Raw genomic sequence first — 144,179 nt, forward strand, 5'->3', positions numbered from 1 at the left:
TGGAATAGTCATCTTGTTCATGTCCGAGGCGCTCGCTTAGTCTGTGGTCCTTGGGCATGTAGTGAAGATAAATAATGAATTATCACTACAGCCTAAAGTTATCGCTCTGATATTGATTAAAAACCATTGTCTAAATCTCCCTTTCAACAGGTCTGCCTATATTCTCTCCTGGCTTTGACAACCTTTCACATATTGGGGGACATTGCCGCACATAGTCTCACACTGGGAAGCTAAACAGAGCCAGCACCAGTGTAATCCACTGAGAAGAAGCGAGGTGCAGCCACACGTATTATAAAGCACGTGGCTTTTTAAAAATCACTGATGGTAACATGGGCGGCGCGTGAACTGCCAATTCGCCTGCCCCTCACACCGCGCCAGAGCCACAAGCCCCCCACTGCGGCTGCTGGCTCCCGCACCTCCGGCCCACCTGCCCAAGCACCCCCAGTCCCAGAGTACCAGGCAGGCAGCCTCAGAGTACCAGGCAGGCAGCCCCAGAGCTGGCCCCAGTCACCCCAGCATTGGCCCCAGCCGCCCCAGGTCTCAGGCCACCGGCCGGCCCTAGCCCCAGACCCTGCCCGCTTTGGGGAAGAGGAGCAACGTGAGCTGGGGCCACAGGGGAAGAGTGGGAAGCAGGAGGGGGCCTCGGGGTGGAGCAAGGGACTGAGCATGCCTGGCTGTTTGGGGAGGCTCAGCCCTCCCGGCCTGTGATACCCGCTGCCATGGACGGTAAATGTTTAGAATGAATTTCTTCTCTGTTCTGAACATGGGGGATCTGTTAGGGCAGGGAGAGAAAATTTCTCAGTTCCACAGCACCCAGCATCCAAACACCCCCACAGTGCTTTACCAACTTTAAGTTTCACAACCTCCCTGTGCTGTAGTTAAGTACTGTAAGTAAATGGAGCAAGTTTCTCCTACAAATCAGTTTTGTTTTTGCAAAGCATCTTCCACACTAACTGCATTTCAAAGCACTTTACAGAGTTAAGAGTTACAATAATAAATAGGAGAGAAATAATTAAGATGTATAGCCAGGGGCCATGAATTCTTTGGTCAGCAGGATCTGAATAATTTAAATGCCACACCAACTGCTCCTCTCCCCCTACACCATGTCAAACTGCAATTTCCCTAACAGTGTGGAATAGATTAGAAAACATTAAAAGAAAATGAGGGTTTTATTAAACTAAATGTTAACCTGCAACTTGATTAAATAAATCCCATTTTAATTTTTTCCCCTCCAGTATACGTCATGCTACTACAGGAGCTGCAGGTCACTGTGGGCTTCAGCACTGGCAATACCTACCCATGCTCTAGCACAGGGGTTCTCAAACTGGGGGTTGGGACCCCTCAAGGGGCCACGAGGTACTACATGGGGGGTCACGAGCAGTCAACCTCCACCCCAAATCCTGCTTTGCCTCCAGCATTTATAATGGTGTTAAATATATATATAAAAAAGTGTTTTTAATTTATAAGGGGGGGTCACATTCAGAGACTTTATATATGAAAGGGGTCACCAGTAAAAAAGTTTGAGAGCCACTGCTCTAGCAGTTGCAGTGAGGGGGTGGGGGGAAGTTTGGCAGCTATGTAAGATCCCATAGCTGCGTGGTGTTGAAGCCCACAATGTGGAAAGTCACCTGTTGAACTCCTCTACAACTGACATATAAAGAATTGATTACCAGATATGGGACAAAAACAGAGGATGACTAAGAGTCTGTGAAAGTGAGGAAAAGAGTTGGCAGATACCATCAGACAAAATGTTACAATAAAAGCAAGACTTCTTCCACAGTTAAAAAACAAAAGACCCGGTGAGAATTTGGCAAGATGGGCACTGGCCAGCTGAAGCTACAGTGAACAAAGAGTCACCTTGCTCATACTCAGTGATCACAGATTAAGGCACAATCTTACAAAGGAATCATAAGCATCTGCTCAAGATACCTGATCCAAGGCAAGTGAAGTGAGAGCAGACACACAAGGTGAAAACAATTCACAAACTGACCTTGTTATTGACCCTGAGACTGAACAGTCTGGTACAGACAAGGATTTGACTGAAGAGGGATTACAAGATTGGGAAGATTACTAAAATGCCCTACAACAATGATTGAGATAGGTTAGAGTTGTGTTTAAGCAACCTGGAGAGTTAACTCAGTTATTGTATTTGTAATAATTTGATTGCTTAATTTAATAGAGTTTTAGTTAAGACAGGGAATTTTAAAAAGGGATCTAAAAAAGGAAAGATATGCTATCGAGCTAAGTTCTCCAGGAAGTGTAGGGATGACACTTCTCATAGTCTCTTCAGTCTTTGATTTCGTGGGGACAGTTTCTGCTGGGGCAGAAACAAAGAAGCCCATCACAGGGCAGTCGCAGGCTACAAGTACACAGATTAGTAGGAAGTTTGTTACCTCATTTGTGTACATAGTTCCTGTTCCTAATAAAGGGTTTATCTTGACACTGGTCTGCTCATCAGTAAGATAAAACATAACAGCTCTGGTCTGATCCCATCTCTCATCATGTCACCCCTCCTACTTGGCTCCACGGATGGCAACCTCAATATCCCATTCACCCCATTCTCATCTCCCGATCTTTCCCCATGTTGTATCATCCCCATCCCAGCTTGTTAAGCCACCATGCACCCTCCTCAAATCCCTCCTCAAGACTCAGTTATTCCCCAATATCCACAAAAAGTGAGCCGAACCAAGCCATACATAGAATAATGTTGGCTCTAAGTTTACTCTTACCTGTGGGTTTCCCAGTGCATCCCATCTTCTCCATTTTTGTTACTTAGATTGTAAGCTCTTCAAGGGAAGATTGTTTGCTTGTACAGGTGCAACACATTCAGTGGCTAACCATTGGGTGCCATTAAAAGCTTATTTTCCACTCTTCAGTGATTGGGGTTTCCCCAATATCTCACATTTTAAGCACCTGAAGATACTGTGGCTAATGCTGGTGCCTCGGCCTGTGAATGGTGAGTTTTTAATGGAGCTCACGGTGAACCCGAATGTGGCCTTTACACAGATGCACGAATGCAAGCCCTTCCCTGTGCCACAAAAGGCCTGTCACATTCACAGTCCCTGTGCTTGGGTAGCACAGGTTCTGCACAACCCCTAGGCTCTTGGGGCGCATAATACCATAAAAGGATCAGTGAGAGGCCAGGTCCTGGGCTTCTCCTTCCCTGCACCAGTCCACAGAGCAAGCCAGGGGAATATGCTATACTTCGGGCATGGATGTAGCAGCAATTGCGCTTGCCCTACACCCCAGGGAAAAAATACTTCCTTGCTGAGGCGGAATTGTTCCCTGGACTCCTCCAGAGGGACTGTGGCTCTGCATTATCCCCAAGATGGAGTTTTGCCTAGCACTGCTCTCAGGGAACTCAAAGGATAAAGAACTGAGCCCTAGTTATTTTGCCTGAGCATGCACTAGGAGTTTGAGTTAAATGGGGCATGGATTGCAATTTTATCCTGCATAATGAATTTCAAACAAGTTCTTGTTACTCCATGCAAATAGGATTAATCTGCTAAAGCAGCCAAATAAACATTTCTAGGAACTAAGCCCAAAGGTCATATTGTACTTTATTACCGGACAGCAATATTTATCACCTCTGTGTTCAGACTGAAGACTTCAAGCAATGACAATGAATCACAAAATGAATTTAGCATATCACCTATCACAATCAGGAAAACCTACCCATGGAATTCTGACTTAGGGTTCATTAATTCCCATCTAAATTGATATTACATTTTGCAGTCTTCTGTTTACACAAATTAATTAAAATTGGCCAGCATACAGCTGAAACAAAAGCTTTTCAGGTATTTGATAACATGACATTGGAACCTGAGTGCATTTATTGTGTGTGAATAATAGCAAGTAACACAGCAATTATTCATTTTAAAAACTAAGATTGAATTCTCCTGTGTGATCTATTAGTTTTTATATTCAACATTCTGTAAGAAATATGACTCTAGCTGATTTATATGGAGAGAAGTTGGGTGAATTATACAACCAGGGCCGGCTCCAGGGTTTTGGCCGCTCCAAGCAGCCAAACAAAACAACAAACAAACAAACAAAGCCGCGATCTGAGGTGGCAATTCGGCGGAAGGTCCTTCACTCCGAGCGGGAGTGAGGGACCGTCCGCCAAATTGCCGCCGAACAGCTGGACGTGCTGCCCCAAGCACCTGCTTGGTAAGCTGGTGCCTGGAGCCGGCCCTGTATATAACAATTACATGTTGGACCTTGGACTTATTTTTTAAAAGTAAATTGGTAGGCCTAAGGACTATTGTGAAAGTTAATTTAAGCCTATTTAGGTTGTTTGTGAGTAGGATATTCAAAAACATTTAATGGTTGGCCTAACTCTGCTCCCATTGAAGTCAGTGGCAGCAGAGATAGGCCAAGGCTCCCTACCTATGGTACCTCTGAGAAAGAGAAGATTAGGACCAACTCTGTGCTCTGTTGCCATCAATGTGTTGCACCTGTGTAACAGAACACAAAACTGGGCCTTTAGTGATCAGCTGGGTTGTGTGAACCCAGCAGAGTGGCTTTTTCACTTTAGAAGGAATGGCTGTGTCTGATACACTAATCAATGAATCACTCTGTTATCTGCAGGGATAAGGATCTAACAATGTTAGCAACTCCAGATTAAGTAAACCAGTAGCTTAAAAAGTATGACCAAATTAGAGCCATTTAGTTGTGATGCTTAATTACCCTTCTTGCAACCTGATCATTTATCCCCTAAACTTAATATAGGGACATTTATATAAAATTCTGTTTACTCTATTTAACAATATCATTTTCCTCCAATGAGCACAAAAACTGTGCAACTCTGGTTAGGATGAAGTTCCAAATGTTTTCAGTGACTTGCTACATATATATGGCAATTCCAAATACAGTGAACCTCATCTTATAGTGAAATTATTTTATGGGGAAAAAAATTCACCATCTAAGTGTTCCATTGAATTTCATTTCAGGTAAGGGTTAGCAATATCTTTTCTCCTCCCTAACTCTACAAACTTTCTTCTCTCTCACTGGAATAAAGCCATGTAATAGTTGAGGCTAAAACCATGAGCTACACTTTGCAAAATGTCAGCATGTTGTCATCATGACATTTATTATCATTCAGATTTATGCTCGCCATCATAATAAGCCTTCACACTGTGCCACTCAGTCGGATGACTGTCAGCTTTTTCACGTGTTCCCATCCATATTCTGCCTCTTGATTATCCAGTCTGTCATTTAACCAAAATCTCCATGGTGCACGGTAGTCTCTCTCTGTCAGTTAGATGATGTGTGCAGTGTATCTGGATCATGCTGAGTAAAATAACACCGTACAATGGGACTAACCATCGGCAGAAACATAATGCTATTTCAACGTAATTGGACCAAGAAATCTTCCCTGGTAAAAAAGGATACCAGTGATAAAAAGCACTCACTCATACTTCAGCAGGTGGAATTTGCATTAGATAGCATGTGATTTTTCAGATCAAGTCAAAGTGACCCTACTGCAATTAGAAATCAGTATTTCCAAGTGAAACAAATTTGATGGAACTAGTAAACTGTGAAGATAAAAATAATGTGTATCTAGTAGAATATTATGTTAAAAGCATATTACAATATTAACCAGGACTAGTCTAACTTTGTATGGAATGAGAACCAAACTCTTTTTACAACAGTGTAGCTTTGAAGTAATACCATTAACATTATTTGAGTTGCTTCAGATTTACTCAGATTTAACATAGAGCAGAATCTGGAACTAAGGGTCAAATCTTTGTCCTAGTCAAATCAGTGGGAGTTTTACTGTTGACTTCAGTGGGGCCAGCATTTGTGTGTTGTTCGTTTAGGGGCTGGGCACCTAACATTTCTAACAACTGGCTTTATAAATACAACAAAGCCTTCATTATCAAAATATGAGGATTGTTAAAGTTAATCATATGGAATGGTGAGATTTCAATTCATAAGAACATAAGATTGACCCTACTGTGTCAGACTGAAGGTCCATCTAGCCCAGTATCCTATCTTCTGACAGTAGCCAATGCCAGGTGCCCCAGTAGGAATGAACAGAACAGGTAATCATCAAGTGATCCATCCCCCGTGGCTCATTCCCAGCTTCTGGCAAACAGAGGCTAGGGACACCATTCCTGCCCATACTGGCTAATAGTCATTGCTGGACTTATCCTCCATGAATTTATCTAGTTCTTTTTTTAACCCTGTTTTGATCTTGGCCTTCACAACATCCTCTGGCAAGGAGTTCCTCAGGTTGACTGTGTGTTGTGTGAAGAAATACTTCCTTTTGTTTTAAACCTGCTGCCTATTAATTTCATTTGGTGACCCCTAGTTCTGGTGTTATGAGAAGTAGTAAACAATACTTCCTTATCTACTTTCTCCACACCAGTCATGATTTTATAGACCTCTATCATATCTCCCCTTAGCCATTGCTTTTCCAAGCTGAAAAGTCCCAGTCTTATTAATCTCTCCTCATACGGAAGCCATTCCATACCCCTAATCATTTTTGTTGCCCTTTTCTGAACCTTTTCCAATTCCAATACATCGTTTTTGAGATGGGGCGACCACATCTGCACACAGTATTCAAGATGTGGGCATACCATATATTTATATAGAGGCAACATGTGAAACGTGGTGTACAGACTGCTCCCAAATAGCCAGGTAATAGCAGTGACTAAATCATTTTAGTCATCTCCAGGTAGCCAGGGACCTCTCTCATTTGACTATCCCACCTAGCCACAGTATTCCAGGCCTTTGTCATATGTGGGCTGATTATAGCAAGAACTGTACCTAGGATTAACTTGAAAGCGTGGTAGGTATATAGAATCTTTGTGTGATTCTATGTGCATGAGCCTGCTTCTTATGTGGGACATAGATAAGAGCACATTACACGGGTGCACTGGCTCTCTAGCCCTATCAGATACTCTAGCAATGGCTCTGATATTAATGCCTAGCTAGCTAGATGTTAAGGTCCCAGTTCTAATCTTAACCCACTGAAGGCATAATAGCTTAGCTATCCCTGAGCCTGCAATAGCTGTGCTCAGCAGACAAGCTGCCACTGACAGTCTCCAGTGAGAAACTCTTGGGGGATAGGACAGAAGGGTTGCAGCAGAATGAATTTTGACTGTGGAACGCCCCTACACTAGGGATCAGAAAGAGCCACGGTCCTGGCACATTTAGGGCTCACTCTAAGGGCTTGTCTACACTACCGTGCGGGGTTGATCTAAGATATGCAACTTCAGCTACATGACTAGCGTAGCTGAAGTCGACGTACTTAGATCTACTTACCGTGTCTCCACTGTGGTAAGTCAACAGCTGACGCTCTCCCGTTGACTCCGCTTGCACTTCTCGTTCTGGTGGAGTACCGGAGTCCATGGGAGAGCGCTCAACGGTCGATTTATCGCGTCTATACTAGATGCGATTAATTGACCCCCGCTGGATCGATCACTGCCCGCTGATCCGGCAGGTGGTGTAGACAAGCCCTAAGACTAATCACTTCGCTCAAGACTTCTCCCAACAAAAGTGGCTACAGAATAGCCTGACAATGTTGTTCCTAGAGACAAACAATTCCCATTTACAAGTGCAAGACAAATAAGGGAAAGAAAGAATATGGCCCATCTGCACAGTAGTAATGCTTTTCTAATTGTAAATGGGGCATATGCATGTACATGCTGAAGTTGGGGGAGGTTTGCAGTAGGTGGATGACTGAAGCCATGGGGCCTTATTCTCTTCTCTATAAAAATAGAAGTGTTTACATCTTCTGACTGCTCTTCTTAGGACTTCTACACTCCTGACAGATCATTCATTTGTGTTTGCAGACTCTTGCTCTTTATTTCAATTTGTATCTGCCAGCCTGACTTCTGATTAGCTTCAGCAATACATTTCCAATTTATACAAGGTGCAAAGGAATCTTTCCTTTTTCTAATCCAGAGCCCATCTTATCCACGTTAGCCTCATTCATTAATTTACTTTTGGTTTCACATGACTACTTGACACTTGTAGGAACTAGAACATATTTCTATAGACACTAATAATAATTGGAAATGACCATTTTTGCATTAACCGTAATTAACAGATCAGTTATTTTGAGACACTAAAATAAATGTCATTACTGTGCTTTATTTGCTGTTATCATTCCAAAGTGTGTTTATTTTTGTTTCAAATACTCAACATTATTCTATAGGAATAATCAGTAGAGGACTAGATGATACATTCATTATTCATGTTGGCAAGTATATTCAGAATGAATGGTCCCATTTAAGTTGTTCACCAGGGTTAGGGTGGCACAATCTAGCCTTATGCACGCATTTTTTCTCATATGTCATCTATGTACAGTATACAAGGTCTTAAAGAAAACACGGAGCACAATTAAGTACAGACACCCAGAAGCTACACACTTTTTTTTATTTACCCTTAAGTTTAAAATACAGTATTGTATATTTACAGACACCACAGTAGACTGTTCAGCTTGTTTCTTCTATTTTTAATTCTGTGCTTTAGTATCAAGTGTCTGTATTTTGCAATTTGTGCACACACTGAATATCACTGTTTCTATGCATGTCATGTTCTTCAGAGTTTAGCAATACATTCAAATTGACAGAAATCGTGTGTTTTCAAGTACTGAAGACAATCAATCAACTTCAAAAACGTCACTGAAAAACAGTAGAAATGTTCCTTGTACACTACTCTTAAATCTTAAAGTCAACATTTTTAGTGCTGCAATTTTGAGTTTTTCCTTTTATAAAGAGAAATCTGGGGGGGGGGGGGGGGGGGGAATCTACCTAAAATATCATTCCTAAATCGGTTAAACTCTAGTGGGCTACAATATATGTACAGTATATAAATATATTTATTTATGTATATATATGTACACATATACTAGTTAAACGTTCATTATAAATAGAGGTGTTTTAACTTCGGCTGTACAAAAATAGCCACTTTGTTGGGAACATGCAAACACAGTATGCTTCAACCTAACAAAAAAAAAAAATCTTTAGCTCGTTTTTCTTAAATATAAGTTTTAGTCATATAGATTTAACAGATTTAACCATAAAGTAAAGTTTCCCCGAAAAGGTATAAAATCTGTTCAACACTAGCTATAACTAAACTCACATGTGGTATCTTTTAGGTAATTAATTTCAAGTATTCTTCTCATGTCAGCTAAGTCTAGACACTTTCATTTTGCTGCTTTATTACAGTAAGATATTCATCTTTGAACACTAAAAGCCAAGTTATGGCCCATCTGGCATGCATGCACTGCAGGGGAGAGGGCTTTCCCTAGCACTGCTCTTACGTGGGAGGCAGTCTTAATATGGCGACTTGTGCTACAGGATCCAGATCCTATGCCCATAGAAATCAGTTGTAAAACTCTCATGGCACAGATTATAAGGCCCAAAGAGACCACTATCATCATTTAGTCCAACTGCCAGCATAACACAGGCTGTCGAATTTCACGCAATGCTTCCTGCATCTAACCCGAAAGCATATCTATCATTGCTGACTTTAATGGGGCAGGATCCCACTGCAGAAGCATGGTGGAGAGGCTGGCCACCTCTACTGTCAATGCACACTGCCCACTGGACAGGGGTGTGCATAAGGCACTACTTCCCTGCACACCAGCCAGTAGCTATAAGGCTACACTGAAGGAGAGCAGATTACACCCCAAGGGTGTTGCAGAGAGCTGCCAGTGGGGCATTATGCTTCCTCCTGGTCTCTTCAGGCATAATGCCTCTCAGGGATACCCCACCAGCTGCTACATATCCTCCCACTCTCCCAGTGTAGCTCCATTTTAGCAACATTGATTTGTGTCAGAAGTCTTTTCAACATCTGAAATGATGAATACTTATTAAAACAGCACAGTCTCCTTTCTTTCATAAAAATTTTCCCCCACAAAAAATAAAGAGGCATTCTATTTCTTACGGTAATGATGTAAGTGCACTATAATATTGGTATGGATGCCCTTGTATTAATTGTTTATACAGCCATCATAATAAGTTGCAGGTTGAACAGTCACAAAAGGCTCGTTTGCTTTTTCATCCTCCTTCATGGAAGCTGCTTGGTCCGAAATTGAAGAGAAGGAAAGCTGGTCATGTTCCACTATATGCACTTGGTCCTCTTCCTTGTCCTTCTTCACATAAAACATTTTTCTAAACCTTTTGAGCTCACGAAGTTCACAGAAAGTTTCTAGAACCACCAACATTGCAATGAGGCCCAGCAACAGATAACCTGCCCAAGAAACAAAAAGACAGACAAGGTTTGTGAGGTAATGTCTTTTACTGAGCCAACTTCTGTTGGTAAAAGAGACAAGCTTTTGAGCTTGCTCGGAGAAAAACAACACAGTGCCTGAAGCATTATCAGGGAAAGCTGATGTGATAAAGCTCTAACTTGGAGTTTTTCCCACCTATGATCCCTGAACTATTATTTTTTTCTCTCCTTTCTGTCCTAGAATTTTTGGGGACAGAAGAAAAGTAATTTGCATATAACTCTTTGTATTTTACTTTTTTTCGACAAGACCACTGAAAATGTTATAATATGTAATAATTTACTAATTGTTTTAGTTCATTGTGTTCCGTAGGGAAAGCAGGCAATGACATGCAATGCATAAGAATGTTATAACTTCAATAATCATGTACACTATATATAATTTCATGAATTGCGCATTCTTCAAAATTTGTTTTCATTATTACTATTGCACATTGTTAATAGAAGAAGAAGTTTTACGAAGTTTAATACAGTCATTTGGCTATTACATCTGTTCAATAATACAGAACAGTTAAACAATATAACATGAAAGTATCTTTTCCTTATGTATATACTTATACTTTTTAAAAAAATGTATGAAGAAAACCTGTACCATAAAACTAGTGCAAAAGCCTAGAAATGTATGCAAAAAAAAAAAAAATCAAAGAAAAAGTCTAAAATTTCACATAAACGTTTACAATCGCTGCTGGCACCTGAAAACAGACAAAGGTTTCTATTCCCCCCTCCTCCCCCCCAAGAATTAAATAGTTGAATCATGAAGACTGTATCCATCTTACATACATTACACTAATTAGGTAAAATCCTGCTGGCGTTACTTACACAAACACTACCATTGACTTTTGTTGCATATTGTACACATTTGAGATTTTGTTTTTGTAAGGGAAAACCATCATGCTCTGAGGTTCTGTGGTGGACCAACTCCCATGGACTTGCATTGGAGCTCTTCCAAAAAATCAGGCCTCCAAAGACTAACTAACAATCCATCATGTTCTTTATTTTCCTCTCCAAACACAGACACACCCCATTTCCTGAACAGGACTCCACGGAACGTAGTCCAAAAAGGATTTCTTATTTTAAATACTGTAACTTGACTCCTGCCTCCAATCAGCGCATGGCAGCTCCATCACCCACTTGTTAAGTTTTTAAACACACAGCTTCACATTTTCTCCGGTGCGAAGGAGGAGCTCCCCATAAATGTCTACAAAGCTACCTCATTATCCTCCATTAAAACCTTCTTGAAAACTCCTTTTCCATGATGCCCACAAGCAGCTTAACAACAGTTAGGCTATGGCATAAGACAACTGCCTGTCATGCTACCCAATATTGTTTCAATGTTTCCTTATATTCCCTCATCTGTCTGTATTCATTTGTTGTCTCTTGTTTTATACTTAGACTGTAAGCTCTTTGGGGGTAAGCTCTTTGGGGCAGGCACTGTCTTTTTGTTCAATAGTTATATTGTGCCTAACAGAATAGGATCCTGGTCCATAACTAGGCCTCCCAGGCACTAGAGTATTACAAATAATAAGACCAGCAGTTCAGAGTTGGAAGCAGGATATTTGTTTTTGCCTCTTTTTTCTTAGCAAGCCACTTCCTAACTGATCTTAAAGCCTTTTTGCTTCCTTATTCCTTCAGCGCACAGGCTCCCTACTGGTATAGCTGTAATGTAAATTAACAAGCACTAAAAACAAATTCTAATCTTCAGCATCATATGCAATAGCCATGTGTTCACAAACATGCAGTGACATGAATTAAGACCCAAATATAAAAAGTCAAAATTTAAAAAAGTAGATTGTTATACTTTTGTATTTATTGTATATTCTTATTTTTTTATAAAATACTAAAATAAAAATTATAAAATTAAATGCTGATTTTTTTTCCCCCAAAATGAAATTCCTTCAAAATCAACATGTTCCAATTTTGATGAATCAGCATTTTCCAGTTGGAAATTTTTTGGCAAGGTCTAATGGGAGCTTTTGGGGGGTCTGCACAGCTTTTTAAAGGATGTTATAAATGGAGCTGTCGAAAAACTGGATGCAATTTTCTTGAACATTGTCCCTTTTTTGGCTTGCATTTGAAATTTCAAAGAAAGAGTTTTGTTTGTTTTTTTAAATTGAAGTTTGGAAAATTTCAACCCGTTCTAGTTCTAACAAATTATCCTGCTCCTTATCACTTATTTGACTGCCACAGCATTAATGCCAATTTGCGCTTGGGGTTTTTGTAATGGGGATGCAGGTTGGTTTATTAATCACTGTCTGGCAAGACATTATTTCAGTTTATATTAAAACACACACAAAAATAAATAAATAAATAAATAAATAAAAAACCACACCCCACACAGAAGTGGAAAAAACAACCCTACAGCCCAGAGAGCTAAAAACTAATCCCCAGTACTAATCTTCATTTAACCAACTCCCTATTCAGATTAATGCTTTTGAAGGGGGCTGGGAGAGTGAGGAAGAACCCATAAATCACTGTTACCAACTCAAAATGGGGCACAAGGCCTAGATGAACAGGTAAGTAACCAAAGAATATGGAGGGGGAGAAAGAGGCACCTAATTCATAGAAATCCCATTGGCTAGTTTGGTACTTACATGTAATTCCTATCTTATACAGCTCTCTGAATTTTTGATTGTAACCTTCTCCTGGAACATAGTCTCCAAGACCAATGGTGCTCAGGGAAATGAAACAAAAGTAAAAAGATTCCAAAAAGTTCCAGTCATCTTCCATAACAGAAAATACTGCTGCCGGGATAAAGAAAAAGCATGAGACGGTAACAAACCCAAGAATCACTGCGTGGATGATGGCAACAATCTGCTTGGAGAAGCCCCAGCGAATGTGGAAATACAATACAGGCCGTCTGGTGACATAGACTATGATACGCTGCACCACAGCAGTCAGGAAAAGCAGCGTAAAGGGGATTCCGATGACGGAGTATATAATACAGAAGGCCTTTCCTCCATCCGACAAAGGCACAGTGTGACCGTAACCTGGGGGAGGGAAAAACAAACAAACAGAGGAAGGGTGTATATGAAATGTGGAAAATAAATTGGAACAGGCACATACCATCAGTGGGGAACTCGTTTGCTGCATATGTGACTGTGTAGTATTATGTTACACAAAGAACCTTTCACAAAACTTTGAACTCTGCTACACTTGAAATGTACTACTATCAAGGATAATTTTAAACTATTGGTACAGCCAGACTATTGGGGGTTAACAGCTACATATACAGAACAAAGCATAAGGGAAAACATTTTTCAAAACTATGCATGTCATTTTAACAATGTATATTTTGGAGAAAGGGTGTGTTGTCTGGTATTCAGAGCATGAGACCAGAGATCAAGACATCTGGGTTCTATTTCTGGTTCTCCTACCAACTTATTGTAGGACCTTCAGCAAGTGACCTGGACACAGATCCTGAAAAGGTATTTAGGCACTTTGCCACTGATTTTAATGGAAGTGCCTAAATACCTTAGAGGATGCCTTAACCTTTCTTTGCTTCAATTTACTGACCTGTCAAAATGGGATAATACTTACCTCACAAGGGTGTTGTTAGAGTTAACTGCTTCTAAAACACTTTTAGATCTTTAGAAGGAAGGTGTTAAAAAGTGCAAAGTATTATTGTAATTAGTACGCCACATTGCATTTTTTCCATAGGGTGTTTCAATAATAATCCCCTAAGAATATTTAAAAAACAAAACAAACCCCCACAGAAAAAAATAATAGCTTGAAGGCTGGACCTTCACCAGGTCACTGGTGCATTATAAGTGTCAACAGTAATCTGTCTAGTTTAGAATGTAGGAATTTATACAGTGCTGTGCAGGCTGCTGATGCCAATATATGCAATTATGCTAGTCCCAGGCTAGAAAGTGTACCATGCCAGACTGTTTGGTTTTAAAAGTAAACCACAAGCACAATAAATCCACTGTGAACTGTAAATGTATTCTTCTATTTGTCAGCTGACACAATTAATATTTTACTGTTATTGTAGTGGGGTAGGGGAAGTCTCCTGCAATCTAGGGAGGTTAATCACACCAATAGAAAGACATGTAGTAATATACCTCCAAGCAAGTTGTAGCCAATTGGTTCATTTTATCATTCATTTATTGTGTGGTCAGGGCCGGCTCCAGGCACCAGGCAACCAAGCACATGCTTGGGGCGGCACCTGGTAAGGGATGGCGGGGGGAGCGTGGCGCGGCATTCTGCAGGGAGGGGGGGTGCTCCGGCAGCGCGGCGCTCGTCGGGGGGGCGGCGCAGGCACGGCGCTGGGGGGGGGGGTGCGCGGCGCAGCGCTCGGCTCTTTTTTTTGCTGCTTGGGGCAGCAAAAAAGTTAGAGCCGGCCCTGTGTGTGGTGTTATGATTAACTAACATGTCACATGGTATACAATCGTATGCTAAATAGAGTTAAATTGTAGTATTTTAGAAGTATAAGATGAATCAGTATTTAGACGTGATAAGTACATGTTAGGTATCTACGTGAGTAGGGCTGAAACACCAGGCCTACAGGCTGAGGCCTGTATGATGTCAGCTTAGCCATACTAGGCTATAAGCTTAAGAAATGCTTGACATAAGTGAGTGACCAAAGAATGACCCTATGCCACAAAATTATGAGAAAAGATATACCAGTGGGTGGCATTGCAAAAAAATTAACCGTAAGATTAATTTTTGATGACAAGATACCTGGTAGTCACATTTTTCTAGCACGCGCCTAATTGCAGGGCGCACTATGCGCATAAATGCTAATGAGAACAAAAGGATCTACAAACAACCTATGAAAAATGGGGTATCCCAATATTCTTGGGAGACAAATATGGGAAAAGAGGGTTGACATTTTCATGCACATGTGCAGGGTATAAGGTATAGTCAGAATCATATTATAAAAGAGGGGGCTCCCACGTTGGGTAAAATGAGTTCCCTATGGGAAAACTCCAGCAGGAACCACCGCTCTACTGATGATCAGTTGGCAAGGCATCCATCAAACCTCAAGGACTATCATTAAGGATGTGAGTATGATTATATTTCTAACTTGTGCATGGGTTTTTGTAGGATTTCTATATGCCTGGGTAATCATAACTTTAATTGTAACATTAATAAAACTTGTAAAACAGATTAGATCTTGTACTTCTAACTGTATGTGTGGTCACTACTTTTGGTCTTTGTGTTCCTAAATCCTCTAGGTAGCAGAGGTGACTTTCACGCTGTAGAGTTTGAAACTGTAGCTACCAGAGCCGAAACCAGGGTGGTGTAATACCACATTACAAAACTCACTTTAAATAAAAGGCTACAAAGTTCAGACAAGTCCTAGCCATTTACAGCTAAAAATCTGCTAGTTCATGAAGAGTCACTTGAATCCCATACTTCCAATCTTATCCACCTTACAAGTCAGACATCAAAAAGAAACCCTCTTGAAAGTTTACCGGTGGTCTAAAAATTGGTACTAAATGTCTTAGAGGAAGCAATATTTTTCTCCAAGATGCATAGAAACACTTTTAGTTAACGGATGACAAATTACAAAATTTGAATCTCCTCACCATTACAACATGCACAAAGAAACCCTATGCAGTGTAATTTCTCTGCATTATATAACTTAATGCACCAAATAGTCTTCAGTCCGACATGAATTTTAATGACTTGATGAATAATTGATCCAAGTTCAGTCACTTGAACTCCAGAAAAAAAAAAAAAGTCATGCAGCAGGGCACTTTTTTTGTTTATGTTTATAGTACTACTGAAATCCATTACAAGCCTCAAAGATTTTTAAACACACTAAACTGTTAATTCCTCTAACTTGTACATGGAACTGTTCATATTTTATTGAGTTGGCCCCTAGAGTTTTCTGCCTAAATCTAACTCCATATTAAAAACAACTGGAAAATCACTCCTAACTACTTTGAATACACAGACCATTCAGTTAGTGGTTTCCAAAGTTTTTTTTGCCTTTCACAAATGTTAGGGCCTGATCCAAAGATCATGAAGTCAGTGGATTAGTTAAACTGCATTTAACCCCTTTGTGAACACCCTTACACAGAATTCATTCACTTCCAAAGTGAGTTAAGATAAAGTGATTTAAGGCCACTTTAATACTGAATAACAGTTACAATACTTTTGTAATGCCTATAAATCTTGGTCCTTCATTGTAACAAATATTAACACAATAGAGGATAGCCTTACATTTCAGAGAAAATCAGGGAACTAAAAAGATAAGCTAAATGTTACTGTTCAGTCACTTGCTTTCTGTTGCATCTCATTCCCTTCCTTCATCTATGTGTTGCCTCTTCGCTCTGTAACCTCTTCAGGACAAGGATTTTCTAAGATTGGTGCACACATCTGGCTCTATATAGCTATAATAATGTGTCAGTTTCCATTATTCAGGTGAAGCAATCATGTTTATGTATATCACAACAGTAGTCCTAAGACATACTTTTCCTTATGAGAGAAAAGGACTCAAATTAAGGGGAATCATATCCCCATTATTAAAATTATGAAATTACTTTAATCAGTCTAGGAAGAGGACTGGGACCGACTTGATTTGGGGGACTAGAGTTAAAATGGTCCAAGTAACATATTTGGTAACTGAATTAGCAATTATAAAGATATGAAACAGTGTAAATGTCACCCACTTCTGCAAGAAAATTCACAGGGAGAAAAGAAATCACTGCAAAACACAGAGGGATTGCCAGACTGGATGAGACCAGTGGTCCATATAGCTCAGCATCCTGTCACGGACAGTGATCAATACCAGATGCTTCAGAGGAAGGGGCACCCCTCACATAATGGAAGTTATTCAACAGCCAGCCCATAGGGGATGTTTTTCCTAATAGTCATTTAATGGCTACTTTTATAACCTAAAAGGCATAATATACACTTATACATTTTTATCTTATAGGATGTAATTGTGCATATTCTCATTGTCCATAGAAACGGATATTATTTTTCTAATCCTTTTAAGCCCTTGACCTTTGATACCTTGTGGCAATTACACAGGTTAATTATGTGTTGAATAAAATATTTCCTTTTATTGGTTTACATTTGTTGCCGTTTAATTACATTAATTGTTCCCTTGTTCTTGTATCATACCAGTAAACAGGAGTTACTGATTCTACCTTCTCTGTACAACTCATTTTATATGCCTCTCATGTTCCCTATTATTGATCCCTTCTAGTTATTTTCCTCATCTGTCTCTGTACCTCTTCTATTTTCCTATATCCTAGCACTCAGGAGAGTATCTTCAGTGTGCCACTGGTTTATAAAATAGGATTAGAATATTTTCATTATTTTCTATCCCATTCTTTCTATAGCCAGACATTTTGTTTGCTTTTCGGATTTCCATTAAGCAGATGTTTTCACTGAGCTGCCCAGTTCCTTTTCCCAAATGGCTAGCGTCAGTCTAGAACCCAGCAATATGTATGAGAGGTTCACATTATTTCTTCCAAATTGCATTACCTTGTCAACACTGAGTTATCTGTTATCATGCTTCCCAATTGCTAGTCTGGACTAAATAATTTTGTGTATCTGTAGCTTTTACTACCTCATTGTTCAGTCCCTCCTTCAATTCATTTAGAAATATTTTAAATACTGTCCTAGCACAGATCTTTGAGGAAACCATGAAGTTGACCAATTAATCCTGGTTTTCAATCCCTTAGACTGCTTCTAATCCAGAACAGTAGTGTACTGTTTCCTTTATGGCCTCCCGGAGGGACTTTGACAAAGGCTTACTGAAAGTCCAAATAAATTATAACTGCTGGTTCTCCTTTGTCTATTTGGTTGAAGTGATCAAAGAATTCCAGTACATCAGACCAGAACCATATTCCTGGTATGTTCCTCCAGCAACAGAGGCAGAGGTCTCCCAGAAGGAAGAGGTGATACAGCTCTGAGCTGGATTACCTCCAGCCTGAATTTCCAGGCAGAAATCCCCACGATGCTGTGGAAAGTGCTACTTTTCCCGATCCATCCTTTTCTGGCCCAAGCTCAAGAGCTTGCATCCATGGATCGATGGGAAGAACGAGGAGGAACGGTGAAGGGTGACATCCACTTTCTTCATGGACACCCACCTTCCATGCATGAATCACTGAGGGGTGATGTAGGTCAATTACATGTTCTAAGTCTCTTTCTACAATGTTTTTGTGTAAGCCTTTGTCATGCTCTGGAACCTATGCTAATAGTGCAACAAACTGATTATTTATGGCTGGACTATTTCCTTTATACGAGTTGCTGATATGCTCATGGGCTATATAAATCCTAGATACAACGCTTCAGCACTTTGTTTTGGTAGGAGGTACACAGCAGTAACTCAAGTGATCAGAACCCTGCCTTCAGGATTTCAAACCCATAGCAACGTTAGGATTAAAAAAGCTGATTAGTGAGTTTATGTAAAATACAGAAGCTCGCTGGGACATAAATTATGAGGCAAGGGTCACATATTATGCGGCATGAATAAAATGAAATTCAAAGGTCACTTTGTGCAGCACAGCCATGTTATGTCAACATGCCATAATGTCAGATCTAATTTAAAATGTATTTTAAGAAGAATTTCTTGCCTCCTGTGTTTCTGTGAGAAAAAAAAATCAGACAATGTTAGGATTGGAAAGGAACCAGTTACAAGCTTTAAAAATAAAATGATGATTCTAGGTAGCTAGTTTATTAGCTTCTCAGCTCAAACCTGACATGTGAGCACCTTTCCCCCTCATTAAAGATGGGAAAGGGAATAACGACTGAAGAAGAAGGTATGGGATGCACAACTCAATTAGAAAAGGCAGCCTGAAAAGATTTCTCTGCACTTTGTCTCAAGGGTTTAAAATACAGCAATGGGGGGTGGGGGGGAGAAAGACATGAAAGCAGAATTGTACGTTACTAAAGCAATAGTAAAAATTAAGATTTTAAGAGGTGCACAATACTTAGATAGGTAAATTTGATCATGTTTTCTAAGCAGGCTGATAGAATTCAACATGGAAGGCAGAAGGGAGAAAGATCCCAATATCAGAAGCATAGGAAAGGAGACCATCGTTGGGGAAAGGAGACTTTTTTCATTTTACAAAAAGGCACGCACTAAAAAGGAAATGTCTGGTAGTAAACAAAGGAGAAAAATCAAAGAGGGGAAGGAGATGTCCACAATTGTGAATCACGTGAGAGGCACCATAGACTGATATGTTTGGTTCTGGGTGAAATGGTAGCTATGAGCATGTTGTTGCAATACTATGTATGAAGGTATAGGAGATGAGATATTCTCTACAGACAACGGACTGATGAAGTAGATGAGGTTTTGTGTTCAGGTCAAGTGTGGTGGGATGCAGAGGACAGCAGGCGAGGTTTTAGATATGTATGTAGTAGCTGAACCACATGCCAAAAATAGCAGGAACCACAGCCAAAAATTGTGAAATTCCCATAAACAATCCTGTTTTTAATATATTATATTTACAGTGTGGCATGGTTTGTGCTTCTTAATGTAAATGTAGATGAGACAAGTTGGTTGGCTGTTAAGATACTGGGATAGATTTGAGGATCAGAGTTAAGCTGGTCTGTGGAAACTTGAAAATGTCCTGAATTTCAAACTTTCTAATAATGCTCTCTTAAAACACAGTTTTCCTCTGAAAAGTGACTAAAAATGGCAGTGTGTAGTTCCATATTTATTGTATCTTAGTGACTCCAGACCAACTGTGTACACTTTTTAAATAAACAGTTGTTTTCGTAACCTGCAAACTCAACCAGGAATCTGAAAGCTGGATTCCTTCTAACTCTCACATCACCAACAATAAAGATTTAATCAAAGCTTAATTAAAAAAAAAATCTGTTGATAATTCATGAACCTGAACAGAACCCAACTCCTCTTCTATAGTAATATAGTTTCTGAAACTGACATGAATAAAAAGTGATAAAAAGTAATTTTAACCAATAAAATAAAGCACTTATGACTGAGTATACAAAGGGATTAAGAGGTCTATTGAGTAGTGAGTTCCAATATAATCATTTTTTGGAGTAAAACCACACTTTAATTTTACTAATCTCTAGTTATAATTCCAACTGTATCCTGAAGTTTGCCAGGGAATTCACTGATTTTCTAAGCAAGCATTCCAATGCACTGACATGTGAAGATCTGCTATATTGTATAATGTTTCATTCCCTTCTCACAGACTCTATTTTGCTATCATTATCCAATGAAACCAAAAAATTAAATACTTAAAACAAATATTCTGCCATCAAAGTTTGTAGCCTCCTTGAAAAAGAGTGGTTCAACTAATATATTGAGAAATGCCACTGGCTGAATCACTACAGGCTGTAGCTTCTTTGAACCCAAGCAGTTTGGTGCATGAGAATTTATTATTTCTGCTGGCTGTCAGCTAAGTCAGAAATCCTAAACGTCCAGTCAATGGAGTTCACAGACTAGTTTGCAGCCCCTGAACCCAAGAAGTTTGCATGAGGGAGGTTTTGTACTTTACCACCACTGCCATACGGCACTCCTTTCACACAGTTTGCTAGATATCTGGTGGCCCTTTTCAAATTTTATGAAGTCTGCCAGACCTGCTGAGAGGTAGCGGCTGCTAGGCAGAAGAGAAGATTGTTGCTATGAACCAATACATACATACTTCTTTGACCACTGACCACTCTTGTAGAATTTTGAGGGTAAAGAGATTTCTGAGGAATTTAAAAGGGAGAACAGAACTAAGCATAGAACAGGAATCTAGTTACAGTCTTAACAGTCAAGACACTGTAGTACTCTCTCCATAATAAAGGACTCTCTTGTCTCTGCTGACTATTTTAAAGTACATTTTTAAGTTGCTAGGGCACTACCTAGTACCACAAACTGCAGTTTAACAGTTCCTGGAACTCTTCAAACAGTAAAGGACAGCACTTCATAATTCCAAAATGAGACCAGTAGGATAGCCTTTATAAAGCACCATATGATTTGCAAAGGATACAACTATAACACAAAGCATCAGCAAGTTTACAAAGTCTATCTCCAATTGGAGAGCATGGCTAAGGTGATTGTGCTCCCCTTCCCTCCATCCTTGTGGCTAGTACTGGAGAGGTCTCTGTAGATGGGTGAATTTTACCTTACTACATATTGCAGAAGTGTCTCTCTCCACTTTGTTTTTCCTATCCTATTTCCATAGAGAGGAACAGCTCTCATTTTAAATATACAGGACAATGCGTAATAAGTACAACTCTTATTTATTTCCCATCCCCCCCCTTAAAAATTCTGACATCCATAATGAATTACAGGGGTAATTAAAAATTGGACTAAACTAGATGAAGCTAAATTTAGATATGACAAAGCGATATGGTTTACTGCATTGCAGAAGCATACGGGGCAGATTGTCTCTATATTCATAGGCATAAGAATACTGCTGAATATATTCTTGTGTCATACTTGAGCAGATTAATGTTTGGCTCAATAATGTCACTTCTCAGCATAAGCATCAGAGATGAATGTAGATTCTCTCTTTTATTACACCGTAGAAATGACTTGAAGTGGAAAATGACAGCATTTTCCCATGCCATGGACCTGCTAATCCCACGTAGTTTGCATTATATATGAGCTAAGCATATAGTATCAACTCAAGGTGAACCATTACACTACTCTAGTGCAGGTCTCTAATTAGCAAGTCTGCACGAAAGCATGTCACTAAAAAGGAATCCACAGGAGAAAAGAAAGATACAGAACTGCTGTGATTGTAGTCATACTATTTCCAGGACCAATAAACATGCCTTTAAAAAGACCTAACATTTCTGTAGGAAGTGAAAGCCTGGATGTTTCAGAAACTGATGGCACTTCTCTTACAATCACACTCCCTCTAGAAGTGGACAACTGGATTTTTCAAGCCCCAATACAGTACTGGCATGTTACTCAGTTTATACAGAATTATCTAGAGTGAAATTCCTCTTACTAGGATACATTTAACCTTGATCCTGACATGAGCTCTGTGTGGGTAGGATTTGGGGGGCACAAAGAGCCCCAATTATTTTGATTACATTGAGCCAAAGGATCATTAAAGACTTCCAGGTGTGCCACGTAGGTGCAAGGTTCCCCACAGTGCTCATTGCAGGACTAAGGACTAAATTTACAAGCTTGTTTAGCAGATATAGATCTACTATACTTTAGCAGAAAAATTCTGACTTCAATTTGATGATACACAAATCTTTTTGACTAAGTATTTTCTGCCATTACTATTAGGGTTTTGTTTTGTTTGTTTTTATAGCTGAAGCCCTTGTGTAAGAATTGAACCTAAGATCACAAGGGTTTATGGTGATCAAAACAGGAATCATTTGGAGTCCGTCCGTCCCCCGCCCCAGAATGATAAATAAAAATATATATTTAGAAATAAAGACAACTAATACAAAATAAATCCACCAGATCTTTATTATCTCCAGCAGAATCTCACATAAAAACTATAGCTATTTTTTCCTCCAACCTCAGATTAATCTTTTAATAAAATAAAAATAAGAGCAAGTACTGAGAGGCTGCTGAATACCAGCCAACCAACAGGTCAAAGACAAGGTTAGATTTCCTGAGAGTTGCTTTGAGGATTCAGTAATGATAACTCCAGTTATTCTTTTTTTTAAATTGGTTTACATGCCTGCCAGGCAACAGATGGTCAAATTTGTACCAGAGTCAGGCTCCCACCAATAAGCTATTTCATGATGGCTGTTGCCTGGTAAAACTCACTCAAGAATCTCAGTAACTCAGAGAAGTACCAACGGCTGCTAAAAGGGGGAGCATTATTTCTATCCGACTGAAATGTTACAAAATGGACAGTTTTTTGAGTTGATGTTTTTGCGTATGCTGTTTGTGCCTTTACGTATAGCAGCATATTTCTTTGTGTTCTCCTACCATAGCACCTTCTTAACCATTACTTACCAAGGGCAAAATTCACCCAAGGAAGAGGGCCCACACAGGGCTGGGACTGCTTCAGACTATGTATTTGTACAGTGCCTAGCACAAAAGGGCCCTGACCTTGGTCGGGCCACCTAGGTGCTCCTGTACCACAAATACTACTACCCTGGATTTGTTCAATATTATAGTCCACTACAGCACTGTCAGTTATGGCAACAGCAGCTGAGCAGTGAAAGCCCATTTACCATAGCTAGCATTGAGCCTCAGAGGATACACACGGTCTTGAGGGTTAGGGTAGGAGGATGACGTTCTTTATCTCCAGAAAGGCTTGGAGCTATGCTTTTAATCTCCTGTAGTAACACTCTGTGCTACATCCATTTTTAAAGTTCATCCCAATTACTTGAGCCTTCTGCCACTTGAAAGACTTAGTTTATGCACAGCGCACTGTAGGGATGTACCAGCTGCCACTGCTGAGCCCAGCACCTGTGCAGTATGGTTACTCAGCTTGACAGGAACAAAAGTCAGATGCATTTAATCAAGAACAGGCTTCTAAAAACTGATATCGGGCAGCTGTTCCCTTCCCAAATGCATCTTAGATGCGTCAACAGCTCTGAAGGTGTCACAGAGCCATTTACTGCAGTACTTTAATCAAGTATCTAATTAGTGAAAAATAGATATGTAATTTTGCAAGGTTATCATTTCTTGCACTGAAATGAGCTGCAATTGTAGTTCTTCGACCATCTGGGAATAGAGAAACAAACCAGCTGCAGAGTATACTGCTTTCCACCTCCCTCTCCCAAACAGAGATACTATTTACTGCACCTTCAGGAGGAACAGAGAGTGAGATCAGTGAATGAGACCAGTTGTTCAGTGGGCAGAACCAAAGAGTTCTATAATGTAGATAGTTTCTTTAAATAAAAATGCAACTTTCCATCTACTGAGGAATTTCTATTCGTAAAGCTGATTTTTTATGTGGACCTTGGACAAGTCATATAGCATCAGTTCCCTCATTTGCAATATGAGGATGATAATTCCTACCCATGTTTGTAGGACGTTTTGACATTCAAAGCATATGCATTAATATGTAATTTCCAATCATTTTACATTTTAATATGTTTTCATATATAGAGAGAGTCTAATTCTGGTTGATTTGATAATGTAGCAATTTCTGGAAATATTAAGGTTTTAACAGCATATAAAACTGCCACATATAATCATTGGCTTATCCTTCCTCCTTCCCAAATCTGTTCACAGCCCATTAATCTCTAAAAGTCAGTCAAAAGAAACAAACTATTACAAACCAGACAAAAATACACAATTCTCTATTTCTATGGAGCATGTTTTCAAACTGGAAATTCTATTTTGTAACTAAAAATATAAGACTCTTCGTTCTGAAGCTCACACAATGTTTCTCTTAGGGTCAAAGCAAAATAAGTGTGGTCATTTCAGACCTGAGTAATCCACAAACACGATCCCATCATATTTTGTAAAACCTATCATAATCTGCCCAAATAAATATAAAAACATTCACATGTTCAAAGTTCAGTATTAATTCTGAGAGGACCAGCAGGACCAGCTCTGAGAACTAATCCGTTGACCCATGTTCAAATTTTGAGACTATATCAGCCCTACCCAGCTTATACATAGAGATATTGTTTTGTCACTTCTGATGTTAGGATAGTGCAGGTAACAGAAGCTGTGAACACGGCATCTTGCACTAGAGCACTATTTCTGGATACATTGATCAAAGGACAGCTCAAGCTCAGTTAGGTCCTCCCACGTACAAGAGTCCTTAATATATAAGCGTGACACTGCATCAAAAGGGGTTAAGCAACCAGAAGGCTAAAGTGACCCAGATCAACCTTTAATACATAGGGAAGTATTGAAATGGTAAACAGTGCCATTTCTTGTAAACAGCTAACAAAGCCATGATAGATAGACCAGAATGTTTGAAATGTAAGTCTGTATGATCAGAGAATTAGAAGTAAATACTAATTGTATTTGTCTGAGTTTAAATATATCTATTAGAAGCTTCTCAATGGTGATCTCATTAGCTGGTAGACGATACACTTTTTTCCCTGTCTATTACTATGTTCTATTGATTCAGAGATCAAAACGGAATATTAGCAACTAAATGAAATATGTGGTGTAATAATATCATTGTCTTTATTTCTCTTTGAAATTTGTAGTAAACTATCTGGGAACTTTTGAACGGTTAATAGCCTTATGCTAATCAATGTAACTAATTACTTGTGTGGACATAGGAAATATGAATGGACTTCAAAGCAACAATCTGTATTACCTATTCTTCACCCAAGGAATGCCCGCTGTGTTATCTGCTATCAAGAGGCTATCCTAGCCTGCCGGAGAGCTATAAAAACTCTAGAGCCTGATCCTGTCACCTCAAGTCTGCTTGAACCTGGTCAGGGGAGGTTTGAGTCGCAAGACTGAGGCCTCCAGCTCCAGTCTGGATTAACCTGCTATTTTTCAATGGAAGAATTTAAACAGCCTCTGCACATGGACTGCCTATTTGGACTGTAATCTAATGAACTGATTCTGGAAACATTTTTATACAACTCAGCAGCCCACCATCTCGACTATGAAACAGATGTAAGTACTTAAAAGATCATTATACGTATAGATATGAATTAACCATAATCACTCTTTTCTTTTTAATAAATCTTAGATTAGTTAAGAAGGATTGGCTGTAAGCATGCATTTGGGTAAAGGCTGAAATATTCATTGACCTGGTGGGCAATGTGTTTGATCTCTTGGGATCGGTAGAACTTTATATATGGTGAATAAGATTTTAAATAATCCTCACCATATTTGACTTGGCTGTCTGGGTGGGGGTCTAGATCTGGATTGCTGTGGGGGAGCTGTATTTTTGGCTTCTGAGTAACCAGTAAGGCACTGTAGAAGCGGTTTTGTTGCTGGCTTTTGTTGCTAATTATTAAAATAAACCACTAGTTTTGGGGATTGTCTGCCCCACTCTTTGCAGTTCACCCTGATTGAGCAATCTCAGAGAGGCCCCTCTAGCAACCTGGTCACAGTAAGATAGTGCTAAGTGAAGGTGGTGTTTTCAGGTTGGCTTTCTGGATATAATGCAGAAAAAGACAAACAAAAATCTCATGTCTCTTATAGGGACTGATCCTCTGAACTGCTGACAGCCCTCAGCTCCCATTCCCTTTGGGACGATGGGAAAGAAATTTCTGGTTGAAGATGGGGAAATACCAGAAACGTGGCAGAATATGCTGCTGCACATTGGGATAGTGCAGATATGTAGCATTCAAAAGAAAGATATACAAAGGAAGATACTTAAAAGGAATATATTTCCACAAGGGAAGTACAAAATGGCACAGCAACTGCAAATAGTAGAATTGTTATTAACATGTTTATATTAGAGAGGATGAGCATGTATTACTTAGAAATGAACTGTGACCTAATATTTCAGAAGATAGAAACTCCAGTGAGATGCAAGAAAATACAAAGTAGGCTGACAATATCCAGATAAAGCGAGAACAAATTTTTTGCTTCATGGTTTTCAGTTGTTATACTGTATGCACCAATTAAAGATTATTTACCACACACAAGTGATCAAACATTTCCTCAAATGGTTTATTACAAATTAAAAATAAAAATAAATAAATCCTTTTACAAATCCTCTTAAATCCCTAACTTCCTGTAGTAGGATTTTCCCACTGGCAGTGCTTCACTGCACTCTCAAAGAGCCAGTATCTGATACTATTCAATGTTTGTAAGCGTAACTTGAAATCAGTGGGGCTACTACTTGTGGAGGAAGTTACGGCTCAATGCGCAGAAGGGTGTCAGAATCTGGACCTGAGAATTCTGGCCAAGATTCTCAGTGATTAGTGGGTTTTGGTGCCCAACTTGTGACATCCTAAAGCAGCCTGATTTTCAGAATGGCCTTAGCAACCAGCCTCTGAAAATGTGGTCCTTTAAGTTCTCAAGTTGGATGCCACAAATCACTAATCGCTTTTTAAAATCTTGGCCACAACAAAGGAGTCTAGACTAGTGTGATCTGCTATTTTTCTTGACCACAGTATAACCCTGCAATGACTATCTGCACCTACAATTCCACACCGTAGACTTAGTACAGTAGTGAGCAGTCTGGGTGAGCATTATGTAAGTAAGCTTCTTGTACATCTATTCCACAGGAGATATTTCTTTCCGGAAGTCTGCCCCCACTGGGATATCCACTTTCTTACAACATTTGGTCACGGACCATTAGCAAGGGTGAGTCACACAGTACTAATGCATTATTATAACTTTTTTTTTTTTTAAATTGGTCTCAAAGGCACCGCAGTTCATGCATAGCTAGCCGTTTTTTTTAAGTTATCAAATAAAAAAATTGAGGTTTCCCAACCATAAATTCAGCTGAAGGTCTTTGTAGCATGATTGTATTTGTAGGCATATTGGATGTGAAGCTGGCACAGTAGCATGATAGAAATACTCAGTGGCCATGATAGCTATAATAATTTTAAGAAGTGGTTCTCCTTAAGTGGTTTCAGTTTTGCTAGCTGTCATTTTACTCTTGCTTGCAACAGCATTCCTTCAAAAGGGGTATTCAGTAAGCAGTTATCAGATATGTTACCACTACAGGAAGCAAAACACCCCTCATTTTGGCCAGGTCTACACTACAAACTTCTATCGGTATAACTACGTTGCTCAGGGGTGTGGAAAATCTACACCCCTGAGGTCGATACAACTGTGTTGCTAACCCCAGTGTCAACAGCTCTATGTCAACAGGAGAGCGTCTCCTGTGGACACAGCCTGTCCCTCTCGGGCAGGTGGAGTAACTATGCCAACAGGAGAACTATGCCAACCCTAAAGACCTACAGCTTTTTAAGTGTAGGCTTGCCCTTTATTGTATTGCTAAATCCTCTCCAACATCTGCTATTCATTTGGTTTCCACATTTTTGACTCTCTAAGCGCTTTCATAGAGCAAATGCTGTGCCATGTAGAAGGAAATGCAACCAGCATGATATAACTTGGCACCTACACTGGCTGCTTTATTAGAGGTCATTCATGCATTCGATGGGCTGTGGTGACTCAGCCTCTTTTCTGCACAGAGTGGGCAATGGAGGGATCATGGGAATGGCAGTATCTCTGCAAGAGGTTAGCCATTTCTTCCACTGACAAAAAAGCTGTAGAACATGGATCATGTTTTAAGGCTTTGTTCACTGGGGCATTTTCGACCATTGTTGAGTGGTGAAATTTTTACTTATTTTGTATAAAGGAAAAAAAGAGCATGTTAAAGTTAAATGCAACAACATCAAGTCACATTGAAGCAGATCTTAAAGATGGAAAAACTTAGGCTAGGAGGGAGTGATGCCTAACAGAGCAGGGAACTAAGTCAGGATTCATGGGTTTGTATTTCTGATGGTGGCAATCATTCACCGGTGGAGCTTTCACGAATTATTTAATCTCTGACTTAGTTCACCCATGCATATAAAAATACTACTATCTTACCTCACAAGCTACAGGCTATAATAGTACTACTTTACCTTACACTAGTGCATATGCTTTCAGATCCAACGATGAAAGGTGCTACAGAAACGTAAAGCACTATTCCCAGCTCCCACATTAGAGATGTGCCCAGATACAAAGTTCAGATCTCTGTTGCAAAAAGAGTGGTCAGAGTCTTTGGTTTGGGCTCATCTCTAAAGGTACTTGCCAATGAAGACAGTGCTTTGATAAAAGTATATGAAATTCAGTAAGATGGAAATTATTTTCAGACTTTACTGTTTTAGGCCCTGATCCTGCAATTGGATTAGATAGGCTGGACTCCTGCATCCATATGGCTCTGTCTGCAGGGTCAGAGTCTTACTTTTTAATTGTAGATGGATAGGAGGAAAATGCAAAAAGAACAATAATGGAAGAGTCAGCAAACACTTCCTCTACCCCTACAGGATTTGTTCTTTTCTTACCAGCATGTAAACTGTTGTGCACATTCTTCAGCATCCTGTGGTGTTAACAGTTTATTGCTCACTTATCTGGAACTGCACTTATTATGTATGAACACAGCACTGAGCTCTTTATGTCTAAATGGACGTGCAAACACAGCTAAGTCAATTAAAATAAATTCTCTTATGGCTCCCTCAACAGCAGGTAGGAATGTTTTCATTCAGCAGGTAGGAATGGTTTAATTATTCTGGTTGGGTTACATCATTTAGCTCCTTCTCACTGCATCAACTCTTAGGATTTACAACAGTTTAGTCATATTAAGTCGTCAAATGTTTACAAGCCTTTGAATCTTGCAGTGATTATTTTGCATTACTGGTTGAGTCAACATTCTGATTTTAAATTATTATTTCCAGGAAGTCGTAAGTAAAACTTCATAGCAACAAGTGTGCTGTTCCGGCTTGAAAAGTATGTGAGGCTGTTTTAAACTTAAATTTAATTGGGCATTAGTTGATAATGCATCTAAATGCTTCGGAAAAGAGTGAAAGTATTTCTACGGTGTGTTAGGGTCTCTCTCGCTTTAGGCTGTAAGCTCCTAGGGGCAGGGACCATATCTTTCTCTGTATGGCATGGAACACACTCCCACATGCATATTTTAAAATTTGTTTAGAAAAGTGATGACTTTTCCAACTTTAAAAATATTTTGAAATATATTTTTAGCTTAGGCACTTTGATTCTGACCCAAAGTCCAATGAAATCATTGGAAAAACTCCCACTGACTTCAATGGTCTTTTTAGCAGGCCCTACTACAGCCAGATATATATAACTAGATATAATACATACATACAGCAAACAATTCACAGCAGGGTGAGCTCACTCTCCAACCTCCCCTGCCCCTACCAGGGCCTTATTTCTATAGAAAAATTTTTGGAAGGGTGGGCGCCTTAGTTTCAGATTTTGCCCAAAACCACTGTGGAGCCTGGCTACCACTTTGAAACTGAATTCATAAGTTGCATAGACAGATTTCCAAATTGTCATACTTTGCCAGGGACATGACCAGGACATGGGTAGTCAGGCCTAATAGTCGGAGACAGGATGGCAAGGCCTGGAAATTAGAGCAGAGCAGATCTGGAGTCAAGAATCAGGATCACAGGACACCTAGGGGTTGTAGTCAACGTCAGAGCTGACCGCCAGAGCCAGGGATTAGAAGCCAAAATGTCAGAGCCAATGGGTGAGCCGGAGATGTGGTTAGGAAGTGGAATCAAGGATGGAGAAGGGCAGGGGCTGAAGCAGGCACAACAGCAAGCTGGGCAGAAGCAGGTGAGCAGCCAGTGAGCTCTGGCTGCTGATGGGTCAAGTAGCAGCTAGCGCCATCCTTCCACCACGCAGGAAGTGCAGTGAGGCAGCCTCTGCCAGGATCAGCTGTGCCCTACTGCAGCTGGCTCCCTGATGCACCATTGCACTTAGGCAAATAATTGTTTCTTTAATATACAAGAATATACAATATACCAAGAGGTTTGACAGCTCTGTCATACGCTTAAACGTGAAATGCAGATATTTTGGTTTGCAAAATAAGCTAGATGTAGGTTTCTGCACTGAATGTCCCAAATAGCTAAACACTAAGCCTTGGTGTTTACCTATCTATTGTTTCTTCCCAGTCCCTGAAAACATTTCTAATTTGTTCCCACTGATGTGAATCCCAACATGCACCATTCTTTGACATTACAGCTGTCTCTCTGTAGCATGAAGCCAGTTATTGTAGAAGGAAGGGAAGTCATTTAAGTGGCCCATTTGCTTTGGCACTGGTAAGTTCAGAAGTAACAAATAGGTTTACAAAAGTGTATCATAAAATAAGACGCAAGACTCACCCAATACTAGGTTGGCTCCAGTAGCTGTTTTCACAGCATAGTGCATGCTGGGTTGCCACAGGGAAGTACAGGTTAGTCAGTCACCACTTAGAGGATCAATCAGTATACAGGTATATAATGTATAAATGTGCTCTCTGAGTACAAAAATTAAGATGTCCCAGCATCATTCTGGTCAGTACCTAAGCATGTGCTTAACTTCAGGCATAGCTCCTGTGGTTCTCTGAACTGAGGTCTCAGGTAAGACCATCTTCTCTGCTCCTCAATGAAATTATTACACGGGTCTTCCTAAGATGGAAGAAAACTGTGAAACAAAAATTATAATCACAGTTGTTCCCCTGCTCCTTGTTGGGCGAGTTCTGTGCTGCAGAACTCTACAGTTGGCTCAACTCTGAAATACTTGGAGGTCACCTTTATGTACATTAAAGCAGAAGAGGCAAAAGCAGCCATGCACCTGTGACTGAATTCCCAGAAGGCTAAGTGGTCCCAATTTTCTAAAGGTTAAAAATAAATAAATAAAATTTTTAAACAGTGTAAAAAAATTCCCAAAAAATCTTTGCACTCATTTCATAAGTTTCATTGCATATTTGTATATCAAAGCCTGAACTTTAAGCCTTCACTGATGTTGGTACAAATAGAGTAATTTAGCTTAATTGCATTTATAATTTGTCGTCATCTTAATGGCTTACAGACATATCAATTATAATTACAAGCATTCATTTGACACCCACCACTATGGCATGTGAGCACATTAAAAGGCTTGAGTCATTTAAGATTTTAGTAAGGGAGATCAGACACCATACACCCACCGCCCCTCCCTTGCCTGCAGCTTATTAAGAAAACCAGGTTTTCATCAGTCTGGAAAGCCTAGCCAAAGAGATGCATCTTGCAGCTCCTTCTAGAAGTGATCAAGTTATTGCTTAACTGTATTTTTGCATGGAGTGAAGTGCAGAGACAGGATGCCATTAATGAGAAAGCTCATCCAACAGTACCCACAATAGTTACTCTTGGGACATACATTTCTAGCACTTTTCAACGTTGATCATATGCAGGTTGGAGATAGTGAGACAGTTCTTGAGAGCCTGAGCTAGACCATTCATGGTGGATATATCAACCAGCACGTTGAACTTCATCTGGCGGTCAATTGGTAACCAGTGAGGTGAACAGAGCATTACTTTGCCCATTCCACTCAACACAAGCAGTATTTTTTTTTTTTTTAATTTGAATCCCAAACTTCAGCTTGGGTGAAATTCTGTGCTGCACAGGACCCGGCTTCCTCCAGACCCTGGGGACTCAACCCCCCCACTCTGCCCCAGGCCCCACCCCCACTCAACCTCTTCCCCCAAGACACCACCTCCGCCCCGCCTCTTCCTGCTCCTGCCCCGCCTCTTCCCATCCCCTTCCACTCTCTCCCCTGAGCACCCCGTTCCCACTCCTCCCCCTTCCTCCCGTGCCTCCTGCATGCCACAGAACAGCTGCTTGCAGCAGGTGGGAAGGGGAAGAGATGATCAGTGGGGCCACCAGCAGAGAAGGAGGCACTGGGGGTGAGGGGAAAGCTGGCTGCCAGTGGGTGCTAAGCACCCACTATTTTTTTTCTGTGGGGGCTACAGCCCATACTGTGGTGCAGCACAGATTTTGTAGCTCAGGGGCTGTGGGGCTAAGGTTTATTAATCTCCCTACCCTCCAGATTCTGGGTTGCTTTGTAGCCCTGATGTAAAAGAGGGTAAATGGGACGACCTGGGAAATTACAGGCCTTTCAGTCTGACATCAGTTCCAGACAAGGTAATGGAGCAGCTGATTTGGGACTCCAAGAATTAAAGGAGGGTAATATAATTAGACTCAGACTTTAAGGTCAGAAGGGACCATTATGATCATCTAGTCTGACCTCCTGCACAACACAGGCCACAGAATCTCACCCACCCATTCCTGTAACAAACCCCTGATCTATGTTTGAGCTACTGAAGTCCTCAAATTGTGGTTTAAAGTCCTCAAGCTGCAGAGAATCCTCCAGCAAGTGACCCAGGCCCCACACTGCAGAAGAAGGCAAAAAACCTCACGGGCCTCTGCCAATCTGCCCTGGAGGAAAATTCCTTCCTGACCCCAAATATGGCGATCAGTTAAACCCTGAGCATGTGGGCAAGACTCACCAGCTAGCACCCAGGAAAGAATTCTCTGTAGTAACTCAGATCCCATCCCATCTAACATCCTCTCACAGACCATTGGGCATATTTACCTGCTAATAATCAAAGATCAATTAATTTCCAAAATTAGGCTATCCCATCAGACCATCCCCTCCATAAACTTATCAAGCTTATTCTTGAAGCCAGATATGTCTTTTGCCCCCACTGCTCCCCTTGGAAGGCTGTTCCAGAACTTCACTCCTCTGATGATTAGAAACCTTCGTCTAATTTCAAGTCTAAACTTCCTAATGTCCAGTTTATTGCCAGTCACCATGAGTTTATGGAAAATAGCTTGTCAAAACTAACTTGATACCCTTTTCTGATGAGATTACAAGTTTGGTTGGTAAAGGTAATAGCATTGACATAATATACTTAGACTTCTGTAGGGCATTTGACTTGGTACTGCATGATAATTTTGATTAAAAACTCAGAAGTTAATAAATTAACATGGCACACATGATTAAAAGCTGGCTAACTACTATGTCTCAAAATATAATTGTAAACTGTGAATCCTCATTTAGGAACAAAAAATGTAGGCCATAGTTTGCCCATCCTGTAAGTATCATGGGATGCTATGACTCTGATAAAAGATTTGGAGGTTGTGGTGGATACTCAGCTGAACATGAGTTCCCAGGGTGATACTGTGGCCAAACAGGGGAATGCAATTCTTTACTTCCATTTGATATTCTTGTTCATGCATCGAGAGGTTATTTTACCTCTGTATTTGGCACTTGTGCAACCACTGCTGGAATCCTGTGTCCACAATTCAAGAAGGAGGTTGATAAATGATAAGGTTCAGAGCAGAGCCATGAGAATAGTTAAGGGATTAGAAAACATGCCTGATAGTGATACGCTAAATAGATGGAGCTCCTTGAATCTAACAAAACAGAAGGTTAAGGGGTGATTTGACCACAACCTACATGAAGAACATATATTTGATAATGGGCTCTTCAATCTAGCAGAAAAAGATTAACACAATCCAAGGGCTGGAAATTGAAGTTAGACAAATTCAGACGGGAATTAAGGCATGAATTTTTACCAGTGAGGGTAACTAACCATTGACCAGGAGTTGTGGTAGATTCTCCATCACTGACCATTTTAAAAATCAAGATGGGATATTTTTCTAAAAGCTCTGCTCTAGGAATGATTGTGGGGAAGTTCTATGGCCTGTGCTATACAAGAGGTCAGACTAGATGATCACAGAATATCAGGGTTGGAAGGGACCTCAGGAGGTCATCTAGTCCAACCCCCTGCTCAAAGCAGGACCAATCCCCATTCTGGTCCCTTCTGGCCTTGGAATCTATGTAGTTCAGACAATCCTGGGGCTCTGTATAAATTACAGTAGCATCCCTGTTGCTCAGGAGCTGTAGTGCTTCCTGAAGTCTCCACAGCGTCACATGCTGTAGCCTGGCCCTAGACACACCCCTAGGCCTGCCCACACCATGCCTATGCCAGAGCTTGCAAGGGGCTCCTCAGAAGGCAATCTTATGGTTGTCTTCCTCAGTTACTGTGCAGTAGAATCTTCCCCCTGCCAGAATCTGGCCTTTTAGGGCCTCTTTACACCACTCCAGCCCTTTCACCAAGTGTACAGGGACCAGGATCATATCACTCCTTATATTTTCAATGATTTACTTTGTGTCAGGAGGAAAAAACAGGAAGACCTGACTAGTCAACCGGGCCCAAGACAAAACGCCTGGGAGGTTTTCACAGATAGCCAAAGCAAAGTCCGATACAGTAGCCAAACTCAGATGTTACAAAAATGGGTGAGATTGAGACTTAAGCCCAGATTCAAAAGGTGCGTAAGCATGTGCTTAACTAAGTACGAGCAGTCTCATTCAGTAAAAGGCAGAAACAAAATAATCAGTTCACCTCGGATATGCAGGAAATAATCACTGCTGTACACAGTCTTCAAATACACAGAGCATAACATCCAGAGGAATTTATATCACAATATTTCACCCCGTTGATAGTTAGGAGGGAAAATACTTTCTGTAGAAAAAAATCCCAAGGTATTTAAAATATTTTACCTTACTAGCTTGTATACACACATGGTGTACAAGCTGAATTTGAAAACACACAATCCAAAATAAAAAGCTAATCAAATTGTCTTTTGCTTCCATAGTTCCAGGCCTGCTTTATGAAATGTGAAGTCTGACATTTGACACTTGCCAGTGCTGGACATTGGCAGCCATGCTGGAGTCATTCCAGAGGCTTACTGAATTTTTTTCCAATATATGAGCCCAACCCTGGGAACATAGAACTTTTGGGGTCCCAAAGGGGCAGAAAAGAACGATGCTGGCAAATATTGCTGTTAGGTGGTTTGCTTTGTTTTTTTAAGATACCTGAATGTAGAATACAAAAAGTTAGCATGAGAATAAAAATCCCCAAAACAAAGCAGCTAGTATGAGAAACCAGGGGTGAAAAGTCAAACAAAATGCTGGAATAAAATTCACACGAACAAAACCTTAGATCAGTTCTGCACAACTTTTAGTGAACAATGAAAGAGGAAATACTACTTTCGTTAAAACCCCTTTTTCTAGATTCTTTCACTTGTGCCTGAAGACCATTAGTAGCCCCCCACCACCACCCCAAAAATAGACTTGCCCGTCTCTCACTTTGGGCGAGATCCATGTCCCATTGAAATCAGTACAAATAGGTACTTATGGACTTCAAAGGTAGCAGGATTGAGTTCTTTCAGTGGATATTTTTCCATAGGTACAAAAACATGTTTTTGTTTATTCATAGTTGGGGAACCCCAACTCTTTTACACTGTTGAAGAACAATCTCTACTTTTGGAGTGTGTGTGTATAAAAATATAAATTTTGGGTTTTTATATATAGATAGATACACACACAATTCCTTATTTGTATTCACACTTGTGCTTTTAATTAGCACTTGTCTATTGGCATCTCAGTGCTTCAGTGTTTGAGCTGCAAACACTACAGGAGAGTATTTAATTACAAATGAAAAAACTTTTCAGTCAAGTTGCAAACAACCTCACAAGTTCCATTTTTTTTAAAACTAAATTTTGAATCTAAAATTCACCTAAAATATACTTTTAGAAATGAAAGTAGATATTCTGAAACTAGTTTCTCTCTCTATCATTAGGCAAAGTTTTTGTTTACAAAAAAACAAAACAAAAAAACAAATATGAGCAGTACGATGTATTCTTTTAATTAAAATTTTAAACATCTAACTCTGAATTTCTCAGAAAAAGTAGGCCTCGAAAAACAAAGGTCTTGGTATGCAAAAAAATCAGCTGTGAAAGAGTTCAAGGTTATTTAATTACCTCAATCCATGTTAAGTCTCTAAATAAGCGAGTGGCACAGAAGCACACTTTAAAACACTGAAAAGTAGGACAGAAATTTGCAGAAACATTTTAACCTTTTCATTTAGGATGGAATTTGCAGGCACATTTTAACCTTTTCATTTCAGATTCCTGAAGTTTTTAACACCTCTGGAACATATGTTCAATATGTGATGCAGGGGAGGTACTTCAGGAGCAAAACTAGTGCTTTCTGATCTCTTATAAGATAATGTTTATTTTAAAGTGACAAATTATTACATTTGGGAACACTCTGGGTCCACTTATAGTTACTCCACTCACTTTGTGGGGTGAGATGGAAAGAGGACACAAGGAGCTCTTTTCTGTTTTAGCACTCAGGGATTTGTCGCAAGTTTGGCCACAGGGTAGGTGAACAGAAAGGAAAGAGGCAGCCAGTGCCTCCAGATGGAATGCGACTTGGGGAAAGCCACAACAACCCAGCTTCTCTACATGCCTGCAGGATTGGACTGGGAGGGTTACACCTGTTATACAGGGGAAACCTGCTGCCTAGCACTGCTGTCAGAGCACTGCCCCTCAGTACCTTCTCTGATCCTAACAGGCATAAATCAATCCTCTGCGTAGGTGAGAAAAAGAAGCAGAGACGTTTTGCTGAAGTTGATAACACTTGTGGCACAGAGTCTGTGAAGAGTAATCTCGAACATTGAGTATGCATTCGTGAGTAAACTCCGCAGGTTCAGATTTGTGGTTTGGAGACAATAGACATCCCTCTTCTTAATCTCTGAATGTGAAAACCTATTAGCTCTCTCTCTCTCCAGAACAAAGAAAATCCAGCTAACGTTATAACAAAGCTTCAGTAATTTTTCCAGGCACAGCTATTTGTAAAGTTTTACTTCATTTCTGTCACTTCACTGCTAAATGCTTAACTAGAACCATATAATTGCCTACCTTTAAAACCAATTGAAACAGATAAATTAAAAAACTGGAATATTAGACTAAGAACCATGCTGATGTCAGACATTTCTCCTAACGTCTTTTGATTCATTACCAGTTACCAATGTTTGGCTTTGGTTCTCTGGAGCTGTGTTCAAAATTGGAATCTTGTAGAAATTATGAACAAAATTATGTTGGTCATTGAGAAGTTAACATGCACTCAAAAATTATCCTCAGGATTGTATGCATTTCTCATGTTATGATGTGCATGGAGTAGTGTGCAGATTTATCCCTATTAATCACAAATGAGGATATACATGCAGAAATAGATTAAACTTTCAGGAAAGTTCAAATTTAAGAAGGGTCTTTTTAAAAAAAAATGTATTTTGGCTTATATGGATTAAGAATTAAATTGATGCTGAAGGATGGATCTCTACACTATTTATTCACCTATCATGTGATAGGACCAGGATTTAGTAGCAGAAATGAGTCCTACCACCCGACAACCTGTCACAGTAAATTATTAGTAATTTGGTAGAGTGGGTATTTTTGGTCATCTTTATGACTGGCCTTTTGTGAGATGGTCTTATTTATCATCTTCAGTTTTGTACATGTATTAGTTTGGGGGGGGGTTCTGCATTTTGTATAGTAAGCACCTCCCCCTTTTATGACTAGTTTCACTAGACCCGCTAAATCGACACCCACTGCATCGATTGCAACAGTGTTGATCTCCCTGTTAGTGAAGGCAAGCCCTTAGTGGTCACATGCAAGGAGCAAAGAGTCATGTAATTTGTATGTATGCTGCTCACCAATGGAAGAAACGCTGAAGTCTGGTTTATGGCTATTGTAGGAATTTTATATTTTTTCTTCATGGTTTTGGCCTCTTCCCCTACCAGTTCCCCTTTAGAATCACAAATAATTAAAAAAGCATTTGCATTATCAGTGTTTTTGTGCACCATTGCAGTGATGAACTATAATGGATATGCTAGCCATAGCTAAGGCTCTGTACACAGTAAGGATTCATAGTGGAGATTAACTCATGTTACCACAGATGTAGGAGTGGACCAGTGTATTGCTTTTACAACTGGACAGATGCTGATGAAATGTCTGGCTATTGAGCCTATTTTGTTATAATTATGTCTCCCATAGTTCCTTTAGCTGTGGTCCCCACGTCCTTGAATAAATAGATGTCACCCTTCATACCATTAAAGTCAATCCAGGGAAATTGCCACAAGTGTTTTCCATTCCTCACCGAAACCTTCCCATTTCCAAGTAGCAATCACCACCTTTGGTACCATTGGTCAAAAGATGCATTAGAAGAGTCTCCTTCTAATGTAAATTATAGAAGAATCTTATTTTCTTCTTTTGATTGCTTTTGGATGTAAAGCAATACACCTTAGATGGACATGGGGAGCAAAACAGAGGCATAAGAGATTCAAGCATTGGTGGAAAGAGGTCAAAACAGTAATTCTCTCTCCATTATGGGTGTAAAGGAATCTGTAGCTTTAATTAAATGAATACAAAGCAAAGTCTCACTGAGGCAAACTCTACTGAAATCTGAAGGAGTGAATAGGAACTGCAGGATTTTGGGTCTGCAGATCTTGCAAGAGACCCTTGTCTGAAAGTTTACTTAACATTGTGCTTAAAATTCCAATTTGGGATGTCAGCAGAATAGTAATAGCTCAGGACTTCAAGAAGTAATATACAAATAGAGCAATTTAAACCTTTTTAATAGCAGTCAGATTTTCTAGAAATTAATCCTCTACTTTCATTAAAGAAGTGAAACACCAGAGCTCAAACTAAAGCCAAAATACCAGAATAATAATCTAACTGGCCAGGTATAAACTTAAATTGTTGGAAAATAGAACCTTGGCTTTATGCTAATCCTTTGATTACTTAAAGCAATCCCTTAAAACATATTGAAGTATAAAAACAACAAACTGGAGCAGTGAATAAGCCTAGATCCCCACAGGTATTTAGGCACCTAATTCTTATTTAAATCAATGGGAGTTAAGCACCTAATACCTTTGAGGATCTGGACTATAGTGACCCTAAAGCTGACAAAGCAGCAATGGAAGATTATTCTCCTACTATAGGGGAAATTCTGAGTTGTCCCTCAGCAAGGGAGCATATCAGGGCAGGGTCAGGAGGTTCCAGATGGGGGGCGGGGGAGCTGGCAAATTACATGCTCCATCAGTCACTAACCAGCACTGCTCTAGCTGATAGACGTTAAAGCTGCCCTGTGGGTGCTCTAATTTGGGCCAAAAACTGGTTGTGCTGCTCACTGGCCTCATGATTGGAGAGGCCATAAAGCTGGCATGGAACTATCTTTGCCATTTCCTTCCTTCAGCTGCAACACTCATGTGTTCTGTCCAGATGAGGAGTGTGCCCATATTCCCTTTCAAAGGTTGTGTTTGGAGAAGTGGATTTTTAAAATTAAACTATACACAATATATATATATATATACACACATACACACACACACACACACACTGACTCACATTGAAATAGGAATTCTTTCAGTTCCCAATTTGTCAGACTAAGTAGTGTATGAAATCTTAACAATACAGCAACATTTTTTCTTCAAGAAGGCAACATAGAAACAACTGCCAGACTGGATCAGATGCATGGGGAGTACAAGTCTCTCGGAACTTTCTCACCATCCTAACTTTAATAACTTTGTATCATCTGCAAATTTTGCTACCACACTACTCACACTCCTTTCCAGATCATTAAACATGGGATATAATACAGACCCTTGAGACATCCCACTGTTAACCTGCTGCTACGATGAAAGTTGATCATTTACTCCTACTCTCTGCTTACAGTCTCCTAGGCAGTTTTTGATCCATGACAAAAACTTTGCCCCTCACCCCATGACTCCTTAGTTTTGTTGGACAGCCTCTTCTGAGGGACTTTTCCAGAGGCCTTCTGAAAAATCTAAATTAGTTACATCAACCAGTTCTCTTTTATCCACTACTCTGACATTGTCAAAGAAATCTGAGATATTAGTGAGGCACAGTTTTCCTTTGCAGAAACCATGCTGGTTAGAACCTATCATATCATGATCTTCCAGGTGTTTGTTATTCTATTTTTAGTTAGTTATTGTTTCATTCAATTTGCCAGGTACAGGTATAAGGCTCTGGACTCACCACCTGTAGCACCCCCTTACGTCAGGGTGTGATGCAGCAAGGGGTCCTCAGCCAGCAGAAGGTGCTGGGGATATCTGCTTTTCATCAGGTCATCTCCCCTGGCTAAATCACAAAATCCAAACCCCTTACGGGATAATTAAAAGGTACAAACAAAAAACCTAACAAATCCTAAGTAATAATTCTTCTTTGACCCCTCTTGGGTCAAACTAATAACCACTTCTTCTCCAGCAGGATTCGCCACACTGCCTCCCTGCCCCAGGGACCCCAACAATTTACCTCTGGTGTCACCCTGCTCCCACTTACAAGACCTATCCCAGGACTTCTCCCATGGAAACCTAACCTGCTCCCCTGTGGGTTTGTTCTACCCTCTATAGCCCCTAACTCAGGGCTTCCCCAACAGGAGTCTAGTCTGCTCTGCTCCCCATGGGTTTGTCCTACCAGCTCTCTCCTTCTTACTCCTTTCCCAGAAACCAGTTTCTACCTGTTGGATTTTCTGAGCTGGAGGCCAACAGCAGCTCTCTTCCCAGAGCCTAATGAGAGGCACTCCCACACTGCCTCCCTTCCCAAGGGATCCTGCAAGCTCTCTCACTGTTAATTCCAAGTCCTCATTCAAGGCTTGGCCCAATAGAAGCCAAGGCCTGGCTCCACCTTCTATAGACCCCTTCCAGCCTACCACAGGGCTTCTCTAGAACTCCTTCTCTCTTCCCTTTCCTTCTAAGCAACTTTTCCTTTATACAGTTCTAGCAGCCACTTTCTAGCTCAGCTGATTCATCACTAATTAGCTAAAGGGACACTCCCTGGAGCACCTGACTACTCCCAGGTGTAGCCCACAGGATCCTAATGGGCCACTTATGCTCTGGCCCCATGACAGGATCACCGATATACAGTTCCCCAGATCATCCAGAGAGCTTTTAAAATATAGGTACAAAACTTGCTACCCTCCAATCCTCTTGAACAGTGGCTGATTTTTAATGAGCAACTGCATATTTTTGTTTGTACTTAAACTTCCCAGAACTCTTGGCTGTATATCCTCTGGGCCTGTTGACTTATTGGTTTTAAGTTATCACTTTGCTCCAGCTCTACTTCCGACACCCCAGTCTCATCTTTATTACCCCGATTACCTTTATTAACATAGATTATTTTTAATTCATATGGATGATTCTGCCTCCCTATACATGCACACAACTTCCATGGAGCACAATCCTGAGCTGCACTGAACTCAGGGTTGGGACACATAAGGGAAGAGGGTACATGGAGGTACCTCGAAACCATTTGTATTCCTCATCTAATCATGGGGCCAGCACACTGGCCCCGTTTTGCAGGTTGCTTAGGTAACATCCAACCCGTCAGATACGGACACAGTGCATTGCACTCTACCTTTGCATCCTCCACCTTCAGACAGCCCCAACAAAACCCTTGCACTGGGGATGCCAGGAAGGACTGGTGTGAAATTAATGAGGATTCCTTCATACTAAGGAAATCATAATCTGCTTCTTTAAGGCAGCTTTACATCGCAAAGTGACCTTAGCAGAGCAAAGCATGTGGTCCTCTGATTTTTTTTTTTTAAATAATCCCTCTAACAAACAAATTATACTTTCCTGTAGATGCTAAGGAACAAATGGGTTCCAGTGTAAGTGCTCCCAGCTGAGCCACTTAAGAGGGCAGGGCAGCGCCTGGGGGCTATAAAGGGTCAGAGCAGACTGGAAGCTTAGTTAGCTTGGCTAGATTTGTTATCACTTCAATCTGCCCATACTAGCCAATGACACTGAAACCAGCCTTAGAAAATATGGATAGGGAAAGCACTGAGGAAGACAGGATGCAAACAAGGAAAAAGAAAAGGGTAGATTTTTTAGAGCCAGCAGAAGGAGCAGATAATGGGTAGGCAGGAATGGGACATGGGAAAAATTACCTAACAGTAAAATCCCTAGCAAAGGGCATAAAGATTGGGGATGTCAACCTCCAGATGATTGCAGAATGGTTCAGAAAAAAAGTGCTGGAGATATAGAGCTTGTCTACGTGTACATCACTGCAGCTGTGCTGCTATGGCGCTAAGTTAAGACACTCCTATGCCAGCAGGAGAACTTCCCTCATCAGCGTAGGTACTCCATCTCCCCAAGAGGCGGTAACTATGTCAATGGGAGAAGCCCTACTGCCAACCTAGTGCTGTCTACATCGGGGATTAGGTCGGTATAACTATGATGTGGATTTTCCCCTGAGCAACATCATTATATGACATACATTTGTAGTGTAGACCAGGGTTTAGTACGAGCTAGGAAACTACCTGATGGAGACTTGTTAGTGAAGAGCACAAACAGAAGAACAAGAAGAGAAGCTCCTTAAGACAAAGGTGCTAGGAAAGCTGAAAATAAGCTGAGCCACCCAGGTTTCTAACTGAAATGAGAGATGTAGTATATGGTGTGCCATTTGGAATGTCAGAAAAGGAAATAAAGCAAGGAATAGGTGAAAATACGATGATACATGCAAGATGGTAACTAGCAGAAGAGGAGGGGATAGCTGTGCTGGTCACACTTAAGAGAAGGACACTTCCAGATAGAGTAACTTTAGGGTGATAAAGTGCATGGGGCAATATCTTCTATTGGACCAATTTCTGTGAAAGAGACAAGGCTTTGAGCTTACACAGAACTCTTCTTCAGGTCTGGGAAGGGTGCGGAGCATGTCACAGCTTAATACAAGGTCTCTCTAACATCCTGGGACCAACATGGCTACAACACCACTGCAAATATCTTTAGGATATCAGATGTTCTGGACTAAGCCCTATATACTCTTCCATTGAGATGCTGCAGGTGTCCAAAGATTCGGTCACGTAGCAAATAATTGCAAAAGGCAATTAAGCTGTGGCATGTGTGGAAGTGACTATTCATATATTTGTGAGGAATGGACAGACTGAAAATGATCTAACTGTGGAGGAAAACACAGCTCAGCATATGAAAGATGTATTGAGGGAAAGCAAGCTAGAGAAATATAAAAACCAAAATCATTAACAACATCTCATATGCAGAAGCTGCCAGAAGACACCTAAAAGGAAAAAGAAAAGAAAAGAAAAAAAAAAGGGAGGAAAAAAGAAAACCCAGTACGGGGACAGGGATTAGCAAGCAACAAAACACTGGGAAGGAAGTAATGAGTGATATTGGGGTAGAAGCAGATGATGTGCTACTTATAGAAAAATAAGAGATTCATTGCATTTATGACTGAAGTCAAATTGCATTCCTGTCTCAGGAGTACAAACAGTGAAAATGAGAATTACAGTTAAAGCTGCTGAAAAGTACCTACCAGCTAGCACCCTATCAGTGGAACGACTTCAATATTTCTTTCACTTTGGAAAATATGAAGGGTAAGAGAATGGGAGTGACTAATAGCTGGAATACACATCGTCTTATAGTACATAGGTATTAATGAAACATATTATTGACAAGAAAACAAAGCTTGACATAATATATATGCAAGAGATTTGGCTAATAGAAAAACTAGAGTATAAAAATTGCAGGATATGGCATATATAAATATGACAGAGAAATAGGAAATGGGGGGGGGGCTATCTGCACCTTCATTAAGGAGAATCTAAACAATCTGGAAGTAGAGATTAAAAAGCTAAATAGTGAGTCTAATGTTATTGAAATACTGATACAAAACAACTCTGTGTCTCTCAGACAATATGTTTATAACCTGTGCAGAAAACTAGAGGCTATAGAACTGAAAGAATTAAATGCAGATGTCACATGCCCATTCAATATGTGTGGTGATCTGAACTGTCACAACAGTTTGTGGGGATGTAGGACAAATGATACAAATGGAAAATATCTATAGGAATTTTGTGACGATAATAATTTAGTAATATTAAATGATAAGGCACCTACCAGTTTCTGTGAAGAGGACAGATGCCTCTCTTGCCTAGACTTGGGAATAGCTTCTAGTAACATAGCAAGCAAATGCAGCTGGGAAATATACAGAGAGGAGGGAATGGGTAGTGACCACTTCCCAGCATTAATTACATATCAAGGAAAAGGACACACTGAAAACAAGAATAAAACCCGCATTTGGAACCTTAAAAAAAAAAGAGCAAATTGGAAACTCTTTAGACACAAGAGTGAGGAATATGTGGGTGAGCAGGGGATAAGGAATTCTGTAGTAATATTACAAAGGGAATTATAAAGACAGCTATTCTTAAGATACCTACCTTAGGTAAAGATAGTAAAAAGTATACTGTGGTGAAACAAAGAACATGACAAGGTCATTAAGGAAAGGAAAAAGGCATATAAGAATGAAAAAAACCGACACAAATTGCTAGGACTTATTGACATATTAAAAAAAAGTAAGGCAGTTGCACAAGGGCTATAAAAAATGGCAAAGAAAGCAAGCTGGATGCAATACTGCTGGAAAGTAAACAAAGATATACAAGCAACTTTGGGAAATGACTGGAATAAAGAGTAAGAGCAACACAGTACCAAGCTTTGAAGTGGCAGGCCATGTACTAATAAGCTCCAACAAAGAAAAAGTGGAAATTCTGGCTGCCATGTTTCAAAAAGCGAGCAATGATGAGGATCAGAGGATAGAAATTAGGGAAAGGAAAAGAACATTTCTTAATGATAACTATCAGATGATGAAGTGGTGGGCGGACGGTGTGGCTCTTATTTTAAATGACAAACTCAGGATGAGGGAACTCCAAAAAGTGATAAGGGGCAAAAGCACGCACCAGATGAAGACAAAATAAGCTTTGAAATGCTCAAACACGAAGGTGATGAAAGCCTCTCTGATTCCTTATCAGAGTTGCAGGCATTATACAATGGCAAGTCTGACAGCAGAAACAGTATACTTAATGAAATATTACTACTAGCAACCAAACTGGCTTGGTGGGCTTACCTGCTGGAGAACTGGACCCCAAGGAACAGTGAGAGTGCCAGGGGGAGTGAGGGATGCTCCCCTAGCAGGGATGATCCTTGATGGAATCTTCCCCCTTTTAAAAGGCGATTCCCTATGGACAACTGTAATCCTCTTAGCTCAGCTCTGTAGAAGCCACATGGCCCAGGCCCCAGTCCCTGGCAATCAGCCAGAGGTGCTGCAGAGACAGAGGGCCTTGGCCTCGTACTGCCTTCCTGGGATCTGCGTGGATACTGGAGGGATGCACAGGTTTTTGGGGTCTATGCTACTGGGAGCAAGACCGGTAGAATGACATGTGGGAAATTCCATGAGCAGAACTGCAGAGACTTTTGCTTCTCTTTCACCTGCCCCCCATGGACATTATCATGTAAAGAGTGATCTAACTTTTTAGTGCTAATCTTTCCTCATCACTTTGTGTTACCCTTCAGTCTTCACTGGTGCTATCAACACTCCCAATTTGATATCTTCTGTTATTAAATCCACTGTTTAACTTCACTTCCAAATCATTAATAAGTACATTAATTAAAACGAGACCTAATGAAGAATGGTCTTTGAGAGTCAAATGATATTTGAACTATATCAGCTGTAACCAAGGATGGATTATATCACTTGCCTACCATACCCAAAGCGTTTATTTTACCTTAATACAAAACTCACCATATTGAAATGCACCTCCGCTTGACCCTTTCCCAATCAAGTAATTTACAGAGGTCTGACCACTGTCAGCATCTAGCTACTGGTAACTCATACTCATCCTTATTCAGGACCAAATAGAAATTTTAACTTGGCACATTGCTGTTTCTATGCTTCATACCTCTAAAATGTAGCACAATATAAGAAATACCTACTCAATCACCCAAAATACAGCTAATGCAAGATAAATTCCAGAAGACATTCTGGTACACACTCATCACATTGCTAACATCAAGCCTTCCAGGTTCAGAGACATGCTGGTGGTGCATAGGCGCCGACTCTGTGGGTGCTCTGGGGCTGGAGCACCCACCGGGAAAAATTAGTGGGTGCTCTGCACCCACCGGCAGCCAAGCTCCCCTCCCCACTTCACCTCCTCCTTAGCCTCCTCCCATGAGCGCGCCGCATCCCCACTCCTCCGCTTACCTCCCCACGCTTGCCGGCGCCAAAGAGCTGTTTGGCGGCGTAGCAAGCTCTGAGAGGAGTGGGGAGGAGCGAGAACGTAGTGTGCTCAGGGGAGGAGGCGGGGCTGGGGTGGAGATTTGGGGAAGGAGTTGGAATAGGGGCAGGGAGGAGGTGGAGTCGGGGCAGGGACTTTGGCGAAATGGTTGGTATGGAGGCGGGGCAGGGATGGGAGTCCGGGCGGGGCCAGGGGTAGAGAGGGGTCAAGCACCCACCGGTGTGAGCAGAAGTCGGCGCCTATGTAGAGGTGTAGCACCTCACTCTCCTCATTATCACACTGGAGATCTGGCTAGACCAGAGGAAATCTCCTCACCACCCCAAGAGAAGTATGTGCACCTGCATTACAAACACACTAAAGTTCCACTTCACCCTTCTGCAATCCTACGACTTGTTTTTCTGAATGAAGACAACCCCATATTATCCTACTTTGTAAAACCTATTCTCATAGCTCCATTACACTGAGATGCTGGAAAGAACCAAGGTGCCCCTCATTCCAATTGGCCGAGTGGAAAATTAAACCTGTGTCCATGTTCATAATGAAAAATAGTCAGCCAGCCTAGATTTATTCTCCCATTCCCAGGAAATACTGTCAGACATTCTCACATCAGGTATGTCCCATGCTAGAACACATCACGAAGTAGGGTCTCAACCTATTGGATCAGTGATAAATCAACTTGTATGCTTCCGGATGCCTATCAATTCAGGTTTCATAAACAGAGGTAACTATCCTCTTCTTCAAACCCTTCCACCACCTTCCTTTTTCATTCTGTTTCCACTGACAGACTTTCCCATTTCTAACATACAAAGGGACGGCACAGAACTGCACATTGACAGTCAACATGGATTACCTGGACAGTGACCAACATCCAGGACAAGAATTATTATTTTTTAATTCAAGTAAGCACATGTTTACAATTAAATTTTGACTTACATGTTATAGGCCTGATCCTACAAACAACCACCTCTAGGCACAGCAGTGGAAGCAGAGCCATTGCCATCAATAGGCCCACTTGTGGCAGCTAGGACCCTGCCAGGCAGCAAGCCGGGCTCTTAAGTAGTTCATAATTCTTGAGGGTTTCCAATTAACTAATTTTTAAAAATACATTTAAAATATATTCATGTATTATTTTTAAATGGTTTATGTTGTAGGTACCTAGCGAGGGAGTTCCTTTTGCATGTACTCTGTTCATATTTCATTCTGTGTTTCTGTTGAAATTTTACATGAAAGAATAAAGTTACTAAAAAAAGAACCTAAAGCCAGTCCCAGCAGCACTCAACTAGTTTCTTTCCCATTTGTGATTACCCCTTGTGTGCCTGAGTTTTTAATCCTGTGATAATGCACATATCCGGCCAATTTGAATTGTTTTCAAATAATATTTTATCTGACTTTGCCTGTTCCACATACTGCATTTATGTATAGGCACACTATTTTAACAATTTTTTTTAGTCGCCTTTTTAGTTTCTTCTTCATCTCCACATTGTTCAAGTGAAAGGACATACCAGATTTTTTTTTTTTTTGGTTAAATTCAAATCTTTCCCCTCTATACTTTTTCTACTTAGTTTAAAGCTATGTAACAAGTCCTGTCAGCTTTGAGCCCAGGAAACGGGTATCCTATCTACTTAAGTGATGATCATTTCAATGCTCTATGAATACAAAACCAACCTCTTCACAACATAGGGCTATCACTGGTTGGGCTAAGTATTCGTATTCTTTTTCCTGTGCTTGCCCTTATTGTTTTGGGGCAAGAGGAGAAAGACAGTTTAGATGTACAACAATTTTTAACTTCTGAATGTTGAACACAGTTATGTTTCTTAATACATAGTGAAGAGGACAACTGTGACACTTCCCAGTGGTACCCAGGGTTGCGAGATACCTCACCACTACCGTCCCTTAGCCTAAGGAAGTCTAGTCTGTGCCTGTGTGGATCAGCTCCCTGAAACAATCAGCCTCTGGCAGCACAAGCATTACCTTCCAGGCCTCACTCTCTCTCTGTACAGGTACCAACAGGGGCACACCAACCTGAGTCCTCGGAGTTTCCTGCAGAGTCCAGCCCCTAATCTGTTGAACACTCACAGAATTACCAGGCCTGCTATTCCCAAAGAAACAGAACACATCAACTTGTGAACTACTGCACACATACAATATTATTAATGTTTGTTATTGTAGTACCTACAGACCTATGAAAAATGGAGCCCCATTGTGCGAGGCCCTGTACATATACTGCAAACTAAAATAATAAAATGGATTGTTTTTTAAACATAAATGGAACAACGTTTTTATTTTCCTCACTTCAAGATTCCATCCAAAGCCCTGTGGATTGGATTCGGCCCACTGAAAGAAGTACAATTCTCTCCCGTTCTTACAGTGATGGATTCATTTTAATTCCAAACGTATAGAGAAAATATTGCTTCTGCTTGTTTTGGACCTACCTGCTATTAGACTGCAGTTGACTAAGTTTTGAAAGGTCATTAAAAAGAGAGTTTTCAAAAAGTTTATTAATATATGGGATGACTGCACGTATGTTCAAGTATTCACCTTTGAGGGCCTCTGTGATCTAATCAGCTAAACACTTGAGGCCTTATGCAGATGTGCAGTTGGGAGGGGAGGATAATGAACTGTAAATGATACTGCTGAGTCCAAAACCAAATCCCACTGCTTTGTTTATATGAGTGGTGCTGAACTTTTTCTACGTTTCCTCATCCCTAATGTAAAACTTACCAAAGTTATTAAGAACCATATTTTGTTTTTGGATAAACATTTTTATTTTATAAAGAGATTATCCACTAGAAAAAAGTATCAAATGATATCAAAATGTATAATATTTTCCATAATGTATCTGAATACTGTATAACAAAATATAAGTTTGAAGATTAAAAATAGCTCTTAAATACTTTATATAACTTTTTAATATTCTCCAATAGATAAGAACACACAGTTTCACTGATTAGGAATGACGATATTGCATTGTAGTGTTACAGCATAAAGTCCACACAATTAAGTACTCGAGCTTATAACTCTTCAGTATATGTGACAAATTTACAATTACTGAAAAACTAGAGGTTCAATGAGTTAAATTACTAAAATTATCATTCCAAATCTTCAGTTAGTGTCTTAAAAATCACTGATGTGGCTACTAAACTTATGCTGCTTGTAATTTAAAAATTTATTTCTGTAAAATGTTTAGCTGCATATATGCCAAACATTTCATTTACATTTCCTATTACCCCAAAGATTATCAGAACTAAATGAAAAGATAAGTACGAACCTCTGTAGTGAATACTTAACATTTTACTATAAAAACATTCATATTAATTAAAAAAAACACATAACTTAGTCCATATTTTTAACATCAAAAACTTTGTATTTAAAACAGCCACTATTTGTTCTAATCTGACAGTAAGTATCAGAGTCAGACCAGGTAAATACACTGTTACATTAAATATCATCCTTGTTATCAGCAGATATATTTAATAGAAAAGGGAATTGCTTACTACTAAACTTGCATCTTTTGTAGCAGTACCAAAATACTACCAAGACACTCATTTAATGGAAAAGTTTTCAGTTTTAAGGGCGTTTTCAAAAGCATCTCTCACTTATGAAAGAGGACACTTATTTGTTTCAATGATCACTTAAAACTCAGCCATTCAAATTATCACAGTCTAATATTCCTGGCACATATACCTATACTGTCCCTTAAAGGACACCATCAACTTAAATTTGATGCAAAATTTAAATTTTGTAAAAGCAAGATTTTATAAAACCTAAAATTAAAAACTATTTCCACAACTTTTTAAAAATACCAATGAAAATAGCTGTTTTAAGCAAATACACGTTCTCCTGTAGTGTTCTAGACTCAACATAATACACAAGGAATTTTAAATTGAAAGGGACTACATAAACAAATATGAAAATTACTTCATTGATTTTCATTTTTCAAATGGAAAGTAATGCAAAAAAAACAAATTAAGGGCACTGAGCCAGATTTTAAAAGGTATTTAGATGCCTAAAGATGTGGCTAGGCACCTATTGGGATTTTCAAAAGCACCTAGGTGTCTAACTCCCTTTGATTTCAGTAGGAGTCAGGGCTGTAGGCACCCATCTGCACTTTTAGGGGCCTAAATACCTTTAAAAACCAGGCCCATAGTGACAGGTTGGATTTTTAAAGATGTTTCACTTTTAAGAATGTAAAGTGTTACAGTAACATAGGTAAACAAATTTGTGTTGGCAGCACAAGTTCTCTCAGTCACAAGGGTCTGTCTACACAGGGATAAAAACCCACAGCAGGCATGGGTCAGCTGACTCAGGCTCATGGGATTCAGACTGTGGGGCTAAAAATTGCTGTGTAGATGTTTGGGCTTGTGGAGTTCTGGGACCCTGTGAGCCAAAGTCTGTCAGCTGACCCAGGTCAGTCATGGCTGTCTTATCCCTTTGTAAATGTACCTTCAATTCCTCTTAAATAGGGGAACTCTGTGGGTGGCGTAGAGTCACACAGCAGCTATAGTATCCCCCTGTAGAGGCCCCCTGTAGTATCCCCCCAAAGGGGACATTTCCAGGGCGCCTCTTCACTCTGACTATCCCCATCTGCCAGAATAGACTCTTGGAGCCATGGGCAGGTGGGCATAAATTAAAGATTTGTGGAAAAGACCCATGGCCAGTCCCAGATTCCAGAGGCCGTGAAGCTGAGTAAAGCCACGCTCAATTCCTCCACCATGAGCTGCACCAAGCACCAGACATAGCTCAGAACCTTGGGCCATGAATTTTAAGCTGATGGTATCTCTTTAAGAAAAAAAAGTTAGTGTGTTTGAGCTATTAGCCCACAAGTAGGCAGATGGTTCAAAACTTAACTACATAGTAAACATCTTGGGGCAGATACCATGGCATAGTTCAAACAAATAAGTAGACAACACAGTGTTGGCAGGCACTCGCTAAATATGAATATCAAGAGTACCCAAAGTGAAAGCATATGCTGAATTAGTTATCTGTGTGCTCTTTTTCCAGCTACACAGGATGAGCAATTGTTTTTTCCACTGTGAAAAGAAACCTAATACCCACTTGGCCTCACTAGGTGACCTTTTAAATAAGGAGAGATCAAGATGACAGAACCTGGGTCCTGATTCACCACAGCATTACTCTAATATTACACCAGCATAAGCTCCTTAATTTCAGTGGAGTTACACCAGCATAACAATATGGTGAAATCAAGCCCCTGAAGTTTTCAGTTTTTTTCCAATTACCAAAATCATACACCAGTGGAGAGACTATGGTTTTATACTTGTGTAACTGGGAACAGAATAATGGCCAATGGTATTACGCCCTCACAAATGAGACGAGAATTTAGCTACCGTGATTCATGTAAGATTGAGAAGCACTATCTTTTCCATATCAGCATCCCCACTCCCACCCCCATCCATCTAACCTTCCCACTGAACACTGTAGAAAAGGCCAGGATGGCTGCAATCCCCACCACTGATTTGAGACCCCCAAAGGAGTTTCCCCCCCCCCGTCCCCTCCCCAACTACTGTCAGATATAAACCAAGAATGCAAAGCAGTATGAACAGGTACTTTAGTAAATGTTGCCAATTATTCTCCTCCCCACAAACAAACCCAGTAACCCTTTTTGCAATGCAGGGAAACCCTCTCTGTTCACCCTTGACAAAAAGCAGCAGTTTGAATAAAACTCTATTGAATTATGCAACACTAAAAAAAATCATCAAAGCAAATACTATCCGCTTGGCTGCTACTTAAGTTTTCTTGATGAGCAGACTGGACCTCGGGATGAAAAGGAGTTTCCTTGGTTCTCTTGCCCTTAGCTCCCAAGAGAAAGAAGGGAAGAGAGGGGCCTAGGGGGTTCTTCTCCCTGGGAGTCTGTGCACCTTCCACAAGAGTGGAGAGGTCCTGAGTGCAAAGGAGGACAGGAGGATGGAGAAGGCCATGGGGACAGATAGCATGGGAATGAAGAGGTGCTAGTGCAGGGATACTGGGCCCTGGAGATACAGGGTCCTGGAGAGGAGGGGAGGAGTCTGTGGGTGCAGGAAGGGGATAGAGAAGGAAGTCCCAGGTGCAGGTGGATGGTCCCTGCACGCACGGAGATTAAGGGGTGGGGAGAGATGGAGCAGGCCTCGGGTGCAGGGGGATGGGGCAGTCCCTGAGTGCAGAGAGAGCGGGTGGGAGACGAAGACAGCGCAGCCCATGGCGCAGAGGGGGGTGGAGAAGCCCTGGGTGCAGAGGGGCCTGGGGGCGGGAGAGGCCCTGGCTGCAGAGGGGCGAGGAGGCGGCGGGCGCGGAGGGTAGCCCCTTACCCGTGGTGGAGAGCACGGTGCTGGCGAAGAAGAGCGCGGAGGTGAAGTCCCAGTTCCAGTTGCCCGAGGCGTTGCCCAGCACGGACACGCCGTAGTTGCTGGCCTCCAGCACCCGCCGCAGGAACTGCTCCAGCTGCTGCTCCGACAGGCACTCGTGCTCCTCCAGGAAGCGCCGCTTCAGCTTGCGCAGCTCCTGGCGCAGCAGGTCCTCGTAGGGCAGCTCCACCGAGGAGAAGACCACGGCGCCGAAGACCAGGTAGAGCAGGTAGCCCAGCACCAGGAAGGCGAAGCACCAGGCGGAGCGGTGCCTTTCCACCAGCCGCACGCAGGAGCAGCCGGCCAGGGACTGCAGCATCTTCCCCCGCCGCCGCCCTGCAGCTCCCGCCGCCGCAGACAGAGCTGGCCACGCGCCCCGTGGAAACGCGCGGCAGGGAGGGAGCCGCCTCGCTGAACCCGCGCCTGCGGGCCGGGCTGCCGGGCTCGCTCCGCAGCAGCCTCCAGGCCAGCGGCGAGGATGAGGCTCGCCCCGGGGGATTAATGAACCCCCGGGGACATGGACTTGCCAGCGGCCCGCCCCAGTCCTTGTCCGCCCTCCCAAAGCCACGCGCCGGCCGGCCCCAGCCGCTTCTCCGGTTCCTGTTTCCTTTCTGTGACTTTCAGTCTAAAAAGCGCCGCTGATGTGGCACTCACGTGGTTTCCCAGCTCAGGTAACCAGCAATGGAGCAGCAGCCCTGCTCTGGGTGGATGCTATTTATTCCCGGGCGAGCTCGCACGCACAGAGCCAAGCCTGCGACCGTCCTCCCGCGCCTCTCATGCCCCTGCCTTGCCCCCCCCCCCCATCCCCAGGTACACAGAGGCCCCAGCTGCTATCTTGGGTTTGGCTCCAGATAAGGAACAGCTTGCCAAGGCGCTGTGGATAAACCCTGCCCCGCACGGAACTGATAGCAGGGACAGATGGAAAACGGGGGGTCATGCGAACAGAACAGGTGTGTGTATGATCTGAAATGCTTCGCTTCCTCTGCTAGCCCAATGTGAAACGAGAAAGGGAAGTCTCCTCCGACCCCCGCCGGTTCCGGAAACAGCCTGCACAAGGGCTGGGGGGTTGGGGCATTTGTGTGCACACAACCCATGAAAGGGCCAGGTCTGCCACTGCCATGATGCTGAATTCCTGAGGTGTATAACGTATAACATCAAAGTAAGCCAACATCAAATTGGGGTGAGATGCAGGTAACATTGGGGTCCTAAAGAAGCAACATTCCTAGAAATGTATTATGTGTTCCCAGTAATCAATTGGCAGCAGTTCCGTTACACAGCAGAGTCAATCTAGTATCTTTCAGCAACACTAAATTGTCTTTAAATATATTTATATTTATTAGCTGTAAAACATTGATACATAATGAACAGTGCTACAGAAATCAGTAATGATAATTAATAAGGAAGGTTGTCTAAAAGAGTGCAATGCAAAACTACTGAAGGGAGCATTTGGAGCAAACATTTCTGGCTTCCATCTAAGAGTGTGTGCATTTAAGTCATTAACTACAGAGAGCGGTCATAAAACCTCGCTGAGTAATGTCACACAACAGGAACACACACCTGGGGTCATTTCCTCCAACAGCTTAATCATTAATTCCCCCAAATCCCAGATTCCTTATGTAATTAAAAACACCATTTAAATGAAACCAGTATTTATTAGACATTGGGCTTTCATCTTCATCAATTGCATTCAGTCTGACTGAGATACAGTACATTGTTTTCCAAAATATAACAGCATCAAATAGATACTCTTCTGGTTATGGATAGGGGTGGACAAACGAGTTAGTTTAAATATAACAATCAACCTCCACCTTTTCCGAATGCCCAAAACAAATGTCCTTTCAAAGTTAGAAACTGTTTAGTTAAGAATGCACCTCTTCTGAGAGGCAATAGGAAACTCTGCTGTGACCAAACATCTACACAAACCTTCAATAGGATCCTACTGGACTCCCAGATACTTCCTCAGCTCTCCATTTCTGTGAATCAGTTACTCTCATACATCCCCATGCCTGCCTAGAGAGAGACTCAAGCCTCTTTGCTGCCCCAAAACTTCACAGCTCTTAACTCTGACCTTTCCTCCAAAGATCATCAGAAATATGGGACATGGGGATCAGTCACAGAGTACAACAGAGCGGGGCCTTTTCATTTAAGCATTCAAACTCTTGCTCTCAAACCAGACTTTCTGGTATTTTGAATTTTGGCCAACACTGTGTAAAATAGTGTTTTAATTCAAAGCCCTCAAGATATACATTTGTCTCAGAATCTCAGATCATTTAATGAAAGATTCCATAGCGATGTATACATATCAGGGAGCAGAGAGAAGGATACTGTGATACTGACTTGTCTGGGTTTAAATTCTCAAACATGCCTTTATAGTATCATATTTTTGCATTCAGCTATATAACAAGTTTAATCTTAGAGTAAGATCTGACTCTCTGCCCATCTCACTTTGTTAGTCAAGATCAGTGTTACATAGGAATTGGCCAAGTGGATCTGATCAGTGAATCTAATCTACTATCTTGTCACTCAAAGCAACTATTAGTAGGTGCTTCAGAGGAAGGTGCAAAAAACCCTGCAATAGGTTGTTATGGGATAGCCTGTCTCCAGGAAATTTTTCCTCCTAATCCTATTAAAGTTACCTCATTAAACCACATCATCACCTAACCCTGCCGCTGGCTAAGTCCCTAATTTCCCTCGTGCTGGGAAGGATGCTGCCGCTATTATAGGGAAAAGAGGTCTTGGGACAGATACCAATGCTCCCCATGGCACTGAGCCCAATGCTGAGGCTTGAATAAACTTGTCTGCAAGCTCACTGTTCTGTAGGGGAAGATCACACATTCTTCCAATTCTGCATCTTCCTATTTTCCTACCAATGACAAGTGGTAGAGGACAAAACTGGAGGTCCTCCTGATTTCCCCCACAAAACTAAATGGGCAGCCACATTTCTGTGATCTTTATGCCTGGTCTGAATGCCAAACGTGGCAAGGAGTCACTGATCTTCTCTAACACTACCACTGAGCAGCGGTGGCAGCCTTTTCTTGTTGCCAGTCGAGAGGCTTCTCCAATGTGTAGTCCAGAAAGAATGGGACATCGTCTTCTAGATTATCCTCTTCCAGTGTATTGAAAGAATTTAAGGCTCTCAGGCCAGATTTTTTAAAAGGTATGTAAGCAGCCAGTGAGATTTTCAAAAGCACTAAGGCACTTAATACTATTGCCTTCGATGGGTGTTCGGCACCAAGATGATTTTGAAAATACCTTTACAAATCTGGCCCCTTATTTAATGAGGATGATCCTAGAAGAAAATATCCCTTTAAGCTGTGGCGTAGCCCGGATCTAAGAGCAGGGAGAGCAAACATAAAAAAGGCGCCCCCCCTTGGCTCCTCCTCCGGCCGCACCTCCCCCTCCATTGGCTGCCAGCCGAGCTGTGTGGGCTGCCCTGCTGCGCACCACCCCACTCCACTCCTCCGGCCGCGGCTGCTGGCCGTGCTGTGCAGGCCGCACTGCTGCAGGGAGCATGGCTTGGGGGGCCGGGGACAGCTCCCCAAGGCAGGGTGGCAGGGGGTTCCACGGCAGGCCGGGTCCAGCAGGGCTCGCTCGCAGAGATGATGGGGCTTGCCCCGAGCGGGGCTGTTCTCCCGTCCACTGGGCAGGCTGGGAGCCCGGAGCCGAGCCCGCGGTCATGCTCCCTCCCGCTGGCGCCCAGCACCATGGCCGCACATCACCCCAAACTTTGCCTCAGGCTGGGCACAGAGGCGCAGCTGGTTCCCAGCCCGCCGCCCACGCCCTGAGTCCCACGGCCCCACCGCGCCTGGTCCTTTTATTCAGAGGTAAGAAAAACAAGTGACACTGTCCTACTTTTTCCTCAACGGTGTGATCTGACTCAATCAAAACTGAATCCAAGTCCTATTTTCACCCACTGACTCACAACCAACCTATCAAGCTTATCAAAAAAGTAATGTAAAACACTGTCATTCAAACCAATTAAGATCTTCTTGCAGCTCCTGAATCATCTTTTATATAAAGTTCATAGTGAAATGTTTTAAGATTTTAAAAAAAGGTTTCATCTAACCTATCCATCTAAAGCACTAATCCTTCAAACACTTTCACTTTAAGGGAAACATTTTGATAGAGCAGCTCAGGGCAGTAAAGAAGTCTGGTGAACTAAATTGCCTTTAATATTAAGGCTTCTTGATTTCTGACTGAGACAGATGAAGTGCTGTACACTGTCATCTTAATTTAATCCAGTTGTCAGAAAATACTATATATTCTTATATTATTTTCCTGGGTCCACACACACACAAAAAACCCTAGGTATACAAACAGTTATTTTCAGCTTTCACTTGACTGGGGAGCTCTAGGTCAAATACCTTAAAAGAATCCTTTAGTGGTTAAAGAAGGAGATGTGTGTCCATTTGCTTTTACCTAAATGTAGCCACTTTTGATGCTGTTCTTTCATTTTCTTGGTTTCATGTGTTTTATCATTGAACGTACATTGAATGTACAAACATAGTGGGGTGAAATTCTTCTTGCACAAAGCGGAAGTGTAATGTTGGTATGCAGAGTTCATCAAATGCTGAGGAAGAAATACCAAGAGTTTTTGGCACTCAGCACACTCTGGCTAACAAAGTGCAGTTCTAGTCTGAAAAAAGTCACTACGGTATGTAAAAGTGGCTCATTCTTACTAAACAGCTCTGTTTACTGTGTGTATTCAGAGTCACGGCTGCTGACTTTAAAAGATAGAAATAAGTTTTTCCTGCTATTATCATGGCAGAATCACCACATATCTGTGGTGAGCTGGATTCTACTCTGGTGCATGGATCATCAACAGAATTGTTTTGAACTCCAAATGCAGGGCCCAACTCTGTCTTCGGTTACTGCTCTTAACAGGTTGGACAGATGTCATAGACCATAATTTGGCTCGCAGAACTTATATTTTTGGTGGTGATGTATGAGAAGTAAAGAACTCAAACTTGATGCAGTGCTCACTTAAGCTAAATGTCTTGTCTTTCCCTTAAAGCCCTTCACAACTCTTGTCCAGGCTGTTCATCTCTTTTTCTCATTTAAGTCTCAGTACTTTTCTCCATGCACACCAATAACAAATGTCCCAGATTAAGTTTGCAGAATTAGAAGTTAGAAAAGACACCTGTAAGTTAAGCAAATTTGACCTGGAACTCATCCAAGAACACCACATGTTGAACCCCAGATGCCATTATTACAGGAACACTTTTCAGAATAGATTCATGCCTTGAGTGAATTCTTGTCTCCATTGAAGCCAACAGAAAAACGGTCAATTGACTTCAGTGGAGCTAGGATTTCACCCCTTAAATTTTCTAGTTAGGGGTTTTAGCTAACAGAGACCAATAAGAGACACCACTGGATAAACTATCTGGGAGTTTATCTTTATTTTTATACGGATATATTAAAACAGGAGAGTTGTTGTCAATGCAAACAGCACAGATATTTTCTTTATAAATTCTTTGGTACAAGTGCATGCACTGTGCAGTAAAACACAGCCAATTACAGTGTAAAGCATAATGAGATGACAGGAAGTACTGGTATAAGCATTGTGAAAAAATCCTAAATAAAGCACACTGTTAAAGTTACTTTTGTGTTTTGGCCAGTGTTCGCTTATCACATTGAGCATGTAATATGAACAGATGATTCAACACTAGAATACAGTTTACCTACTAGAGTGAAAACTCCATGTGGATGAACAAATCAAATTTGATGATAGCACTTGGTACATCCCAAATCCATTATTGCTGAAAGGCAAAGTATTGTTCATAGAGGATTAACCACTGAGGCTATATAATCTTTCTTAATTAAATTGAGTTTGATTACAATAAATTAACTTTAAGCACAGGGTACTCTAAAGAGCCAAAAGAGGGGAGAATCATATTGGATTTTCTTTAAAGGAACAAAAGGAAGTTTATATGAGTTTGTGCATAAAATAAACTGATAATGAAGTAAGAGAGCATTAAAATTCCACTTATTTTTTTTAACACTGTTGTGTTGTTCAAATTCATTTTCCTCCCAATCCCTGTTGCTAAAGCTCCATGCCTTGGTCTTCTCTTGCCTTGATTACTGTAACACTTTAAATTTCTAGTATTTTATCTGTTCTCTTCTCTCCCTCAGTTTATAAAAAATTCCACTCCAGAAAGTTCTCCCTCACTTCCATCACCAGGGCAGCACCCCACACTCTCCTCAAAACCCCCCTGTCTTTTCTCTCATAAAACAAATTCCTCTTCCATCTCTTGAACTCCAGTGGCCATCACCTACAGTCCTCAGCTTAAACCTCTCCAACGCATTATCAGTGATCTACAACCCATTCTGGACAATGATCCCTCGTTTTCACAGACCTTGGGAGGCAGGCCAGTCCTTGCCCACAGACAACCCGCCAACCTTAAGCATATTCTCACCAGCAACCACACACCACACCATAGTAACTTTAACTCAGGAACCAATCCATGCAACAAACTTTGATGCCAACTCTGCCCACATATCTACACCAGCGACACCATCAGAGGACCTAACCAGACCAGCTACAACATGACCGGTTCATTCACCTGCACGTCCACCAATGTTATATGCGCTGGGCCGGTGCTACCATTAAGGCGAACTAGGCGGTTGCCTAGGGCGCCAAGATTTGGGGGCGCCAAAAAGCGGTGCCCCCAATTTTTTTTTACAGCGTTCCTCCCTGAGCGCGCGGTCGCTGCTCCACTTCTCCCGCCTCTCAGGCTTGCAGCGCCAATCAGCTGTTTGGCGCCGCAAGCCTGGGAGAAGAATTAGAGCGGGGGTGGCGTGCTCGGGGAGGAGGCGGAGCAGAGGTGAGCTGGGGTGGGGAGGTGCCGCACGGCTCCCCAGGCCAGGGGGGAGGTGGGGAGCTGCCACAGGGACGGGTGCCTCGGGGGAGGGAGCTGCTGTAGGGCTCCCCACCCCAGCTCACCTCTGCTACGATCCCTCCCCGAGCATGCCATCGCTGCTCCACTTCTCCTACCTCCCAGGCTTGTGGCGCTAATCAACTGTTTGGCACCGCAAGCCTGGGAGGGGAGGAGAATTAGAGCGGGGACGGCGTGCTCGGGGAGGAGGCAGAGCAGAGGTGAGCTGGGGTGGGGAGCTACCGCATGGATCCCCGGGGCTGGGGAGCTGCTGTGGGCGGGGGGGTGCCTCAGGGTGGGTGGGGGGAGCGCCTCATGGCAGGAGTGGGCGGGGAGCTGCCACAGGGCTGGGGGGGTGCGCAAGGTGGAAGTTTCGCGCCCTAGGCGAAACTTCCTTGCACTGGCCCTGTATATGCGCCATCATGTGCCAGCAATGCCCCTCTGCTATGTACATCGGCCAAACTGGACAGTCCCTACGTAAAAGGATAAATGGACACAAGTCAGATATTAGGAATGGCAATATACAAAAACCTATAGGCGAACACTTCAACCTCCATGGACACACAATAGCAGATGTAAAGGTAGCCCTCCTGCAGCAAAAAAACTTCAGGACCAGACTTCAAAGAAACTACTGAGCTTCAGTTCATTTGCAAATTTGACACCATCCGCTCAGGATTAAACAAAGACTGTGAATGGCTAGTCAACTACAAAAGCAGTTTCTCCTCCCTTGGTGTTCAGACCTCAACTGCTAGAAGAGGGCCTCAGCCTCCCTGATTGAACTAACCTCGTTATCTCTAAACTGATTCTTGCCTGCATATTTATACCTGCTTCTGGAAATTTCCATTACATTCCTCTGATGAAGTGGGTATTCATCCACGAAAGCTTATGCTCCAATACATTTGATGGTCTATAAGGTGCCACAGGACTCTCTGTTGCTTTTTACATAAATTTGGTACCACCTGTCACAGTTTAGGGCATCTGCACCTGTAGTCCTCCTCTATGGTCCAGCAAGGGTGCCCCCTGTCCGACTTCCAGCTCCCCAGCCGTTCACTGTCTTTCGTGGAGACACACATCTCTCTCCCTTCTGACCCGGTATTTCCAGATGGAACAGTCCTCTGACTATCCTGTAATATCCCCAGCAAAAGAGAGCCTGCCTAAACAGGCTTCTTTTGGCTTCTCTTCTGAGACGGTTGACAGTGTAATTTCCACAGTCAAGTTACTACATAGTTCTTTCTAATCAAGCGCTGTTTATTATTAAAGTAAAAGCAGTATAGAGAAAAATGTATTAAAACAATAAAAGAACCAACAGACATGCTAATAAGCTAACCAGAAATCACCTCAACTCCAGCATGGGCTCTGACAGGGGAGCAGTCATCAAAATGCCACTCTGGGACTTTCCTGTGGTTTCAAGTTCATAACATTCTCTAATCAGAACAAGAACTCTCATGACTGTGAGTCACTCATTTATCCAGTTTGGGCCTTTGAAGAGACCATGAATAGGTAATCAACCAATGTTTTTCTGCTCGAGGTGGAGCTTCAGAAGGATGGATTAGGAGGTGGGTCATTTGCATTTCCCTTCACTCCACGTTTCCTAAGAAATCCACTTCACAAGTATTGTCCCAATAAATCCTTTGAAGTTTCTAATATTTCCCAGAGATAGCATTAATCCCGTTTTCCTCCTAACAAAATTTTATTCAGTCTCACAATAGTATATAAACGTTGTGATCTTTAATATAATGAGCTCCTAAAATACTTAATCCAGTAAGGTTTACTTAACTCCATAAGGTTTGCCAGGATATTGCAAGGTATTATCTAATCTGTCACACCATTCCCTCCAGTGATCTCTTTCCCTTTTCTATATGAGCAGTTTCTCAATGGACTTGGCACATCCTCTTTCACTGTGGCCAAACAAGTGAAACTAGGGAATGGACAATCTACAGTATTTCCTGACCACTTGAATTCTGGCCAGTTTCTTTATGGACACTGTGACAAAGTGGGAATGTTCTTAATGTTTTCTCTGAATATTATGTGTGTGCCTCAGTTTCCCCTATGCATTTCTTAAGTACCTAGGTGGTGGGATAAGGGTGTGTGATTGTTGCAGGGTCCGAGAGGGCAGGTGTGCTTTTGTCTGCACAGAGAATGGCCGACACCCTGTCTCTTTGCAACTGATGGCTTGGGCCCTTCCCCTGCAAGGTGCCAACTGAAGGTGTTGGAGAACTAAGAGATCAGGTGGCCTCCTTGCCCAGGAAAGAGAGAGAGGCCAGAGGAGGGGCTGGAGGGAGTTTCAGTTTGGAGCTTGCTGGGGAGATGGTCGGAGCCCAGAACCTGGGTCTGGGCTCCCCACACCCCAATATGGACCTGACTGAGGGGTTTGTTTTCTGTACCTACAAGCTCTGTTTTAAACTGTGTTCCTGTCATCTAATAAACCTTCTGTTTTACTGGCTGGCTGAGAGTCACGGGAATTGCAGGAAGTGGGGGGTGCAAGGCCCTGACTCCCACATACTCCGTGACAGATGCATCATCTGCATTGCACCTCATGTGTAAGGACTGTGATTTTTGTTCTTCCAGATGAGCCCAACTTTGGCCAGAAGGGTAGCCCTCAGTGACTAGACTGTCAGATTAGGTCTTGTAATTAGTATTGAGTATACTATACCTCTTCATTATTAATGTTTATTCCATTAACAGAATATTGAAGTGATCCCACTCTCCATCACTGAGTCTGACTTCACTAACATCTCAGCACCATTTTCTAAGCTGTACTTGTTATTGAAAAACTGCTGCTATGAAATATTGGTAAGGTTATATCAATGTAACCCTGGGAGCCTTTCAGTACCAACTTGCAGAGAGAACACTGTACCATAACTCACATTAGGTTTGACACATTCATTGCCTCAACACATTGTTGTCATAATCTGCATCTAAAAAGTTCTATGTAAAATATAATATGCAAACTAGTAACTAGCTGGTCCCAAAAATCATTGCATATATATAGGGGTGGGGTGCAAAGAATTATAAGTGTTTGCTAAAATATGTTCTTAAAATGTGTTTTGCAGACTGCGCATAAAGCCCAGCCTGCCCTAGACAAATGAACTTGGTATTCACATGTCTGAGCAGCTTCATAGCAGAGGACAATGAAAAGTATATTTACACATAAGGTAAACAAAGCCATAGAACTGGCAAGTGGGGGAGATGACTGCATAATGATCACAATGGCGATCAAGAGTCTGTACCTCCAGGAAGCCTTCCTAGCTCTTGAAACAGAGACAATGGGGTAATATGAGGGGGGGCAAAGAGACATTCGAGTCATCCATCACCTAAGGGACAAAGGGGAGTTCATGAAAAGGGTATCCTCTTGGCCTAGGAGGCAAGAGGACCTGGAAACTGACTACGGGTGAGAACCCTGCTTAGATAAAGATTGTAACTTGTGAAATTAAGTTTTAGTCATTAGAAAGCAGGTTTTGTTTTATTTGTAAGAACCCATCCCTCTTATTCTTGCTTAGTATCATTTAAATCTCTGTTAATAAACGTATTCATTAAAAAAACATTCCAGTGCTATATAGGAAACTGGAGAGTGAGTCCTCAGCTAACCTCACAGGCTGGTGTGAATGCTATCTCTTTGGAGACAGCAAACTTAACAATGAGAGCGAGAGACTGGACACTGCAGAGAGACTCTCAGGGCAACCGGGAGTTCCCTGGTTCTTACCTGCAAGGCAGGGTTTGGACTGGCAGAGTCCTGTAGTATTTATTGGCAAGGCAGACCACTGGAAGCTGAGACATGCCACACAGTGGCTCACAGCTCTGGGTGCCCCAAGAGAAGCATCACAAATGAGCAGCAACGTCTTTGCTGTCATCAACCACTGGGCTGAGCGTGGCTGAAGTTGTATTACAATAGCCTTAAAATAAATGGTTGTTTTTTTATCAGCTAATGGAAGGTTTTAGAGAAATCCACAGAAAGAACATGTCACAGAAATAAATTTTAGTCAATCAGCCACATTCAGCTTTCAGTTACAAGTCTGAGCCTGGAGTAATTTACTACAGTATGGGACACTGAAATTAATGGGAGTTGTAGACACTCAGCACTTGTGCTGTGCAAGATTTTTTTTCAACTAACTTCTTTTGGCACAAAACAGATTTAGCTAAATTGAAATGTTGTGTGAATTCATGTCAAATTTTGCCAAATTGTTTTGGTTAAAAACCAAAACAACCGAACAAGCACACACAAAAATAAACTAAAACTAAATATTGAAAAAAAAATCAAATTGTTTTGTTTCAACATTGTCAAAATGAAATGTTTCTGTTTTTGATTCAAAATGGCTTTTTGTTTTGAAATTTCCTTTATTTTAAAAAACTAAGATTAAAGAAATGCTTGAAATCAAAATTAAACATTTGGTTTTTGGTAGAGCTAAGTGTTTCATTTGACCCCATTTAATTTTTTTTTTAAACTTTCTGATTCACTAAAAATGTAAAAAAAAAATTCATTTCCAGTTCAACCAAAAATGATATATTATATATATAAAATTGTCCATGTACCAAAAAAAAATCTGTTATTTGCCCCACTCAGCAAGCTATAAAATTGGGAAACGTAGGTTTTGATACTGCAAGGTACTTAAGTACAGTAACTCCTCACTTAACGTCCTGCCGTTTAACGTTGTTTCGAAGTTACGTCGCTGCTCCATTAGGGAACATGCTCATTTAAAGTTGTGCAATGATCCCTTATAACGTCGTTTGGCTGCCTGCTCTGTCCACTGCTTGTAGGATTCTGTGGAAGAGCAGTGACTTTACAAGGGAGCATTGCACAAGTTCCTCTTCTCCGCCTCCTCCCTCTTCCTCCCAGCGCTTTCCCCGCCACCAAACTATTTGGTGGCGCTTAAGACTTTCTGGGAGGGAGAGAGGGAGGGAGCGGGGAAGCACCACGTCTCCGCTCCTCTACCCTCCCTCTCAGAAAGTCCTAAGCACCGCCAAACTGCTGTTTGGTGGCAGGGAAGCGCTGGGAGGGAGGGGTAGGAGTGGGGACGCGGCGTGCTCCGGAGAGGAGGTGGCGTGGGGCTGGGAAGAGGTGGGCCTGGATTGGAGCAGGGACGGGAAGAGGGGGGGCTGCTGCTGCGCAAGGTACTTCCTAGTGTCCTTGCCTGCCTCATTGTCTGCAGCAGGCTGTGCCTGTGTGGGGTAAGCCAGGGGCACCTCCCAACCAACCACAGTACTGTACAGAGTATAATGCCTTTTGTCTGCCCCCAAAAAATGTCTTTGAACCTAACCCCTGCATTTACATTAAAACTTATGGGAACATTGGATTCGTTTAACATTGTTTCATTTAAAGTTGCATTTTTCAGGAACATAACTACAACGTTAAGTGAGGAGTTACTGTACATCCATACTCTGAATCAGCGCGTAGTCCCACTGAAGTTAATGAGAATACCCACATGTGTAAGTATTTTGCTGAATCAGGGCTTTAAGGTGATCCAATGTGGAGTAGGTGCCTCACTTTTGGCACACAAGTTGAAATATTTTTGCCACAGTAACATATTGAGGTCCTTTCAATCGAGCACAGATATAATGGTGTTAAAAAAAACAATTAAAAAAAACACACCATGACTAAGCAGGAATTAGATGGCACCATGGCTTTGCCCTTTCCAGTAACGTCACTGCAGTACTTATAAGTAAAGGATGCTCATAAGATAAATTTACTATTTTCCACAATGTATACTGAGCTTGCAAAATCACTGGGCAAACTCTCTGATGCACCATTATCAGGAAGAATTCCCTTACCGAGCAAGCTAGACAATCAATGCACTTCCTTAGCCTATCAAAAATACAGTAGGTTTCAAGTGACTATTGAAGAAAAGTGGTAGAAAGAAACATCTGGCCCAAGGTACTTATTCTGTAATATGTTAACAGGGGAAATCACATTAACAGGGTAAATTCTTATTAAGTACCTGTGGTCATATGACCCATTAAGGAGTATAATATCAATGTGTGAGAGATACTAACAAATAAATAGTGTATTCAAGCATAGTCACAAATGTAATAAGTTTATTATTAAAGGATTTGAAGAGCTATGACATAGCACTGAAAGCTCTATACAGTTAGAGTACTGCCAGACAGATAGCAGGTGCTTCAAAGGGCTTATAACCTAAAGGCACAAAGAAAACAAACAAGAGAAGACAAAGATAGAGTGCACATACTGGCTGCTACAGGCTGAATTGCAAAACCAGTGAAGATTCATGTTATTGTGTATGCTTAAGTGAAGCATGTTGTGTATTTACTTCAAACTTTGAGATCTTGGGAGAAGAGCACTATATAAGAGCTAAGAATTATTATTGTTAATCATTTTCCTACTATGTAGAAAAAGTAATTATGCCTAAGGTTACAAAAACTTCTTCTGAGCAAGTTATTCTATAATTGCCCATTACAAGGATTCTCAGAATACCGCCTACGGTATTTATATACCACCACCACTACCACAGTATCTGAGGGACTCTCTTTAATGTATTTATCCTCACAAGTGCTATTATATTTATTTTACAGATTTTCAAAGGTGTTTAGATGCCAAAAGATGCAGATAGGCACCCAGTGGTATTTTCAAAAGTGCCTTAAGCATAATAGGCACCTAACTCCTATTGAAATTCTAACTCACTGTGTGCTTTTGTAAATTCCCATTAGATGCCTACTGCATCCTTAGGTGCTTAAATAATGTTGTCCTTTGACTTGAGCAGTTAGCCAACATCTGGGGCCTTGCCAGATTGTTTTCTTAAGAAGGAGAAATTATTCAATAGAATTTTTGGTGCAACCCTGTTTTTACCAAAAATGTGTATGCAGTCCTCTTTCCCCGAACACAGTAGGAACAAACAACAGTGGCAATTCCCTTGCTCAGAATTTCCAGTCATGTGCCCCAAGGAGCTTTGTCTCTACTCCCTCTCCACACTTCTCGTGCTGTCTGCTGGTTTTCACACAGATACACAGCTATAGCCACTCAACGTCCCAGCCCCTGAAACTGCAATCAGTATCCAGGAAACTCCTTCACCTGCATGGCTTAGCTGCTGATGCCTCATGCATGAGGCCTAGTGCATTGGGAGGGGACTTCCATGGTCTCCGGCTGTCTTACTCCCTAAAGGAGCTTAATTGCTCTTCCAATGAGCTTGACTAAAAGGTGATTAGCATGCCCTCCAGCTTTAATGTGGTCTGTGATTACCTATAGATCAAAAACAAGCTTGTTGGAAGCTATAAACACCTTCCAGCACAACAAAACCCTTGAAATCGGGCCTTCAGGATATGTCTACACTGCATCGTAAACTGAGGCTCAGACTCCAGTTTGAGCCCAACCCCCCCATCTGACTCAGGTCAGTTAGCACTCAGGACCCTGGTTTACAACACAGTGTGGAAACTCAAGCATGGGCTTGGAAACATGGAGTCCAGTCTTGGGCCCACAGTTCTGAGTTTACAAGGCAGTATGGACGTACTCTTAGGCCTGGTCTACACTACGGGTTTAGGTCGACTTTAGCAGCGTTAAATCGAATTAAGCCTGGACACGTCCACACAACGAAGCCCTTTCTTTCGACTTAAAGGGCCCTTTAAACCGGTTTCTTTACACCACCTTCGACGAGGGGATTAGCGATAAAATCGGCCTTTGCGGGTCGGAATTGGGGTAGTGTGGACGGAATTCGACGTTATTGGCCTCCGGGAGCTATCCCATAGTGCTTCATTGTGACCGCTCTGGACAGCACTCTCAACTCAGATGCACTGACCAGGTAGACAGGAAAAGACCCGCGAACGTTTGAATTTCATTTCCTGTTTGCCCAGCGTGGAGAGTACAGGTGACCACGCAGAGCTCATCAGCACAGGTAACCGTGATGGAGTCCCAGGATCGCAAAAGAGCTCCAGCATGGACCGAACGGGAGGTACGGGATCTGCTCGCCATGTGGGGAGATGAATCAGTGCTAGCTGAACTCCGTAGCAGTAAAAGAAATGGCAAAGTATTAGAAAAGGTCTCCAAGGCCATGAAGGACCGGGGCCATAACAGGGACACACAGCAGTGCTGCGTGAAAATTAAGGAGCTACGGCAAGCCTACCATAAAGCCAGAGAAGCAAATGGAAGGTCCGGGGCAGAGCCGCAAACTTGCCGCTTCTACGCGGAGCTGCATGCCATTCTAGGGGGTGCAGCCACCACTACCCCAACCGTGTGCTATGACTCCGTCAATGGAGAAACACACAGGGAAGANCTACCACAAAGCCAGAGAAGCAAATGGAAGGTCCGGGGCAGAGCCGCAAACTTGCCGCTTCTACGCGGAGCTGCATGCCATTCTAGGGGGTGCAGCCACCACTACCCCAACCATGTGCTATGACTCCGTCAATGGAGAAACACACAGGGAAGACGGTTCGGAGAACGAGGAAGATGAGGATGGAGGTACTGTAGGTAGCTCACAGCAGCAAGGAAGCGGAGAAACCGGTCTCCCCAACAGCCAGGATATGTTTGTCACCCTGGACCTGGAACAAGTAACTCCCGAACTCACCCAAGACCCTCAGGGCACACAGGAGACCTCTGGTGAGTGTACCTTTGTAAATATTACACATGGTTTAAAAGCAAGCATGTTTAATGATTAATGATTAATTTGCCCTGGCAATCGCGGCCAGTACATCTACTGGAAAAGTCTGTTAACGTGTATGGGGATGGAGCGGAAATCCTCCAGGGACATCTCCAGAAAGCTCTCCTTCATGTACTCCCAAAGCCTTTGCAAAAGGTTTCTGGGGAGGGCTGCCTTATCCCGTCCGCCATGGTAGGACACTTTACCACGCCAGGCCAGTAGCACGTAGTCTGGAATCATTGCATAACGAAGCATGGCAGCGTATGGTCCCGGTGTTTGCTGGCATGCAGACAATATCCATTCCTTATCTCTCTCTGTTATCCTCAGGAGAGTGATATCATTCACGGTCACCTGGTTGAAATGGGGTGATTTTATTAAGGGGACATTCAGAGGTGCCCGTTCCTGCTCTTCTGAACAGAAATGTTCCCCGCTGTTAACCACGCGGTGGGGGGAGGGGTGAAGTGATCATCCCAGAGAATCGGGTGTGTGTGTAGGGGGGTGGTTTACTTGGGTTTGTGCCGCATGTTAACCCGGAAACCGCAGCCCCTCCTTTTACATTGAAAACCCATTTTAAATGGCCAACCCAATTCATCCTTGATATGGGAAATGCGCTGCTGTTTGAAACCTTTCCCGCATGTTAAGGTTAAAAAAGCCAAAAGACTGTGGCTTACCATGGCTGCCTGCAAGCCGAAATATGTTGCCTGGGGCACTGCGTGAGTGATCTCTCATACCAAACCGCCAGGCAGAGGAAAAATGCGACCTTGTAATGAAAGAGTGTACCCATTGTTCTCTAAAATGTGTCTTTTTTAACCACCTCTCCCTTCTCCTCCACCAGCTGCAAATGTTTCTCCTTCGCAGAGGCTAGTGAACATTAGAAAGAGAAAACGGAGGACGCGGGACGATATGTTCACGGAGCTCCAGATGTCCTCCCACGCTGATAGAGCACAGCAGAATGCGTGGAGGCAGTCAATGTCAGACATGAGAAAAGCACAATATGAACGAGAGGAGAGGTGGCGGGCTGAATGGCGGGATGAAAAGAGCAAGTGGCGGGCTGAAGATGATAGGTGGCGTCAGCTTGCAGACAGACGGCAAGAGTCAATGCTCCGTCTGCTGGAGCATCATACTGATATGCTCGAGCGTATGGTTGAACTGCAGGAAAGGCAACAGGAGCAGAGACCGCCGCTACAGCCCCTGTTTAACCAACAGCCCTCCTCCTCAAGTTCCATAGCCTCCTCACCCAGACGCCCAAGAACACGGTGGGGGGGCCTCCGGCCACCCAGTCACTCCACCCCAGATGATCGCCCAAGCATCAGAAGGCTGGCCTTCCATAAGAGTTAAAGTTTTAAAATGCAGTGTGTCCTTTTCCATCCATCCCAGGCTACCTTGGCAATTATCCCCCTACATCTGTGAGGAATTAATAAAGAATGCATGAATGTGAAACAACAATGACTTTATTGCCTCTGCAAGTGGTGCTCGAAGTGGGGAGGAGAGGGTGGGGTGGAGTGGTTGGTTTACAGGGAAGTAGAGTGAACCGGGTCAGGGGGGGAGGGGGTTGGAGAGTTCATCAAGGAGAAACAAACAGAAGTTTCACACAGTAGCCTGGCCAGTCACAAAACTCATTTTCAAAGCTTCTCTGATGCGCACCGCGCCCTGCTGTGCTCCTCTAACCGCCCTGGTGTCTGGCTGCGCTTAATCAGCGGCCAGGCGAGTAGCCTCAACCTCCCACCCCGCCATAAATGTCTCCCCCTTACTCTCACAGATATTGTGGAGCGCACAGCAAGCAGCAATAACAATGGGGATATTCTTTTCGCTGAGGTCTGAGTGAGTCAGTAAGCTGCGCCAGCGCGCTTTTAAACGTCCAAATGCACATTCCACCACCATTCGGCACTTGCTCAGCCTATAGTTGAACAGGTCCTGACTCCTGTCCAGGCTGCCTGTGTACGGCTTCATGAGCCATGGCATTAAGGGGTAGGCTGGGTCCCCAAGGATCACGATAGGCATTTCAACATCCCCAACGGTTACTTTCTGGTCTGGGAAGAAAGTCCCTTCCTCCAGCTTTCGAAACAGACCAGAGTTCCTGAAGATGCGAGCATCATGTACCTTTCCTGGCCATCCCACGTTGATGTTGGTGAAACGTCCCTTGTGATCCACCAGGGCTTGCAGCAGCATTGAAAAGTACCCCTTGCGGTTTATGTAGTCGGTGGCTTGGTGCTCCGGTGCCAAGATAGGGATATGGGTTCCGTCTATGGCCCCACCACAGTTTGGGAATCCCATTTCAGCAAAACCATCCACTATTGCCTGCACGTTGCCCAGAGTCACTACCCTTGATATCATCAGGTCTTTCATTGCCCTGGCAACTTGGATCACAGCAGCCCCCACCGTAGATTTGCCCACTCCAAATTGATTCCCGACTGACCGGTAGCTGTCTGGCGTTGCAAGCTTCCACAGGGCTATCGCCACTCGCTTCTCAACTGTGAGGGCTGCTCTCATCCTGGTATCCTGGCGTTTCAGGGCAGGGGAAAGCAAGTCACAAAGTTCCATGAAAGTGGCCTTACGCATGCGAAAGTTTCGCAGCCACTGGGAATCGTCCCACACCTGCAGCACGATGCGGTCCCACCAGTCTGTGCTTGTTTCCCGGGCCCAGAATCGGCATTCCACGCCATGAACCTGCCCCAGTGACACCATGATTTCCACATTGCTGGGGCCTATGCCTTGTGAGAGGTCTATGTCCATGTCAATTTCTTCATCACTCTCTTCGCCGCGCTGCAATCGCCTCCTCGGCTGGTCTGAGTTTCGCCTTGGCATGTCCTGGCTCTGCATATACTCCAGGACAATGCGTGTGGTGTTCATAGTGCTCATAATTGCCGCAGTGATCTGAGCGGGCTCCATGATCCCAGTGCTAGCTATGGCACCTGGTCTGAAAAAAGGCGCGAAACTAGTATCTGACGGACCAGGGGAAGGAGGGAGGGCGGGCCGAGTGACGACATGGCGTACAGGTACAGGGAATTAAAATCAAGAACGGTGGCTGTGCATCAGGGAGAAACACAAACAACTGACACACAGAATGATCCCCCCAAAGATTAAACTGAAAACCCTGGGTTTAGCAGGCCGTTGATTTGACAGAGGCCGTTGATTTGACAGACCCTGTCAAATCAACAAAGCAAATCTATTTTTTACATCTTAAGACAACGGTGCAATGTGACTGATAGCCCTCGGCATCTTTCTGGGTGCTTGGCAGCAAATACTGGGCGCTTGGCAGTTAGTGTATTATGATGGCCTTCAGGCCTATTGCACAATCTGCTGCTCAGGGAAGATTCTGCTAATGTGCGATGACCCAACTTGTAATAGGACGGTTACCAGTCGTAATACACCATCTATTGCCAAAAGGCAAGGGGCTGGTGCAATGCAGCCCTACGGCTGCCAGCCCCACAGCTGCCAGCACCCAGATCGCCGATGAAGGCTACCAGTCTACTGCATCGTCTACCGCCAAAAGGTAGTTAGCTGCTGCTGCTGTGTAGCAATGCAGTCCCACGTCTGCCGGCACCCAGATGACATATGGTGACGGTGAGCTGAGCGGGCTCCATGCTTGCCGTGGTATGTTGTCTGCACAGGTAACCCAGGTAAAAAGGCGCAAATCTATTGTCTGCCGTTGCTGTGACGGAGGGGGAGGGGCCTGACAACATGTACCCAGAACCTCCCGCGACACTGTTTTGCATCATCCGGGCATTGGGATCTCAACCCAGAATTCCAATGGGTGGCGGAGACTGCGGGAACTGTGGGATAGCTGTGGGATAGCTACCCATAGTGCAATGCTCCGGAAGTCGACGCTAGCCTCGGTACTGTGGACGCGGTCCGCCGACTAGAGCACTTAGAGCATTTTATGTGGGGACACACACAATCGGCTGTATACAACCGATTTCTATAAAACCGGTTTCTATAAATTCGAACTAATTTCGTAGTGTAGACATAGTGACCTGCCCAAAGTCACATAGGAAGTCTGACAGAACAGCCTACTACATCCAAAGCTACCACTCTAACCACTGGACCACCCTTCCTCTCCAGTACTGGATTACCTAGACCACTGGTCTGACCTAGTATGGCAATTCCAACAGTCCTGCAATTACAAGCAGAAACTACCCTCTTAATCTGTATGATTATTTCCATAGACAAAGAGACCATTAATCCCAAAGGACCATTTTGCTAAATCTCAAAGGGAGCTGCAAAGGCTCAGCACCAATGAAAAAGCAGGTACCTTTTGTTTAGTCATCTAAATGCTGATTTAGGCACTTAGAGTCTGAACATTTTGGCCATAGACTACAGTGTGTAGAAGAAAAGCTTTATAGATATCTAGCCTTGGGGGTGGGGGGAGGTTGTTTTTCTGACACCGACTTACATAAGGAAAAGCCTCTCGTAGAAAAAAATCTAATGCATAGCAATTCAATTCTGATCTGCTTGGCAATCACTCTTCATGTTATGTGATAGGTGTATGGACATTTTTTCAGCAGAACAAAATGTTAAATACCACAGGACCACATACTCTTGCCCCTGTCCTGAGAGGTTTGAATTGAAGTAGAGGCTAGAAGTACTTATCCTAAGGCATTAAATATTTATGAAAAGTCAGCAACATTTTAAATATAATAGTGCAGCTTGCTTTGACATTTAAGTGACTTCTATCCCAAGGTGTTTCTTTTATGTCTGAAGTTATTGCCAAATAGTACAATACATAGCAGCAGAAAATGAAACACTTCAAATACAAGACTGGAAACATATTTCTTTTGTTGTGTTATAGCAGAAAATTGAATCTTCAACTTGTCATTTTTGCATTGACATTCCTGTTCTCTCCCACAAAAGGGGAAAAACAAGGAGACTATTTTAAGAATAGCCGCAGTTAACTACAGAGGAAATTATATTGCCTGCTGAGTTTTAAAAAAATCTGTATGTAGTTCAAGCATAACCTGTTTGAGCACATTTCAACGTTCCTACGGACTGCAACCCTGGTGGAACAGACAGCTATAGCCTTTCAAAGTTTAGTCTTCTGTTATGAAAATTGCATTCTTGTAACATACTTTAGGTGGAATCTGTCTTTATATTTAGCTATAAAAATAACCTATTGGTTGGTGCAGTAATAGAAGACTAGCTTCTTCTAATGCCAATAGTACAATTTGTTATTTTCTTTGCTTCGTGTGGTGATATAACATAGAAGGAAATGGGCTCTTTTGTGGTTAAGGATAGCATAGAATTTTATTATAAATACCTTTCATCCTGTGAAGTGAAACGTTAACTCTTATTTGCTCTATTTAAATAGCACTTGCATTTCAACAGTAATATTTTATTTTGTTCTGGTATCTTTTTATAAAAGCAAAGAGATAACTAAAATATTTGAAATGGTTATACGGGAAAGGTGCCATAGTAATAAAACTATGATGCGTTGTTATAATCACCATGGTAATTTACCAAGAATATAAGAATACAACTAACAACATCATTTATGAAGACACATTTTTACTGATTCACTTGCAATGGCTCTATCAAAAATGGTGCTTGTTTACTTTGTGATAATATTAGTTTGCCATTTTATTTATAGATTTGTTTTTTAAACTCTTATTTATGTTTGTATGTATTTTATCCTTTAATTCTTTACCTGTCACTTGCTCCAATAGATCAGAAAAACACATAAACCACCTCAGTGGAATGTAATAAAACTCATGGTCCTTTTAAGATTTTCTCTTAATTACAAAACAGAATGACAAATAATGCTGAGCAAATGGCTTGTAAGGATTTTTTTTTAATTTCAACTTTTTTTTCTGTCTATGGAATATTTGTGAACAGATTTCAATTTTCTCAAAGTAATTCAGCATTAATTTAGTTTAACTTTATAGCTGTTGTTTGTTATTATTGTTCCTTATGTAACTCTTCTGTCATGTGCAGCCAGCAGCAACAAGGGCTGGGTTCAGTATCTAGGGGTTCTTTTTTACCAATACAATACTAAACCAGCTTAAGCCCCCACCCAGGGACCTGGGAGAATTTACACAGTGTAACAAGACTCTCAATTGAGTCTAAATTAGCTAAATTACCATGGAAAGAGGACAGGTCAAATGGTGTCTAGGGCCCACACCACCAGGTACAAGTACCTGTCCCCACCCTCTCTCAACATACTAGGCTTTGGAACCCATGTCCTCTGCCAGTTGAGGATGAGTCCCTCCACTGCAGTATGCCAGGTACAGTTCTGCTGCCCTCGATTCACACAACAAGGATAACAACCCTTTATTACTCCTGCCACAATAACAAGGAGACTGGGGATCCAACACCAGCCACAAATGATCATTTGGACAAGCAATCCCATCATGCTGAGCACTAGGCAGGGTGGTGTGCCCATGCAAACGAGATCAGCTCCTAAAGTCCTTTGCCACAGCTCACCACTAGATGTCAGGGGAGAGCTCATTCAGACTCTGCTTACACTTATGATAAGAAGTTCCTGGAATGTAATGGGGACAACTTTTTGTTTCCGAAAGTGGAGAAATTAACTAGAGGAATAACTATTTTAGACTTGATTCTGACCATCAGGGAGGAAGTGGTTGTGAATCTGAAAGTGGAAGACAATTTGTGTGAATGTGGTAATGAAAAGTTAGATTTCATGATTTTAAGGAAAGGAGTGAGAGCAGCAGAATAAGGAAAATGGACGTCAAATAAGTAGACTTTAACAAACTCAGAGAACGGGTAGGTAAGGTCTCCTGGGAAGAAAATGTAAGGGATAAAGGAGTTGAGGAGAGCTGGCAGTTTCTCAAGGAGACAAGATTGAATGCACAATTGCAAACTATCCTGATGCAAAGGAAAGGTAGGAAGAATAGTAAGACGCCAATATGGTTTAATCAGAAACTCTTTAATGACCTGAAAAATCAGGACTCCTACAAAGAGAGGAAGCATGGATGATTTGCAAAGGAGGAGTACAAAAGAATAGCACAACCATGTGAGGATAAAATCAGAAAGACTAAGGCACAAAATGAGTTACACCTCACAAGGGACATAAGAAGAGGTCCTTTAAATACATTAGAAGCAAGAGAAAGATGAAGGAAAGTGTAGGTCCTCTACTTAGCGGAGGAGAGCTAACAGAGGACAGCAAGAAGGCCTATTTTGCTCCAGTCTTCACTAAAAATGTTAATGGTGATCAGAAACTCACAGTTAATATTAACAATAAGGGGGAAGGAATGCAAGCCAAAAGAGGGAAAAAGCAGGTTAAAGACTATTTAGATAAGTTAGATGCATTTAAGTCAGCAGGGCCTGAGAAAATTCATCCTAGGGTACTCAAGGAACTAGCAGAAGCAATATTGGAACTATTAGCAGTTATCTTCCGAGAACTCATGGAGGATGAGTGAGATCCCAGAGGACTGGAGAAGGGCACCTATCTTAAAAAGTGGAACAAAGAGGACATGGAAATCACAGACCAGTCAGTCTCCGACTGACTCTTGCCAGGTTTCCAATGTGAATGTTCATGGAAAGCAACTTTTAAAACGGGGTTTTCTTGAGTATTTGAGAGTGTGGGCTTAAAAATCATTCTGCAAGCATACATGCTAGTATAACTTGATTGCATGACTGTTCATGGAAATCAAATACAAAAGCAGCACTCATAGTTGAAGTGCATTCATTTAGAAACCTCAAACACCTAGTAATTATTTCTTCAGTATTCACTGAGCTCTATATGACAATTATAAATATTAGTAAACTACCATGGCAACTGTTATCTAAAAGCAAATGTTTTACTGCATTATAATCTGAAAGTTATTTATAGTGGGTACATAGAAAAAGATACAAACTTTTGGGGTCCATTCCGGTACCCATTTAAACCAGTGGGGAGGAAGGATGGTTGTGTGGTTAAGTCAGAAGGCTAGGACTTGAGAGCTGGGTTCAGTTTTCGTCTGACACAGATTTCCTAGGTGATCTTGGGCATGACAGTCTCTGGGTGTCAGTTGCCCGTCTATAAACCGGGGATAATAGTTCTCTCAACTTTTGCTCTCTTGTCATGGATGATAGGTCCATCAATGGCTATGAGCCAGGACGGGCAGGGATGGTGTCCCTAGCCTCTGTTTGCCAGAAGCTAGGAATGGATAATGGGATGGATCACTTGATGATTACCTGTTCTGTTCATTCCCTCTGAAGCACCTAGCATTGGCCACTTATGGAAAACAGGATATTGGGCTAGATGGACCTTTGCTCTGACACTGTGTGGCCGTTATGTTCTTGTCTATTTAGACTGTAAGCTCTTCGTGGCAAGAATTGTTTGATACGTTTCTCTATTGCACAGCAAAATGGGATCCCAATTTGGTTTGGGAGTCTTACATGCTCCTGTAACACAAATAAACCACAACCACCACCACTGGGAGTCTGGCCACTGACCGCAGTGGGAGCACAATCAGTCCTAACATGATATAATTTTAGTTATGTGCTGATTTAATAGGAGTTAGATCAGACCTTAAATGAACTGAAAGGCTTGCACTGACCTCAGTGGGGGCTGGATAAGGCTAGGCTATTAGGGCCCAGTCTTTTGATGGGCTGAAGAAGTTTATAGAATTGAGCCTTTACTCATCATTTACTTGTCTAATGTTGAGAAAACCTCATGCAAAAGCCCTGGAACTTGACTGGATAAACACCTTTCCCAATACCAGCTGCTTCTTTTATCTCAAACTCCTGACTCTCTTTCTGGAGTTCAAATACAATCCGGTATATGGCTACTTTATCCATATCAGAGACACACACTTAGATGCTTTTGTATGGAAGTTGCCAGCACTGATAACGCACTACAGTCCATTCAGCCAGGGCTTTATTTTATCGGGCATGAACCACATGCATTACTCTGCAATTACATAGTGCTGGATTCAATAAAATATCCATCTAGTCTCTCCACTGTGGCAGCCACACAAGGCTTTGCTAGCTCTTAAATATTGATTTATCTGCAGAGATTGTGCAGAAGCCATACAGGTTTTTTTTAATCAAATACAGTCCTGTCATGGGGTGCACAGTCGGTCCGTCTTCTTCCAGGCCCAGTTGCCCTCCCAAACAAGTCCAGGGAGACTTCAGCTCTGTGCAACACCCGTGTCTTTTATTCTTTAAGCATTTTCCCACCACCAGTGTCCAACTATATACAAGCCTTACAGGTTTCTTGCCTACTGGAGGCTGGGTTATTAACCAGCTAGAGGGCTTCCACCTCCCTCTCTGACCGACCCCCCTCCCTTTCTGGCTCCTTCTCAGCCTGTGTAGCTCCTGGACTATCAGGGTGGTAGTGTTGCCAATCCCCAGGCAGACAATAGGCTTTTCAACCAGCCCAAATCTACCCCCTTTGATTGGGGCTGATTAGGTGTGTTTGCAGCAGCACCCTGCCACAAGTCCATATTGATATTTAAGCTATTAGCCATGCAATTGTCGTGCTCTGATTACTGTAGTATATAACTAGAACACATAGCATATAAAGGATGCTCCAATGGGATGTTTGGTCCCATTTTAGGCAATAGCAGAGAGTGCAGGGGATGGTAGAGATTTGAATGCATAAGGCCAGATTTACAGCTGGTGTAAATCAGAATAGCACTATTGAATGATGCTGATTTACACCAGCTGAGGATCTGGCCCATGGTGATCCTGCTTAGGCAGGCAGGATGCAGCTTATTTTCTATGCCTGCTGAGCCAGCTTGACCAAGGCTTTCAAGCCTAATGCCCCTACTCACCATTTTAAACACTACAGTAGTTATGGAAAAATTAATCACCTGTAGGGGGCAGACAGGGAGCAGGATAACTGCCACATTGTTCCATACAGGGCTGGATTTCCCCCACTCCAAAGAATAAACTGCAGTTCCCAGAGATTCACCTTTGTCTTAATTGTTTTATCTGTAAATACAACAAACATTATTGGTTGTCTCTCACATATTCTCTATTCAGCTTTTCTGAATCGCAAAAGAAAAAATGACCATGTTACTCAGCTCAGCCATCTGAAAGGTCAAAAAAAAAATTGCATCTCAGCATGAATAAATCCAGAAGTGTATTTGAAATAGAGTTTAAATTAGATTGCAATTTTTGATTCCCGCTTACAAGGATAAAGCGGTGCCACTCGTGACGTTAGCCAGACGTGGCAGAGTCTTAAACTGCAGCACTTTTTGAACAGTGGCAAGTTCAGAAATGTCAACTGTAATTAAGAAATGTACATTGGAAATAGCAGCAAAGAGTCCAGTGGCACCTTATAGACTCTTTGACATGCATCCGACGAAGTGGGCATTCACCCACGAAAGCTCATGCTCCAATACGTCGGTTAGTCTATAAGGTGCCACAGGACTCTTTGCTGCTTTTACAGATCCAGACTAACATGTCTATCCCTCTGATACTTGACATTGGAAATAGAAGGACAAAATTCTGCTCACTTTGCTCATGTGAGCAGTTCCACTGGTTACTTAGTGAACATTTCCGGTGGTCTGGCCCTTCCTGGCTCTTACCTTTTAGACTGCAGGGCTTAGCAATCAGATGTCATTTCTTTTAAAAAAATAAAACAGGCTCACAAGATCTGTCATTGCGAACAGTCCCAACAATAATTTTTTTTTAAATCAATACTAAGGAACACATTCAACTATAATAGTGTGCTTGCCTGGTTATTTTGAACTAGATGAATGAAGAAAATGTAAAGAACAATTAGCAGCCTGTGACTAGTCCCTTGAAGGTACAAAGGTCTGAAACTAAAAATGAATTTCTATTGGAAACAATGCTTGATTCAAGGCCCCTTGAAGTCAATGAATGAGAGTAAAATAGTAGTGTTTTTTTGTGTAGTTCTGGGAGAGCGTTATGATGAAGGGATAGGATTCATTTACACTTTGTAGTTATTCTGCTACAGGGGCAGAGTTAAGGTTGTTTAGGTGCTGGTCATTGGAACTGTTTCTGTCTGATGGGTCAGGTATGTGTGTGAGAAAGAACTGGCTGTTAAGATTGGCATTAGAATTGTTTATTACACCTTACCCTGTGATTTTTTGCTGTTGGAAACAATCTTTATTTCTTAATGAGTCTTCCTATGGTTCCCGAGGGTAACAAAGGCAGCCAATATGGTGGTATTTAAGTCTTGAAAAGTGAAACTACCTTCTGACATTGTTTGATGGATCAACACATTCTTTGAGAGACCCATATGAATAGATCCCCTTGGGAAATATGTCAGAGTGGATATGTATTTCCAATGGCAACTAACTTTGAAATGCTAATAATTTGGTGCAAAAGGATGATTTTCCTTGAAACATTGGTTTCCTATGTATGACACTGGAGCCTCTCTTCTCTGAGTGACCAGGATCATCCCTACCTGAAGTGTGCATAGAGTACCCTCTCTGCTTAGATCTCTTCATTTTCATGCAGAAGGGGAATTGTCCATTCCTATGTCACTGTTCTCCCTTTCTCTGGAGTCCTCTCTATGGGTCTAGAGTCCATGATAGGGGAGAAGTTAGAGACCAGGTGGGTCAGGATACATCTTTCCCCCTCTTTAGCACCATGGAAATTCCCTGGAAAAAAGATATTACAGGTAGGGGTGTTATCAGTATCAGTGTCCATGCGGGACCTGCAACATCCATGTGCAATGAGTCCCTGGCAGTACAGTTCCAATGGAGGTGGTCCTGGCCACCCATGAATCTCTGGAGCCCCCATAACTATTTTCATAGGAAGAGGGAGAGCATCCCCCAAGTAAGATAATGGGGGTGTCTCAGTGAGATGATCTTCATGGAGAATTCCTCCTCAGAGAAGGGGATTTTCTGACTCAATACAATATTCTCTCTGATTGCCAGGAGCGTACTATAGCCAGTCAATAAGCAACTTGTACAACAAATCTCTTCCTAAAGTACCTGTACAAAATAAAGGATTTTAGATTGTTCTATGAGTTGGCTCTATTGCCTTTTGTTGAGTTAATTACCCTGCATTAACATGGGGAACTGTATTTTGCAAATGTGTTATGAGATACCTTGAAGTGTGTCATAATTACTTTTACTCTGACATACCAGGTTTGCTTATGGTTTAATAAGAATGATTGCATTTATACATCACATTTCATCTAAGGATCAAACCATTTCTCCAATATCAACAATCCTCACACCAATATGAGGTAGGTAGATAGTAGTAGATAGATTCAATGTTTGTAATGGCTCAGCCATTCCCAGTCCTTGCAGGATTGAATAAGGACTGGGAATGGCTGAGCCATTACAAACATTGAATCTATCTCCCCTTGTAAGTATTCTCACACTTCTTATCAAACTGTCTGTACTGGGCTAGCTTGATTATCACTTCAAAAGTTTTTTTCTCTTACTTAATTGGCCTCTCAGAGTTGGTAAGACAACTCCCACCTGTTCATGCTCTCTGTATGTGTGTATATATATATCCTCAATATATGTTCCACTCTATATGCATCCGAAGAAGTGGGCTGTAGTCCACGAAAGCTTATGCTCTAATAAATTTATTAGTCTCTAAGGTGCCACAAGTACTCCTGTTCTTTTTGTGGATACAGACTAACACGGCTGCTACTCTGAAACCAATGTTTAATAGCAATCCCACACCACAGTTTAGGACAGGAAGTGAAGAATACCTTCACCATTTGAAACCATCAGAGGGATTTTTGGGAGGTGAAATGTAAATACCCAAGTTGGAATCTTACCAGGATATCAAGGTTAACATCCATGATCTTACAGAAAGTGCCCTGAAACCCTTAATGACCCAAATGGTAACAAAATTCATTCTACATGTCCTCCAAAAGACAACATCCTTACAGAAGCACAGTGACCTCTCACAATATCGCTGGACTTTGTTTTAATGTCAAGCTACTGACCACGTGTGACTGCTTAGATCACAGCATAAAGTGGTATGACTGCAGACCATAATATTATACCTATTTTAGAGATGGGTGAATTGAGGCACAAAAGGCCAAGTCACTTTACTAAATTAACACAGCAAGGCAGTAGAAGAGCCAGGAATAAAATCAGGGAATCCTGACTCCCAATCCTTTCCAGTAACCGCTAGATGACAATTTTTAAATGTCTGCACAAATAACGTGCTATTAAGTTAATGATTTTTTGGCGAGTGATGTGCATGGAATGAGTACAACAGTGTAAATAAGTTAATGTTTGAAATTAATGAGCTGTGCAAACTGAGCAGTTCATTTTGAGCTTCTTCTGATTAGGCAGCTGATCTTCTGCAACTAATGCTTTTCATGCTGAGCAGTATGGTCTCTTTGTTGCCTTGTACTCACTCGCCTGTCTATAGCGATCCACCCGTGTCTTTTGTCTTATACTTAGGTTGCAAGCTCGTGTGATCAGGGTACATCTTTTTTCCCGTCTTTGTACCAGACCTAGCATAATGGACTCCTGCTCTATGACTGGACCTTAACACTAATTATAAACGCTAGTAGAATTCCAGCCAATTTTACATTCCCGTATATTGCTCATATGGAACATGTGAGTAATTGTTGAAGTCAGGATATCACAGTACACATGTATTGCATATCTTGAAAAAAGTATCTTTCAAAACAGCATGATCTCCAAATCACAATGATCTAGGAGAAATCCAGCTCTATCTTTTCTTATATTCAGAATCCCCACATTCCAGTCTCACTCCCGCAAGCACTCACTGCAGAAAGCTCCCATCAACCAAGCAATTTCCATGGTGAGGGTCACTATTTAAGGAGAGAATGGTGAGTGCATATATTTATTGTCATTTTATTTGAATATTTGTCTGTTAAGCCATTTTGCTGGGGTAGTTTTATTATTTATGATCAATCCTAAAAAGGCTATATTTAAAAAAAACCCAACCAACCAACCAACAAACAAAAACCGAACATGGATGCTTTCCAAACTACTGATATTTTCGTTTGAAACCCTTTCCCCCGCACCTTGGTCACATGTCATGCCAACTACATTATATTGAATGATTTGGATATTGCATTCACACTACAGCCATATCATAAAGATTTTTGCAAAAAGACAACATCAGACTTCTCTCCGGCGGCGGGGCGGAGAAATCTATTCAATTTTGCCCCCCCCACCTTTCCTCATCCCATGTCTCAACTACAGGACTATCCTTCTCCTCAGTTACCCATTCCAGCCTGCTGACTAGTGCCTCTTTGAAGCAGCTATCCCTGCTGGCTGGCATTTAATATGCATGTTAATGACTTGTAGTATTTTCTAGCATGCAGTGTTGGCCTCTGGGACAAAGGGGCTGCAGCAACCTTAATTAAAAATGCAACAAATACTGCAGAATGAGTTACTGCTAGTTAAAGGGGTTAAGAGACACACGAAAAAAAGTCGCATATGTTGGAGCTGAAGGTGAGTAGTACTCGAGAGACAACAGCTCCATTAAAAATGAAAAAGGGATGAAATTAACAGTGACAAAATGGTTGAGATGGTGATTTTTTACAAATCTCTCTTCATTGTGTTAAATAAAGAAATTTGAACAATTAGGAAGTAGGAATAACCCTGTAAAATTAATTGTTGGTAAAGAGATTATTGGGAAAAATGAATGTATACATACTAATTCTGATCTGTATTCCAGAGCAGTGATTTTCAACCTTTTTTCCATTCGCAGACTTCTAACAATGTCAAATGGAGGTGCGGATCCCTTTGGAAATCTTAGACATAATCTGTAGACCCCCAGGGATCCTAGAGTATTAGTAGGTTCATTATGTAATTCCTCTGTGACTTTGTCTCACTCTGCATCACCTCAGGAGGAGCCCAGGGAAGGAACTGTGAATGAGAATGTAAATTAAAGTCTGACATTGACAATATTTCTATTTTATTCAGGTTATTACACTGCACTCATCACCATGGTATTATAGTCTTGCTGATACTGATCTCACTAGTCTTACTGTTGTAACTTCACTGACTTTATAGCCTATAAGTCAAATCAGAGTCAGACCCTGAGAAAGGAGTGGTGGCTCCTTGTATATATATATATGTGCTTCAAGTGGCAGTGCTGTCGTGCCAGCATCTTTCACCAACGTTAAATTTGGAAAGGTTAAAATTTAAAGGAACCAAAATGTCTTCTTCACTGCACTCCCATAAGACAGACATAAAAAGCATTAGCACAAAAATGTTTTCCCTGACTCAGATCAGAAAAGAATTTCCCCCCCTTTTTAAAAAAAGACTAGCAGATCACAGGTATCTTTTCCCCCTTCAGTTCATTCTCATGCCTTTAATCTATCAAAGGCAATCCCTGACAAGAACCAGTCTTCGTTAACTGGAAGCAGTAATGAGTTGTAGCATCAATATATCTAAAAGCAATCACATCTTGTCCTAAAAGAGAAAGCATTAGGCCAAGACAATGAGACTCCTAAAGACCTGTGGTACATCTTTGTGCCTTCTATTAGCCCAGTCCTCTTCCATCATCCACAAGATTTAAATTCACTGTACTGGTTTTGAAACTGATGTTGAACTGTTGTAATCTGTACACATTGTAATCTGGATGCAGTGCTCCAATAAAGTCTAAGAAACATCCCATAGGGTGTCTGTGAGAAAAGAAAGAACGCAGCTATTTTGCAAGTGGACCCAGTATGAAATATTAAAGGTTGCTTACTCCTGACATGGTGTGCTTGTACTTAGCACACCAGACATTAGCATCAGGATGTTCAACTTGTGGTACCAAGAAAACAGTGGTTAAAAACCACCAAAATAGTGTGTCTGGCCAATTTACAAATCTGAGATGCTCAGAGAGTTGGCAATGGTTCCAGTTCATTGCACTGACAAGATGTCTTACTTCACTTTGGACTTAAATAGTGTCATTTCTATTCCCTGATCACAACTCTTCGTGTCATTGCCAAATTTATCTCTGTGGCCAAGTGAAAAAAACAGAATGTTTAGATGTATCAAAATTTAAAGGATTGTAGAAAGAGTGAGATTCTTTCACTTCTGCATCCAGTGAAGTTCAACAGAAAATGGAAGATTCACCCATTTATCTGATTCTTCACTGCCCCAATTTATGTGGTCATTTACACCTGTGAAGAGTGGCTGCAAAACACTACCTAGTCAGAACTCTGTATACAGGGACACCACTGGTAGCATGTTGTACCTTCTTTGCACAGGTGTCAGTGTGTACGTAAGGGGGGAGGATGGTGCCAGTGGGGGAGGGGGGCAGCTGACTTTCCCCATGTTTTTCCACTGTGGAGTGGGGAAGAGGGATCTTGGGCACATGATTTGTCTCAGAGGCAGGAACAGCATTAAGACTTCATGAAACCTCACCCCATTTCTCTATACCCACAGGATATGTGGTGGGCGGCTTCCCACCCCATGAGGACATTATAATACCCCATGGCAAGACACAGATGAGGAACAAAATCCATGTCAAATAGTCCCTCCAACTGATTTCAGTTTCCAGCAGCAGCACCCAGACTTTTTCACCCCAGTCACTAGGTCTGCCAGTAACTGCATAGGGTACCAAGTCCCAGCTAGTTCATCCATCTTAGAGACAAATATTTTAAGATGTGCAGCTCCCATCCATATCAAACAGGTGTTCCCCAGCTTTGATAGTATAGCAGCACCAGAGTGGAGGAGACAGGGCTGTTCTCTTGGACATCACTTGATTTAAAGACAAGACACCAAGACTGTGCTTTAACCGGGCTGCAACTTTATTAACTTAACAGATCTGAGAAACTATCTGGCAACATTCATCCAGTACAGACCATTCTTCCTCTAGTAATCTGTACCACCAGGGAGAGGGCTGCCCACAGCATCATCCTACCCCCACTCCATCCTCCAAATCCTTGACCTGGTCCCAGCACCACTATTGTGACCCTTCTGGCCCTTCCTTCAGACCAGGGTTGAGGGCATGGAGAAAAGGAGGTGACCCCTTGCTGTACCAGACAATAAGATCCCCCCCCTGCTTGCCCTCACTTTCTTTTAGGGAAGCCCTCCCCCAATCAGATTCCAACTACAGGTTTTCAAGGAGCTGGACCCCCTGGTAAAGGAGGGCCTGTATGAGAAACCTGCCAAGCTGCAACAGCATAAACACCTTGATAACCCACATACCCACTGGGCTGCTGAAACCCTCCCCAGCTCCCAGGCGAATCTGGCAGTGAGGGGTAAATTCCTTCCCAGCTCCAAAAGGCAAGCAGTGTCTCACCCACAACGTGCCCAGTCCTATTCTAACCCATGGCAGATGATGGGCATCTACCACAGCCTGGCCAGTCAGCCACATGGCTAGGGTACACACAGTCTGCCATAGGGAAACCCTCATGAGGATGCTGAGAGCCAGTGGGTGTCATAAACCCTTAAAGGGCCTCAGATGTTTCTTTCCCTGATATCCCAGAAAAACCCCCAACATTGCTGAGGCTGCAAAGGGGACATTTAAATCAACCCCCAACCATGCCTGCACTTCCCACCCTCCCAGTACACACTTGCTGCCCCCATTGAGTTTTCTCCAGCTGGCAACTGTGAAACAGAAAATAAAGTAAATGACTAACAAACACTAAATATAATGAGATTCTGTGTCCCTGCTGAGTTTTAGCCAATTGCCTTTGAATGACACATATAGTTATTATTAGTTAGACAAGACTTTTTTAAGCTGTCCTCACTTATATACTAACATACTATAATAATTACCACAGATGAACTTCCAGGTGAGTTGGTATGTCCCTCATTGCATGCTCTGGTAGATAACTTTCGCAAGCACAAATGAACAACACAACAAGCGCTGAAGAGCTTTAAAAACAAAATATTTGTATTACATGAGATGTAGGCTTGTGTTCCCCAGAAAAATTAACGCCATAGGACAAATTAACAACCTTTTCACAGCACCTAAAATCCACATAAATAAAGAACATTTATGATCTCCCACAATCCTCTATTGGAACACTAAATCTATGACCATATATGCCATTCTATTAGCTAGGAAGTATGATATTGATGACCAATCTGTGGCAGACAATGCTCTTGCATTACTAAGATACATCATCTCACACGTACAGCACAAACTCTGTGTATAAAAACATTTCTGCTGATGAATGTTTTTGAATGAATACTTGGAGAGCAGAACTCAAAACTTTCTCATAAGTAAAGTGGAGTCGTTGACTCTTCCCCCCGCCCTCCCGAGTAATACTATTATAGTTAAAAATTGTAACAAAGTAGTTGCAAAGATTATACAAAGTGTGGTTCAAATCCTGCAGTCCTTTGCTTCAAAGAGAGTTTGGACTGAACAAGGATTAGAGGTTTTTGCCCTTGATTTTTTTTTTTTTAAACATACACCCTCCCTATCATGTTCATTTCAATGTACAGAAGTCTAGGTAAGGTCAAACAATGTCATGGCATTGATTTCTTTTTCCATGGGCAGTTGAATGAATGAAAGTTGTACAAAGGACTCTGCTAATTATAGCTTGTGGCAATCTGACTCAACAAAAAAAAATCACATCAATTTTGCAGCATTTGCAAATGCAAAGTAATGCACACTGGAAAACACAATACCAACTATACATATAAAAATAATGGAGTCTAAATTAGCTGTTACCACTCAAGAAAAACCTTAGAGTCATTGTGAATAGTTCTCTGAAAACATCTACTCAATGTGCAGCAGCAGTGAAAAAAATCAAACAATGCTGGGACTTATTAAGAAAGGGATAGATAGTAAAACAGAAAATATCATTTTGCCTCTATATAAATCCATGGTACTCCCACATCTTGAATACTGCATGCAGATGTGGTTGCCCCATCTCAGAAAAGACATATTGGAATTGTAAAAGGTTCAGAAAAGGGCAACAAAAATGATTAGGGGTATGGAACAGCTGCCCTATGAGGAGAGATTAATAAAAGTGGGACTTTTCAGCTTGGAAAAGAGATGACTAAAGGGGAGGATATGACAGAGCAGGGGTTGGCAATCTCTGGCACGCAGCTCGCCAGGGTATGCACCCTGGCGGGCCGGGCCAGTTTGTTTACCTGCCGCGTTGGCAGGTTTGGCTGATCGCGGCTCCCACAGGCCATGGTTCGTCGCTCCAGGCCAATGGGGGCTGTGGGAAGCGGCGCGGACCAAGGGATGTGCTGGCTGCAGCTTCCCGCCGCCCCCATTGGCCTGGAGAGGCGGACTGCGGCCAGTGGGAGCCGCGATCGACCAAACCTGCCGACACGGCAGGTAAACAAACTGGCCCGGCCCGCCAGGGTGCTTACCCTGGCGAGCTGTGTGCCAGAGGTTGCCGACCCCCATGATGGAGGTCTATAAAATCATGACTGGTGTGGAGAAAATAAATAAGGAAATGTTATTTACTCCTTCTCATAACACAAGAACTAGGGGCCACCAAATGAAATTAATAGGCAGCAGGAACAAACAAAAGGAAGTATTTTTTCCACACAACGCACAGTCAATCTGTGGAACTCCTTGCCAGGCTATTAGCCAGGATGGGCAGGGATGGTGTCCCTAGCCTCTGTTTGCTAGAACCTGGGAACGGGCGACAGGGGCTGGATCACTTGATGATTACCTGTTCTGTTCATTCCCTCTGCAGCACCTGGCATTGGCCACTGTTGGAAGACAGGATATTGGGCTAGATGGACCTTTGGTCTGACCCAGTATGGCTGTTCTTATAATACAGTGCTTACCGTAGTACATAACTCTTTAAACATCACACGTTTGTCATGGATAGGGCTTAGGTTTCACTGGCCGTGCCCCAGCATCCCCACCAAAACAAAATGTAGGTAGATTTGATTCAAACCTGTTAAATTGTGCAAAGAATCTGCAGGAGAGTTCTTCCTCTATTCCCATTGGCCATCTGTATTAATTGTACTTTATTGATAGGGCCATCTCAAAACGTGGCCCCTGCATCCACTACACTTCTCTCAATTCCAGTATGGAACGGTGGAAGTTACAGGCACATTCCTACTGAATTCAGGTGTGGACTGAACTGGATCTATGCTTAAGGTAAGGTAACTCGATGGAAAGAAGTACAAAAATGCTGAACAGCAAGTTTACAATATCAGCACAGAAACTGCCTGTTAGTAAGAGAGACTCACAAATGTCAGGGTTAGCTTTCCAAAAAGTTAATTTTTAAAAGGAAGTGGGACAGGGAGGCTGGACCAAAACTGCCTCTATTGAACTTTTTAGCTGCTTGCCCCTGAGGTTTGGTGTTTGATTTTTCATGCTTGGAAGGCAAGATGATGGACTTTTACATTTCCCTCTGAGAATCCGTAGCCCTGACGTATTTCAGCAGCAGCTGCCCTCATCAGGGAGTGCTGCTTGCTGCTGTGAGGTAATTCCTGTCAGAGCCAGGAGTAAAACCTTGGTGAAGAGTGACATCCCAGCAGCAGCAGCACCCATTTGTGCATTAACAAGGTGGAATGGGGGGACAAATCCCCCTAAGCTGTTACCACTCCACAGCACTAGTTTCTCAGGATTAAAGGAAGGAAGAGCTGGGGAAATGCAGCTCCCCAGACCCCCTTTCCAAGATCCATCTCACTGGAATTTAAAGGGAACATGATCAGGCTGATTTTCCTCTCACACTAGCAGTTTTGTGTCCAGTGCTTAAGACAGACAGGAGTCAGAAGAGCTGCCACAAATCTACAAGCCAACGTTTCACTACAGTGTGACCTGTAAATGTTCAGGGAAGGACAGTTTCTTCTTAGTATCACTTTCGTAGACATCAGAATATTTAAATGTTATGAATTTTCCGGAGAGTGGGTGTGGGGAGCAGGAGAATGGTGATAATTCACTAAATGGTTACGATAAATGTCCTGTTTAAAGGAGAGCCTTGTTTCAGTGGTAATCACTATGCAATTTTAACTGCCACAACTCCATGAACCTGAACAGAGCCATGCTGGGTTATATCAATGAGGGATCTAGCCCCAGGTCTGTAAATATGGGAGGTAAATTCCCAAATAAGAGACGATCCCTTTATGCATAAGGAAGATGGATGGAATGACATTTCTAAGCCCTTGTCCCTGTTCCATTGTCAAAAAGAGAAAACATTTGCACATGATGTAACTTTAATTGTTCATGGCATTCAGAGTTGGAACTCCAAGTGCTAATTATGTTAATGAGAAGGAAAAGCTTTCCTGGAAATAAAGTACTTTTTGTTGTTGTTTGTTCATCGCTTTATTTCAGAAGATCATTTCTGATTTCTATTCAGATGCTGCAACCATAATTTACAGCTGTCCTTGAGAAAACTGCTGTAGCAAAGATACTTTTTCTTTTGAATTGTTTTTAAAAGCGATGGATTTTTGTCTTTTCAATCCTTTGATAACTGCACTCACAGAGCTTTTCCCAGGGAAGGAAAAAGTGACTCACCAGCCGCAATATATGTCCACTCTGGGAAAAGATGCTGGAATTTGCCATTGCAACAGATATGATGGAAATGAAGTGCCTGTCCACAGAGACCTCACTATTGGGCTGAACTATCACAGCCCCATTTAAATTCTTAATTGCACACTGAGCAGGAGAAGGTGGAGTAGATCCAGAGGGATCTGCAAAGAAAGTAGATTCTTAGACTGAGCTTGCTGTAGATGAACACTCCTCTGCTCTACAAATTTTGAGTGTAAGAAGCAGGTCTATGATCAAAGCTACCCTCATAGGAAAGTCTCCTTGAAGACTGAAGAGCCAATTCTCCTCTCACTCACATCAGTGGAATAGCCCAATCCAACTCTCATTGAGAATGGGAGTTTGATATACTCCTATGGTCTGCACTGGTGTAGTAACCTCCAAATCATAAATGGATTTCATCCTCAGAGCGTTCCATGAGGTGGGGGCAATTTTATCCCATTTTCCAATTGCAGAATTGGGAAATACGATAGATTAAGTGACTTGCCCAAGGTCACACGGGAAGTCAGTGGCTGGGAAATGAATTGCGATCTCTTTGGCCCAACCCAATCTGTTAGTCACTAGAGTAGCCTTAATATCCAAAGGATCAGCCTGTATATTAGGATTAACTTCAGTGAAGTCTATGGTGTAAAACTGATGGAAGCAGGACAAATCAGACCTTTAGGAATCTTTAGATTAAGGCTTTAAGAAATATACTTAGGAGAGATGTTGTTACCACAGTGCCTCCTGCTTTATCAGTGAACAAATTGAATTCAGATTTTTTGGCCTTTTGTATTAACTATAGCCAATCAAAACAGAAGGTGGAAGTATTATTTTTAATAAGTGATTTGGTTCCTGAGGTTTTGATTAAATTTAAAAGGAAGATCAAATTAACTGGTGATTGAATAAAAGCAAGATGCTGTAACTTGTAACTGTAGTTCATTAAATCTGAATTCTGAAATGAATACATTAATATGAGATGGATGTGGAAAAGTACTGAGAGACACAGATGAGGAACAATGACAGTTTTGCTCTACTTGCTCCTTTTAATTTGAATTGCATCTCTAGAGTGTACTGAATTGTGTTTTCTTTTCTTCTTTTTCTCTTTAGATGTACCAGCTGAAAAATCAGATAACAACCAGATCAGTGAATCAATAGATGGTATTTTCTTCTTGTACCTACTCTGCATTAAGCATAAGAGAAAGCTGCCTTGCAGTGAGCGGAGTTCACCAGAGGTTGTGATAATGAACACACAAATATGAAATACAGAGCACCTAGGAATTCTCAGAGGTTTTGTTCCATTTCACCATTTTTACTGTTGTGTGTGTGCGTGTGTGTGTGTGTTGTGAGCATGTGCAATTAAAAGAACATTTACAATGTTCATGCACAAGGACAATTCATTTCTCAGAATACAGTAATCATGGGTGCACAGGTTAATCTAAAGATAACTCACTGCTTTCTTTTGGTTATATTCTGGTCAACTTAAAACCCTCTACAATGGATGTTAAGGGCCTGATCCCCAGCTGGTATACATCAGTGTAGCTTCACTGAATTCAGCAGAGCTATCCTGATTTATACCATTTGAGGACTAATTGAGGCCCTAAAGTTTTGTGGGTTTTCATCAATGAGCTAAATTGTACTCTCGGTTATACCATTGCAGCTGCACTGACTTCAGTGGGGAGACATCAGCATAAATGAAAGCAGAATTGTCCAAATTCTATTCTGCTGGCTATATTTTGATTATTCCAGTGTAACTCATAATAGCTCCTTTGATGTTGATGGTACTTCTCTGGATTTACACCAGTGCAAATGACAGCAAAATTAATTCAGTGTGTTCTCATCATTTGCTGTCTGAAGATCATAGTAGCTTATCCTACACTGGACTGTAGTAAGTGACTTCTTGTGCAATGGAATTAATTGCTAAAAGGATGCTGAAGAGAAGTGTGTTCAGAAAGCTTTCCCCACAAATGTACTTTAGAAACATGCGTGAGTGTACATGTGGGGGAAGGGTATTTTTAGCGGGGTAGATATTTTTGTATATAACAATATTTAAGGAATGGCCTCAGAGAAAAGTGAATTCTTCTCTATCAATTGTCTAAATAATGAGCTAGCTAAATAATGATCTTTCCCTTTTGACTGCTATCACAAACACTGAAAAGAAGAGGGCCATTCTATTGCCTTTTGGGCCCTCTACAGAAAATATTTTATTGTATAGGCCTGGACTTATACAATACTGGGACCTAATGACTGCATTGGTGAATTTAATTACAACTATCATTTAGAGTGTTAGACATGAAAAGCTGAGTGTGTATATATACACACACACACACACTGCCCCTTCCTATGTAAGCTACCTTGTTGATGAATACCTTGTACTCTTTGTACCTGTCTCTCCTGCGTTTGGAGTTGCAGCAATTATATCTCCAAGAACTGCAGTGCTGATATGGCTTCAGGAACGGCAGTGATAAGGGTGGTATTCCTCCTCTGGAAAAGGCTGTATGGGCAGATTACTGCAAATCTGAACATATAGTGGAGCTGACAGAAATGTAAGATAGATAAGATGGCTGAGGAGTGGTTGGTCATTCAAAGGACACTCTGCTGTTGGTTTCCCTCACGTTACTTAGAATGCTAGTGTTATACTATTGGCTAGTAGTGTGGCATAGCAGCGGCTAGTCTCATTTCCCTTCTCTGGAAGTGGTTTAGAAAAGAGTTTTCTCCCTTCCAGTTTTTAACCAGTGCATGAGTCTGCTCCATGACTGATAGAGATTCACAGATGTAGTGGTGCTGGTGTAGAGAGCAGGATTTGTGGAACTTGTAGAAGACATACAAATTCACTATGGAGCCCAGTTTCATGGGGAGTCCCTAGCTGTAATGTTCAATGGGCATTTGGGTTGGCCAGACTGGGAGGAATAGTGGTGGTGGGACTGGATGGAGAAGCTGGGACAGGACCAGCAAATTTGAAGCTATATAGATTACCCATTACCCCAGGCCTGCAATATCAGCTACAGAGCTGTCTGGCGGGAGCATTCCAACCCCTCTTCCCCCACCCACAGTAAAAATTCGTACGTGGCCCAGCCACTCAGCTGGTGTGCCAAGTACAGAATTTGGGTCCAAACACATTTAATAGAAGGATCCAAATTTTAAAAAAATCCTAAAACCTTGTAATCTTAATGGATTTACACTAGTTTGCCTGCAACACAGTACTTGTTTTCTCCATTAAAGAAGAAGAATTCTTCATAAGCCTGAGACGATACCTACTTACTCTGCCCACTGTAGCCTGCTTCTCTGTCAGTGCTTTCCTGCACAATATAATCTCACTATGGAAAATGTGAAAGATACGCAAAACCTGTGGCTAGCCTGAGACATGCAGAAACACTCTGACCTGGATCTAGGAGTAATGCTTAGCTCAAGCAGGTGGCTCCAGATCATTACAACACCATGTTTTGATGCTTCAGTGGCTTTAGTAACAATAAAATCCCATCAGGGTCTATATTAATAGGCACAAAACTGGAACAATCTCATATCCATACACTGGAATCTTGTGACCAACTTGGTCAGCAAAACTTACTAGCTTGAACTGGGCATGTGAGAAGTCAGTTATAGAAAACCGATTCAGAGAAGCAGATGGTCAGATAAAAACAAAAACAGCAGAAATTATAGGGGCTCTGTTTGCTTCACTAAATTACATTCTGTATTTTTAAGAAAAGGTCAGTGATTCAGCAAGAATGCAGCCTTTCCTTTATCCTTTACAAGAGCCTGCCTTAGGCTTACAAAAAACAATAATGGCACCAAGAGCTATTGGGTTCTGATCCTGCCAGACTGTGTGCTGTGCTCTCACTGTCTCTAGTGGGAGTTCTGTGCTTGGAGTCTTGCAGTATTGAGACTGATTATTACTATTTGTGAGCTAAATAGAGAGGGGCTCATTTGGAGGGGACGAGAGAAGAGTAAGACAAATTGGGTTGTGGTGAAGGAGCAAAACAAAGCATAAAAGGCAAGGTTAACAACTGAGTTAATAAGTAGAACTTGGAGGAAAAGCCTAATGTTGAAAGACAGACCCCAGGAACATTTAGAAAAGAAAGATTGCAACAAACTTTAGAGAGACATTTGATGAGAGACTGAAAATTCAGTTCCAAATGTTCGGGAGGTTGTTAGGAGGAGTAATATTAAGAGCTAGTATAAGTGTAATGGCATGTAATATAGTTTAAGTAACTAGGGAAGCATTAAATGAGCTGAGAATGTTGATCTGTGGCTGTGGGACTTCAATACCTTTAACAGAGTTTATCACTGAATTTCATTTATTGCTATCAGAGGAAATGCTCACGCTGGAGAACTTGAAATGAATTGAGATAATTGATCATCCAGGGAAGTGTCTAAATGCTTTTAAAGAAAACTTTGGAATAGCAATTTTAAATGAACAAAAAAAATTAATGTTAAAGCCTATTTAGGGAATATTGGAAGTTAAAACGACATTGTCAAGCCTTTAGGCAAGACATGTACACTGCTTGGACTTATGTGGTCCTAAATCCAGTAGAGGGACGTGTTTTTTAAAATCAACCCTTCTAATGCAGCTTCTTTTTCCACCACAAAGTGGCATCTGCACAGCCACACTGGCCAGTACAACAGCACACCTAGGAATAAATTCACTAGTGGTGCAAGTGCCTGCAGGTCATCTGAAACTGAGACTGCATGTGCATTTTAGTTGTGGCTTCTTATTTTTGGGGCTTACAGTAATGCCCACTGTAGTAGGCACAGCAGCAGAGGATCCCTGCCCCAAGGTCTTATAGTCTAATAGATAAGACTGACAAAGGAAATATTGTCACCCTCATTTTAAAGAGGAGGAATGGAAAGATTATGCAATATGACCAGGTCACACAGTAAGTCTCTGGGGGAAACCAGGAATTGAACCCAGATATCCCAAGTCCCATTCCAGTGCTCTCCAAGCCAAGGCCAACCTGTCTGCTGCTTCTCCTGCTTTCCACCCATAATTAACATGTTCCTGCTCACTGGAATCATCTCGTCAAGCACAGAGGTGACCTAAGGATTTTGGATAGTGCTAACGATACGAGTCTGTGGGATGCACCACAAACATGACTGACTCAGTTTACACAAGGAACATGGCAAAGAGAACAGTGGAAGGGCTTTCAGGGTTTCCCACCTCCAGGCTCCTGCTGGAGAAGTGAAGCCCAGCTACATTCTGCTTTCATCCTAGCGATCAGTTTACATTTCCACAAGAAAAGGGACTAGAAATTGATTTAAAAAGCTGAGATTCTCCTTTACATTTTTAATTCCCACAAAACCCAGAGCCACATGCGTCATGGGGCCCAAAGGGCAGCTCTGCTTAAGCTGGCAGAAATGATAATAGAGTTCCTTGGAGATAGAAGCTATGATTCTAAGGTGGACGGAGGAGGTGTCAGTAATTGGTACACGGGTATGTGGGGTGGAGAGACAGTGGGTGAATGGTGGCTGCATAAGCATAGGGTATGTGGGCAGCATGGTGAGTAATGGGTTTGGGCAGGGACTGGAGAAAGAAGGGAAGAACAGAGTGATGGAAGGAAAGTGAGATTGAGGGGACAGTTAGAAAAGAGAAATTGGGGTAGTGAAGAGGAAGGGGAAAAGGAAAGAGAAAGTTGAGACAAGAAAAAAGATTGAAGGGAAGGAGAGACTCCCATGAAATAATGTGGGGAAGAGGTGAGGAAGGGAAACAAGGGAAAAATTAATCTGAATGGAAAAAAATCTGACAAAATTAGAGGATATAAAAGATACTAGCATTCTGGAGAGAAAACAGAACATAGAAATGAAGGGGCAGAAAGAGGAAAGTAAAGGACAAAGGCTGCAGGGTTGATTGCTTTAAACCAAATGGAAAGTCTCAATTTAAATAATCTATTTTAATCAACCTCTGTTATTTTCTAAAGAAAGGTGCATTATTATTGGTTGATATAACCATTAAAACATGCTGATTTACAAATAAATAGAGCACTAGATTAGGTACATCTTTTTGCTACCTAAGATTCAGTTTTGTTTTAATTGTACATTTTAGTATGTTAGAAAATGGTGACTATATTGGTTATTTGCTAGATAATTAACTTTTGCTCAGTACTTATGTCAAGCTGCATTAGGATGGAAACTGTAATTGGACTAAACACACAAACATCATATAAAATTTATTTTTATTAAACAAAACAATCTTAAATGTTTTGAATATATAAACTTCTCTTATCAAAATATGTTTCACGTTACAAGTAAATAAATTTATTAAAGGAATTGAAGCGTCAACTGTAGTCAGTGAATTAAACTGATTATTTCAGGTCAGCCTGGGAAAATGTTCAAATATGCCTATGTGAAAGTGACTGGTGCTTAAGTTCCTACTCACCTAAGTCTCTTGAAAATAAGAGTCTAAGTTACTTAGGCAATCCTTCAAAGTTTTAAAACTCATCCCCCTCTCCTCATTTTTATTGATTTTAAACAGGTTTATTTTTTAAAAGAGAAGACATGATATTTTAAAAAAGGAAGATAAAAATAAAATCCCAGTGAAATTTAAAAAGTTACCAATTTGTATCCGCTCTGGAAACCTGGAAAACAGCCTCAGTTACAGTATTGAAATTTGGTGCCAGAATGAACTCTATGCACATAAGTAGGGATTGAGTTTATATGGCTAATGAGATCTTTAAAGCTATTCACAGAATTCAGCACTAACTCTCCACAAAGTCCCTGAGTGTGTGTAACAGACTCAGACCTGGATCTGATAAATAAAGGGGAGTTCTGACAAATTTTTCAGGTGGTTCAAAAGGCACTTCTTATCAGAAACGTGCCAGCCAGTGCAACCCTAAATTTGGGGAATGGAGGGTGGTTGGAAAGCCATATGAGCTAGAGAAGCTATGAGTCCCTTTGATAGGATTCTCTGTCCAGACCACAGAAGAGGGCTGCAGCTTCCACCTACACCACCTGTTCTTCTGGCTTCCCCAGGACCTGTCTTCTCTTGTTCACCCAGCTACCATCTGACTTTCCAGCTTTTCTTTCCCCAATATTACCCTCCTGCATTTATTTGCCCACTGGACCCTGCTCCTTAAATCCACCCCGGCTACCATTAAAGCACTTAAGAACAGCCATACTGGGTCAGACCAATGATCCATCTTGCCCAGTAGCCTGTCCTCTGACAGCAGACAATGCCAGATGCTTCAGAGAATGAACAGACAAACAGGTGATCAATCCTCTGTTCTTCACTCCCTGTTTCAGGCAGAGGCTACGGAAACCCAAAGCATGAGGCTGCGTCCCTGACTCGCTTGGCTAATAGCCATTGATGGACCTATCCTCCATGAATTTCCCTAGTTTTTTTGAACCCCATTATAGTATTGGCCTTCACTTCATTCCCTGGTAATGAGTTCCACAGGTTGACTGTGCGCTGTGTGAAGAATACTTCCCTTTGTTTTAAACCTGCTGCCTATTAACTTCATTGTGACACCTCTGGTTCTTGTTATATGTGAAGGAATAAATAACACTTCCTTATTCCCTTTCTCCACACCATTCATAATTTTATAGACTGCTATCACATCCCCCTATCTCCCCTGTCATCTCATTGCCAAGCTTAAAAATCCCAGTCTTTTTAATCTGTCCTCATATGGAGCTGTTCTATACCTGTAATCATTTGTTGCCCCTCTCTGTACCTTTTCCAATTCTAATTTTCCAATCTAATTCTAAGTGTCCTTTGGATGTTTCATGGACATGGGAATTTTATAAATTCACTGACAATGAATGCTTCATAAATGAATGTAATTGAAAGACTTCAGCTAATTAAATTGTTAACTGATGTGAACTAATTTTTAATGAGTGTTGAAGCAGGGAATCAGATTCTGCAGCAGAAGCGGTTTAATATGTATCCATTTTAAAACTTTGAAGAAAGAATCTGGCTAATTAACCGAATATTAGAAACAAAATAATTTATTGGCAGTCAAGAAAGAGCTCCTTTGTAGCTGGATGGGGTTTATTGGGTTAATTTGTTCATTTATATATGAGATTTAGTGATATTTGGAATCCTTCTACCTTGGAAAAATCAAACATGTTCTGGCTAAGCCTTAGCCCCTGCGGAGTGCTGAGACTAAGGGAGAGTTGTCCTGTGTTAGGGAAGCATCCAGTTAAACGAGACAGCAATCAGTTAAAAAGCTATTCGGTATTAAGAGCTAAGACTTGTACGCTGGTGTTTCAAAACCACATTCTGCTCTTGGGCCAACTGTTCTTCCCTATTGACATACACACCAACCCCCAAACCATGAGCAGTTGAGACCTCATCATCAGAAAGCAAGCAAAAACTCTGCTACACCTGGTACCTTTAATAGGAGATGGAAAAATTAATGGAGGAAAACAAATAATTCTCTCATCCCTTGTGTCTTCCTCCTTTCTCTTTAGAATGGTGTCTCATTCCATCTAAGGCTTTACTGCTCACAGCATTTCTCCTTTTGCAGGAGCCTGCCTGATAGTGCCAGTGAAGAATAGTAATGAAAAGCAACACTTTGAAATAACACCCTACTGGGAACTAGCTCTGTGGGTTAGGAAGATGGTGATTGTGTGTGTTTGATTCTGTGAACTGGGAATTAGCTTCTTCTTGCCCTTCAAATGCACATGTAAACATCCCTGTTCTCTCTTGTCCTCCCCATCAACACTGTCTCGCTTAAGCAGAGGATTTTTCATTGTTTATAGACAGTATTTTGCATTTCAGTCATGTAATCCGAGGGATTCTCAGTATTCTCTGGAAAAAAAAATTTAGCACTAGTGACCAGCATTTGAGATGGCAAATATGTGCATATGTTGGAGCCATATCCTCTCTCTCCAGGGGTTTGATCCTGCACTCAGTAAAGTCAGCAAAAAAAAGGGCCTATTGACTTCAGTGAGGCAGGATGAAGCACCAGATTCCTTCATGAGGCAAAATAAAGTAACTGACTCTATCTTCCTGGTATATAATTTCAATATCTTACCTCTTCCACACTGCGCATCTTTGTTTTTCCTCACTATTGCATTCACTTGATTATACAGCTCATCCCTAGTTCTACTCTATCATATTATGAACATCCGTTCTTGGCAAATTTTCCAGTCCATTTTGTAACTAATGTTTAAAAAAACAAAACAAAAACAAAACAAAAAAACCCCACACTCCCTGGAGATAAATTGCCCTCGTTAGTTCTTGATAGACTATCTTACACTTCTTCAAGAAGTTAGAAAAGAATGAGGGAAAGAGTGTCTATCCTATACTTAATAGGGTGTTCTTGTTCTTGGTCCCACTATTAAGTCACCTACAGTCTTTTATAGAGCCACACGACCATCCTCCTTTCTATTATTTTGAACCATACATTGCATAGTTATCTTTAAAGAGCCATTATTGTCCCATTTAGATTTTACTTCTATTGCTGTCATCACCTTCATTTCTATTAAACGGTTTTATATTACAAATTGTGCCCTTACCTTTCCACTGTCTGACTGTTTTATTAACAAGGTAGTGAGGTAATATCTTTTATTGGACCAGCTACTGTTGGGGGAGAGAGGCAAGCTTTCGAGCTTACACAGAAGCTCATTCTTCCTTCAGATGGATGCCACACAGGGACTTCCAAGAGCAGAATGTAGCACAACCAAATTCCTTTCTCTCCCTCTTCCTTAAAATTGCAGATGTTCCCTTAATTTAACTCTTATCCAAAGATTCTGACAAGGGATCACTTTCTACCCCAGCCGCTCTTCAAAGATACCACTAATATGGTAGATTTGGCCTTAAATATTGACTTTAGCATAATCTATAATGACTCTCACTGTCCCCAAAGATACTCGTGAAATATTTTAGTAACCTGCAAAGTTCTTAAGTAAAAAGGAAACTGGTTTTTTTATATCCAAACATATTTGCTTTTTATATGTGAGCTTCATTATTTTCTGCCTAAAGAGTATTCCATTTTGCATTTATAACATTTTTCTGACCTGGTAAGCTCAATTTAGCATTCAGTTTTGTTACAGCCAAACTAACTATATTCAAACTATTTAGTGTGAAATTTTCAAATGCATTGCTCAGATCATTTAATATAATTTCTCCATAATGAGTCCCTTATGGGAGAAATGATAATTGTTGCTATTTCTTCACTGTTCAAATCTACAATTCACAACAAAAATTACATGTGGATTTCTTTTTGTAAATGTTACTGCTAATTGTTTTAAAACGTTAACCTTAAATGAAGACTGGAAAGGAACAGGTGAGATGAAAGTCAATCTTGGTTGAGCATTTATTAATTTGAAAAGTTTGATTATTCTAAAAAACAATAATAATAATAATTTACCTCCATAAAATAAAAATAATTGACACCCTGGAAAAATCGTACTCTGACTAAACACAAATAACATATGCACAAGGAATTAGCATTGTGGTTGGACGTGCAACCCTAATTCTGTCATTTCCTGACTTTTGAATGCTTAACCATATAACTTCAATATTATCTTAGTGTTATGTATGGAATTTCTCATTTCTAATTTTATCAGAGATAGGAAATAAAGAAAATTAAAGGAGCTTCACTCTCCAGGTAATAGAAGCTCTGCTGTTATGGAAGAAATGGTAAGAGCTCATGTAAATTCCATGATCTGGAAGCATTTGGCTGGACACCGTCATACACTGTTGATTTGTTCCATACACAGGTGGACCCTTGGAGCTGTGCAGATGTGGAAGACCACTGCCCCCAGGGCCGGCTCCAGGCACCAGCTGAGCAAGCTGGTGCTTGGGGCGGCAGATTGTTCGAGGCAGCATTCTGCCCAATCCTAGGGCGGCACGGCCGCTTTTTTTTTTGTTCTTCTTCCGCTCAGGCCGCCCTGTAGGAGGCGGTGGCACGGAGAACCAGAGCGCCCTGCAGGGCAGTCCTCTTCCTTCCTTCCCCGCTGACCGGAGCGGAGCCCTCGCAGCAGGCGGCAGGAGGTGGCGCAGCGGGAGGGGCCGTATGGCAGCGCCCTGCTGTAGCCCTGGCCGCCCCCTTCTCTCTCTCTCCCGCCTGCTCCCTCCCTCTTCTCCTGCCCCTCCTCCCCCCACAGCCAGTCCCCCTGCACCCGCGCCGCAGGTTTTTTTTTTTTTTGCTTTGCCATTCTGGCCACCCCCTCCTCTTTTTTGGGGGGGGAGGGGGACGGCCAAAAAGCCAGAGCCGGCCCTGACTGCCCCTTTCCAGCTGGGACCTCCAAGGTATATTGGAGTAGGCATCCCTCCTGAGCAATTTACAAAATATGAAGGAGCCCCACTACCACTTACTTTGGGCCTGATTCTGATGTAATCTTCAACATGAGTAAGGGTATCGAAATCAGACACCTTATAAAATGTTCAGCTTTTGAGACGAAGACAGAGAGGAACTCACCTCCTCAATAATGTGTAGTAGAGCAGATTATTATTATTATTATTATATTATAGTAGAGAGAGTTATTACAATATTATATTATATTCAGTGACACCATTTTATCCCATTAAGCGCTATTGTTCAAGATGGCGATTTCACAAGGAATCTCATAATTGTGCCAGCACGTCGCCACTGACCAGCTTTCTGACTGAGATAAAACTTAAGGAGCAGAAGGAAAAGCTTCAGAGCCAGAAGAAAACCAAGAGGTTTTAGGAATGCAAAGAAATGAAGTATATTGATGCTGGTAATCTGAGAGCCCTAAAAATGTGCCCAATTCACAAAGCAATGGTAGAAAAGTTGCTATTTTAGCTCCTGTGAAACTACTCACCAGTGGATGCAATAAGTGAAATTCAGATAACTTTTATTTACATTGCCCTAAAGACTCCATCCAATACCTATTGATTTTACAGCTCTGTAAATCTAGAGATATTGATCCTATCCCCTCTGAGTGTAGTACATTTCATTTTCTACTCAATTAAGAGGGGCAGTTTTGGAACAAAAGGTCTGCCAAAGACAGCTGGTATAACTCTGTAACAAGTTTCAGCATCCTGAGGGCTGCCAGGTGCAGACAGGCTGTTTGCTCCAACCCTCCCCATCCTCTGCCCAACCCACCCAATCGCTTCACCTGAGTTTCATTCACCGCCTGCCCCCTTACTCTATTCTCCCTTGCCACCTATCCTCCTCAGTCCCTTTCAGCTGATCATCTCCTATGTAAAACCCACAACCAAAAAAATCAAAAAAAGTTGAACTAACATGATATTTGCCACATCACACTGTTCACCCTGCTTGTGTCTGTCTGGTCGGTAAGCTCTTCAGGGCAAGGACAAACTACTGCTTTGTGTCTGTACAGTGCCTAGCACAATGGGTCCCCATTCTTGGTTGGCCCTTAGGCAATACTGTAATAAACATGATTGATTAATGATAATAATCTACATAATGGGTAGGGAGCCATAAATGAAGTGAAATTCCATTCTTCTTGGGATGTTTTCTTTTAAATAGATGTCGCCCTTTTGCTGAGACTTGGGCTAGATGTTTTCAGATACTGTATTTAGTTCTTTCTGCTATGTCCACTGTGACAAAAATTTTCAAGAGTCATCCCCCGTCCCATAGTCACTAACCAACCTCTTAAAACCCGTGTACTATAATTTGGGATGGGAATCCTTATTGTGCACCCAAGCTGCATCATTACAGTATTAACTGACATTGGAAAATTGTTATTAATCAATTAGATGGAAGAAAGCCTAGGATTCAATCTGCCTATCCAACTCCATACTCTCACGTAACTGAAAATATATTTACCTGAGGTGCAGATTCCATGTAACCCTTTGCAAAATTTGATGACAAGATTGTCAAGAACCATCTGTACTTTATTGTTTGGGGGAAATTTATACCCAGGGCCATTCACAGTGGACTACAGGAAAGGCCAAAAGGGCTTGAAAGAGGGAGGGAAAATAGAGAGCTTTAGCATGTTTGGTTATATCAAGATACTAATTTAAACAAATCTTGTTCTACATTATTAAAATGTAGGCCTTAATTCTGCAGTCCTTACTCTGCCAAAACTTCCATTGATGCCAACAGAGATTCCTTCAGTGTCAGAGGAAGAATAGATATTTGGCTTCAAGAATTTCTGATCATAAAGGGAGTTTAAAGATTATAGGGCAGGTCCAGAGTTTGGAACCCAGCTAGAGCTTCCAAATCATAATACATAGATTTAGTAAGGGCTATAAAGGATCTTGGCAGAGCTAAGGTCTAAAGCAAGACAGCTAAATGTATTCTTTACCTTTACTTTCAGATTACTTGCTCCCTGTGCCCTGCTTAGAAGTTTGGAAATTACCACTTCTATGCAAAGAAACAGAATGATACTAGGGAGAGAGAAAATGGCACTCATATGAAGCTACAATAGCCTAATAAAGGCTCTTTAACTTGTTAGGAGTAATGCGGCAATACAGTTTACCAAGGAATGGTATTACACAAGCAAGTACCATACTGTTCCCTTTCTATTCATGTACATTATAATGTGCTCATATGAATTGTGATACTGGTAGCTGCTTTTTGGTACAGGATATAAAGAGTCTATTGGGAGCGCCAAACACCAAAGCAAACTTTCTTTGTCTGAAAATTGCAGATGCTGTAAATTGTATAAAAACCCTGCAGCATACAGGTCAATAACTTATTGACATCAGAGCCTAGATTTAAGAGAAACATTTAATGGTCTCTGGGAATGGTTGAATGCGGAGCACAAAAACAAGCAAGTTCTGGTCTCTTATTAGGCTGGCAACAAACCAGGTTTTATCCTGAACTACCACAAAGAGAAGGGTTGATCTTAAAAACAATAGTTCGAATGCCAATTTTGTAGACCTCTTCTCTGTAGTGGCTACAGTGATTAGAGATATTTATCATCGTAGGACCTGGTATCAATACCCATAGTTAAGGTTGCCTGACACTTTTCATTTTAAGACCTTGTGTTTTGATGCTTATAGCTTTGCCAAACTTTAAACATTCTTGATGAAATTTTCCATGCCAAGGATCTGATCAGGCTGAATCATTTATGATAATTCCCATTACATGCTAGGCACTTTCTATAAACTAGAAAGAGACAGCAAAATGATCTTGGGGTTCATTAAACAGCCCAGTGAATGAGAGAGGAATAAAACTTATTGAAAAACTAGGGAGTATCCATGAACTGCTGTACTCACCTACCCTTTGTTCTCAACCCCGCTGCTGCCAGGGCATATCTCAAAAATCCTGTATTCATAATACTGTCCCTTATGAGGGGGCCTCTCTCAATTATAATATTTCACAAACATCTCTCTACCGACAGTACATGCTCCAAGGACCTCACAATATAAGGTGTCTTGAATATTTGCGACTAAAGAAGCCTCTATTGAAATGAATCCAGTTATACTACACTAGAATGAAGGCTAGGATAAAATGGATTTTGAAGGAGAGCAATCTTACTGAATGGAAATAGAGGATAAACTACCCTTCCAGGGATACATTGACAGGGTCAAAATTTTCCATGAAACTATGCTGCCACTGTACTGAAATGCTTCATTCATCCAATCAGTCACAAGCCTGTCAATCCGGCAACTTTCAGGAGCACTACAATTACTTTAGGAAAAGATATTTTACAACACTTACGTTGTTTACAATAGCTGTAGCCTTAGCTAGTATCCATAATTAAATCTTATGCTGACAATACAATTCAGTTAATTTGGAGTTTTGTTTACCCCAAGATTAGGGCAAAGAGTAGAGGCGGAGCAGGAGGCTAGAGGAATTCTCCAGTTTGACAACAGTTTTGGTGTAAACACAAAAGTTTACTCCACTTCCTACTGAAGCAATTAACATTGACTTCAAGAGCAACTTCATCTTGTTGCTCTTGAAGTCAGTGTTAATTACTTCATTAGGAAGTGGAGTAAACTTTGGCTTTAGAGGTCTTTTTCATGAAATTTAAGATAAATATTTTAATAGCAGCAAGGAACCAATGAAGAAGTGAATTCCTACACTGCATTTATTCTTAAAGATTCTAGGTGTGGGTTTCACCACAACAAAGCATACTGCGGGGTTGAAGCTGATACAAGGCTGGATTCTCACTTACACTAAGGCATCTTTACATTGTGCTGGCAGAGTAAGCATGTCTAACTTACACTTACTCACATTAAGGCCCCTTTATATTGCTAGGGAATAAAGAGGCTTTAGTACAACTGAGAATTAAGGCCATAATATTTACTCATACTGCCATTCTCCATGTTGATCCAAAGATTCAGTTCACAGGCAGTGAGATGTTACCCTAGATATGCTGGAATCAGCACCATAGAAACAGTACAGTGGTCAGAGTGTGGGAGGGGAAAAGGGGACCATGTTTGCTAGCAGGACTGGCTCCAGGGTTTTTGCCACCCCAAGCGGCGGGGAGAAAAAAGAAAAAGCCGCGATCACAATTGCGATCAGTGGCACTCCGGCAGCAGCTCCACTGCGCCGCTTTGTTCTTCAGCAGGAATTCGACAGCAGGTGTTTCCCTCCAAGAGGGACCCGCCGCCAAATTGCTGCCGAAGAGCCTGACGTGCAGCCCCTTCCCTTTGGCCGCCCCAAGCACCTGCTCGCTGGGCTGGTGCCTGTAGCTGACCCTGTTTGCTAGATTACCTGGATTTGCTATTTAAAAATTTAGAGGCCTGCCACTCCCAAAAAAGACCCAATCCATTTTCCACTGACTTAATGGGCACTGGATTAGGCCCCAGAGAAAGAAAGGATATTTATTTGAAGACACTCTCTTTCCTGTTTTGTAGATATCCTCCGATATCTCTTTGTTTTATTTGTTCTCAGTTAAACAATAGAAAACGAACAGTAAGATAAATAGGTTTTCTTGTATTCTCTTCTCACTCTGAACACAGTCACTGTGCTAAGATTCAGTCAGTTCATAAACAGTAAACAGCTTATGACAAGTATTCTGGAACAAATTCAAATATTAACAGCCTAATGAGAGTAACATGGGCTCTCTGTATTGAGAGTTTTAAACTAACAGATGTTTAAACCATAATTGAAAATCAAATTTTTTAAAATTCATTTATTGTTCAAATAGTATTATACTTTAATATTCTAAATATTAAAAGACAAGTGGATTTGGATAACTAGGTTGAGACACTTAGCTAAAAAATAACCACATGACTATTATCTGAAGTCTTTCTCCTTTTCAGAGACCCACACATAATGGTTTGTCAATATAGTGTAGTAGAGAATTTGTTAGGAAATGTGTAGGGCAGTATGAACTAAGATACATATTACTTTGTAGGGCTTAACGGATGCTAAACTGATCTGAATATCAGTCACACTATACTGCTTCAACTTTTGTTATGGCAGATTTATTAAAACCAGTGATACTGATGTGTACAGAAAACCCTAATTCAGCACTGTGCAGCAGTTAACATCATACATCCTACCTAGGAGCTAAATCCACAGCCCATTAAAATCAATGGAATTATTTCTATTGACTTCAAGTGTTGGAACACCCTCAGCAGTAAACTGAGTACCTAATCCAAAGCACACTGAACACATTAAGCCAAAATCACTCCATTTTAAGGCCAATAAATTCAATCAACTTACTTCATGGATTTACTTGACATGTTAATATTCTCTACAACACCATCACATAATTTGGTTTCGGTTTATAATATAGTGACTAATTACAGTAGTTACAATCTAACTACAGTGTAATTACACAATGCATACAACTTTGATATCTAATTAATATAACCAAAATGTTAATTACATGACTGGATTACTATTGCCCCCTTGGTATTTTTCTTAACACGTATGTTACACACTCTATCTCTCTCTCCATATACATATACACACATACACACAAATTTTTTGTAGTCATGTATTGAAGCTTCCAGTTATATGAACCAGTGGTAATTATAGGTATCCAAATAACATATGCAGTGTAACTGCATTGTAAATAGTTACTGTATTAAAAATGAAACCCATTATGTCTACTCAAAATTCTGTCTACATTTTTTTTGCGATGGTAGTTTAGTACTGGGGAAAGATGCAGGAGAGGGAAGGACGAGGTAACACCACAATACCACATCAAGCTCAATTGCAGGTAAGTTACTATATGATGGTAAAACATGCATTTTAAGGGTCAACACTAGACAAAGCACAAGAGGGGGAAAAACATCTCTTCCCCTTGGGATAGGAGATTCAGGAGGACTATCACTGGAGCAAGTTTTACTTGCTGATGGGCTACAACCCAAGTATGTAATTATAGCTCTGATAAGTTTTATTATGTAGAAGTTTGGTTAATCTGGGTTTTTATTTGTTTGGTTCCCCACCCCCAGGGAAACAAATTTGTTCTCCCAGAACTGGTATTTCCTGCTTCCTTTAACTAGTGAAATTAATAACATCTTCAAACAACAGCAAAATCCCCACCTTCAGCAGACTTTTACCCTGAAAAGGAAGACATGCCAGAGGAGCTACAAAGTCCATAGGGGACTGTAAGAGGGGTGGCACCCACCTCTTGCGAGTGCCCCCTGCACCATGGTTCTCTCAGCAGGTCTTCAGTAGTTCAACCCTCTTGAGGTACTTAGGTGGGATCTGGCTGGATGATTGAAGGCTGTGCCTCTGGGAGAAGCCTTGAAGCTATGGCCCCATACGAGGGATGAGATAAGAATTTGGATTGTATAGCCCGGAAGGGTAGACACTTGTCTTATATGGGGCCTTTCGGTCCCTGATTGGCTGCAGAGGAACGACCACTCTAGACTGCCTGGAGGACTTCTCTCTGCTCTGTTCTGGGGTAGTGTGACACAGGGCTGCAAGGTCTCCAGCAGGGGGCCTCCAGATCTAGTCCACCCTGCCACAGGGACTTCGATATTGCTACCCATTTTACTCAGAAGGTGCACACAGATACTACAGTGATGGGTGGCAGTAGGATAGTTATGTATTAACAGAAGACCCTCTTAGGTTGCTAGTAATAAACCAATATAAATGTAATTACAATTGGGCAGCCATTCCCTCTCCTCTTACTCAAACAGATTAAACAGTCTCTAAATCAGATTGAGTAGTACATTTTAATAAAATTGATATTGCTTCCCAGTGATTGTATGCCTGGAACCATGGGTACTATTCCTTCTTATATGTATATAGTCTCCAATCTGGCCAGTATAACGGATTACTTGCATACTTCGTGATACACACACACACACACACACACACACACAAAATCAGTTAACAGTTAAGATTGTTCAAGTGCATCTCTCATCAAGCAAATCACTAGTTAAGGAAACATTAGCAACTAAACCATTCCCAGTTCTAGCCAGTCTTCTAACATAAACTTACTCAAAGCAAAAATCTTAACCTTAACTCAAACCACATAATTTTTTCATCAGTATTCTGAATTTGACTTTGATAATCTCCTTCAGTCTTCCATATAACTCAGAGAATATGTGAAAAGATGAGAAGAGGTGTAAAATTACACCTCTTCTCATCTTTTCACATATTCTCTAAACAAATCTCAACTTGATTTCTTTTCATGAAAACAGGACTTACAATGTCATTTGCTTTCTACTCTTTCTTTCTATAAGTTAAAATAGTTATTTCTCAAAGTCAATTTTTTCCCTAGAAATTTGAGTACTTCAAGGTTCCAGCTAAGGTTGTGTGTTGAATTTTGAGTAATTAGATGTGTGAATGGGTGTAGGTTTGTACTGGAGTAAGGTACACTGGCGTGTAGGATGGGAACATGGATGTGTAGTGGGTGGTTGTGAAGACAAGTAGCGTGTGGAACAGAATTACTTCTAACTTTACTGAAAAAAAAAATCAATCTTTACATTAGAAGTAAGTATTGTAAGATTGGTGTCGATACACATTAACTTTTATACATAAAAATGGGATTAAATTCCAGTGTCACCAAGGGCAAGTCATGCCCAACTAACCTATGCCTTCTATGACAAGATAACTGGCTCTGTGGATGAGGGAAAAGCAGTGGATGTGTTATTCCTTGACTTTAGCAAGCTTTTGATACCGTCTCCCACAGTATTCTTGCCAGCAAGTTAAAGAAGTATGGGCTGGATGAATGGACTACAAGGTGGATAGAAAGCTGGCTAGATCGTCAGGGTCAATGGGTAGTGATCAATGTCTCCATGTCTAGTTGGCAGCTGGTATCAAGCGGAGTGCCCCAAGGGTTGGTCCTGGGGCCGGTTTTGTTTAATATCTTCATTAATGATCTGGAGGATGGCGTGGACTGCAACCTCAGCAAATTTGCAGATGACACTAAACTGGGAGGAGTGGTAGATACGCTGGAGGGTAGGGATAGCATACAGAGGGACCTAGACAAATTAGAGGATTGGGCCAAAAGAAATCTGATCAGGTTCAACAAAGACAAGTGCAGAGTCCTGCACTTAGGACGGAAGAATCCTATGCACTGCTACAGACTAGGGACTGAATGGCTAGGCAGCAATTCTGCAGAAAAGGACTCAGGGGTTACTGTGGATGAGAAGCTGGGTATGAGTTAACAGTGTGCCCTTGTTGCCAAGAAGGCTAATGCCATTTTAGGCTGTATAAGTAGGGGCATTGCCAACAGATCGAGGGATGTGATCATTCCCCTCTATTCGACATTGATGAGGCCTCATCTGGAGTACGGTGTCCTGTTTTGGGCCCCACACTACAAGGAGGATGTGGAAAAATTGGAAAGAGTCCAGCAGAGGGAAACAAAAATTATTAGGGGGCTGGAGCACATGACTTATGAGGAGAGGCTGAGGGAACTGGGATTGTTTAGGAGAGAAGAATGAGGGGGGATTTGATAGCTGCTTTCAACTACTTGAAAGGGGGTTCCAAAGAGGATGGATTTGGACTGTTCTCAGTGGTACCAGATAACAGAACAGGAGTAATGGTCTCAAGTTGCAGTGGGAGAGATCTAGATTGGATATTAGGAAAAACTTTTTCTCTAAGAGAGTGGTGAAGCACTGGAATGGGTTACCTAGGGAGGTGGTGGAATCTCCTTCCTTAGAGGTTTTTAAGGTCAGGTTTGACAAAGCCCTGGCTGGGATGATTTAGTTGGGGTTGGTCCTGCTTTGAGCAGGGGGTTCGACTAGATGACCTCCTGAGGTCCCTCCCAACCCTGATATTCTATGATTCTATGTTGCCAATATCCTGCTGTTAAATCCACATAGGTGGACCTCTGCGTCTGTGCTGAATCCTATGGACATCAAGTGATGCCTGGGCCAATTGCAGGACTGGGGCTCTGAGTTGCAACTCTCAACACACCTTTAATCTTTGTTTCCATACTGTTTTGGATGCTGTATGTTTGCTTTGTCGCAAGGATCCCACAATATGTTCCAGCGAACGCTGTTCACAAGGTGTCTTGTAACATCTGGGATAAAATTCCACCAACTGCAAGGTGGCGGTGGCCCAGAGGCAGACCCCCTATTACATGGCTTCATCAAGTCTGTTCCCATGTTGGACTCTCAGGCCGCCAAGCCTTCGTGGAAAGAAGAGGTGTTAGCTAATGCGTGTTAAAATCCTAGTACGAACAGGCAGTTGTGGTTTTAACTTGTTAGCTGGTTGTGGTAAACCCTATTCTTCCCCCAAGGTCTACCTCAATCAGCTAACTTGTTAAATACCCTTTTTTCCTGGGGCTTGTCTAGATGAACAATTAGTGCGCAGCAAAGTGGGGTGTAGATCTACGGCTACAGGAAGCGGGAAGCAGTGCGGGCCGAGGGATGTGCTGCCCTTCCCGCAGCCCTCATTGGCCTGGAGCAGCGAATCGCAGCCAGTGGGAGCTGCAATCGGCCGAACCTGCGGACACAGCAGGTAAACAAACCAGCCCGGTCCGCCAGGGGCTTTCCCTGAACAAGCGGCTGACCAGCTTTGAGAACCACTAGTTTACTCTGCTTTGAGACAGGAATACACCGGAGTGCACTAGTGAACATTCAGTGCACTATAGCAGGGTCCAAACGGACAGTTAATGCACAGCAGGCTAGTGCGCTTTAGTACATCCCAGCTTTTGCACCCTAACTATTCATCTAGACATGCTGGTAATGTAGATATGGTGCTAGTTTCTCTGTATTTGGTTTTCCATTCTGGTTGCTTTCTGCTCCTTCCCGCCCCACATCTGCTCATCAGAATTCAAGCTGAACTTTCAAGCCTGTAATGCTGGAGTGAGTTCATAATTAGGCAAGCAAGTTTGCCCATCCCTACTTCACCCTTTCCAAAGGCAAACTACACAGCAGGGATGTCTGTCATCACTCTACTGTTGTATTATTAATGAGTCATTTGTTCAAATAAATGAAGCTTCATTAATTAGAAGTAATGACTTAGGAAGAGATATATAAAATCTCATCTGCACAAGATGTGCTTTATTCAGCTTGAATCCTAACCAATTTCTCCTCCAATTACTGATGGAATGAACATGGTGAAATTTTAGGCCACAACAACATTAGCAGATTTCATTTTTGAGAAGACGACTTCTAGCTGGAGACTGCAATTAAAAGAGTGGATATGTAAATGAGAAACCTATCATTTATACAGAAACTGTGATCCCCTGCTCTCTGAATTCGTTATTTTAGTTAAAATCCTTTCCCCCAAATAAACAACATAATTCAAGATTTTAATGTTTGAACATTGCTTTCCCCACCCCTTAATTGGTAGAATAATAGTAGAGATGAGACTTCTGCCAAATACCTGCATTTCCTTTTCCTAACTCTCCCAATAGGCCCAAATCAACAATTACTTAGAAAATTAAACTGGGAATATTTACAAAATTGATTTGGAATGATGAAGCAACTAGACCATGCATAAGAGGGTATAGACACAATTCAGTCAAGGTGGCCTCTTCCTGCCAAATCTCAGCTGTCAATCAGATAGCTGTTCTTTCTCTAAATAAGTCACTTTCCTAACTTGGATGGATATGTCACCTCCAAAGATCACTGTCTAACACACAAACTAAGGGTATGATATACAAGAAAGAATGAATGTTTAATGAAATAAGTATTTACGTACTATTGTGAAGGCTGACAAGACTTAATAACCACTGCAATACTAAAAGTTTGAACTCAAGATCTCCTCTACGCCCCGCAGGGAGATTCTCCAACACCTGAAAATCTTCAACTACAAGAAAGCACTTCACATGTGGGATGATAATAGAGTTTCTCTACCACTGGAAATATTTCTGTAACTATGCAACAGTTCACCTTATTAGTAGAGCAGAGCTTAGCAAAGTGTGGTCCACAACCCTAGTTTGTCCATAGACACATGCCAGTGGTTTTAAGAGCTGAGAAGTCACATAGGCCCAGATCTTCAAAGGTATTTAGACATCTAACTCCCATTGAAATTCATGAGAATTAGGCACCTAAATATCTTTGACGATCTGGGCCATAGTGCCGGATCCCCAGCTTGTTTCCAGCTGCTAAATTACATGGAAAGATAAAATATTACATTAAATACTTAGATACAGAATAACATAACAAATTTACCTCCCAAGATGTAATGTGATATTTCACTAGAATTCCTGAGAACAATTACACAAATATAAAACACTTTAGTATCAGCCAAACAGCAAGGCCAGCAACTTTTCAAAATACAGTTATTCTGTTCCCTGCTCATCTCCCCATATACACACATATACTCAGACTCAAGAACATTTCAATTAGAATTTCTCTTATGTAAGAAATGCTGTGAGAAAGTCTGTTTTCATATCTGTCAGCATCATGATGTTCTGGAACTGAAAAGAAGAATCTAATGCCATGCTAGTTAGAGAAGGACAGAACTGATCAGGAAGTCTCCACATGTAAGGTTCATTTGACCCCAAGTATTTTGTTATCTGCCATGTCAGAACAATTTATAAGTGTAATACCTGTACTAAACGCCCGCTGAACTGAGAGGGACAATTATTTTTAAAGGGAGCTTTTATGACACTTGGCATTTAGAAAACTTGACAGAGGAAAGGCATTTTACGTAGAATGTGCTGACTTATTGTTCATATGAAAGAATACCTTGATGAATAATCACGTAAGTAGTATGGCTAATTTTTTCAGAAATATTCACTAATTTTGTGCACCTCCATTTTTTGAAGTCAATAGGAGTTGTGGATTCTCAGTATCTCAGAAAATTGGGTACAAAGGTTGTCTTAGTTTGGGGACAAAAGACTGAAGGCACACAAAATTAGTGGATTTTTCTGAAAGCATGGATGTATAGTCCCAGGAGCCCAGAGTTAGTGCTTTAGCACAGCTTCCTTTCTCCTGGGTGGGCAGGACCTGCTGAAAGTTAAATTATGTTTAGGAGAGGGAAGAGATGAAGTGCCATGCTGGTCACAGAATGTCTAGGAATGTTGTGGTCTTTAGAGGACCTGACAAAAAGCAGATGAGGTGAATAATTGATTACATAGAGGGGAAGAAGTAGCGGCCAGCAAGCACCAAGTAAAGCATTGGACCTCTGATGCATTTCCTACCAGGGTCACATCCAAACACTGGGGCTTCTCTAGGACAGAGATGTCACAAAGAAGCAACATCGTGATTTATCCTGGGCTTGGGAGATTTGGCTTTGCATTAGATGTGGCCATTGAAAACAATGTGTAGTTCCAAAGGGCATCTCTCAAACTTACATGGAGTGATAGGCAGCAGCAAACCAACATTCGCTATGCTACTCGTATGAGAATGAAGACTAATTACCTAACCCTTCCTTCTTGCACTATGATAGCTAATGTTTATTGTTAGAATTGTACAGTTCTGTTGCTCAAAACCACTGGATATTTTTATATACAGAAATCTTACTGAAGGTCACTTTGCACTGACATATTTTTAATAGAACAATGGTCTCGGAGGAAATCAGTGATCATTGCAGTTAATGACCAGAATGCTATGATGTAGTGTAATTGCCAGGGCTATATGAGCTGTTCAAATGAGTGAGAATTCCTAATCCATTTAGGAACTACCATCCCCAAGAGCTGTCCAAAGAAAACCAAAGTTTGAGGTCTAAGAGAAATGTTAATGAGAACACACTTTAAGTGAAAAGTCACCACAACATCATTACATCTAATTTCCTGTGTAGTTACTGTATGTGGAGGAGGAGGTTTCAATCTCCTGCTGTGGCTTAGAGCACTTTGTAACAATTTTCCACTCAACACTAAGCAATTTTTATTATTTCTTTTTTTGTCATTCTTACCCGTTCTAAACTTTAGCAGCTCACAGACCATCTTCCTGTCAGCAACCCACCATGACCGGTATGCTCAGTGAATGAGAGCTCTGCAACGGACCGTCCTCAGGGTGAAACTCTTATTGGCTGGAGCAGTGTATTCTCAGGGGAAAGTCCTAGCTGGTGTCTTTCTCTACCACCATAGATCATCAGAAGACAGAGCTTCTTCATCTTTAGGACTCCAGTATCCTTCTCTTTGTGCAAGGCTTCTCTCAATACAACCTGTGGCAGAAGAGCGTGGCAATGTCACTTCTGGAAAGGATCATCACATGTGAATTTTCACTTAAGTTTGCAAAAAGGGTCTTGTCCTTTCAAAGGGAAACATCGATTTTCTTAATCAGGTATATGGCAGCCTGTAACTGTAATGATGAGACAAGATATGGGCCTGAGGTTATGACATGCATGTTATCTGGCAGCAGGTCTTAGTCAGGTGGAGAGGTTGTTTGTTTGTGTGATTAAAATAACTAGCTTGCCCTTTGGACCAACAAAAAATTCACATACAAACAAAGTGAGCAAATGTTGCCTTTTTGTAGGCTTCCAAGGAAGTCAAAAACAAAACTTCACTTCACTGTTTGCCAGCACACAATGAAATCACAATCAAACAACATGGTGGGGGAACAGGCTCCAAGATAAACATCTGCATCACATGGTCTTAATCTGAATTTCTTGCAGTGTGCACAGAGTGGTGCAGCTTGGATGTGAGGGAAATTGTGCCAATGTTAAAAGAAGATATAAATAAATACTTAGCACTTACCTACTACTTTTCCATCTTCAACGCTCTTCACAAAGATTAGGACAATCCATTTTTAAAGAGTGCCAAAAATAGGTAAGATTTCAATTTATATTTAGAGTTTGGTTTGGTTTCAGTTTTATGGAAGGTGGGAAGGATGGGGTGCAGGAATGTGAGAGCCTGGAGTTTACACACACAAAAAAGGAAAGAGAAAATCCCACCTGCAGAGTGGAAAAAGGACCAAGAAGGAGGAAAGAGAGAGTGGGATGAACTGGAGCAACTATTCCAAAGCCCAAGAAGTTTCTCTTTGGCATTTATTTGAAAGGGAAAGAGACAGAATTGGAGGGAATCTAGTAGCAGCATCTTATTGTCCTATTATGATCATGTGCCTCTCAGCCTTTCATTCTTTAAATGATCAGTCTCCATTCCCACCTTCCTCAGAGTTAGAAACATGTGCTAAGTAGACTCGTGGATTTAGGTACCCGAGGTCCTCAGCTGCCACTTAACCTTGTGAGCACCTAAATTTCTGCCAGTAGATATGCGCAAAGCAGCTCAAATCTGACGCCACTGAACTGCTCAGTGTCCTAGCTCATGTCTTAGCCCCAGCGGGGTTCACAAAGTAAGCACTCACCCACCTATCTTGCCTGTGGTGCCCAATCTCATAGGTGTGCTCAAAGCATGGCTAATCCACAAAAAAAGACAGCTGGAGCAATGAGATCAGGAGGAGTGGTGGTGGTGTTTAAGTCCATCCCAAAATAGTCAAGAGCTCAGTGGCTAGGGTATTCACCTGAGATATGGGAGGCCTATTTTCAAATCCCCACTCTGCCTGATTTGGAGCAGGGACTTGAAACCAGGTCTCCCGCCTCAATGCCCTAAGCACTAGGGTATTGACTATTCCGGGGTGGGGTTCTCTTAATTGCTCCTGTTGAAGCTGTTCCACTTTGTATAAATAAATATTGATTGGGCTAAAGACCTGTGGTTAAGGCACTTCCCTGGGAGGTGGGAGACCCCACTTCAAAGTCCTGCTCCACATCAGACAGAGGGGGAAATTGAATCCAGATCTCCCACAACCTGGGGGAATGCTCTAGCCCCAGGGCTAAAGTTTATAGGGTGGGGCACTACCTCCTCCTCCTCCTCCCTTAATTTTGTGTGGGTTTAAATGTGCCCAGAGCAAGTCTAGCAGATTGGGACCCAAAGGCAAAAAGGGCAGAGGAATACCTACTTTCTGAATCGCCCTGGGGCTTAAGCACAAGTTAGGTACCAAATTGCTAGGCAGGGTCAGGACTTAGGTGGACGCCTGCCCAGCTGCCAAAATTTAGGTGCCTTGGGGACTTTAGCAGTGGAAACTCAGCAACCTAGAGATTTTAGGCACTTACAGGATTAGGTGGCACTGAGCTTGGGTTCTGTGAATGCCAGTGGGCCTAAATGTGGGACCCAGGCATCTAAATGTGGGACCCAAGCGCCTAAGTCCTCCTTGCAAATCCCATCCATAGAGGACGTCACACGCTCACCACATGCATAACAGGCTGGCAGGAAGCATTCACAGGCCTATAATTCCCCCCTTTGAGCATAATGATTGACACCAGGAGAATGGAAGAGGGAGAAGATGTGGTCAAAGTTTTATATATGGTTAGTAATAATGAGGCAGACCCAGAGAACCTAGAGTCCCAGAATCTCAATGTAGTGTTTGAAAGGCCCCCAAGGCTCAAAGGATTTGAGGAAGACATATTGATACACTACAGGAATGTACATATTGCTTTATACAATGAGCAGAGGTACAGGAATGCCTTGATAATTGCAGACATCCTAACTAATCAAGAGAGAACAAGCAAGCAATACTTCACACACACTAGGTGGAAGAGTAATTGTCTCTGAATGTGCTACAGTCTCAGAACATAATGCATTTATTTAGATGTGCCCACAATAAATTATTAGGAATTAGCTGTTTTACAAGCAAGGAGACCTGGCATAATCTTGATTTATTGTCTCAATCTTAATCTCTCAGACAACTCTTCTTGTCTACATTCAAGGGTGCCTCAAATTCAAATATAGGGTTATGATTGCCATATAGTGTGAGCAAACTTCATTAGTTAGCATGTTCCCTTCCTCACTGAATGTATTATTTCAACATTGTGTAATCTGAGACCTGAGAATCAGGACTCCTATGATCTTCAGGCAGCAGTTCCAGGGGAGTGAGCAAAGGGAGTTGAGGAAGTAAACGTCTGGAGTACAGTAGCTCTGTCAGCTGGAAGTCACTTACATATGGTACATCACATTTCCCTTCATGCCTGATAGAACTTTGGGTTTCACATTCTGCTGCCACACAAGACAAAGGTCTCTAGTTCTGTCCTACTTCAAAACAGGCTTCCTCCCCAGTACTCATGCTGACAACTATGAAAACATTCTGACATTTCCTTTGTGTGCCTTCAGTTTTATGCAGGGTTAACTGTGCTCTTTAATCTTCTCACAAGCTCAAGGTCTCTTTCAGGTCATAGGTGTTCCTTGAGGCACTGCACACCCCTGATTGGTTCACACAGCCCTTCTATTAAAAGATGTGTGACAAATTCAAGTACCTCTCAGTCTCCATTTCCAACCCTTTACTCTAAGGGAGTCTCCAAGGGCCTGTTGGGATCCCATAGATCACTCTCTGTTTTTCCCTCTGCTCCAAAACTCACAACCCCACACTGTGGCAGTTAGCTGGAGGGAGCTGCCTCCAATGCTCCTTCTGAAATTGTCAGAAAGGTCCTTTCAGGATAATACTGGGTCCTTCATTCCCTACTGGGGCCGAACAAATTACCTCCCGTAAACATCCAGCTACCCTTACCTCACTGTACAGTACATATGCAGTGGCAGAGAGACCTGGAGCAGCCACAGGGGGGAAAAAAACCTCTAGAGATGGATGTTTCTTGCAAAACCAGGTGTTCATGATTTAAATGCATATAAAAGCAATATTAAAAAAAAAAAACACCACGAACACTAACACACAAGCCAGTAAGCTTTATACAACACAGGACAGTCTGATAACCAAATGCATGTCTGCAGGTTAGTTCACTGCTGGGAATCTCTCACTCCTATCTACCACTGTTTCCTCTGACACTAAGGAAGGAAAAAAACCTTGTATTAAAAAGGCACGAGCCAATTCCTTCCCAGGTCACTTCCTCCGAAGGCAGTTCTGTGAATACCCTGCACCTTACTTCTCCAGCATAGTGGAGAGGAGTGTAGAATGACTATTGGAGGGGAGGAGAACACTCTCAGTCTCCCATTTAAAAATAAATGAATAAAACCCCATATCCATTGGTCATCAGTGACCAAAGCAAGGTTATCTCTTGGCTGTTTCAGAGGTATAAATGAAGAGCCAGTGCTTGCATCAATACCGCTGAGCTAAAGTATGATTAATAAAAAAACAAACTGTGCTAAGCGGCAGATATTGCCACATTTTGGTATTCTGGTAAATTGTTCTGGTCCAACCCTAACCCTATGGTGCAGAACCCTACCCCAACCCTAGCTCCAAGTGCCCTACCCTTAAGAACTCTAATACAGGGCAGGGAGCTCTACCCATAGGAACTGTAACCCTATGATGTGGAGCCATATCCATAAGAACCCTAAACCTAGCTCCAAGAGCCCTACCCACAGGAACCCCAATCTTAGGGTGAGAAGCCCTACTCATAGGAACCCTAACATTAGCGCCAAGTGCTCTACCTACCAGAATCCTAATGCAAAAGAGGGGAGCCCTACCCACAGGAAACCTAACCCTAGCTCCAAGTGCCCTATCCTTGGGAACCCTAATTCTAGGGTGGGGAGCCCTACCCATAGGAACCCTAACCCTAGGGCAGGGGTTTTCAAACTGGGGGTCAGGAGTGGGGTCCCCATCCTAGAGTGAGAGTTCCTCTGGGCAGGGCACTTGGCACTAAGGTCAGGGTTTATGGGTAGGGCACTCGGAGCTAGGATTAGGGTTCCTATGAGTAAGGCACTTGCAGCTAGGGATCTGCTTCTTATGGGTAGGGCCCCCAGGGCTAGGGTTCAGGGTGTCGTGGAGATGGTTCCTATGAGCAGGAACTCCACCCTCAGAGAGGGTTCCTATGGGTAGGGCACTTGGAGCTAGGTTCAGTGATCCTATGGGTAGGGCTCCCCACCTTCCGGTTGGGGTCCCTGTGAGTAGGGCACTTGGCGCTTAGGCCCCTGTGGGTGCCAAGGTCAGGGTTTGTATGACCTTGTTTGACTTCTGAGGAAAGGTTTAAAAAAACAGGCACGTTTAGTCTTGAGAAAATAAGACCGAGAATGGAGCTGATAAGTCTTCAAATATGCAAAGGGCTGTCATTAAGAGGACTGTGATCAATTGTTCTCCATTTCCCCTGAAGGTAGGACAAGTAGTAATGGGGTAAGTTGGCAGCAAGGGATATTAGGTTAGATATTAGCAACAACTTTTTAACTAAGGGTAGTTAAGCTCTGGAATCAGCTTCCAAGGGAGGCTGTGGAATCCTCATCATTGAATGTTTTAAGAACAGGTTGAACAATCCCATCAGGAATGATCTAGATTTATTTGTCCCTGTCTCAGTGCAGTCAGGTTCCTGCCTTTCCAAGATCTCTGCCAGCCCTACATTTCTATGATTTCTATTATTCTACCCAACAGGGCACCAGGCCTAAATGTTTTGGGTGTGATTATATGATGAACAGTGTGTTGGGGGAACATATCCACCACAGCTTTCCATCATTTGGGGGATCACTTTTGTCCCCCAGCTTGTGGTTCTATCGGGGCCACCTGGGAACTTTTGAAGGAGATTCTTTGCCAGCCTTCCGTGCACGGCTTTCTTGAAGCTGGAGCTGAATCTCCTCTCCCTGCACCCACCCCATCTCCCACCCTGCAGGTGTCTGACTAATGTAGGGCCAGATATTTACAAGGTTCTAGATGCCTAATTACCACTGTTTTCAATGAGAGTTAGACACCTAAATACCTTTGAGGATCTGGGCTTGAGGCAGGAGCCTGGCTGGGAAGGGACAACAACACAACACTTGGTTTGCAGCAAGCTGGGCTGTAAATCTACCCCTCACTAGTCTGACATGCACGAAGTGTCTGTGTGGATGCTGTTGCCACAAACTAACAGCTCCCTAGTGCATTCTGTTGTAATACTTGGGTCTATGAATTTACTCAACTTGTAATCTCAACTGCAAAGAGTGAAATTTCATAAACTGTCACGTTACATAAAATTGGTTAAGAAAAGATGTATGAAGGAGACAGAAAGACTGAATTAATTTGACCAGAAAAAAGTTGTACTGATATCACTCAATGACTGTGTTAAGATTATGATTGGTAAACAAGAGGAGTAGAGCACTGGAAATCAATGAACCAATATTGCTGTGTTGGAAATTAGGCCTATTGGTGGACACAATAATGAGGGAAGGAATAGTTCATCCTAAGACTCCTTTATTTTCTTCTTGGGGAAAAAATAGCAGCTGTCTGCTAACAACCACTGCAGCAAGCTTTAATACTGTTAAATCTCTCACAATTAGGATTGGCTTAGTCCCAATCGTGAGAGCTGCCATAACCAGACTGGGTGACAGAGAGAGACCCAGATGATATCGCCACCTCCAACAGCTTTGGCTAAATCATGACCATCACCTGGTATGTCTTCCCTCCCATTCCCCATGTGTCCTTTTCCTTCCCCACCTTATTTCTCTCTCTCTCTCTCTCTCTCTCGTAAGAGTGTGGCTTAGCTGGCCAAGACTGCATATTTTGCAACACTGCTGTGAACCTGTGACCAGAGATGCAATTTGGTACAAGTTTGCCAGCTCTCAAAGTGGCTAATAAGACTTTGGGCTTGTGTCTCTCCAGCAGCGAGGCTGCAAGTGTCTCTCCAGAGACAAGCTGTTTTCTCTCTTTGCTGTTCTTTCTTCTCCCCTTTTGTGTGTGTCTGTCTTGTTTTGTTTTCTTAGGAAACTGGACTGGACTTTAACAACAACAGCAATGACAACAGCTCCAGTCCATCTCAGCTAACTCCTTTCCTCACAAGGATAGTTATTACCATCTAAAAAAGACTGTCAAAGAAGGGTTGCTTTTGCTTCTAAATACTCTCTCCAGCTAAAGGGAAAGAGAACAAGGGATGTTAACATGAAAGCATCATTTAATACTCTATATTTTAAGTGCTTTAACTGTTTCCCCCCCTCTTTTCTATAACTTTAATAAAAGGCTAAAGTTTTTAAAGATGTGTTTTCCATGGGACTAGGCAGCCTGATGTCTCTATATACCATCCCCCGAACCTTATTTAATACTGTTTAGATGTTGGATAGTTTCAGGGTCATGTTAACACCTTTGACTCTTTGGCTCTTCATTCCATCTAAAATTTATACAACACTTCTGATCTACTCTTGTTTCATGCTTTGAAACAAGAGTAGGTCAAAGCGTAGTAGGGAAATTTTGGTATGAGGCAGCAGCGTCCACTCAGACATTTAGTGCACTTCAGACTAGATTTGTCCCCCAGTTTTCCTCAAACTAAGCATCTGTTATAGACAAGTCTTTAGTGAACCTAGGAAAGCAGCCTTCATTCTAGCCATTGATTCACGCAACGGTTGCAGTACCAGCCCCTTATCTCTTTAAGGAATAAAGAGAGGGCAAATGGGAGTGAGGGAAGGAGAAATAGGTGGATATTGAAGCAGTGAGAGATAAAAAGGCATCTTTTAAAAAGTGGAAGTCAAATCCTAGTGAGGTAAATAGAAAGGAGCATAAACACTGCCAAATTAAGTGTAAAAATGTAATAAGAAAAGCCAAAGAGGAATTTGAAGAATGGCTAGCCAAAAACTCAAAAGGTAATAAAATGTTTTTTAGGTACATCAGAAGCAGGAAGCCTGCTAAACAACCAGTGGGGCCTCTGGATGATCGAGGTACAAAAGGAGCGCTTAAAGACGATGAAGTCATTGCAGAGAAACTAAATGGATTCTTTGCTTCAGTCTTCACGGCAGGGCTGCCCAGGGCGGGAGGGGGGCAAATGGGGCAATTTGCCCCGGGCCCCAAAGGGGCCCCCACAAGAATATAGTATTCTATAGTATTGCAACTTTTTTTTATGGAAGGGGCCCCCAAAATTGCTTTGCCCCCGGCCCCCTGAATCCTCTGGGCAGCCCTGCTTCACAGCTGAGGATGTTAGGGAGATTCCCAAACCTGATCCAGCTTTTGTAGGTGACAAATCTGAGGAACTGTCACAGATTGAAGAGTCACTAGAGGAGGTTTTGGAATTAATTGATAAACTTAACAGTAACAAGTCACTGGGACCAGATGGCATTCACCCAAGAGTTCTGAAAGAACTCAAATGTGAAGTTGCGGAACTATTAACTAGGGTTTGTAACCTCTCCTTTAAATCGGCTTCTGTACCCAATGACTGGAAGATAGCTAATGTAATGCCAATATTTAAAAAGGGCTCTAGAGGTGATTCCGGCAATTACAGACCGGTAAGTCTAACGTCAGTACCAGGCAAATTAGTTGAAACAATAGTAAAGAATAAAATTGTCAGACACGTAGAAGAACAAATTGTTGGGCAAACGTTAACATGGTTTCTGTAAAGGGAAATCGTGTCTTACTAATCTATTAGAGTTCTTTGAAGGGATCAACAAACATGTGGACAAGGGGGATCCAGTGGACATAGTATACTTAGATTTTCAGAAAGCCTTTGACAAGGTCCCTCACCAAAGGCTCTTACGTAAATTAAGTTGTCATGGGATAAAAGGGAAGGTCCTTTCATGGATTGAGAACTGGTTAAAAGACAGGGAACAAAGGGTAGGAATAAATGGTAAATTCTCAGAATGGAGAGGGGGTAACTAGTGGTGTTCCCCAAGGGTCAGTCCTAGGACCAATCCTATTCAACTTATTCATAAATGATCTAGAGAAAGGGGTAAAAAGTGAGGTGGCAAAGTTTGCAAATGATACTAAACTGCTCAAGATAGTTAAGACCAAAGCAGACTGTGAAGAACTTCAAAAAGATCTCTCAAAACTAAGTGATTGGGCAACAAAATGGCAAATGAAATTTAATGTGGATAAATGTAAAGTAATGCACATTGGAAAAAATAACCCCAAATATACATACAATATGATGGGGGCTAATTTAGCTACAACTAATCAGGAAAAAGATCTTGGAGTCATCGTGGATAGTTCTCTGAAGACGTCCACGCAGTGTGCAGAGTCTGTCAAAAAAGCAAACAGGATGTTAGGAATCATTAAAAAGGGGATAGAGAATATCTTATTGCCCTTAGAATCATAGAATCATAGAATCATAGAATATCAGAGTTGGAAGGGACCTCGAGAGGTCATCTAGTCCAACCCCCTGCTCAAAGCAGGACCAATTCCCAGCTAAATCATCCCAGCCAGGGCTTTGTCAAGCCGGGCCTTAAAAACCTCCAAGGAAGGAGACTCCACCACCTCCCTAGGTAACGCATTCCAGTGTTTCACCGCCCTCCTAGTGAAATAGTTTTTCCTGATATCCAACCTGGACCTCCCCCACTGCAACTTGAGACCATTGCTCCTTGTTCTGTCATCTGCCACCACTGAGAACAGCCGAGCTCCATCCTCTTTGGAACCCCCCTTCAGGTAGTTGAAGGCTGCTATCAAATCCCCCCTCATTCTTCTCTTCTGGAGACTAAACAATCCCAGTTCTCTCAGCCTCTCCTCATAAGTCATGTGCTCCAGACCCCTAATCATTTTTGTTGCCCTCCGCTGGACTCTTTCCAATTTTTCCACATCCTTCTTGTAGTGTGGGGCCCAAAACTGGACACAGTATTCCAGATGAGGCCTCACCAATGTCGAATAAAGGGGAACAATCACGTTCCTCGATCTGCTGGCAATGCCCCTACTTATACAGCCCAAAATGCCGTTAGCCTTCTTGGCAACAAGAGCACACTGTTGACTCATATCCAGCTTCTCGTCCACTGTGACCCCTAGGTCCTTTTCAGCAGAACTGCTACCTAGCCATTCGGTCCCTAGTCTGTAGCAGTGCATGGGATTCTTCCGTCCTAAGTGCAGGACTCTGCACTTGTCCTTGTTGAACCTCATCAGGTTTTTTTTGGCCCAATCCTCTAATTTGTCTAGGTCCCTCTGTATCCGATCCCTACCCTCTAGTGTATCTACCACGCCTCCTAGTTTAGTGTCATCTGCAAACTTGCTGAGAGTGCAGTCCACACCATCCTCCAGATCATTAATAAAGATATTAAACAAAACCGGCCCCAGGACCGACCCTTGGGGCACTCCACTTGAAACCGGCTGCCAACTAGACATGGAGCCATTGATCACTACCCGTTGAGCCCGACGATCTAGCCAGCTTTCTATCCACCTTACAGTCCATTCATCCAGCCCATACTTCTTTAACTTGGTGGCAAGAATACTGTGGGAGACCGTATCAAAAGCTTTGCTAAAGTCAAGAAATAACACATCCACTGCTTTCCCCTCATCCACAGAGCCAGTTATCTCATCATAGAAGGCAATTAGGTTAGTCAGGCACGACTTCCCCTTCGTGAATCCATGCTGACTGTTCCTGATCACTTTCCTCTCCTCTAAATGTTTCATAATTGATTCCTTGAGGACCTGCTCCATGATTTTTCCAGGGACTGAGGTGAGGCTGACTGGCCTGTAGTTCCCCGGATCCTCCTTCTTCCCTTTTTTAAAGATGGGCACTACATTAGCCTTTTTCCAGTCATCTGGGACCTCCCCCGATCGCCATGAGTTTTCAAAAATAATGGCTAATGGCTCTGCAATCTCACCCGCCAACTCTTTTAGCACCCTCGGATGCAGCGCATCCGGCCCCATGGACTTGTGCACATCCAGTTTTTCTAAATAGTCCTGAACCACTTCTTTCTCCACAGAGGGTTGGTCACCTTCTCCCCATGCTGTACTGCCCAGTGCAGCAATCTGGGAGCTGACCTTGTGCGTGAAGACAGAGGCAAAAAAATCATTGAGTACATTAGCTTTTTCCACATCCTCTGTCACTAGGTTGCCTCCCTCATTCAGTAAGGGGCCCACACTTTCCTTGATTTTCTTCTTGTTGCTAACATACCTGAAGAAACCCTTCTTGTTACTCTTAACATCTCTTGCTAACTGCAACTCCAAGTGTGATTTGGCCTTCCTGATTTCACTCCTGCACGCCTGAGCAATATTTTTATACTCCTCCCTGGTCATTTGTCCAATCTTCCACTTCTTATAAGCCTCTTTTTTGCATTTAAGATCAGCAAGGATTTCACTGTTTAGCCAAGCTGGTCGCCTGCCATATTTACTATTCTTTCTACACATCGGGATGGTTTGTTCCTGCAACCTCAATAAGGATTCTTTAAAATACAGCCAGCTCTCCTGGACCCCTTTGCCCTTCATGTTATTCTCCCAGGGGATCCTGCCCATCTGTTCCCTGAGGGAGTCAAAGTCTGCTTTTCTGAAGTCCAGGGTCCGTATTCTGCTGCTCTCCTTTCTTCCTTGTGTCAGGATCCTGAACTCGACCATCTCATGGTCACTGCCTCCCAGGTTCCCATCCACTTTTGCTTCCCCTACTAGTTCTTCCCTGTTTGTGAGCAGCAGGTCAAGAAAAGCTTTGCCCCTAGTTGGTTCCTCCAGCACTTGCACCAGGAAATTGTCCCCTACACTTTCCAAAAATTTCCTGGATTGCCTGTGCACCGCTGTATTGCTCTCCCAGCAGATATCAGGGTGATTAAAGTCTCCCATGAGAACCAGGGCCTGTGATCTAGCAATTTCTGCTAGTTGCCAGAAGAAAGCCTCGTCCACCTCATCCCCCTGGTCTGGTGGTCTATAGCAGACTCCAACCACAACATCACCCTTGTTGCTCCCACTTCTCAACTTTATCCAGAGACTCTCAGGTTTTTCTGCAGTATCATACCGGAGCTCTGAGCAGTCATACTCCTCTCTTACATACAACGCAACTCCCCCACCTTTTCTGCCCTGCCTGTCCTTCCTGAACAGTTTATATCCATCCATGACAGTACTCCAGTCATGTGAGTTGTCCCACCAAGTCTCTGTTATTCCAATCACATCATAGTTCCCTGACTGTGCCAGGACTTCCAGTTCTCCCTGCTTGTTTCCCAGGCTTCTTGCATTTGTGTATAGGCACTTAAGATAACTCATCGATCGTCCCTCTTTCTCAGCATGAGACAGGAGTCCTCCCCTCTTGCGCTCTCCTGCTTGTGCTTCCTCCCAGGATCCCATTTCCCCACTTACCTCAGGGCTTTGGTCTCCTTCCCCCGGTGAACCTAGTTTAAAGCCCTCCTCACTAGGTTAGCCAGCCTGCTGGCGAAGATGCTCTTCCCTCTCTTCGTTAGGTGGAGCCCATCTCTGCCTAGCACTCCTCCTTCTTGGAACACCATCCCATGGTCGAAGAATCCAAAGCCTTCTCTCCGACACCACCTGCGTAGCCATTCGTTGACTTCCACGATTCGACGGTCTCTACCCCGGCCTTTTCCTTGCACAGGGAGGATGGACGAGAACACCACTTGCGCCTCAAACTCCTTTATCCTTCTTCCCAGAGCCACGTAGTCTGCAGTGATCCGCTCAAGGTCATTCTTGGCAGTATCATTGGTGCCCACGTGGAGAAGCAGGAAGGGGTAGCGATCCGAGGGCTTGATGAGTCTCGGCAGTCTCTCCGTCACATCGTGTATCCTAGCTCCTGGCAAGCAGCAGACCTCTCGGTTTTCCCGGTCGGGGCGGCAGATAGATGACTCAGTCCCCCTGAGGAGGGAGTCCCCGACCACCACCACCCTCCTCCTCCTCTTGGGAGTGGTGGTCATGGAACCCCCATCCCTAGGACAGTGCATCTTTTGCCTTCCAATCGGTGGAGTCTCCTTCTGCTCCCTTCCCTCAGATGGGCCATCTAGTCCACTCTCCGCATTAGCACCTGTAGAGAGAACATGGAAACGATTCCTCACCTGTATCTCCATTGCTGGTGCATGGACGCTCCTCTTTCTTCTTCTGGAGGTCACATGCTGCCAAACCTCCTCACAATCCTTCTGTCCCTGCTCCGCCTGCTCTGAATCTTCAGAACATTGTGGCCGTAGAAGCATCTCCTGACGTCTGTCCAGGAAATCTTCATTTTCCCTTATGCAACGCAGAGTCGATACTTGTTTCTCCAGCCCTCGAACCTTCTCCTCCAGTATGGAGACCAGCTTGCACTTTGTACAGACAAAGTCGCTTCTGTCCTGCGGAAGAAAGACAAACATGGCACAACCTGTGCAGGTTACAACAGCTGATCGCTCACCTTCCATATCACCGTCCTCTTAAGAACTTCCTCAACTGTTGCAGGAACTACTCAGAGAAACCTGCAGATGAAAGGCTCAGTGCGCTCTCCCTAGGCGAACTCCCGCTGTTAGCCTCTGCTGTTCGCCGCTCAGCTGGTTCGCTGCTGACTGCCCTTATATACCAGTCAGGCCCACTCAAGGCCCAGCTGGAACAAAGCACTCCCAATTCACACTTTTCAAACAAACAAGCAAGCAATCAAGCACACGGTCAAACTGACCAACTGTCCCAGCAGCAGACACTCAGATACTCACCAACACAGCCCCCCTAATGCAGCACTTAGCGTACCTCCTCTCGGACAGCTCCCAGGCAAACTCCCGCTGTTAGCCTCTGCTGTTCGCCGCTCAGCTGGTTCGCTGCTGACTGCCTTATATAAATTGATGGTATAAAGTATAAGCTAAGAGCCTTAGGGCCCAATCCTGCAAGGTACTAAGAACCTCCAGGAGTTGCTCCTCACTTTGCAGAATTGAGTCCTTAAGTGGGAAAGGAATTTGTGTGGCTGGATTCCACAAGGGACCTTACAGTACTGCAGAAGGCATTTTGTCCTAACTTTCGGGTAAAAATTAAGTCACTGATCACCCTTCTCTGGGGATTTGGGTAACTCCATCAAGGTAAGAAAATCCCTCTAATCTTTCCTCCAAATTAGTGGCAGAACTTTAAAGGGGGCTCCCAAAAGCCTGCTTCACAATATCAATGGAGTCATTATTGCTGGGAATTAGGTAATAATAAAAAGTAAAGTAACAGCAACCCAATGGAAAGGGAAGAGATGTCAAAATAGCCAGCCAGCTCTACAGATCTACATGAGTCTATAGATCTATATGGGTTAAGTATCCACAGCAACTCAAAACGCACCAAATGCACTATGTTCCATGAGTAATGAACTAATTACTTAAGGTTGAGTTTGCAATTTTTGTCACCTCCCATTGCCATGTTTTCTCCTAGTAATTTTCTTCCATCAATTGTAGTTTTCAGTGTCTCATTTCATACCTTATCAGCTTTTGCTTTATTCTCTTCTTTTGGCCCTATTGCATTGTGTTCTTGCCTGTACACATAATTCACTTTGTGTCTTGTTAAAAATTGTGGCACTGGGGAAACAGGGAGAATTTAATTACTAGCTCTTTCATTGATACAGTTTTAAAAAGGCAATTTAATGTTTATTGCCTGCTTATTTTACTGCTGGGTCAGAAAAAACACATTATAGTTTAGGACCTCCATCTACTGAGTATGGATTAAAAGGAACTTAAAAATAACTTATAGTAAATTTTCTTTTACTTCAAGGCAACAAAGTTAAAAAATGCGTGAAAATTGCCATCCTGGATTTTTTTTTAAATGAAGACTGTATTTTTACAGAGTTTTTTACTGTACATTTACCATACTGGAACCAGCAAATATTCTTATGCCACAGACAGAACACTGGATGACTGGTTTAGAATTCCCAGTACATACATATGTGGGACTAGGGAAAATAATCCATTGTAACTTCAGAAACAAGACACATGGGGAAAAAACTACATCTCCTTGCAGCAAAAATTGATAGGAGGAACATTAAATCAGCTATTATAGTTCAGAATTAGTGCTGTGGATATAGAATGACTAATCATAAAGAACAGAGGACTGAACAGGCTAAAGCCTGCAACTACGTCCTAGTTTTTCAGTGTACAGCATCAAATCATGCAGAGTTTTTCAACCATGTGTCTCTTTAAAATACAGCTTATATAAAGGGCGGGGGACTGTAATGTATCTTGTGCAATAGATCTGTTCCCTGTGTCATTGAATCATCTTTGTAACGTGCCTTATGTTCTGATAGCTCCTAATGTTCCTAAATGCCACATACGTGAGTCTTCCTTTATGCTTCTACTTCTGTCCTAATAGGGGTCTCATCCTGCATTGTCTCTCTCCTGGTGATCATTTTCTGTGGGCTTCCTTGTCTCTTGGACTTCAGCTGTCATTCTAGCCTCATCTTTTCTGCCAGAGAAAAACACATCCTAAACAGCCCTCATGGTTTTAATTCCTACAGAGGACCAATGCACATGTTCCATATCAGACTGCTTTGGGCCCCTCACGAGCCAGTTTTTATAGAGTTACATGTGTGTTTAAGTGCTTTGCAGGATCAAGGCCAGCATTTCCACTATCCAGAAAATGAAATACCATAAGACCAGGTCTTGCATGATTCTACTATATGATTCTGTGAAGCACTAATGTGGGGGGGGGGAAGACACCAACAAATACATGCATTAAAACCCTAACACTCAAACCCTAGCGCTCCTCTACTTCATAATAGTCACGTCTTACTGGTCATATACCCCCACCTTTGTCTTGAGATGAATGGTAAGGAGTCTGAAATATTTGGCATGAAGAATTAAACAGGAACACTAACAGCAGTACTCATAAGAAAACTCTCCTCTCAGAACCCAAGGATATTTTGACTGGAGTAGATCAGGCTTAGAATCATAGAAGATGAGGTCTCTTCCAACCCTAAGGAGGTCATCTAGTCCAACCCCCTGCTCAAACAGGATCAACCCCAACTAAATTATCCCAGCCAGGGCTTTGTCAAGCCAGGCCTTAAAAACCTCTAAGGATGGAGATTCCGCCACCTCCCTAGGTAACCCATTCCAGTACTTCACCATCCTCCTAGTGAAATAGTGTTTCCTAATATCCAGCCTAGACCTCCCCCACTGCAACTTGAGACCATTGCTCCTTGTTCTGTCATCTGCCACCACTGAAAACAGCCAAACTCCATCCTCTTTGGAACCCCCTTCAGGTAGTTGAAGGCTGCTATCAAATCCCCCCCTCACTCTTCTCTTCTGCAGACTAAATAAGCCCAGTTCCCTCAGCCTCTCCTCATAAGTCATGTGCCCCAGCCCCCAGTCATATTTGTTGCCCTCCGCTGGACTCTCTCCAATTTATCCACATCCTTTCTGTAGTGGGGGACCCAAAACTGGATGCAATACTCCAGATGTGGCCTCGCCATGGGAATAATCACTTCCCTCAATCTGCTGGCAATGCTCCTACTAATGCCTCCCAATATGCCATTAGCCTTCTTAGCAACAAGGGCACACTGCTGACTCATATCCAGCTTCTCATCCACTGCAATCCCCAGGTCCTTTTCTGCAGAATTCCTGGTTAGCCAGTCAGTCTCCAGCCTGTAGCGGTGCATGGGATTCTTCCGTCCTAAGTGCAGGACTCTGCACTTGTCCTTGTTGAACCTGATCAGATTTCTTTTGGCCCAATCCTCTAATTTGTCTAGGTCCCTCTGTATGCTATCCCTACCCTCCAGCGTATCTATCTCTCCCCCCAGCTTAGTATCATCTGCAAACTTGCTGAGGGTGCAATCCACGCCATCCTCCAGATCATTAATGACGATGTTAAACAAAACCGGCCCCAGGACCAACCCTTGAGGCACTCCGCTTGATACCGGCTGCCAACTAGACATTGAGCTGTTGATCACTACCCGTTGATCCTGACAATCTAGCCAGCTTTCTATCCACCTTATAGTCCATTCATCCAATCCATACTTTTTTAACTTGCTGGCAAGAATACTGTGGGATACCATACCAAAAGCTTTGCTAAAGTCAAGGTATATCACGTCCACCACTTTCCCCATCCACATAGCCAGTTATCTCATCATAGAAGACAATCAGGTTAGTCAGGCATGACTTGCCCTTGTGAATCCATGTTGACTGTTCCTGATCACCTTCTCCTCCTCCAAGTGCTTCAAAATAGTTTCCTTGAGGACCTGCTCCATGATTTTTCCAGGGACTGAGGTGAGGCTGACCGGTTTGTAGTTCCCTGGATTCTCCTTCCCTTTTTAAAAGATGAGCACTATATTTGCCTTTTTCCAATTGTCTGGGACCTCTCCCAGTCACCATGAGTTTTCAAAGATAATGGCCAATGGCTCTGCATTCACATCAGCCAATTTCCTCAGCACACTTGGATGCATTAGATCTGGACCATGGACTTGTGCATGTCCAGCTTTTCTATATAGTCCTTAACCTGTTCTTTTACCACTGAGGGCTGCTCACCTCCTCCCCATACTGTGTTGCCCAGGACAGCTGTGTGGGAGCTGACCTTGTCCGTGAAAACCGAGGCAAAAAAAGCATTGAGTACTTCAGCTTTTTCCACGTCATCTGTCACTAGGTTGCCTCCCCCATTCAGTAAGGGTCCAACACTTTCCCTGACCTTTTTCTTGTTGCTAACATACCTGTCGAAACTCTTCTTAGTTTCGCTTAATCAATTTTTAGTCAGATCTGAGGGGGAACTCTCCCTTTAAAGTAACTGGCACAATATGGTCTTGTCATATAGATTCTTTCATTGATCAGCAAAGATGGCCTGTGAGGCCACTGAAGAGGGGAATCTAACTCCTTAAAAGTAATCACATATGCGTGGCTAAAACAGTCAGACTTGTGGAAAAAGGAGACTGAATGAGCACAACAGTGGCATCCATAGGGCAGAGGCCAGTAACCACAACTTTGCCAAACAGTCTTAAAAGCATGAAATGAGCCCAAAATTAAGCATGACCTTCCCAGAACAGTACCTAGGTACAGTACCTGCCCCTCTAACTTTCAGCAAGGAGAGATGAGAAGGACACCCTCTTTGGGAAGACTGCTCAGCAAGCTTGTTTCCTTCACGCACAATCCACCTGACAGAATTAATGAAGGTGCCTCTTTCCTGCAATCTTTCAAAGAGCAGGGGCCAATCTCCCCAGATACACTCCTGTTGCACACTGCACAAATCACTGTTTATCTTGGTTTGCAAATATGCAGTTAATTATGTTGAGGTATTTATTCTGTTATTCATCTCCTATTGATATTACAAGAAAATTTACTCTGGCATGAATTTTCCAGTGTCTAATGATTTGGGGGCATCTCAGTTTTTGGATGGCCAACATCAGACTCCCCTCTGAAGGGGTCCAATTTTTCAGAGTGGGCACTCAGCATTTTCTGAAATGCAGTCCACCTTTAAGATGTCTCAAGTTGGGTACCCAAAAATTGAAGCACCCCAAATCACTAGCCACTTTTGAAACTGTAGGCAGCTATGGAGTGTGTCTTGAGTGCTAAGGAAAGGCTAGTACTTCTCTGGGAGATTCCTGTATAGCATGGGAGGTTCTTGTGGTGTTTGCCTCCCCCCCATCATTTATGCTATTTGGGGTTTCTTTTTCTATTTGCTTCAGCTTGGACCACCAAAAACATTTTCCACGTTCCTGCTCTCCTGCAGTAGCTCAATGATGCAATGTCTGGGTTGCAAGCAAGTTTAAATTTAACCAAAGTTGTGTTTTCATTGAGAATTTTTATTTCAGGAATATATTTTTATTCTGTAAAATCTATCTTCCTCCCAAAACCTAAATTATTGGCCTAAACTACTGACTCTGGGTGAGATTCATCCATGGTGTAACTCTGTTGACTATAATGGAGTTAAACAAGAGGTGATTTTGACCCAGGGTCCCTTCAAATATATTGTCTTTTATTCAAGTCTGAACTGGGCTTACATTCTCTAAGATTATTTCCCTGAGCCCTGGCGCGTGGTGCAAGGCTTCAGCCCCGAGGGAGGCACCAGAGCTCCCATGAGTTTGAAAATATTTACTGGAGTTCTACTCCAGTGGACTCCAGCCGAATTTAAGCCCTGGTCTGAAGATTCCATTGCCTCAGATGCTATGGGTGTGATCTAAGCAAGGAAGAATGGCTCAGTGGTTAGGGCAGTAAGCTGGGAGAACCAGGTTCAATTCCCTGCTTTAGCACAGACTTCCCATGTGACCTTGGGCAAGTCCCTTAGCCTTTCTGTGCCTCCATTCCCCATCTGTGAAATGGGGATAATACTTCCCTTCCTAAAAGAGGCGTTGTGAAGATGAATACAATAAAAGATTGTAAGGTGTTCAGATATTACAGTGATGAGGGCTGTTTGAATACCTTAGACAGATAGATCTGGTCACCCTTATTCATGAAAGAAGTTCCACACAATGCATGAAACTAGTCATAAGTGTAACACCGACAGACCCAAGTAGTCGGTGGGTGGGATCAAACCTGGTACCTCTGGAACTAAATGCATGAGCCTGTAGTGCATGGATTGGCAACCTTTGGCACGTGGCTCACCAGGGTAAGCACCCTGGCAGGCCAGGCCATTTTGTTTACCTGCCGCGTCTGCAGGTTCGGCTGATCGCAGCTCCCACTGGCCGCGGTTCGCTGCTCCAGGCCAATGGGGGCAGAGGGAAGCAGCGGCCAGCACATCCCTCGGCCCGTGCCGCTTCCCACGGGCCCCATTGGCCTGGGACGGCGAACCGCAGCCAGTGGGGGCCACAATCGGCCAAACCTGCGGATGCGGCAGGTGAACAAACCAGCCCAGCCCGCCAGGTGCTTACCCTGACAAGCCACGTGCCAAAGGTTGCCAATCCCTGCTGTACTGCATGAGCTAAAAGCCAAATGGCTCTTAGTTAAGGCTGTAAAGCAGACTCATTAATCTCTCTCTAAGTGGTTTCGGTGCCACTAGATGGGACAGAACACCACACCCAGGAGGTGTGGGTGTTACATAAGCGTTGCAGGATTGGACCCTCAGAAGGGAGAGATTTATTTTGTAAAGTGCATACTGAATATACTTTTTAAAAAATTACATTCTGCAATAACACATTAAGGTTTTAAAAACGGATCACTCATTTTTCCAGGGAATCCTAGGAGAAAGCAAACAAAATCAGAGTAGAGGTTTTGACAACTGGATTTCAGTAATAAAGGAAAAATAGAGCCCTATGGCTTGAACAGCACATAATGCTTAATAGGTGCATTTTATCGCATTAGTACTAATGGGAATGATGTGTGCACATTCCAGGGAGGACTAGACCTCACTGACTTGTTTTCCTTCCTTAAGTCTGAGGGAGAAATTAAGGGTGAATTACAGGAAAACCATGTAGGGTCATGTAGTGGGGAACTAGTAGTATGAAAAGACGAACAAAAAATGCAGAAAGCACACCCAACAGATATCTGAGAAACACCTTTCAAATGGGATATGCTGCACTGACACAAGTCACTTTTTACACTGGCACAGCACATCTCTAGGGTTCTGCAGTGATGCAACTGCATTAGTGGATCCACACTCATACCTCCACAACCCCAGCCAAGGTGAGCCCTCACTCTGATGTGTGGCACTCAAGTTGTTTGCTTCTTCTGAAGCTCTGGCTATCTGAAGTGGCTTTCCTGTGTCTACCACATCCGCTCGCCATTGCTTTCCAAGGCTCCTCTTAAGCCCTCATTTCCCTTGCCTATATCTCTTTTCTCTCTCCTTCTCATTATAATATTACTCAATAAGGAGTTTGTGAAACAGCGTACATGAAAGACATAAAAAAAAAAAGATTATACCAGAATTGTATTATAGTTCTGACCTTTAGATAGTCCTTTCCATCCATAGATCTCAAAGTGCTTTACAAAAAATGGGTATGTTCCCCCATCTGTAAATGATATCAACACTGACATCAAATGATTTGCATAGTAAGGTTTGCATTTCCAGAGTCAGGAACAGACAAATCCCACGACTCTATTATTCTACCCTGTTTGCTGAACCATGCTTCTTTGCTAGAGTTATGTTACAGAAGGAAAGTAGAAACCAGTAGAGTAAAAGCTAGACAAGTACTTCCACCCTTATCCCATTGTCAATGGTTCAGAACTTTCATCCTTTGGAATGAAAAAAGGACACTTTCCATACTGTAAAATAAAAATCCCTTGTGGCTTGCCTTTTTAATATATAAAAAAAACCAAAACACCACCACCAAAACAGCTCTCTACCCCGTCAGACTGCCTTAGCTGCACCGTGACAGATTTAGTGAAAGTGCATGTCGAATGCTGTAAGGCTTTCAGGAGCTATGCAGCACTTGCCAATGATAAAGCAACAACTCCTCAGGGGGAAGCTTCTGCAACCTCAGAGCAGCTGATGCAGGTTTGACCATCCAGGCCCCAGCAAATCATGCTACAGAGTGGTTCCTTCCCTCCTCACTCAGAGCCCAGACAAGCCCACATGGTGCCTGGGGCTAGAGTGAGCCTGCAGCAGAACCATTGCTCTCTCCCCACTGCAGGTTTAGGGGCTCTTAAATATTATTTTGCAACTGTCCATGGTGCTCAGTGGTGGATGGGCGACATGTGGGCCACTGGCAGTTATAGCTGTGAATACTGTGGGCTATTTACAAACAGGTGGTAATGCCTGGGTTTAGAACAGGGGTCCTGCTTCAAGTTAGAGGGTGAACTCCTGACCTATTGAAATCAATGGCATAACTCCCATTGACTTTAATGGGGCCAGGCTTTCACCTGGTGAGTCCATGAATCTCTCCCCACTCCCTTGTACCATGTAGAATGTACTTTGTTAGTTTCTATAGGTGATTTGGGGTAAAGCTTGTTCTTATCGTTTTTCAGTCCCTGATATGTTACTATTTCGGTTTACCCAGGGGGTTGTGGATGCTTTACACTCAGCCTCATCCCACTCATAGTCATCAAAATAGATGCCAAACCCTATTTATAAAGGGATCTCCTGCCTATTTCCGTGTAATTGTCAAATGATTTTCATGAACCTTTTGACAAGTGTTCCTTAAAAGGGCTCAAAAAGCCAGTGAGAGAACTTCCTAATTCCAGGAAGAGATTGTCTATGCTTGTGTGACTAATAGGCCCACAAATGCACTAGGAGCCTTACATACCTAGGAGGCATTTTGCTGTGTATTGTTGTGAAATAGTTAACATCTCACTCTTGTTTTTCAAAGCCTCCCTTCTTCCCTCCCCCCTTCAAACTGTCACAGCTTGGCAGGCCTGCTAACAGCAAACAACATTTAAAATGAGTGAATGGGAAGGTCCTCTCCACCAAGAACGGAATGTTGCATAGGCCTGGCAAGCTCTCCAAGGGGCAGTGTATGCTGCACCTGTCTGCAGTACGTGTAGCTACTATATCTGCTACATAATTCAGAGGGGGAGTGGATATTGGAGCTGCAGAACACACCAGATCAGATCATAGTTCTTGGAGTAAATCGGCAATGTCCAAAGGGATCGGTGGAGAGATTGAGAGGACCGTCCACTTTCCCAGCCAGATTTTTTTACCTCTCCATCTGCTACCTGAAATGTAATGCCTAGTACTGTGACTATTGCTAAAAGCTAGAACAGGAGTTAATAAATACTTTAGACACTTAGAGGGAAAGAGTCAGAATAGGAAGAGGGGAAAACAATAAGCTGGTGGAGCTCTTAAGTATGAGTTTGCTTCAGTGCTGTTCTGACAGGCTGCAAAACCTGTGGTTGCAGGGGCCCTCAAAAGGGTCCCAGATGTGCTTAAACCAGTCTTCCTTAACTGGAACAAACCATCCAATTTCATCCTTGTCACTCCTTGCTTGCTTCACTTCAAATACAATTAGGTACTCCAAAGCTTTGCATTTATCGAGCATATTCCATCAGAGAATCTCACCCAGTTTTACAAACATCCTATTTTTTCAGTTGGGGAAACAGGCAGTGAGAGGCAGAGGGGGGGGTTAAGGGCCAAGGGTGGGTTTTATAAGCTGATTGGGGAGACTAAGTTGACATTTCAAACCCCAGAACAGAAAAGGTGGGAGTGGAAAGGCTTCTAAGTTAGGGTAAGGATGGTGGATATTTGACCTATGGGTAAAAAGGGGGTGGGGTTCTCAATCTGGGTACTTCTGAGCCTGAACCCAGGGTTCGGGGGTGTCCTGAATCTAGAGAGATTCAGTTGGGAGGGTTTCTGAGCAGAACTAAGTTGAGTTGTTGGAAGCCTAGAGATTCTAGAGGAGTTCTGAGCCAGGAGAGGGATGGCTTAGATTGGCAGGGTTTAGCGAATAAGGGTAAGTGGAGGGAATGGGTGAAAGTGCATGTGTGTTGAATTGGTGGGGAGGGGACAAGTGTAGGAGCTAGACTGGAGGGTTGGACATACACTACACTAGGACTGGGACAGTATAGTAAAGAGTCACTACTGTTGTCTCCTAGCACCCCCTTTCCTGCAAAGAGTCCCTGTTTTTTTTCCCCAATGTGCAAGGGGCAGAATTGTGGGTAAGGGGACTATAAAGGAGGCTGTTTTTCCTTCATGCTTCTCTCAGCAAAAACACTTCACTGTGACACCCCTGCTGATGTCCAATTGCACTTTGAATATTTGGTCAACCTGTACTGGAGGAGGAGGGGAACAGATTCGGGGGAAGGAGGCAGTCGGACTCCACTTCTGACTGCCCCCATGCCACTACATATAAAGAGCCACTCAGTCTGTTATGCAGTCCAAGCAGCTGAAATCACTTTATTCCATGCAGAGCAATTAAAAAAGTTCCTGGAAAGTTTTACAAGCCCTTCAATTTGCAAGAGTGATCAATATTCTGGAAGGGCACAGTACAGAAATAATTTACATTTTTTGGAGGATGTAACATTTTACAAGTGCTTCTCTTTGGAGGTAATTAAGATTTTGCGCTTGCATGGTGCTGAGAACTCTTCACTAGTTATAGAAATACTTTACAACTGCAGGAGAGCTTCAGGCTCCATGAACTCCAGTAAATCATAGCAGAATGCACAAGTAAGAGATCCCGACCAATTAAAGGGAAAAAAAAGATTTGAGAGATTTGGACTAAACCCAGAGATAGACCACATTTCTAATGCAACACTAAATTATGCTTCCAGTGTCCTATCAAAATTAGATATTTTATTATCCATATTTTTAAAAACATTAAACATTCATGCAGCTGCTGCTTATATATCCAACCTGATCTCATTTTATGTTACTTCCACTCCTTTCACTCTACAGTGGTGCCAGCCTCAACAATCCCTTTATTTCCTTCTCACAAATATCTTGGTGATTTGTGCTGTGCTACCCCCAATACCTGGAATGTTCTCTCAAAGCCACCACCATCTTCACCTCATGGATATCTACAGGAAATGAGCTATAACCTTATACTAGAAAGGTCACAAACGCGTTTCAGAAGTATGCATAAACTAAGACCCTAATCCTGTGTTGATATCTATTATCTTGGCTTTCAAACCTATAACAAAGATGTGTTACACCAGCACTTCTGTAAGGATTGACCTTTACTTCCTGGCCCCATGTCATGGGTCAGGATTACAAGAGTTACATTCCTGTCACATGGTCATATCAAAGACAGAACAGCCACACACTAATAAAGCCAATTAAAAGAAACTCAGATAGAGATGTAGAATGGAGGGCAGGAGTATTGGGCATCTGCATCCCAGTGGCTACAAATCTGCAATCTGAATCTCAGTGGCATGCTGATCATTCTGCCATTTATTGTTCTTAGAAGATTTCCTTATGCAGGGCTAGGGTGGGCTGCTGAGATCAATCTACCATCTGGAGTCTTGCCTGGTCTACACTACAAAGTTTCATCCACCTAAGTTGACTTGTTTCAACTTAGTTTTGCACGCCTCCACACCTAAAATTGTCTCCCACTGACACAGGCAGCCCATTACATTGACACAACACCAGCACCCCAAACAATGTAGAGCCAAAGCAAGTTCTACTTCCATCAATGTAGTGCTAGTGTAGACACTCATAGACTCATAGACTTTAAGGTCAGAAGGGACCATTATGATCATCTGGTCTGACCCCCTGCATTCTGCAGGCCACAAAACCGTCCCTACCCCTTCCCTGGAATCTGCTGTTGAAGTCCCCAATCCTGTGTTTTAGTGACTTCAATCGGCAGAGACCCTCCTGCTAGTGATCCCTGCCCCATGCTGCGGAGGAAGGCAAAAAACCTCCAGAGGCTCAGCCAATCTACCCTGGAGGAAAATTCCTTCCCGACCCCAAATATGGCGATCAGTAAGACCCCGAGCATGTAGGCAAGAGTCTCTAGCCTGACCCTTGTTAGCCATTATACTATTTACCTACCATTGCTTGGTATTCCTTGGCTACTATGTTTTACCATTAAACCATTCCCTCCATAAACTTATCTAACTTAATCTTAAAACCAGACAGGTCCGTCGCCCCCACCGTTTCCCTTGGAAGGCCGTTCCAATATTTCACCCCTCTGACGGTCAGAAACCTTCGTCTAATTTCAAGCCTGAACTTCCCCACGGCCAGTTTATATCCATTCGTTCTCGTGTCCACATTAGTACTAAGCTGGAATAATTCCTCTCCCTCCCTTGTATTTATCCCTCTGATATATTTAAAGATAGCAATCATATCCCCCCTCAGCCTTCGTTTTGTCAGACTAAACAGCCCAAGCTCCTCTAGTCTCCTTTCATACAACAGGTTTTTCATTCCTCTGATCATCCTAGTCGCCCTTCTCTGCACCCGTTCCAGTTTGAGTTCATCTTTTTTAAACATGGGAGACCAGAACTGCACACAATACTCCAAATGAGGTCTCACCAGCGCCTTATACAATGGAAGCAGGACCTCCTTATCCCTACTAGATATACCTCGCCTAATGCATCCCAAGACCGCATTGGCTTTTTTCACCACCACGTCACATTGTCGACTCATAGTCATCCTGCGGTCTACAAGGACCCCTAGGTCCTTCTCCTCTTCCGTTACTTCTAACCAATGCGTCCCCAACTTGTAACTAAAATTGTTATTAGTCATCCCCAAATGCATCACCTTACACTTTTCACTATTAAATTTCATCCTATTTCTGATACTCCAATTCACAAGCTCATTCAAGTCTCCCTGCAGAATATCCCTATCCTCCTCCGAATTTGCAACGCCTCCCACCTTCGTATCATCCGCAAACTTTATCAGCCCACTCCTGCAATTGGTTCCGAGGTCAGTTATAAATAGATTAAATAAAATGGGTCCCAAAACCGAACCTTGAGGCACTCCACTAGTAACCTCCCTCCAACCTGACAGTTCACCCTTTAATACGACCTGCTGCATTCTCCCCATTAACCAATTCCTTATCCACCTCTGGATTTTCATATCGATCCCCATGTTTTCCAGTTTAACCAATAATTCCTCATGGGGTACAGTATCAAACGCTTTACTGAAATCCAGGTATATTAGGTCCACCGCATTTCCCTTATCTAATAAGTCCGTTACTTTCTCAAAGAAGGAGATCAGATTCGTTTGGCACGATCTGCCCTTCGTAAAACCATGTTATAATTTATCACAATTGCCATTAACCTCAAGGTCCTCAATTAGTTTCTCTTTCAGAATTTTCTCCAGCACCTTGCACACTACAGATGTTAAACTAACAGGCCTGTAGTTACCCGGATCACTTTTTTTCCCTTTCTTGAAAATAGGAACCACATTAGCTATTCTCCAGTCTAATGGGACCACCCCCCGAGTTTACAAATTCATTAAATATTATCGCTAATGGGCCTGCTATTTCCCGTGCCAATTCCTTCAATATTCTCGGATGAAGATCGTCCGGTCCTCCCGACTTAGCCCCATTAAGGTGTTCAAGTTTTGTTTCTACCTCAGATACGGTAATCCCCCATCCTGTATGCCCCTCTGTCACGGTGCTAGTATCCCTCATTAAACACCGATGCAAAATATTCATTGAGATATTGCGCCATGCCTAGATTATCTTTAATCTCCTCTCCGGCTATAGTCTTCAGCGGTCCCACTTCTTCTTTCTTTGCTTTCTTCCTATTTATATGGCTGTAAAACCTCTTACTATTGCTTTTAATTCCCCTCGCTAGGTCCAACTCTACACGGCCTTTGGCCTTTCTCACTCTATCTCTACATTCTCTGACTTCACTAAGGTAAGTTTCCTTACTGATCCCTCCCCTCTTCCACTCTTTGTACGCTTTCTGTTTTTTCCTAATCGCCCCTTTGAGTCGGTCGCTTATCCAGCTCGGTCTAAATCTCTTGCTTAGTAATCTTTTTCCCTTTTTTGGGATACAGGCCTCTGACAGATCATGCATCTTTAACTTAAAGTAATCCCAGGCTTCTTCTGCCTTTAGATCCATTAATATGTTTGCCCAATCCACTTCCCTTACCAGTCCCCTTAATTTGTTAAAATTGGCCTTTTTAAAATTATAAACCCTAGTCTTTGACTTAATTCTGTTACTCCTTCCATTTAGTTTAAACCGAATTAGCTCATGATCACTGGAGCCCAAGTTGTCCCCTACTACCACTTCCTCAACGAGGTCCTCACTACTTACCAGAATCAAATCTAAAATGGCCTCCCCCCTTGTCGGTTCAGCTACCACTTGATGAAGGAATTGATCAGCAAGCACATCTAGGAACATCTGAGCCCTATTATTGCTACTAGCGTTTGTTCCCCAATCTATATCCGGGAAGTTAAAGTCCCCCATAATTACACAGTTTCTATTAGTATTTACTTCTCTAAACACATTAAATAGTTCCTTATCCATATCCTGGGTCGATCCCGGCGGTCTATAGCACACCCCAAGCACTATCCCCGGAGAGGCTCTAGTAGTTCTTTTATCCAGTGTGAGTATTGCCCAGACGGACTCTGTGTTATCTATTCCATCAACTATTATTTCTTTACCGCTTATTTCACTATTGACATACAATGCCACCCCCCCACCTTTACCTTTGTCCCGGTCTTTCCTAAACAGTGCATACCCCTCCATACCTGTGTTCCAGTCGTGACTGCCATTCCACCACGTTTCAGTTATTCCTACGATATCTGGTTTCAATTCTCGGACCAAGAGCTCCAATTCCTCCATTTTATTACCTAGGCTTCTCGCATTGGTATATAAACACCCTAATGTATGTTGTTTAGCTTGTCTCCCATTAGTAGCACTATATGTTGCGGGCCTCTTTGTGTCCGTCCCCCCTGTCCTTCCTATGTCCAATCTCATCTCCCCGGCTATGTCTCCTCTTATTTCACTCACCTTTTCAATACTGGAATCTGGCGTGGAGATTAACTGTGCATCTCCCAACCGTCTCCCCAAACTTCCTAGTTTAAAGCTCTTTTGATAAGATGAGCCAGCCTCCCTCCCAGAAGTCTATTTCCTTCCCTACTCAGGTGAAGCCCATCCCGCGAGAACAGGTGTCTGTCCCCGAAAGCCTCCCAGTGGCCATACATCCCAAAGCCCTCCTTATAGCACCACTCCCTTAGCCAACTATTTATTCTCACAATCCTATCAGCCCTTTGCTGCCCTTCCCTTGGAACAGGCAGAATCCCACTAAAGATAATCTGAGCCTCTATCTCCTTGAGCGTCTTCCCCAGCCTGGCATAATCTCCCTTGATTCTCTCTAACGAGAACCTAGCCGTGTCATTTGTTCCTACATGAAGGATTATCAAGGGGTTCTTACCTGCTCCTTTTAGGATCCTTTTCATTACCTGTGTTGACACTAACAGTCCTCCACAGCAGCTGTCCCACAATGGTCCAGTCCCTACAACAGTGGCTGTTCTGGTCACAATTTTGAATTCCACAACCCTGGGGGTCACAGGTAACAGAAGCTAACCTCCCACCACTACCACTTTACAAAAAACAGTGTGTTTTTGAAATGCTTTTTCCTGGTTGCCCACCACAGGGATGAGACTCGATGCTGGGCGAAAGCCCTGGAACTTCAGCAGATATATCAGAAGGCAACAGCAAATCTGGGACTGCTACACAGACCTGCTGTTTCTACAATGAACTGCAAGCCACACTTGGCAGGGAACTTACCAGCACTCTAAATGGGACTGTGGACATTTTGCAAGAGCTGGGCACAAAAACCCCCACAGTGCACAGTGAGGAGGAATGGGGGAGACACAAACCATGTAGTGACCCCGGAGCTCTTTGAAACTCCACTTGAGTTGAGCCAGTTCTGTCAGGTGAGCACAAATGAGTCTGGTGATTAAGGGGAAGGGAGCTCAGATAAGTATATAGATGCATTATTCCTTATAAGCATATTTGTTTCCTTTTCCAGTGGCCAAAACCCTTCCTCTTTCCCCCTCCACCTTCTTCCCTATTTAAAAAACGGCACCAGCCCATACACAAGTTTACAGAACAAAGGCATTGACTTTTGAATCTTTGCTTTACTTTTAAAACCAGTACTTGGAATACAATTAAAGTTAATGCTTTGGAATGCACATATTGTTGCCATTTAATCAACTACTACTTATGAGGAAATGAATTTTAAAAGATTAGCATAGCAGTCAGAATTACAGTGCCCACAGCAGATCACTGTCCTGTGCTTGGATAGAGGTAGACAGCAAAAAAAAGGTAGATGTGGCATTTTCTTTGGTTTGTTGATCAGTGCAGGGGGAAGGAATAATTCTCCCTGTGCACAGTACCCTGTTTATCCGAACAGGACTGTCCCTTTAATTCTCTAAAACGATTGCCAAGACTCCAGAGATACTCTGCAATCCTCTCCTGAACATTTCTAAGGATGGCAGCCTTGTTTCTTCCCCCACAAAAGGGGACACCCCCATGCCATTCTAGGATGAGCTCTGCTGGCCCTGTTCAGTAAACTGGTTGGCAGTATACAGGCCCAGGTGGCTTCAGGACACCAGTAGCAGCTGCTTTCTCTTGACTTTTGGCACCCTCTGGAGTGAGATAGCAGCCAAAGTTACCACTGCCTGGAATGTACTGGCAATATTCACAGCACTTTCCCTATACTCATACCCAGGGGTGCCCAGCATTCACAGTTGCCATTTAGCAGTTCCCCACCCCTCATGCTAGTCTGTACTCCCCATGGCTCGAGCTACAGAATGGTGCTGTAATGAGGTGCTCCAAAGCTAAAGAAACAATTAGCGTTTTTTATTAGAGATGGTTATGGGAATAACGTAAGGGAGTTTTGAGACGTATCTTTCCTGTCCATTGCAACTGTAAATGTAATGCTGTGTCTGTTTTTAATCAGCAGCCTCTGGCACGGATGCTTTGAGAACAGGGGTGGCTCCAGGCACTAGCGCAGCAGGGGGCAGCCTGCCGGTTGCTGTGAGGGCCGCCGAATCCGCGGGACCGGGGATCTCCTGCAGGCATGCCACCGAAGGCAACCTGCCTGCTGTGCTTGGGGCAGCAAAAAAGCTAGAGCCACCCCTGAATACACCTTCCTTTTAGTCCTCTGCAGTCTCTTCAGATAAGATGCCATTCGGGCTATAAAGGTATTTGAGAATGCATGGAGGAATGGATGGAGCCCTGGCACAGATGTGTATCTTGGAACACTTCCCTCAGCACCTGATGGATTCCTGTTAGGAAATGTGTGTGAGTTACTGCTTAAAGCAGCCTTAACCCACTCTCCTCCTTTCTACCAAGAGTGGAAGAGAGGGAACAAGCATTTGGGGGAAGAGGTGCTGAGCCAGGGGCAAAGTGGCTCCTGAGGGGATCTGTGGAGTGGGTGACTAACAGTGCTGAGGAGCTGATTAACTGTGCTATATCCTCAGCATCCATAAATACTCAGGCTGGTCCCCCAATTTCCCTCATAGCATAAGGGTTGAAGTCCTTCTTCCTGAAGAGAACAGAGGGAACTCCACTCCATTTTGTGGGAAGGGCCAACAAACTGGAAAATTTTGAGCTGCTTCCCGAGACTCCTGCTTGCTGTGTGGGGGGAAGGAAAGGAAGAGGGGGGCTAATGTCAGGGTGTCCCCCTCCCCACTGCTCCTGCTCCTCCCCACTTACCCCATCTTCCACGGAGCAGGGGGGACAGACCAGGATGGAGGAAGCTTGCAGCAGCTGCGTCTCAGCAAGCTGATCTAATTAACAAGGCAGTGTACTTAAGGGAAATGCGCATATCTCCCTCTATTCCTGCTGCCTT

General features: G+C 42.4%; 1 protein-coding gene across 1 annotated transcript; it reads right to left on the reverse strand.

The window, feature by feature from the left end:
- Window positions 1-9,565: 9,565 nt before the first annotated feature.
- On the reverse strand, window positions 9,566-53,568 carry KCNK1 (potassium two pore domain channel subfamily K member 1). The gene is made up of 3 exons (XM_034765093.1): window positions 52,762-53,568; window positions 12,837-13,232; window positions 9,566-10,209 (listed from the first exon to the last, which is right to left on the reverse strand). Exons 1-3 carry the CDS (start codon window positions 53,114-53,116, stop codon window positions 9,950-9,952), a joined length of 1,011 nt encoding a protein of 336 aa, XP_034620984.1. The 5' UTR covers window positions 53,117-53,568; the 3' UTR covers window positions 9,566-9,949.
- Window positions 53,569-144,179: the final 90,611 nt, after the last annotated feature.

Source organism: Trachemys scripta, chromosome 3 (genome assembly GCF_013100865.1).
Source record: "Trachemys scripta elegans isolate TJP31775 chromosome 3, CAS_Tse_1.0, whole genome shotgun sequence".
NCBI lineage: Eukaryota > Metazoa > Chordata > Testudines > Emydidae > Trachemys > Trachemys scripta.

Excerpts from the sequence above, each read along its gene's own strand:
- KCNK1 (XM_034765093.1), bottom strand. The coding sequence starts at position 53,116 with ATGCTGCAGTCCCTGGCCGGCTGCTCCTGCGTGCGGCTGGTGGAAAGG. Across the intron at positions 13,233-52,761 it reads CACCGTGCTCTCCACCACGG|GTTACGGTCACACTGTGCCT; the intron begins GTAAGGGGCTAC and ends TCCCTCCCCCAG. Across the intron at positions 10,210-12,836 it reads GTATAAGATAGGAATTACAT|GTTATCTGTTGCTGGGCCTC; the intron begins GTAAGTACCAAA and ends TTTCTTGGGCAG.